The 108,330-nt window shown below is 42.1% G+C and overlaps 1 protein-coding gene across 1 annotated transcript; it reads left to right on the plus strand.

Annotated features, from left to right (window-relative positions):
* Positions 1-5,296: 5,296 nt before the first annotated feature.
* On the plus strand, positions 5,297-86,319 carry larp4b (La ribonucleoprotein 4B). The gene is made up of 17 exons (XM_062958194.1): positions 5,297-5,436; positions 30,865-30,998; positions 51,411-51,558; positions 52,227-52,388; positions 54,535-54,616; positions 62,290-62,426; positions 63,268-63,371; positions 65,102-65,212; positions 66,226-66,279; positions 66,376-66,585; positions 66,931-67,037; positions 69,831-70,082; positions 78,840-78,885; positions 79,302-79,466; positions 80,633-80,757; positions 81,287-81,398; positions 82,418-86,319. The coding sequence occupies exons 2-17, from the start codon at positions 30,918-30,920 to the stop codon at positions 82,697-82,699; spliced, it is 2,178 nt and encodes a 725-aa protein (XP_062814264.1). The 5' UTR covers positions 5,297-5,436; positions 30,865-30,917; the 3' UTR covers positions 82,700-86,319.
* The last annotated feature ends 22,011 nt before the right edge of the window (positions 86,320-108,330 follow it).

Genomic DNA, 108,330 nt, shown 5'->3' on the forward strand with positions numbered 1-108,330 from the left:
CACCATCTCCCCAGCGGGGACTCGGGGCGGCTAACATGGGGCCATGCCCAAAGCAATACAATATAATAAAATATAAAACAGCATATCATAACATAATTAAAAGTAATACAATAGATAATAATAGACATCGCATCAAGAAATCAAGAAACAGTAAAACAAGAGCAGGCCGCATGAACACAAAGATAAAACCCGGAGTGAGAGGGACAGAGGGGTACTCCAATGTGGACAGGGACATATGAGAGTGGGGTAGTTTAGAGGATAGATGTTCGGGGGGGAGTAACACAGAAATATATAACAGAAGTTACTCACCGAAAGCACAGCGGAAGAGCCATGTTTTCAGGTCTTTCCTAAAACTTGTCTGAGGTTAGCCCAGCCTACCGGCTGTTAGGAATTGTGTGAGTTGAAGTCCAAAACACCTGGAGGGCCCAGTTGGCCAATGCCTGCTGTATACTCTCACCTTCTGGCTATGTTATATAGATACTTTTAAAAAATGAGTTGCTGGTAGGCACTGTGAGTTCTAGCCATCTTGAATTCCCATAGGGATAAAAATAATACAAGCTTTGTTGTTGTTTATTCGTTCAGTCGCTTCTGAATCTTTGTGACCTCATGGAACAGCCCACGCTAGAGCTCCCTGTCGGCCGTCACCACCCCCAGCTCCTTCAAGGTCAAGCCAGTCACTTCAAGGATACCATCCATCCATCTTGCTCTTGGTCGGCCCCTCATCCTTTTTCCTTCCATTTTTCCCAGCATCATGATCTTTTCCAAGCTTTCCTGTCTTCTCATGATGTGGCCATCTTGGTCTCCTATATCCTTCCCTCCAGTGAGCAGTAGGGCATTATTTCCTGGAGTATGGACTAGTTGGATCTTCTTGTGGTCCAAGGCACTCTCAGAATTTTCCTCCAACACCACAGTTCAAAAGCATACATCTTCCTTCGCTCAGCCTTCCTTATGGTCCAACTCTCAGATCCATAGTTACTACAGGGAATACCATTGCTTTAACTATGCAGACCTTCGTTGTCAATGTGATGTCTGTACTCTTCACTATTTTCTCAAGATTGGTCATTGCTCTCCTCCCAAGAAGTAAACGTATTCTGCTTTCCTGGCTGCAGTCTGTGTCTGCAGTCAACTTTGTGCCTAGAAATACGAAGATTGTCATTGCTTCCACGTTTTCTCCCTCTATTTGCCAGTTGCCATAATCTTGTTTTTTTTATGTTTAACTGCAGCCCAGCTTTTGCACTTTCTTCTTTCACCTTGGTTATAAGGCTCCTCCTCGCTTTCAGCCATCAAAGTGGTATCATCTTCATATCTAAGGTTGTTAATGTCTCTTCCAGCCATTTTAACTCCAGCCTTGGATTCATCAAGCCCCGCATGTCGCATGATGTGTTCTGCGTACAAGTTGAATAGGTAGGGTGAAAGTATGCAGCCCTGCCGTACTCCTTTCCCAATCTTGAACCAGTCTGTTGTTCAGTGATCTGTTCTGACTGTTGCTACTTGGTCGTTATACAGATTTCTCAGGAGACAGACAATGTGACTTGGTATCCCCATACCACCAAGAACTTGCCACAATTTATTGTGATCCACACAGTCAAAGGCTTTAGAATAGTCAATAAAGCAGAAGTAGATGTTTTTCTGAAACTCCCTGGCTTCCTCCATTATCCAGCGGATATTGGCAATTTGGTCTCTCGTTCCTCTGCCTTTTCTAAACCCAGCTTGTACATCTGGCAACTCTCACTCCATGTATTAATGGAGTCTACCTTGTAGGATTTTGAGCATTAGCTTACTGGCATGGGAAATAAGTGCCACTGTACAAAAGTTTGAGCATTGTTTAGCGTTTCCCTTTTTTGGTATGGGGATACAAATTGATTTTTTCCCAATCTGATGGACATTCTTATGTTTTCCATATTTGCTGGCATATGGCATGCATCAACTTGACTGCATCATCTTTCAAGATTTTAAACAGATCAGCTGGAATCCCATCATCTCCTGCTGCCTTGTTATTAGCAATGCTTCTTAAGGCCCATTCAACCTCACTTCTCAGGATGTCTGGTTCTACTTCACTCACCACAGCATCAAAGTTGTCCTCAATATTATCTTTCCTATACAGATCTTCTGTACAGTCTTTTGACCTCTTCAGCTTCTGTTAGGTCCTTGCCATCTGTTTTTGAGCATGCCTATTTTTGCCAATACGAAAAGCACCCCTGTCGGGGGTGCTTTGAATGAGACTTTCCTGCATCTTGCAGGGGGTTGGTCTGGATGGCCAGTGAGGTCTCTTCCAACTCTACGATTCTAAGGGTTGTTGTATGTTTTCCGGGCTGTATGGCCATGTTCTAGAAGTATTCTCTCCTGGCATTTCACCCACATCCATGGCAGGCATCCTCAGAGGTTGTGAGGTATGGAGAAACTAAGCAAGGAATGTTTATACATATCCGTGGAAAGTCCAGGGTGAGAAAAGAACTCTTTGTCAGTTGGAAGCCAGTGTGAACGTTGTAGTTAATCACCTTAATTAGCATTGAATAGCTTCATCTCCTGGCTTCCTGCCTGGGGACATCCTTTATTCAGAGTCATTAGCTGCCCTTGGTTCCCATGTCTGGTTTTCAGAGTCTTGCTTCTTATTTGCTGCTGCTCAGTTGTTTAGTCGTCTCCGACTCTTCGTGACCTCATGGACCAGTCCACGCCAGAGCTCCCTGTCGGCTGTCACCACCCCCAGTTCCTTCAAGGTCAAGCCAGTCACTTCAAGGATACCGTCCATCCATCTTGCCCTTGGTCGGCCTCTCTTCCTTTTTCCTTTCATTTTCCCCAGCATCGTGATCTTTTCCAAGCTTTCCTATCTCCTCATGATGTGGCCAAAATACTTCAGCTTTGCCTCTAATATCCTTCTTATTTACTGTTCTGATTTTTCAATTTTTTAATACTGGTAGCTAGATTTTGTTCATTTTCATGGTTTCCTCCTTTCTCTTGAAGTTGTCCACATGCTTGTGAATTTCAATGGCTTTTCTGTGTAGTCTGACATGATAGTTGTTGGAGTGAGTGGTCAAGCATTTCTGTGTTCTCAAATAATATCCTGTGTCCAGGTTGGTTCATCAGGTGCTCTGCTCTGGCTGATTTTTCTGGTTGAGTAAGTAAGTACAGTAGAGTCTCACTTATCCAACACTCGCTTACCCAACGTTCTGGATTATCCAACACATTTTTGTAGTCAATGTTTTCAATATATCGTGATATTTTGTTGCTAAATTCGTAAATACAGTAATTACTACATAGCATTACTGCATATTGAACTACTTTTTCTGTCAAATTTGTTGTATAACATGATGTTTTGGTGCTCAATTTGTAAAATCATAACCTAATTTGATGTTTAATAGGCTTTTCCGTAATCTCTCCTTATTATCCCAACATATTAACTTATCCGGAGCCCCGGTGGCGAAGTGCGTTAAAGCACTGAGCTGGAGACCGAAAGGTCCCAGGTTCAAACGCCGGTGCGGCTTGAGCGGCCGCTGTTAGCTCCAGCTCCTGCCAACCTAGCAGTTCGAAAACATGCCAATGTAAGTAGATCAACTTACCTATCCGAACGTATCTCCTCCTATGAGCCCATGAGAACTTTAAGATCGTCTGGGGAGGCCCTGCTCTCGGTCCCACCTGCCTCACAAGTGCGGCTGGTGGGAACGAGAGATAGGGCCTTCTCGGTGGTGGCTCCTCAGCTGTAGAACTCCCTCCCCAGTGACATCCGGCAGGCTCCATCCCTTCTGAGTTTTAGAAAAAAGGTGAAGACCTGGCTTCGCGAACAAGCGTTTAATGAATGAATTATGATGGCTTTAACTCGGTCCGGATTAAGGTTTATGTGCAAGGTTTATGTGGACGAATGGATTAAGTATTTTTATTGTACTGTTTTAAATGTATTTATTGGATTATTTTAAATTGATTGTTTTAATTGTTATGTTTTATTTTTGTACTGTATACCGGCACTGAATTTGCCAGATTGTGAGCCGCCCTGAGTCCCTTCGGGTGAGAAGGGCGGCATAGAAATGATGGAAATAAATAAATAAATAAATAGGTACCGCTCTGGCGGGAAGGTAACGACGTTCCATGCAGTCATGCCGGCCACATGACCTTGGAGGTGTCTACGGACAACGCCGGCTCTTCGACTTAGACATGGAGGCGAGCACCAACCCCCAGAGTCAGACATGACTGGACTTAACGTCAGGGGAAAACCTTTACCCTTTTACCTATTAACTTATCCAACGTTCTGCTGGCCCGTTTATGTTGGATAAGTGTGACTCTGCTGTATTAAGGGGTCGCGGCATTACCGTGTTTCCTCGAAAATAAGACAGTGTCTTATATTAATTTTTGCTCCCAAAAATGCGCTAGGTCTTATTTTCAGGGGATGTCTTATTTTTCCATGAAGAAGAATTCACATTTATTGTTGAACAAAAAAATGAACATATACTGTACAGTAGTTGTCATCACAAACTAGCATAACCAGACAAACTGTGAATCCTATCAAGAATTTCTTGTTACTACCAATGTACAACACTATGGTACGTACATTTACTGATCCTGCATGCTCTGGTGTTCTGTTCAATGGGCATGCTTCCAAACAAAAACTTCGCTAGGTCTTACTTTCGGGGGAGGCCTTATATTTAGCAATTCAGCAAAACCTCTACTAGGTCTTATTTTCTGGCGATGTCTTATTTTTGGTGAAACAGGGTAGGAAGTTTGAGAAGCCCTGCCCGCCTAGATAAAAATATTCCACAGTGGCTCTTTAAGAGGTACCAAAGGCCCGCTTGAAAACCCGCCCTACGGAAAGCGAGAGGAGGACAATCTTCCGCCTCCGCAAATTGGAACGCGCCGCTAGTAACCGGCAAGCCGCGCCTCCTGCGAGTCCCCTTCCCTGGCTCGCGCGTGAGGAGGAGTGACGTCACCCTCCGCGCGCGCCTCCCGACGCCGCCCAATCACGCGCGGGGGGGAGGGGGGAGGGGACCAAGAAAGGGAAGGAGGAAAAGGAGGCGGGGCGGGGCCCTCTAGGGCGCCATCCAATCCCTTCCGCGGACGGGGGCGGGACTTCCGCCCGGAGCCGGAAGCGGGGCTCGTGGGTCTCTTTCCCTCTCACTCCCTCATATGCGAGCGAATTGTTTCTACTCCTCCTCTTCCTCCTTCTCGTCCTCGTCTTCTGCTTCCTCCGCTTCTTCCTCTTCCTCCTCCTTCCCTTCCCTCTCGCCTCCTCCTTCTTCCTCCGTCGCTGCCGCCTCTCCTCACTCTCTCTCGCCCCTTTCCTGGGATTCGGAGGCGGCGGCGGCGGAGGAGGAGAGACAGAGAAGGAGAAGGCGTGTGTGCGAGACAGAGAGGGGCTCAAAGGGCGACGACGGAGCCGAGCACAGACGAGGGACTCCGCCTGGCCTTCCGAGGGAGACTCCGGGGCCTCGCTCGGCTGCGGGCTGACAGGTGAGCCACCTAGGCCTCGCTCGGCCGGCATCCAGGCCTGCTTCTTCGCCTCCGCTTCCGCCGACGCCATTTTCTCACCCGAGGCCTGGCAGGGTGGGGGGTTGGGGTGGGGGCGGGGCCGGCCTCTGCCGCGAATCGGTCCCGCTTTGGGCCTGCACTGCGTCGACCTCGAATTGAGACAGAGCGCGCGAAGGAGGAGGAGGCAGGAAATTCGGCAGATAATCGTAGCACTCAAACTACTACCAAACTCAGGCCCCTTCCTCACAGCTGAATTAAATAAAATCTCACATTTGGGTTCCTATCCATAGCTGTCTTCACTCAGGACCTCATCAGGCTAGAGCAGGCATGGGCAAACTTGGGCCCTCCGGGTGTTTTGGACTTCAACTCCCACAATTCCTAACAGCCGGTAGGCTGTTAGGAATTGTGGGAGTTGAAGTCCAAAACACCCGGAGGGTCCAAGTTTGCCCATGCCTGCTCTAGAGCTTGGATCCACTTTAAATCCACTTTAGGAGGGGGTCTTTAAACAGCTCAGCCAGACAGGTCCTGGGCCTCACCAAACTACAAACCCCAGAATTCTGCAGGAGTCAGAAACCGATTTTAAAGTGGATTAATGCTCTAGTGCCGGCTGAGCATTAATCCACCTACCGGCTGTTAGGAATTGTGGGAGTTGGAGTCCAAAACACCTGGAGGGCCCAAGTTTGCCCATGCCTGCTCTAGTGTGATGAGGCACTTGGTGTCAACTTTACTAGGGGTTTGGCAAATTTGAAAATATTTTTCTTTTTCCCTCTTGTGGTCCCAATGTACAGTCCTGTTTTATGGGCTTTGGCTGTGCTTTCCTGAAACTTGTTTAGTGCCTTCCAAGCTGACCCTGACTTATGGCGACGCTACAGTATGGTTTTTTTGTTCAGATTTATTCACAGGAGTTCCATCATTGCCTTTCCCTACAGCTGCTAGAGCAGTGGTTCTCAACCTTTCTAATGCTGTGACCCTTTAAATACAGTTCCTCATGTACTTCATAACTGTCATTTTACTACTATTATTAATCATAATGTAAATATCTGATATGCTGGAGGTATTTTCATTCACTGGACCAAATTTGACACAAATACCTGATACATCCAAATTTGAATACTGGTGGAGTTGAGGAATGATTTTGTCATTTGGGAGTTATAGGTGCTGGGATTTATAGTTAACCTACAATCAAAGAGGATTCTGAACTCCACCAATGATGGAATTGAACCAAACTTGGCACACAGAATCCCATGACCAACACAAAATACTGGAAGGGTTTGGAGTGCATTGGCCTTGAGTTTGGGAGTTGTAGTTCACCTCCATCTAGAGAGCACTGTGGATTCCAATCATTGGTTGATCTGGACCAAACTTGGCATGAATACTCAATATGCCCAAATGTGAACACTGATGGGGTTTGGGGAAAATTGACATTTGGGAGTTGTAGTTGCTGGGATTTATAGTTCACCTACAATCAAAGAGCATTTTGAACTTCACCAACGGTGGAATTGAACCAATATTTGCGCACAGAACCCCCTTGACCAACAGAAAATACTGGAGGGATTTGGTTCCTAAGATGATCAGAAATATGTGTTTTCTGATGGTCTATGGCGACCCCTCTGTAAACCTCATCACACCCCCCCCCCCCCCGGATCCCGACCCCCAGGTTGAGAAATGCTGTGCTAGAATGTTTGATTTGTCCAAAGTCATCCAGCAAGTTTCCAGGGCTGACTGGATTTGAACTCTCGTGTTCCAGGTTCCTAGGGTCCTTCCACATAGCCATCTAACCCAGAATATCAAGGCAGAAAATCCCACAACATCTGCTTTGAACTGGGTTATCTGAGTCAACACTGCCATATATTCCAGTTCAAAGCAGAAAATTAGTTATTTATTTACCATACTTGTATCCCGCCGTTCTCAACCCTGAAGGGGACTCTAGGCAGCCTTACAAAGCCAACAATTCGGTTGTCAGAAGCGAACCGAGGGTACAGTTGTAATGTATTTGAAAAGACAAACAAAGTTAAAAACTTGGCATACTAAATTCGGTGCCGCACATATACATAAATCATTAAAACTGACCAATTAAAACATAACATTAAAACAAGAATTAAAATCACATATTCCAGGGCCAGTCTGGGTCATCATTAAATTAACTTATAGTCTGTTATTGCATTGCTCCCATTATTGACGAAAAGACTGATCCCAAAGCCATTTTTTTTCCCTGAAGGCCAGGAAGGGGTGGGGGGGCTGATCTACTTTCACCGGGAAGGGAGTTCCATAGATGAGGGGCCACCACTGAGAAGGCCCTGTCTTTTGTTCCCCCAGTCGTGCTTGCAAGGGGGGGGTGGAACTACGAGCAGGGCCTCCCCTGATGATCTTAGCCTCTGAGGTGGATCATAGAGGGAGGTAATTTCAGACAGGTAAGCTGGACCGGAACCGTTTAGGGCTTTATAGGCTAAAGCCAGCACTTATTTGAATGTGGGATTTTATTCAGCTGTGTGGAAGGGGCCCCAGTCTAATTTTATTCATTCATTTATTTATTCATTTATTTATTTATTAGACTTGTATACCGCTACTCCCAATTTGGCTCGGAGCGGTTTACAGAAATAGATCAAAACAATACAATTAGCTTTAAAATAACAATAAGAACAGACATAGCCCCGAGTTTTGACCAAAAGCATCATGTTAATATAGTGATGCTACAATATCCATAGCATCTGTATAGGGTTATACGTACTATACACATATTCATAAGACTGGTCAGCATGCTCTGATTTAAACTGAATGAACAAATTACTCTGCAGCAAAATAATTGGAAATTTTACTTTTTTGGGTTACAGTTACCAGAATCCTGGACTCAGATAGCCCAGTTCAAAGCAGATATTTTGGGTTATCTGCCTTGATATTCTGGATATTCTGGATTATATGGCAGTGTGGGCCATAAATCTAAAACAGATACTAAGCTTGCACCTATGTACATTGATATTAAAGACAATGGCAAAATAGATTTCATAATACATAACCTAAAACTACAATATATAATAGCATAATATGTAACCTTTAAACTACAATATAATAACATAATTATGTTGCCTTAGAAATACAGTATCTCGCCAGAGTAGACTCAGTAAGGCCCCTTCCACACAGCTGTATAAAATCCACATTGAACTGGGTTATATGGCCCCAAAATAGGGTCCTTCAACACAGCCCTGTATCCCAGATTATCAAGGCAGAAAATCTCACATTATCTGCTTTGATCTGGAATATATAGTAGTGTGGACTCAGATAACCCAGTTCAAAGCAGATATTCTGTGATATAGGGCTGTGTGGAAGGGCCCCTAGTTCTTAGCAACATTAATAAGAAAGACAATTCAAAGTAAACATATTTCCACAGTCATATAACCCAGAATATCAAGGCAGAATAACCCACAATATCTGCTTTGAACTGGGTTATCTGAGGGCTCTTCCAGACAAGCCCTGTATCCCAGGACCTGATCCCAGGTTTTCTGCATTAAACTGGATTATATGAGTCCCCACTGCCAGATAATCTGGGCTAAACAGAAAGACAACACAAAATAAACAGATTTCTGTCATATATAACACCCAAACGACCATCTCTTTCAAAACTAAGTAAAACAGACACACTAAGTTAGCACCTACCTACGTTAATACCAGAGACAGGAGAAAAAAAGCAGATTTTCATGATACAGCACTGAAACTACTAAGTCTAAAGCAGATGCACTAAACTAGCACCTACATACATTAAAACACACCTAACTAAACAAACAACTGCTGAAACTAATCTACGAACCTCACATTCTTTGTCTGTTGATTTTGACCCCTTATTATTTTATTTCTTTAGGTAATACTGTGTAACCATACTTTGAAAAACATACCTCACATCCATAAATCTAAAGTTGAAATTTGCCCCCATCGTTGCTGTGAAAAGGAGATAAACAAGTCCCAATCTTCCTTGAAATTGGTCAAAGATCTCTCCTGGATCAGCGTTGTCAGTTTGTCCATCTCAGCATTTGGGTGCTTTTTTTCCCTTCTTTGGTGTCCACCTTCCCCGGACCTCAGGAGAGGAAGAACAATAATTGTTTATCCTTCAATCCTGAGCAAAAGTGATGAATTACACTCAATTCTGTGGTTGTTCCTCTGCAGATGCTTCGTTCTCTTTTCTGAGTACCATCCCTGCTTCCCAATTCTTTGACAACACACCCTTATTTAAAAACAGTTTAAGGGTTGGATGTAAACAATCATTCTGCTGTATTTCTACTCATCCTGACTGAAGTGTGGCAAAATGTTAGCTCTTCTTCACCTTTTCAGTGACTCCTTAACAAAGTTCAAGCTGATGGTTGTTGTTTGAACAACGCTCATGTAGTTTTTGTTGCAGGTTGCTTTAGCTTTGGTTCTATAGTTGTCTGCGTAAATACTCTTTAGTTCTGTATTGTGCCTGTTTGTCTGAAGTCCTGATGTGTCAAATCTCAGTGCTTTCCTTGCTGGGAGACACGGGCCCTTGGAGCCTTTGATTATAAACCTCAGAAATAAAAGATGGGATATCAGTGATTTAATGTTGGACTGGAAATGGAATCATGCATCATGTTGAAACTGATAATGTGTTTTGCCCTCAAGTTTTCTGTGCTATTTGTTTGGACATGGATAACTTTCATTGTTAAAATCTATGCTCTGTTCCTTTCTGATTCAGCACATCATCAACGTTACCTGTGCAACCATTTTACCTTGCTACAGATAAAGACAGTTGATATATAAGATACCTTAAAAAATTGAGCCATTCGATGTTGGCTTGAAAATGTTTCCTGTTGGCCTCTGCCATTCCATTCATGTTTCAGTTACTCAGTAATATCCATTTCAGTTTGCAACATATGAACATCTTGTGAAATCTCGTTTCTTTAGAAACATACTGAATAAGTTATTGTTGCTTATTTTATCTACATACTTCTTTTGAATGTAGGAGGGACTCTACCACTGTTTACTGAACAGGTTTTTTTCTTTTAGATTGTTGGTAGCTGTACCTTCTGTGTGTTTATTAAAATGTACTAATAGAGTAGCTTGTTAAAATCTTTATTAGTTAGTAGCTTACTTGTGCTCACAATACAGCATTAAGAATCACTCATGTCCTGGATTTGATCCAAAGAGAGCAAGTTAGATTACTTACTAATACATTTGTTTCAGGATTCAAAAGTAGTAAAACACCTGTGGTTTTTCCAGTTGTTGTGTTGACTTATTGCTTCTTTTCTGCCTACAAATAGAGCAGTTGATTTCAATGCTGATTGCTTCCTTAGGCCTGAGTTTCATTTGAAAACCAAAACCCACAGCAAACCTGAGAAAAAATTGGAATCTGCATAAGTCCCAATCGGTTTCTTAGCAGTTCCATTTTTACTGTTCACCTAAAGGTCAAATATATTATACCAAAATCTTTGAAAGAATCGTTAAAAGAAGAAACATTCTGACTGTTTTTATAGACCACTCTTTAAATTTGTGATTGATGTTCCATTTTCTCTGAGAATCCTTCCCAAGAAACTTTGAAATTATAGAAAATTTGATAATCAATGAAATATCTTTTTTAAAACCTCTGTAACTCAATATACACCATCAGATAACTGTTTATATATCCTACTAGTGAAAAATTAACTAGTAGTTATTCTATAGAATAAATAGAATCCTTTCATTTGTCTTTTTAGTTATAACTCACCTTTTCCGCAAAGTTAGGACACAAGGCAGATCTTTTCATTTTACCTCTGACTGATAATTGAAGTTATCTTAGGGCCCTTCCACAGAGCCATATATCCCATAATATCAAAGTAGGAAATCCCATAATATCTGTTTTGAACTGGATTATCTGAGTCCACACTCAGATAATGTGGGATTTTCTGCCTTGATATTCTGGGATATAGGCCTGTGTGGAAGGGCCCTGAGTCTAATGCTAGCTAAACATCTCCCTATGATTTGCTTTTATGTTAAAACAATTTTAGTACTTTATATATTTTTATGTGTTTAAAAGTTTAATACAGTGCATAACTAACCAACAATATCTAAGCAAGAGACATGTAGGAATGCTATATTCTAAACTATTTAGTACCATTTCATAAGTACCCCTTACGTTGTTTATTTTATGGTTTATGATATGATTTGTTTTATTATGTTTTGCTGGCATTGAACGTTTGCCAATTTTTTTGTTGTAAACCACCCTAAGTCACCTCGTGGAGATGGGGTGGGATTAAAAAGTAGTAGTAGTTGTTGTTGTTGTTATCATCATCATCATCATCATCATCATTAATGCTTACAGTTGAGTTACTTGCTTTTTCCATTCAGTCCTTGTATTTTAAGTTATAATACAAATTTGACATACTCAAATATGAGACATCCTAAAAGATAATCTGTGGCATAATAAATATTCCTTTTCCTTTTCTCACATGTATCTAGAAATAAATTCCAGGGTACAGAACTGTATGCTTTTAAAGTATTATTATGTAAGCTGCTCCAACACAATCCTTGTTTTGTAGGAGCAGACATGTTTTACTTTGAAGCAGCTATATCAGAGAACGTGCTATCTTCTATAGTAGATTACTATTTATTGTATCTACTAGTGCTACAGCCTGACTAAATTTTGATTGGTCCTGATGAAATCTGTAGTGATATCCTAACATCAGAATCCAATCGTGCTTGTTTTGATAAAAGTCTCATTTCACTGGAGTTTTTAAGTCAGCATGTTTACAGACAAGACAACTAATCTGTTTGGAAATCCACAATTATCTGTTGCCTCATGGTTCACTCTGGGAAAAGAGGAATTACAATAGAACTAGTATTTTGTCCATACTAAAAGTAAAAAAGAATGAATTATAAGTTAGATAGTATTGCCTTTCATTCTCTTTTATTCTAAGTGTACAATCCAATTACTATTAAGTTGTCTTTTCACATTGTAATTATGTAAAGAAAAATGCTGAGAATATGAATAATCCGAATGAGAATCACCATTATACATTAAATGAGTCTTAGACCTGAATCTAAGACATCATTCAAAGCCCACTTCTACTGTGTAATTCCTTTCTGTAGGCCACTTCAGCATCTCGTTTCCCATCTTTAAAAGTAAATAAAATGTGTTTGCCTTTACAAGTCACTGCAAGAAGCATATCAAGAGCAACAAAGCACATAGTACTTAAAGTTAGAAGTATTGGGTAAAAGCTATAAAACAGTGTTGAGTGTAAGTGCTTAAAGTGTTTAGTCACATTTCATTTTTTAAAGAATCCAGTTAATCATGTGATTCTATCTGCCACTGAAAATAAGATATTTAGCCTTTTAGATATTAAAAACAGAGACAAGTATGCTCACTATCAGCCTAAAAGGTTATATGGGAATAGATTGTATGTGGTTGAGACTAAGCTTGTTTTTGGTTTCTTGTTGTTTTAATGGTAAGTAGTAAACAACTAAACTTGAGATGATCTCGGATTTTACCAATGTAATCTTAACTGCTGTTCCCTTAGTAAGACATGTGAGGTTGTACGGATTGAAAGTAGTGATTTTAGTGCTATCAGATGTAATTGATATATCAGTGAAAAAGTGCTAGGAATGTCCAACATAGTCCTGCTGACTTCAAGATAGGACATTCCTCTACATTGAAGGGATACAAAAATAAAAGTCAAATAGAAAATCAAGAGGCTTATATCTCTTCCAAGATGCCTGAGTGCTACAAGGCAGAATAAGGCAGATTCAGCTAGAATGCATCTCAGAAGCTGAGAAAAGAAGTATGAAGGTGACTGAAGAATGTATATGTGACATGAAAGAAGTTAGAAGCGTGGGGAAGGAGGCTGTTTTCAGAAACAGGAAGAGAACTTGGTCAAACCATAGAATTCATTTATGTTATGTAGTGATTGCTGAAACTTGCATGACTTTAGGAAGAAGTTACCATAGATAAATTCATGGAGATAGCACGTCAAAGGCTACTAACTTGATTGGTTGTGCATCACTTCCACTGTCAGTGGTAGTATGTGTTTGTTCTATTAAGTGATAGGGAATGTAAAAAGGCTTGTGTACCTACTTTACATGACAGGAAGGTCGGCAGTTTGAATCTGCTGGATGGGTTGAGCTCCCATTGTTAGCCCCAGCTTCTGCCAACCTAGTAGTTTGAAACATGATGCGAGTAGATCAGTAGGTACTGCTTCAGCTGGAAGGTAATTGCGCTCCCTGTAGTCATGCCGGCCACATGACCTAGGAGGCGTGTACAGACAATGCCAACTCTTTGGCTTAGAAATGGAGATGAGCACCCCCCCCCCAGAGCTCAACTAGACTTAATTTCAAGGGGGAACGTTTACCTTTATGTACTAGGTAAACAGAATGTTGGAACAGATAGGCCTTTAGTTTCACACATGGTTCTTTTTATATGTACTGAAAGTTAAGAACAGTGGACCTGACTTTGCACTGTGTGAAAATCTCTGTACTTCCTTGTATTTTTTCTATGGTTGAAAGGTGGCATTTTTTACAATTATTTCTTGCGTTACTTTTGTCCTGGGAAAAATACTTGCCTGAAAAGTATGCATTGAGATAGAAATTACTTGTGATTCTCAGTTGATTTTAAACTAATAGGCTGAAAAAAGTATTTTGATGTTTGCAATAATTGTTCATTTGCTACTATGGGTGAGCAGTTTATTTGAAACCATGAGGAGGATACTGATTATATCCAATAATATTTTATAGAATTAATTTAAGGTTATTGCAACCGTCGAAGGTTGCTTGTTAATCTTACTGAACATAGCTAGTATTTTTTTTAAAGTGATGTATGGCAGATAATCTATTAATGAATAATTAATAGATTAATTTTTGTAAGCTGCCCTGAGTCCCCTTGGGTGAGAAGGGTGGGGTATAAATGTTTTAAATAAATAATAAACTAAATAATTCCTAGTCCACTGCTGCTTCAACCATTAATGGTTTTTAATGAAATCCTTCCTTCAATTACAGAAATTTATGTCTTCAAAATGTAATTTGGGATAAGTGGGTAATGCCCATTGGATATTTTCTACTTCAGGCAATGACATTATCTGTAGACATTTCCTGTACTGTTACCTTAAAGTGGGCAATAGCAATTCTAACAGTTCAGGGACCATGCTGACTAAGGCAGTATAAGGGTATTGTTTGCCTAGACTCTGAAAAAGAACCTAAATACGGCTGTAAACAAGTGGAATAATGGGATGCCTGTAGCTTGTGTGGGGAGGGAGTGCCATGTACAGAAGGGGGGTGGCCATTCACAGACCTCTTTTTCTGGCACTGGCAAAAATAAATCCAACTGAAATCAAAATTCAAATCCGAAAACAAATAGGCAACATGATAGGACTTGAAAATACCATTGTGGTCCCAAAAGCTCCTTAGGTTCTCACAAACTGTTTGTATTAATGCAGTGGGATCAGCTGACTCTTGTGACATGTTAGAAATATATTTGAAAGCTTATCATGTTGTATGGTGCAATTGATCGCTATGTTTCCCTGAGCACATTGAAATGTGTTGTTCTTTGGATCCTTAGCGAATTTGTTAGTTCTTCTTAAAGAACAGCACTTTAGCTCTTTAAAATTGTTACAGCATCATCCTTTGTAAACTTCTTTCATATACTGTGTGCCTAAAAGTCATTTCTGAGATGTAGTAATCCTAAAGTGAGGGTTTTGGCTTTTTTGTAAGGTTTGTTCAGAGGGGCATGCCTTTTCCTTTCCTTGAGACTAAGAAAATGTAACTTGCCCAGGGTCAGCCAGTGTGTTTCCATGACTGAGCGGGGGGATTCAATTCTTTTCCAAATTTATAATCAAAAACTCAGACCACTACACCAAACTAGTTCTTGCTGATTTGTTGTAGGGTCCATTTATTTGTCTTTTCTGCCAGTAAGTGGTACATAAAACTTTATTTGCAGCATATTATTTTACAGTATATCCAGATTCCCAGTGGCCTAGATTTATGAAAGGGAAATCTAATGAAGAAGCATGCCAACACTTCATGGATAATAATGTGTAATTTGCTCCTGTTCCAAACTCTGTTGACACACCAAGATGGAATCCAGAATAATAAAAAAAATGGGAAAAGTAGGTTGCAGAGAGTGGCATAAGAATCTTTGGCACTTACATGCTTTTATAATTACGTGTTTGTACAGAATGGTCAAGTATATATAGATCACAATACATTGTAGGCAGGCAAATATGCTGAAGTTCTACTTTGGCATGCACGACATAGCAAGCACCATCAATGTATATGACATATGAATAGTAATTAAGAGAAGTAAGCTAACAACCAGAAATACTTCATAGAGGAAGCTGACTCTAAGCATTAGGTTTCCAAGATACATGCATTTTGATAGGCTATAGGTGCAGCCCTAACTGAAACTTAGTGTAAATTTTGACAAAATGTTTATCAAACATTTGACATATGGAAACATTGTTTTCTATTGTTATTTTTAGGGGGAAGGTCTGCATGGAAACATCTACAGTAGTTGTAACAAATATTGTGCAGCTAAATTTTAATGTTTAAATTTCAGTTTGTTTTACTAATTTTCCTTTTGTATGTTCTAGTTAAATTAACACAAACTTCAAAAGCTTAGATTTGTTACTCAAAAATGTAAGCTTCATAGATTTAATGTGTTGTTGAAGATTTTCATGGCTGGGATCACAGGGTTGTTGTATGTTTTCCGGACTGTATGGCCATGTTCCAGAAGTATTCTCTCCTGATGTTTCACCCACATCTATGGCAGGCATCCTCAGAGGTTGTGAGGTATTTCACAACCTCTGAGGATGCCTGCCATAGATGTGGGCAAAACATCAGGAGAGAATACTTCTGGAACATGGCCATACAGTCCGGAAAACATACAACAACTCTTCATAGATTTAGTAGATAAATCTGACCATGGATAGCTACAATTTGAATTCAGAATTGTGATATTTTGGCTTTTTAAGAAACTAAACATTAGATCTTTCCAGACTTTGAAATGTATGTTTTCAGAACTGAAAGCCTGTGAAATTGTTTGACTGGGCCATGCTTTGCTGTAGTACAATATTGTGCAGCCTAATAGATATACTGATCTGGACATATTAAGTGCCATTTTTGGAGAAACTTTGAGAACAGTCTTAGTGCCTTATTTGTGAAGGCTGGTAGTCTTTTCAAGCATTGTTTAGTAAAATTATGCAGTGCATATAAATCTGGTTCAATGTCTAGAACACTTTCCTGATCTGTTGCCTCTCCTTACTTCTTATTACATTACCCTTTGACTCTCCAAAATCCGTTGCCTTTTTTGAGCCACAAGTCTGTTTTTTTCCATTATTTTTCATAATTTCTTGCAAAATGGTTTAGAAAAAACATTCATTGTTTGCGTAAAATCTTACATGAAGATTATTGGTGAAATAAGCCAATATCACATTCATGTGAAACATCTTTGCTCTCCCCTCTTTTGTTTTGATTGAAAAAGGTTGTTCTAGGAATTTCTGGAACCTGTCATTCTAGATTCTTAATAACTAGTTGAGTGTGTAATCGAAAGAAGTCATTGTGTCATAAGATGAGTAGTGTCACTGCTATGCCTCATTGATGTTCTACTAAATTTAGTATCAGTATAAAAGACAGAGTTTTTCTTTAAATGATGTACATAAAGATGAGACCTTCAAGGTTCAGAGGACCTCTTTCGCCTCTCACAATTCCTAGTATTCTGTGGATAAACAACACACCTTGCTAAGGAAGCCTTTTGTTAGCATGGACACAGATTGTGTAGCTCCATAGTGGGGATTAGCAACCACCTTGTGCCCAGGGACTGTGCTTGACTCTTGCTGCCAGTGGGACAGTCATATATCCTCCATGCCCCCATTAAAATGCATATAGGTATACCTCAGTTAACTAAGTAGATGTGTTCCTGGGACACTTCTTTAACGGAAACTTTGGTATCATAGACACAAATAACATGGAAATAAGTGAAATAGGTTCCTACATCCAGAAAAAGAAGAGCAGCCTGAATATGTTTCACCAAACTGTTTAATTGGTACTAAAGGTAAGCACATATATTATGAAACAGCAAGGTCAAAAACCTTGCATGATATTTTAAATCTTTGAAAGGCTGCTTCTTCCAAAATGCATCCAGGGAAGTGTATGCTTTTCTGATTTTTAGTCTTACAATGCCCACACTTACAGATCTTATAGTAGCCATACTTACAGATCTGTGCTTTTTAACATTCAGGAACTGGAGCCCCCGGTGGCCAAGGGGATAAAAGCCTCGTAACTTGAAGGTTGGGTTGCTGACCTGAAAGCTGCCAGGTTCAAATCCCACCCGGGGAGAGTGCGGATGAGCTCCCTCTATCAGCTCCATGCGGGGACATGAGAGAAGCCTCCCACAAGGATGGTAAAACATCAAAACATCCGGGCGTCCTCTGGGCAACGTCCTTGCAGACGGCCAATTCTCTCACTCCAGAAGCAACTCCGGTTGCTCCTGACACACAAAAAAAACCAAAAAACATTCAGGAACAGGTGGGGTGGGAGAGCTACTAAGCTTTCCCTTTTTTCTCTGTTTTTCTTTTCTCACATACCCATAAAAGGTTTAAAAAGGGATTTGCCATTTATCTTGCCCACTGTAAGCAAGCCTATGGATGAAGCTGGGTCAGCTGGAGTGGAATTGTGCTCTTTAAGCATACAGGTGTTACTGCATTGTTTAACAGATTTTTGTTTGTGTCAGGAGCGACTTGAGAAGCTGCAAGTTGCTTCTGGTGTGAGAAAATTGGCCATCTGCAAGGACATTGCCCAGGGGACACCCAGATGTTTTGATGTTTTACCATTCTTGTTTGAGGCTTCTCTTATGTCCCCGTATGGGGAGCTGTTTCACAGATAGTAAAGGTCTGTTTCCCCAACTGTCCTTTAGTAGCCTCCCAATGCTGATGATTCTTTTAAACATTTTAGTTAGATGGAAGACAAGAAAGCTGAGAAAAATTAAAAGACTTTGTTAAGTGAAGTATGCTTATAATATAAAAAGGCAATTTAATTCAAAGTACAGTTTGTGGCTGTCATCTCATCCAGACTATTGACTACATAGAAACTGTGTAACATTTAAATAAATGTTCTTCTGGTCTGAATTCAAGGAGTACTTCCTATCATTTTACAGCTCTATAGTTTGGGACTTTAATATCCGAAGGAGTGACTCTCATCATGTACACCTTTCTCAGGATTGAGGTTTGCTCTTTTGTGGTGTGAGAATCTAGGAAAGCACCTTCTCTGTTGTTCTATACTGATTTCATAATATCCTCCATTTGAAAACCCCATTGGGGACAACATGGGCTTCATTTCAGCACGAAGTTATAATATGGCCTTTTATTACAACCCAGTGGGGTATCTAATGATGTCATCCAACTAACATATTTACATGGTTTTAACTTTATTGTAATGTTTTGTGCAGCTGAATATGTTGCAAGAGTCCTATACAACTGATTTTTCTACATGTTTGCATTTTAGCATTTCTGCATGTAGGTAAAAATATCTCAAATTCTTAGACCCTTTTATTACTATTTTTTGCTCCTTTTTGTTCTTGTAATTCTTGGGGCTTTGGCAATGTTTTGCAATGCATGTTTATTGAAAAGTGAATTCTGCTCTGATTGAAAAAGCTTACTGCATACTTGCTAGTCATAGGTTAGGTTTGAAGCTTTAAGATTGGACAGCAGATATGTTAGAAATTATATTTAAATCCAGCCATGTGTTTATATCAGGCTACTAACACTTTTTGTGGGATAGTTACTCTTGTGAAATTATTTTCTATATTAATTGTTACATTACTATTCTATATGGTGCTGGGTACAGCTAAACCAATATGTAGATGTGAAGTAGATGGTGTGATATAATATTCATAGACAAGACCATGTTTAGAGAAGCATAGTAGTAGGAGAGGACAACTCTGACATGCAATTACTTTAGAAGAGGTATTTTACAGCAAGTGCAGTTTCAGTTGCATATACACACATCTGTGGATAGTTTCAGATGTAGTAATGCTACACAGCCAATATATATTTTTTTCTGTGTCAGGAGCAACTTGAGAAACTACAAGGACGTTGCCAATGGGATGCCCGGATGTTTTGATGTTTTACTATCTTTTGATCGGCTTCTCTCATGTCCCCGCATGGGAAGCTGGAGCTGACATATGGGAGCTCACCCTGCTCCCCGGATTCAAACTCCCAACTTTTCAGTCAGCAGTCCTGCTGGCACAAGGGTTTAACCCATTGCGCCACCAGGAGCTTCTTTTTTATGTTTAGCCATTGGTTCAATTTTTCTGAGTTGTGTTGAATTTGCTGCTCCTGCATATGTAATGTTGATGCATTATTTGTACAAGGTTGTTGTACAAATAATATTTTTATGCTCTCCAAGTGTGTTTTGACTATTTCATCTGAGATTCTGGGAATTGTAGCCTGACCCATCTGAAAGATACCAAGATTGCAGAGTTTGTTCTAGGCTAAAATGTCCAGAATAGGTTAGCCTACATAATGTGCTTATAAGCAAGCAGGGATCAGCAATAAAGGGATGAAGATAGCACAGGGCAGAAAAAGTTGTGCACACTTCCATACTGACGTTTTCCTTCTGTGATGAGATTGCATTGTCAGCTTAGAATGGTAGTGATCTAGGCACCTTGCCAGAACATAGGTGATAAACACTGTTATACTGAAGATAAATTTTGATGTGTCACACAAACATTAACTAGCTACAGCAGTGGGTTTGCTACAAATAGTTGGTAGTCATTATGTAGTAAAATTTAAGGCTGAGGCCAGTTGAAAATTAGACTTTTTAATACTCACCTGTGAATAGATTATCATTATTAACTTTTGTTTTATACATCTGTCATCTTTTTCCTCAGAACAGCTTACAACTTTAAAACAAATATATCTTTTTTTAAAAGCTGATAGTTTTTTAGCTGCATTGACATTGAGAGGTTATTGAAAGTAGACTGGAGACACATGGGCATTTGTGTTAGATTGTAATGATATGTCTATGCAAGAAGAGATCAGAAAGAACATGGGCCTACAGTAGTTGTATATGCCCACCCACATCAGGAAAGGTAAACAGCAGCTGCTTCTAGAATTCCTTACAGTGTATGCAAAACAGAGGATGGACTAGGACATCTGGAATCCTGCTAAACATATTTATGGATAGCAGTGTTGGCCATACAGCAAAATTAAACAAAATCCACAAAAGCACAGTTTATTTGTTGGCCAACCAAAATGCACAAAACACATCATGCAAGCTTTTGAAGCTCAACTGGCTTCAATAGGTAATATCATGCAGAAAAAGGAAAGTGACAGTGTTGCATTCACAAGCATACATTTTGTATCAGATGTGTGTTGTTCAGTTGGTCTGAAGGGATCTTAATGGCTATGTGAGGACAATGATAAAGGGTAGTGACATTTAAACTCCATTAGCAGTAATAAAGTTGCTCCTCATGAGATACAGGGTCTCTCTGACTTGTCTGAAGCCAGAGGCCCCTTTCTTAGGTCAAGAACATTGCATTTATCCAGAAGTCTCTGTACTGCTGCACTTATAATCTGAAAGAAAATCTTTGTTGGAGGTAGAAACCTCAAAGTGCTGTTGTAGTCCTTACTTCCCTCTTGTTTAGGTTCCCCTGAATCCAGGAAAAATATTCAGAGGTAACCATGTTGGCCATACAGCAATAGACTCCCACCGTAAATTGAACTGAAATGTTTGAATAAGATCTACAGTGGGCACTTTTTGGTATAGCTGTTTTATCCAGAGTGAAATTAGAATACTTATTTCTAAGTAGGTGGTATCTTTATTCATGCTTTTTGTATTTTTATTTCTTTTTCACATCAAGTAAAATGGTAGTACAAATTTATTTTAGATACAGGAGATGGTACTAATGAGAACTTCTCAGAAACGGGCTTTAATATTTTTGTATGTGACTTTGATCAAAGTAAAGGATTTTGAATCACTAATACTAGATTTCATGTTCTATCATATTTCCGTGTAGTTTTTGAAGAAACTTATTCCTAATGACTATTTTAAAAATCTAAATGCCCTGGTGAATCACCAATTCTAAATTTTCCAAAAACTGCTAGATTATTTATAAAAGCTTTGGGTATTTGCACTTCAGTAAATAGACATGCAGTTATATATTTGAAGCTATGGCTTGAGAGAGCTGAGTAGAGCGAAGCTAAATATGTATTGATCTGAACAGGGCCTGAAACATTTGTCTTAACATAAAATGTAAAACTCTTCTCCATTGATGATATGTCTAGGAAATGGCATTATATGAGATTGTGATGCTTGCTGTGAGTGTGTATCTTGTTGTCCTGAAGCATTTGGTGTTCTTAAAAACAGATTCCATTGAAGTTGATTCCATCTGAGCTCAACACAGGAAAAATTGACATTCTTTCTTTAAAAATTAAGAAAAGGCTCATCTGAACACAGTACTAGAGAAAAGGTATTAGGGACAGCTTCCTTTTTTGGAACCAGCAAGAAAATTGGTTATAGCATCTATTTCAGGTTGACTTCTCCTTAAATGACCCACCCCACTCCATCCACCCACCAACCCCACTTTTTAACATTTCCTTTAAGATTATTCAGGTTTTCCTTTTAATGAGGATATCTACTTGACCATTGTAAAACAACTCTTGGAAACTAACTTGTTCTTCACAGAAGCAAAAATGTCATTACATGCATTTCCTATATGCTGTACTAATAGATTTCTTCAGCATTTGTAATGGCATATTGTGCATTTGTGTGTTTTCCAGTACCTGTTGGTTTATGGTGACCCCATGAATTTCACAGCATTTTGTTAGGCAAGGATTACTCAAGAAGTGGTTTTTCCAGTTCCTCCCTCTGAAATGCAGCCTAGAACACCAAATAGAAATAAGAATTTACTTTTTTTGTTAAACTTCTCAAAAATGATTCTAAATCTGCAGTTTGTACACATCTAACACAGTTTTATAATCCTTCAATGAGATATTGTTAGCTCAGGTTCAGGTCCTCAAATGGCTCTGTGTAATTATAAAATATAATGCAGTTGCTTTTACAAAGAATTAACTATCCATTTGTGAGGTATGATGGGAGGAGTAATATGTCAGCATCTGGAGAGCTGAAAACTCCCTGGCTGTGTAATTGGAGGAAGGTTCAGTGTCAACTGCTGCTTCATAGATTACTCTAAAATCCATAGGGCTCTCCTTCGGTGACTATGATATAGTCTGTCCTTATTTGTAGTGAGTAGGCAGGCCTTATCTAATAATCAACCTACTATCTTATTTCACACTTGCCAAAGAAAAAAGGAGGGTTCTTCCATAGTCTCTGGGAAGGTTCATTGCTGTACACATCTACTGTAACTACCCATTTCAAATATAGTTTTAAAGATAGTTGAGACACTCCCAAAGTTGTTTAAGATGAAATTCACTAAGATTATAATTTGTGTTTAAATTTGCTCTTGATAATGTCTTTTTGAAGAAATTGAAACAAAATGTGAAATGATTTAATTTCTAACATTCAGAGAACATAGTGGGTGAACACATGTAACTGTAATTATTTAAAACTACGTAAATCATATTAGTTTTACATAGGTTTTGGTGGTCTCACTTTATGATGCAGCAAATGATTGGAGCTAGTGAATTGTTAATATGTGTTTTGTTTTGTTTTGAAAAAGAAGTCTTCTAAACCTGCTTCTTGAACTTTGAGCTAGGGCGATCAGCCAGATGTCCATGTCTGTTGCTATGCTCCTCGAATGCTAAGTTGTCTTTGGCAGAACCACAAAAAAGCTTTTGGATTGTTCAGCTTTGTCATAGCTAGCTTTGTTGTCCAAAGTGCTTTTGCAGTGCTCAAATAAAAATACTCATACTAATGTGTTGTAAACTTGACTCTATTTTTTTTTAATGTCACCTAGGTATATTTGAAGTTTATTTGTAGCATCCTTTCAGCCTACTTTGCATAATCAAAAGGGTTATTTTAATTAAATGCAGCCATTATTGTGCTCCAGAAGATGTTGCAAATCTTTATAATAAAATCTCTTTAACTATCATATCTGTTAGCTGTGTAATGGATATGTGATCTCTGCAGTTAGAACTCTTTAACTATAGAGACTTGCAATAGTTTCATAAGCACAGTTCCCGTAATCATAATACTGACTGCAACTTCAGTAATGTGTTTTGAAAGAGGCTTTAGGCAGACAAATGAGTTTTTCCTACTTTGTCTCAAAGAGAAGAATGATCTGGGCCAAGGATGAACTAGAACTGGGTGCTCAGCCAGATCACCAGAAACAACTAATGTTCCTGCCAAGGCTGAGCATGGAATACTCAGTGCCAGTGACTGGCGTCCATCTATTATGTGACACTGCTCTTTGGAGTTATATGACCATTAGTAGTTTAACATCTGTCTGAACCTCAGTTGAGGTAGAGAAAATAATTGTAATATCAGAGTTCCTACAACATTTTTGAAGCTTTAAGTGGTAATTCTTAAGCTATATATTATCAAACATGAGCATGCCATGAGATTTTTAAAATGTGTTTTGTAATTCAGGACCAGGAAGCTTGTGACCTATGAGATGTTTTGGATTGCAACTCCTATTGGGTCAAAGTAGTTTAGCTAAGAGAAATAATGGAAGTTGCAGTGCAACAAAAGGTAGATAGTCAAACATTCCCCATCCATGCTGTGAACATGGAATACTCAACTACAGGGAAGCAGCCTCTTTAATGTCTCCATTTACTGAAGTAGCCATATGTCTTTCTTATAAGATTGTCCGTGGATAATTGTTCCGTACCTCTCCATTGGGTGAAAATGGATTATTTAGTGATTATTTAGGTCTTATTTTCTGGGGATGTCTTATTTTAGGGGAAACAGGGTACATTTGCTCCTTATTTCATAATCTGTAAAAGTGAAAGTAAATCTTTGAGGGTTGGTAAATGAAGTGTGTTTCCCATTTCAAATTTAGAGAAAATATGACTCGGGAATTAGATGTTTGGAATAGAATGACATTTAGTTTCAAGGTATGGTCTGGAAACTCCCAGCCACTATCTCTCTGGGAGAATGTAGTCCGAATTGTAAATCCTCAGGTCTCCATTTCAGATGTCAGTTTATTAGTAGCTGCATTCCCCCAATTTACTAGGTGGATATAACACCTTCAACAGTTCAGTTCTTTCTAATGAAAAAACTCTGCTCTTAGCAGGGCCGGCCCCACCATAAAGGCCAGTGACGCCGCCGCCTCGGGCGCAGGTCCCGGGGGCGCCGTCAGGCTGGGAGGGAGGCGGGGCACCGCTCTGACGGTGCCCCGCCGCCCGACCAGTGCGCCCTGGCCTTGTGGCTCCCTCTTTCGCCCTCTTCCCTCCCCGGGCGGCGAAGCCTGGTTCCTTCGCCGCCCGGGGAGGGGAGGAGGAGATCGCTCCTTCCCTCCCCGGGCGGCGAAGCCTGGTTCCTTCGCCGCCGGGGAGGGGAGGAGGAGATCGCTCCTTCCCTCCCCGGGCGGCGAAGCCTGGTTCCTTCGCCGCCCGCGGAGGGGAGGAGGAGATCGCTCCTTCCCTCCCCGGGCGGCGAAGCCTGGTTCCTTCGCCGCCCGGGGAGGGGAGGAGGAGATCGCTCCTTCCCTCCCCGGGCGGCGAAGCCTGGTTCCTTCGCCGCCGGGGAGGGGAGGAGGAGATCGCTCCTTCCCTCCCCGGGCGGCGAAGCCTGGTTCCTTCGCCGCCCGCGGAGGGGAGGAGGAGATCGCTCCTTCCCTCCCCGGGCGGCGAAGCCTGGTTCCTTCGCCGCCCGGGGAGGGGAGGAGGAGATCGCTCCTTCCCTCCCCGGGCGGCGAAGCCTGGTTCCTTCGCCGCCCGCGGAGGGGAGGAGGAGATCGCTCCTTCCCTCCCCGGGCGGCGAAGCCTGGTTCCTTCGCCGCCCGCGGAGGGGAGGAGGAGATCGCTCCTTCCCTCCCCGGGCGGCGAAGCCTGGTTCCTTCGCCGCCCGCGGAGGGGAGGAGGAGATCGCTCCTTCCCTCCCCGGGCGGCGAAGCCTGGTTCCTTCGCCGCCCGCGGAGGGGAGGAGGAGATCGCTCCTTCCCTCCCCGGGCGGCGAAGCCTGGTTCCTTCGCCGCCCGGGGAGGGGAGGAGGAGATCGCTCCTTCCCTCCCCGGGCGGCGAAGCCTCCCTCTTTCCAACCCTGGCCGCGCCTCCCACGCTGCGTGGGAGGCGGGGCCAGGGCGAATAGCATGGGAGGCGGGGCCAACCCTGGCCCCGCCTTCCACCCAGCGTGCCCTGGCCCCGCCTCCCACGCAGCGCGGGAGGCGGGGCCAGGGCACGCTGGTTGGGAGGCGGGGCCAGGGCGCAGGAGGCGGGGCCGGCGGGGGGCGCTTTTCAGCGCCCCCGCTTAATATTTAAATTTATCTCCGACCGGCCCTGGCTCTTAGAAATGTTTTGAATGAATATGGTTAAGACACCTGTACTGTGAGCTTTTATTTTCTGTTTTATTTTTTGCCTATACTTTCTGTGGCCACCTCGGACACAGTAATTTTGGATTTTTGTAGCAGCTCTGCTTCAGTCCTAGGGTTATGGAGAATGATCTAGTTAAAATAGTCATGTCTTAAGGAGGGCAGGAACTCAGACACTTGACAAACATCAGGCAAAAAGGGGTTAAAGGTAACTGGATTGGCTGAGGGATAGGACTAGGTAGAGAGGAAAAGATGGGGGGGGGAGCAGAAAGAAAATGTCCAATTCAGAGAGATGAATATGGTCAAAGATACAGAAGAGCACATTTCAAACATGTAGACAAATCTACACTTAATGGTTTAGCTTTGCTTGGTTGGCAGTAAGAACAGAGGGACAGTTTGTGTGAACGGTTCCTGAAATGGAGCTGCTGATCTCTGTGTTCTCCAGATTAAAACATTTCACAGCTGTAATGTGGCAGCTGGAATCAGATGCCTGCTGTGCAAAGGTATAATGACGTATGTTAATCGTATACAAACTGCTAAGTTCAAAAGGGAGAATAAACAGTATTGTAATGCCCTTTCCTGTTAGAGATGCATTTTGTCCCTAGGCAGCTCTGTTCCAAAGAAGAAAAGTTGCTGGCATCTCTGTGGTATCTTATTAACCTAAAAAAGGTTTTAGCTAGCAGGATGTTTACCTCTGCCCAACAAGTATGATTGAAAAGAACAGCATCTGACATGGAAATGGCAACAATATTAAATTGACAGAAGATACTAGAAGCCCCAACATTTCTGTATCAAATTCCCCTTTCCAAAGAAAAGAAAAGTTTCTGGATACAATGCGTCGTCTTCATCATGGAAAGAAGTGACAAGTGGAGTGCCGCAGGGCTCCGTCCTGGGCCCGGTTCTGTTCAACATCTTTATTAACGACTTAGACGAAGGGTTAGAAGGCACGATCACCAAGTTTGCAGACGACACAAAACTGGGAGGGATAGCTAACACTCCAGAAGACAGGAGCAGAATTCAAAACGATCTTGACAGACTAGAGAGATGGGCCGAAACTAACAAAATGAAGTTCAACAGGGACAAATGCAAGATACTTCACTTCGGCAGAAAAAATGGAAATCAAAGATACAGAATGGGGGATGCCTGGCTTGACAGCAGTGTGTGCGAAAAAGACCTTGGAGTCCTTGTGGACAACAAGTTAAACATGAGCCAACAATGTGATGCGGCTGCTAAAAAAGCCAATGGGATTCTGGCCTGCATCAATAGGGGAATAGCGTCTAGATCCAGGGAAGTTATGCTCCCCCTCTATTCTGCCTTGGTCAGACCACACCTGGAATACTGTGTCCAATTTTGGGCACCACAGTTGAAGGGAGATGTTGACAAGCTGGAAAGCGTCCAGAGGAGGGCGACTAAAATGATTAAGGGTCTGGAGAACAAGCCCTATGAGGAGCGGCTTAAAGAGCTGGGCATGTTTAGCCTGCAGAAGAGAAGGCTGAGAGGAGACATGATAGCCATGTACAAATACGTGAAGGGAAGTCATAGGGAGGAGGGAGCAAGCTTGTTTTCTGCTGCCCTGCAGACTAGGACACGGAACAATGGCTTCAAACTACAGGAAAGGAGATTCCACTTGAACATCAGGAAGAACTTCCTCACTGTGAGAGCTGTTCGACAGTGGAACTCTCTCCCCGGGGCCGTGGTGGAGGCTCCTTCTTTGGAGGCTTTTAAGCAGAGGCTGGATGGCCATCTGTCGGGGGTGCTTTGAATGAGATTTCCTGCTTCTTAGCAGGGGGTTGGACTGGATGGCCCATGTGGTCTCTTCCAACTCTACTATTCTATGATTCTATGAAATTTCTGTGAATGAATACAGTTATGCTAGTGAGGCAGTTGTGAAAAGTTTCTTCTGTAATAGTTTAAATAATTCATATTGGCTAGTATACCTTTTTGACCCAAAATGAGCACATTCTTTCTAAAAAAATAGTCACATCCCAGTATGGGAAAGCTTTCTGGCTTTGGTACTTTACCACTACCATGGGAAAAACAGGTTGTGATCCCATAAATGTACCTGGCTTTTGAAGGCAGATTTTTTCCCCCTAAAAGCCTCACCTCCTCCCAAACGTGCACAGGAGTTGCAGAGGAAAAGGGAAATGGCACATACCTGCTTTCAGTTCATGCAGCCATGTCTTTAGGTCCACAGTACAGTCCACCAAATTAACTGTTACAACTGAAGATTACACAGCAGTAATTGATGAATGGTGGAGAGGATTTTCTTTGGAATAATTATACCACAGCAAATATAGGTTTTTCAAATCTTGCTATTTAATAGACATTACTCTAAAGTCTACTGCAGAGATGAGCAACTGCAAAGAATCCAGGGTTAGTTCTTTCCTACCTGGAATCTTCCTGGATACAGAAGAACTACCCTGAATCCCAATAGTGTTTAAAAACAACAAAAAAAGATTGTGGATAGAAAAGTGGCCCAGGGAATTTAGACACAAAACAGCAGGGGTGGGGGGTATGCTTTGCTCACCTCTGGATTAGGCAGATCATGAACAAGGAAATTCAAAGATGCATTCTTCTGTTTATTTGCTTGTTTGTTTGTTTGTTTAACCAGCAAAGGTGATTAGCTAGTGTAAGCCAGTGATTGCAAGCAGAAATTGGTGTAGAGTTTAAATACAAGCATGAATAATTTCTTTTAGTATTAGTATGTTGGGCTTCACACAGAATAAAACAAGGATAGTAACTATAGTAGGCATGTATACACTGACATTGCTAGTGGTAAAATGTACTTTAGACCAAAACAGCCTTTATGAATTTTCATTCTGAAGCATTATAAAGTGGAACCACCCTTTAATCAAAGATAATCAATAATATGATTACCTCTTATATCTATACTATACATAAATGTTAATATAATTTCAACGCCCTAGATACTGTATGGTCACAATAATAGATTTGGATTTTTCCCCATAACAGTAGTGTTTCAAGCCACACCTTTAATACAGTACTACCAAAGGACAAATATAAAATAATAAAAATACATTGGATTTTTTGGAGAGTGGACAGATAGCATTATTAACAGATGAGAATCTGTTAAAGATGTTTCCCATTCTGAACCCTGTAATAATTGTATGTTCCAATATATACAATATACCTGCTGTCACATGTGCGGGATATGTAATACACACAAGCTACACAGTTGCTAAACTTTGAGGCAAACTCTGAAAACTGAGTATACAGTCAACCCCATCATATGCACTGGAGTTAGGGACATTCCTGACAAAGTGAAAAGGCACCAGTTTTTTAAAAAATCTTTTTTTAAAACATCATCTGTGTTCTCCAGCATGGCTTTCACCAGAATTGCACAGAACAATCTAGAAACTCACAGAGAACATTTTGAACAAAACTGAATGATCAAATCCACAAAAATCAAAACCCATAAATATGGAGGGCTGGTTGTACTTTGCAAGCACCGACAGTATATGCAGTAGAAAACACATTGCATAGAGATGGTTGGCATGTGTGGTTCAGTCTTTAGTTGAAAGCTTTCTGTGTCTTCATGCTATTCTATGTGTACTTTTTTATCAGAATAGTTCATAGTCCAGCAGCAATTTCACACCTCGATGTACAATTATTATTACAGTATACTACTACTATGTGGTAGAACTGTTCCTGCCCCCCTCAACCAATTCAGCAAAGACTTAAAGGGAAGATCAGTATAGCTAATACTATGTGTGTTGTGGGTTATAGTGAAACTGGTGGGTTTTCACTTTGGCAGGAATGTCCTTAACCCCAGCACATGTGATGGAGTTGACTGTATGCTCAATTTTCAGAGTTTGCCTCAAAATTTAGTTCATATTCTCAGCTGGAATGGCTATCCAGGTGCCCATCAAAGATAAGTGAGATGCTTCTGTATAGTCAAACCATTTCTGCTCATTTCTCTACTACTATTCATTAGGTTAAGTGCTTGTCATATTTTCATTCTTGAAGGAGCCCTAGGAAATAAAGCAATGAAAACGTAATGCTGTTTGCTTTGGTTCTCCAGAGACAACTGAAGATTTTAATGCTCAGCAAGAATTTTGTTTCCCTGACATGAACACAGCTCTAGTTACTATGCAACTAGTATACACGTATTAAAATGCATCATTCAGAAGTCTCACATAGGTGACAAACCAAGTGGATTATGTTAACATTCAATTTAGTTTGTTCATTGCATTTGTTATACAAGTGTCAAGGAGTTATTTCAGATTGTGTGATGATAATTTTCAGTGACCTTACTTTTAAACTTGGACAGACTCAGCATCATCAAATGACTTTATCAGTCAAATATCACTTTTTACTTTACAGATCAATATTTTTCACACCTTAACAATGTGCTGTTGTCTCTTTTGTTGATACCCTTCTTAGAAGCAAGCAGTAATTATTTTCAAAGATGGAGAAACCTGTTTATAAACATTGCTAGCTTGCTACGCAAACAAGTACAGTCATCTGTCCACTCTTTACTGCAAATGCCAGTTGTTTCCATGGAGTCAGCTGGGCAGACTATCAGTTCAATGTATCATGAAATGGACCCTGCTATTTCTTTAAAACATTGGTTTGACAGATCATCTACTCTTACAGCCTGTTATTTATTGCCAAACTTGATAACCTGTAATCGTGTTCTTTAGAAAGTAACTTTCTGGTAGTAACAACAACAAAATGAAAAAAATAGTATTTGAGACTAGAAGCACTGTAGCAGTTGTGGGTTGGATCTGAAGATGTCTGAGCAGACCTTTAATTGGACAGTAGAACTTTCCTGAAATGGCATAGAATGGGGCACACGTTATATTAAAAGAAGAAAAATATTTGTTAGTGAAACTGAATAATATAAAAATACCCAAGTCATTTTCATGAAAGATTGGATATAAACTCTGAACATTTTCAGTGCAATGTATCAACTACATTGACTGCTAATATATTCTATATACAACTGTTAGCTGAATATTATGCATCATTTAACTTTCTTTTCTCTTGCCTTGCAGCTTAGACGGAGATCGATATAGTTCTCTTTGAGGAGCCAGAAAGCAGGCAGCTCATGACTTCTGATCAGGACACTAAAGTTGTGGCTGAACCGCAGGTGCAGCAAGTACAAGAAGTTAAAGATAGTTCTCATCTAGTAAGTATAATGATAAAGCCTTGCATGAAGCTGAAACTATTTTAGGTGCTGTTTGATACTTGCATGTCTTTCAGCATTTGTCAAACTGTTTTCCAAAAGAATTGCACTGCGTTCTTCACACTGTTCATTATCATGCAGTTCTAGTAAGTACAGGCAGTTTCCAAGTTACAAACATCTGACTTACATATGATTCCTAGTTACAAATGGGGGTGAGACAACAGGTAATCTACTTCTCGGAAGGGAAGTCACTCCTGTGAGAGTTATCATGGGAAAAAGATGCCTCCACTGAAGCTTTATTGCCAATCCTTGTTGCCACAACAGTCCAAAATGTTCAAAATCCAATTGTCACAGGGACGGAAAGTGAGGCAAAATCTTCTGAAAAGGAACACAAGACAACAAAACAAACATTACAGGGGTGTTAACCCCTCCCTGATCTATTCCAAACTAAACAAAATATTTTGGCCAAAGTGACATAAAATTTATCTGTTCCAACTTACATACAAATTCAACTTAAGAACAAACTTAGAGAACCTATCGTGTTCATAACCCAGGAACTGCCTGTATATAAAATAGATAGTATCTTTTAGCTTTTGGTTGTGCTTGCCATACTTACCTACAGTAGAAATATAATAATAATAATAACAACAACAACAACTTTATTCTATCTATCTATCTATCTATATATATATATATATATATATAAAATTCAAATTTTCTTACATGCACATACATTAAAAGTGGAACAATAAGGATAAGTGAGAGTTGGGGAAGGGGGATAAAGGTAGGAAAGAGAAGAAAAAAAAAGAAAGAAAAGGAAAAAAGGCGGGGGGGAATAATAGAAGTAAAATTATATTATGTGTCCAACTTTATTCTTATACCCCGCCACCATCTCCTCAAAGGGACTCTGAGTGGCTTACATATGAGACAAAATGCTCATAGATACAAATACAAAACAATGTGTCAGAGCAAAAACAATTAAAATAAAAACATAGTTAAATATAACAATCCAGATAAAAAGCACAATTTAATAAAACATAAGGGTATAAAACCATTGATTGTGTTGAGAGTAACCTGTCATGTAACGCAGACAAAGTTTTGAATATACTTGAGGATTTCTGTTGCTACATCAAGTTTTCATTTCTATGATGAGTATATTCTTCATGGTGTTTTGGTCTCGCACAAGTGATGTAAGGTTTATATGTCCAGAAATAATTTTTTAGGTGTAGTGTAGATGCAATTTTAAATAAAAGTAATCAAGGTGTTAGGATCTATCTCTGCAAGAAATATGATGAGCAGCATAGTCCATCTTGTCTTTTTACATCAGCTAGAGGCCCCTATCCGCAATAACATGCTATGCTAGTTTTATATCTGGAGCAGAATGAAGGAGGCGGGGCTGGGAAGACATCTTTCCACCATGTCTCCTGTATCAATTTGTCAGGACCCAGGCTGCAGAGCACCAATAACCATACACAGAGGCCAGAATCTATCTAATATCTTTATTGAAGGAATATATAAAGTTAATAAAAACAAGTGTAGAAAATAGTCCAGAAGTAGACCTTTCAGGAAAGGGCAAAATTAGTCCAAAGAAGCAATGTCCAATATGAAATATTAAGGTCCAAAGTTGTAATCCAATAACCGAAACACTCACTTTGCCAAGCAAAGTGAGGGGAGATGACAAGGTCCTTTAGTCCATGAAACTAGAGCGAGGCTAGGAAGCAACTTGATTCTTGGAAAAACAAGGCTTGATCCAAGGCAACAAGAAAACGAGGAACAAGAACAAGATCCGTGGTAATTACTTGGCAAGGTCCGGGAAACAAGGCAAGGCTGAGTCCTGGAAAGCAAGGCAAGATCCGTGGAGCAAACAAGGCTGAAAACGAAGGCTTGGAATCAGGAACAAAGGCTTGGAAGCGGGAGTAGCTGTCCACACACGCTACTCCGGTAGCTGACGAATTGACTCCGCAAGATCCCTTTGTGGGTAAAACACCTAAATAGGGTCCCGTTTTCCCGCCAAAGAGCAGTTCTCTGGAGAACCAGAAACGAAAGCTATTCTCTGAGTCCAGATGCATGACTCCTTAAAGTTTCCCATGGAAAGCAGGCTTAATCAGCTGAATGCTTAGCAGCTATCCTAGCACTCCTGCGAGATGCCTGTTCGACTCCCCTCTGTTGTTTACAAAAATCATGGCGAGAAAATGGGGGAGATTTTGGCTCAGGGCTTGTTTGACAGACTTCTGGAATACAAACCTCCTGCAGGTGCAAAGGCTCAATTTCTGGCTGAGATAGTTCCTTTTCTGGCTGAAATGGTGGAAAACCCAAGTTTTCCTCTTCATCTGTCACAACAGCACTAGGAACAGGACTACATGGCCCATGAACCATCACACTATCCCCCCCTCAAGCCCCCTCTCAAACTGGGACTCTCTCCCCGAGGCGCGAGGCCGCGGCTTGGCGGGATAGGTCTGATGGAAGCGGCGGGTTAATTCGGGGGCATGGACTGTGGAAGCGTCTTCCCAAGAACGTTCCTCGGGGCCAAAACCCACCCAGTCAATGAGATATTGAAGGCGGCGGCGGTGAAAACGAGAATCCAAAATGTCTTGAACCTCGAACTCCTCCTCCCCATTCACCAAAACAGGAGTGGGAGCCGGCCGGTCTGCATCAGGGCGCACACCATCCGCCGGAAGGAGCAGGGAGCGATGAAACACTGGATGAATGCGCATAGAGCGCGGGAGTTGGAGTTTGAAAGTCACGGGGTTAAGTTGCGCCACCACTGGATAGGGACCAATGAAACGGGCATCTAATTTCCGGCAAGGGCGATGGGAGGGCAAAAAGCGAGTGGACAGAAGAACCCGGTCTCCTACCTTGATTTCGGGCCCTGGCTGGCGATGTTTGTCAGCGTGGCGTTTATAGTCCTCTTTGGCTTGGTCCAGTTGTTGGAGCAAAAGTTGTTGCACCGCTGTGAGTTCCTGCAGCCAGTCCTCTGCTGCGGGAACTTCTGAGGTTTCAATGACAGGAGGAAAGAAACGTGGATGGAAGCCGTAGTTTGCAAAGAACGGGGTTTCTTTAGTAGAAGCCTGGACCCCATTGTTGTAGGCAAACTCTGACAGCGATAACAGGGAAGCCCAATTGTCCTGCTGGTAGTTCACATAACAGCGAAGATATTGTTCCAAAGTGGCATTGGTGCGCTCAGTTTGCCCATCTGTTTGGGGATGATGAGCCGAAGATAAACGAGAGTCTATGCCCAATAGTTTTTGTAGTGCTTGCCAGAAACGAGAGGTGAATTGGGACCCACGGTCTGTGACCAAACTCTTGGGCAATCCATGCAATCTGAAAACATGTTGTAGGAATAGATCTGCAGTCTCTTTGGCCGTGGGAAGGCCATCACAAGGAATGAAATGGGCTAACTTGGTGAAAAGGTCCACCACCACTAGGATCGTGGTGAATCCACAGGAAGGTGGTAGATCAGTGATAAAATCCGCAGAGATTATTTCCCAAGGGTGGGATGGGGTAGGGAGGGGGTGCAGAAGCCCTGAGGGCTTTTCCCTTCTTGTCTTGGAGCGCTGGCATACTGGGCAGGTGTTGACATATTTTTCCACATCTTTGCGGATCTTGGGCCACCAGAAATCTCTTAGGATCAAATGCATGGTTTTGAATAGTCCGAAATGCCCTGCTGGCTTGCAGTCATGACACAGACGAAGTGCTTTTTCCCTGCCCGGTCCTGGGGGGATGTAAACATGATTTCTATAGCAAAGTAGCCCATCCTTAAGCGAAAAGGGAAAATGTAGTCCTTGGCGAAGTTGGTCCTGTACCCAGGCATCTGCTTGCTGACTAGCCCTGATTTCCTGAGCACAAAGGGGCCCTGGAGTAGAGGGAGTTGATTCAATGGGAGTGGATTTGGTGTTTCCCACTGTGAGCGTGGCAAAGTTCTCGGGCTGTAGCAGCTGGGAATCAAAGGTCTCCTTGCGCCCTGCAGCGTATTCCGGTTTCCGTGACAGAGCATCTGCTTGCTTGGTCTGGGCTGGGGTTACATAATGAATTTGGAAGTTAAAACGTTCAAAGAATAAAGCCCAGCGTTGTTGCCTCTGATTTAGCTTGCAGGCAGTTCTTAGATGCTCTAGATTCCGATGATCAGTATGGACTTCAATGGGAAATTTGGCCCCTTCTAACCAATGTCTCCAAGTTTCAAAGGCTGCCTTTATGGCCAAAAGTTCCTTTTCCCAAATGGTGTAATTCCTCTCTGGTGCGGTCAATTGACGGGAATAAAAGGCACAAGGATGGAGATGATCTCCCACTGGTTGTAGGAGTACAGCCCCAATTGCCACATCGGAGGCGTCCGCCTGCACGACAAAAGGGGTTTCAGGATCTGGATGCTGAAGGATTGGCTGGGACGTGAATAATTTCTTTAGTTGCTGGAACCCTTTCTCTGCTTGATCTGTCCAGCGGAAAGGCTGTTTCCCACGGATGCAGCTGGTGATTGGGTCAGACCAGCGGGCAAAGTCTGGAATGAACTTGCGGTAGTAGTTCGCGAACCCCAAGAATCGTTGCACCTCTTTCTTGTTGGTTGGCGCCCGCCATTCCAATACTGCTGAAACCTTTGCCGGGTCCATGGAGAGCCCTAGTGGCGAGACGCGGCACCCCAGGAAATCTACCTCTTGTAGATCAAAAGCGCATTTTTCCAGCTTGGCATAAAGTCCATGATCCCGCAATCGTTGTAACACCATTCTGACGTGGTTCTCATGTTCTGATTGTGATCTAGAAAACACCAAAAAATCGTCCAGGTAGATGATCAAGAACCGATCTAGATAATCCTGAAAGATGTCATTGACAAAATGCTGGAACGTTGCGGGAGCTCCACATAAACCATAATTCATAACTCGGGACTCGAATAATCCGAATTTAGTCTGGAAGGCGGTCTTCCACTCGTCCCCTTCTCTGATGCGAACTAGATTATAAGCCCCCCGAAGATCCAGCTTGGTGTAGACCTTGGCTCCTCGAAGTCGGTCTAGTAGGTCCGAGATTAAGGGCAGGGGATAGCTGTTCCGCTTAGTGATATTGTTCAATGCTCTATAGTCCACCACCAAGCGTAAGTCCCCTGACTTCTTTTTCACAAACATCACTGGGGAAGCGGCTGGGGATTGAGAGGGTCTGATGAATCCCTTGCGAAGGTTTGACTCTATGAACTCCCTGAGAGCTTCTTGCTCCGGTTCAGTCAGGGAGTAGAGATGTCCTCGCGGGATCGGGGCCCCCTCCACCAAGTCAATGGCACAGTCATAAGGTCTATGTGGGGGTAATCTCTCGGCTTCTTTTTCATTGAATACATCCCAATATTCTGAGTACTTCTTGGGCAAGGTGATAATGGGTTCAGTGTCTGTGGCATGGCAGACCTTGGCTACAAGGCAATGGTTTTGGCAATATTTTGAAGCAAACTGCAGTTCTCTGTTGGACCAGGAGATGCTTGGGTCGTGGAGTGTCAGCCATGGAATTCCCAAAATCACAGGGAAATGGGGAACCTCGGTAACAAAGAAGGAAATCTCTTCCATATGTTCCCTTATCCACATTCTGGTGGGTTCCGACCACTGGCTTACTGGACCCGTCTTGAGGTGGCGGCCATCGATGGCTTGCACCACACGGGCGTTCTTGAAGTCGTGATATTGTAATCCCAGAGAGTCGGCATACTCTCTATCAATGAAGTTGTTTGTGGCTCCTGAGTCTATCATGGCATGGACCATGACGGGCCCTTTTTTTGCTGACCACAAGGTGACCACTAGAAGAAATAGGACCCCGGTTGGCGGCTCTTGAGTGGGTTTTTTGACCGGGTTGGCGAGCCTCTCTACGCCCGGTCGCTGGCTTCCCCCGCCGGCTGTGCGCCAGCCGCCTCAGACGTCTTCGTCTCCGTGGAGGACGCCGCCGCCAGTCGTGCGGCGGGCTTCCCCTTGGCTGGACACTCTCTGGCGAAGTGGCCCCCGTTTCCGCAGTACCAACAGAGATTTAGGCGTTGGCGGCGGGCCTTCTCGGCGGCATCTAATCTGGGACGCACATTGCCCAACTGCATCGGCACCTCCTCGCTCCCTCTGGGGTATGGGGCTGGTGGCGGGGGTCTCCATACTGGACGCGGCTGGACGCCGGTGGGAGCGGGAGGTTTCGCCCCAGCTCTACCGCTCTGGCCTCGGACCCATTGTTTTCTGTTGGCAAGCATGACTTCAGCTCGTAAACATTGATCAATGAGTGCTTCGAGAGAGTGGGGGGGATCCACCTTGGAAATTTCCTCCAACATCTCGATGTTGAGACCCTCCCGAAATTGACCTCTGAGGGCTATGTCGTTCCATCCGGTGCTGTGGGCCAGCACTCGAAACTCGGCTATGTACTGGGACAATGGTCTGTCCCCCTGAGAGAGGCGCCGGAGTTTATGGCCGGCTGCCTCCAAATTGTCTTCGATCCCCCAAGTCGCCTTAATGTGATCCAAGAAGTGTTGCGCTGATCTTAGATGTGGGGAAACTTGGTCGAACAGTGCCGTCGCCCAGTTGGCCGCTGGCCCGTCTAAAAGGCTGTAGATCCACGCCACTTTGATGTCTTCTTGGGGAAACTCGGCATTGCGGGCCTCTAGATAAGCCTGGCATTGGCGACGGAAAACATGAACCTTAGAAGCTTCTCCAGAAAACTTGGTTGGCAACGCCAGGGCCGGGAGACGGATTCCGCGTTCCTTCAAACCCTTTATTTCTCCCTCTTGCGCATTGAGCTTATCACGGATGCGGTCCACTTCCTCCTTGTCGATGGTGTAGCTGAGTGGCTGGCCTCCCGATCCGGCTCCGGTAGACATTCTGGCCTAGGTTAATTGGTGCTTAGGGTGGCGGAGTCAAACTGTCAGGACCCAGGCTGCAGAGCACCAATAACCATACACAGAGGCCAGAATCTATCTAATATCTTTATTGAAGGAATATATAAAGTTAATAAAAACAAGTGTAGAAAATAGTCCAGAAGTAGACCTTTCAGGAAAGGGCAAAATTAGTCCAAAGAAGCAATGTCCAATATGAAATATTAAGGTCCAAAGTTGTAATCCAATAACCGAAACACTCACTTTGCCAAGCAAAGTGAGGGGAGATGACAAGGTCCTTTAGTCCATGAAACTAGAGCGAGGCTAGGAAGCAACTTGATTCTTGGAAAAACAAGGCTTGATCCAAGGCAACAAGAAAACGAGGAACAAGAACAAGATCCGTGGTAATTACTTGGCAAGGTCCGGGAAACAAGGCAAGGCTGAGTCCTGGAAAGCAAGGCAAGATCCGTGGAGCAAACAAGGCTGAAAACGAAGGCTTGGAATCAGGAACAAAGGCTTGGAAGCGGGAGTAGCTGTCCACACACGCTACTCCGGTAGCTGACGAATTGACTCCGCAAGATCCCTTTGTGGGTAAAACACCTAAATAGGGTCCCGTTTTCCCGCCAAAGAGCAGTTCTCTGGAGAACCAGAAACGAAAGCTATTCTCTGAGTCCAGATGCATGACTCCTTAAAGTTTCCCATGGAAAGCAGGCTTAATCAGCTGAATGCTTAGCAGCTATCCTAGCACTCCTGCGAGACGCCTGTTCGACTCCCCTCTGTTGTTTACAAAAATCATGGCGAGAAAACGGGGGAGATTTTGGCTCAGGGCTTGTTTGACAGACTTCTGGAATACAAACCTCCTGCAGGTGCAAAGGCTCCATTTCTGGCTGAGATAGTTCCTTTTCTGGCTGAAATGGTGGAAAACCCAAGTTTTCCTCTTCATCTGTCACAACAGCACTAGGAACAGGACTACATGGCCCATGAACCATCACAATTTAATGATATAATGATATATAATAATATTATACTATACTAATATTATAATACATTGTATATACATGTAATATTAATAATAATTATAATTCATTATTATAATTGTATATTTATATTACATGCAATATTACTAATAATATTGCGATATAGTTGTATAATATATATTGTATGTATATATACTTGTAAACCGCCCTGAGTCCCCTTCGGGGTGAGAAGGGCGGTATATAAATGCCGCAAATAAATAAATAAATAAATAGTCTCACAAAGGTAGATTGTTTTTGCTTTCTTTTCAGTTCAGTCTACCTTAGACATTGAGAAACATGGTTGATGTATGTGTTGTTCTAAAACAGTTTTCTCCAAGATGGAATCCTCCAATGTTTTGGACCAAATTGCTTACAATTTACCCATCCACATGTTGAAAATACTCTTCCCCTCCCCCAAAAACAAACTTTGATTTTGCTGTTTTGTATGAGATACACCATTTTACTTGGCCATTATACATAATGAGACATAAGCATCAATGGATTTTGGTATACACTTGGGTCCTGGAAGCAAACCCCAGCAGATACGAAAGGCCTACTGTATATCACTCACCCCTTACTGTGCTAGCTGAAACTGATGGGTATTGTAGCCCAGAATGTATGGAGGGCATCAGATTCAGAAAGGCTGGTATGGGCTCAGTGAAGATATTCTGCAACTCTAGAGATTACACAACTAAAGTCATGATGTAGTATTGGCAAGCATAGAATCAGCAGAGTGAATTCATATAACCTCATGCTATTTGTTTATTTTAGGAGTCAGCATATTTCTCTTGGCCTTAAGCATTTGAACCTAGATCTTAGGATAGGGATACATTCATGGGATTTTAATTTTACCTTAACGTAGCTTTTTCTTACTTACTGTGTTGATAAAGATTTTCAAACCTTCAATGCAGGCTTTTGAATTTAAACCATTATGAGCTTCAAAGAAGTAGCAGCAGCATTTAGTTCTTCCTACAGATACTGAGTGAAACTCAGAAAACACAAAAAACAAGTGGCAAGACATTGCATGTTATTATCTCCTTACTTGGAACATGGGAACAACACCTTGGGTAACCCAGAGAAGACATCCAACTTATTAGCTTAGGGGTAGTGTTGCCCAGTGTATAATTTAGTCTAGAAAGTTGGCACTGAGAACTATATATTCATCTTGGTCAGATTGCAGCCAAACTTGCTTAGCAGTCTTGTCCAAGTTACATCACATGTAATCGTTCTTTCATTGATTTTGTAGTCTTTCTCTTGCTGAATTGCCCTAGGTGTTGTGGACAGAAAGGTATTTCTTTGCTAATGATTACAACATAGGATACTGTAAATTACAAGTTGAACATTGGCAAATAAGATATTATTTTTCTCTTCTGCCATCAAAGACAAGGTGATGAAATTTTTGTATGGGTGTTTTTTAAAATGTTGCTGTTAGGAATTTAATCTCAGTGGAAATCTCATATTGTGTATTCATCAGATTATTTCATCATTATTTTAAAATGCTTATTTATACCCTCTTTTTCTGTCTACAAGGAGGCTTAAAGCGGTTGTCAGATGAGCGTGCAGTATGTAACAGGTTAGGTGTGCAGGTGCCCTCTATTTAAGAATTTAGTCAGCATTTAGTGTAGTTTTCTCACAAGGCCTGTTGACGAGCATAACAAATGGTTCAGAACTGAAAGAAATGAGGATGCTCCCAATCCATAATATGTAGCTATAAGCTACATTGTTTGGAGTGTGTATGATAATAACGCTAAGGCATTTCTCAGTAACTGTACTTTGAGTTTTGAGTGGCAATAGCATATGAGCCCCCTGCACTGTTTAAACAGTACTATTTTTGGCATCTGGGTGTTGGCTTGCCTCCCCAGCAGCCTTAGTGAAGTGGATATAGGCAGAAAAGAGCTTACAGTTCCAGGAATTGCAAAAGAGAACTGGAAAAAATGGGTTGCTGTTTCAGCGACGAGCTGAATAACAACAAAAATGAGAAAATGAGCCTGCTGCAAAAACCTACAAAAGAGGAAGCCTCTGAAAATGGGATAAGTACAACTTTAACTTCAATTTTGGATACCTTGGAAAGGCAGGAACTGCATGTAATGCAAGGGACAGTTTGTGGAGAAGCTGCTTGTCATGACAACTGCATGGAATCAGTTAAATGTCATTCAAACTATGGTGTGGAGATGGCTGAAGGTGGCCATATTAGTAGTAGACCTTCTAGCCATCAGCTTGATGTGAAAAAGGTCTTGAGTTTGGAAGACTGTGAACCAATACTTGATGTGGCTGGTGAAAAACTCATGGCAACTATCAATGGTCATGCTCGATATATGAATAATGGAGGCAGCTATCATATTAATAGCAATAGTGAAACTGGATCTCCCGTAGTTAAAAATGCATTCTGTGCATTCGAACGTCCATCCGCTTCATGTGTTCCAATGGATTATAGCCAAGGTAGTTTCTTCCCCAATACTTTAAACTCATACGTTATAAAAAACAACACAGTTATGGACGAGTGCTTACTACTGCAAGGTGAATTGGAACCAGTTAAAAGCAATTGCAATTCAGTAATTTCAAGCAGAACTGATACAGAAACAGTAGCTTCAGCTTTTGCATATCTTGATATAGACAGGCACCACAGAAGCACCAGAAATGAATTCTACAGTATCTGTGTAGTTGATGACGATGTGAGAATTGATGCAGAAGAAGGGCAAGAAATGTTCAGTAAGGCTTGGCCTCTAGACAGTATAAAAGAATTCCGAATTCAGAAGCCAGTGCAGGTGCCAAGTGACATCAGCACCCTGAAAGATGCATCTTACAATATAAAAGGAAATGATTTCATGCCAAAAAGTGAAATAGAAATAAAAACTTCTGTTGGTTTACAGAATGGGGTCCACAGGTTAAACTCTGACAGTCTACAAGCAGATGGTCTAAGGGCACAAGCACATGCTGAGGAACAGCCTCAAAATAGCACTCAGGAAATGGATATGCTAGATAGTGGAATCTTTGTGAATGAATCAGTTAGAGAAAACAGTGATTCTCCAACACCTGTGCATATAGAGAAGAACATTCAGTATTCTCTGCTGTTGGAAAATATGACCTGTGCATGTCGTTCCACTCTTGATAATGGCACTAACTATGAAACTGATTCTCTACCGTTTGGATTCAGTGAAAATCTAAATATTGCAGCTGGAGAAAACTTGGAACAATTATTAGGAAATCCAGAGGTCACATCAGAAGATTACAAAATTCCCAGTGTCTTAAACTTTGCAAATCCAAGCAATTCAGAAAGCCAAGAAAATAATCTAAACTTGAAAAGCAGACAAGCATTCACAGCACATGCAAATACATTTTGGGCCATATCTGCCGGTTGTGATGAAGGAACACCCAACTATTCTGAAGAAGATGCTCATAGCCTAGAGCAGCTCTTGAAACATGAAGATGTTTCACATTTTGAAGCTTTCTGCAGCCATGAAAATATATCAGACAGGAATATTAAAATGCTTTCAGCTACAAATAGTTTTCTTTTTGAAAGAGCATCTCGTGTTCCAGAATTTAGTAGTAATGAAGATGGCAGCTGTATAAACCAAATGGATACTCAGAAAAATGGCATTCCATTGAAATCAAGTAGTTTGGATGAGGGATTATGGGAAAATGAGAATACATTAACTTTTTCTGGGGCTCGTAATGTGAATGGACATAAGAGAATCCAAAAGGAGAATTGCTTAGAAATTCAAGTTCAGTGTGAAGACTCAAAAATTGATGCTACAACTCATGAATATTCCAGTCCATTTAATGATGATAACAGCTGTTCTGACTCTTCAGAACATTCTGAACTGGGAAAAGTGGATTTTGATGATGAACATTGCAAGCTACAGGACAAATGTTCATTCCAAAGACTGGAAGAAGAACTGCGTATAGGGGCCAGTCTTCACAATCCAGGACTCCACGAAAGCAGCTGTTTCCCTGAACAAAGCACGATGAAAGCCATATCTCCTTTTAGACCCATAATAGCTGGAATTTCAGCTCAATATGAAGATGCATTAGAGGAAAACACAAAGCATTCTCATCCTGGAAGCAGTCTGTGTAATTTGGAAGCTGACATGGAATGTGCTTTTCAAACGAATTCTGAAAACAACCTGACCTCCAACTTGGAAGGTTGTAAAGATGCAGACAGAGTTTGCATCGACCCCAAGCAGGTAGATAAGTATGCTGCTACTCCTTCATATGAAATACCCCTTGTGTCTGTTAATGACCAAGAATCAGAGCCTGGCAATGAAAAACATGTATTAGATCTAATGGAAGACATTTTAAAGGAGTCTAGTAGTATACACAAAATGGATATAAGTGACTGTCAAGATGATATGGATAATTTATGTTTGGTGCATCCACTGTGTCAGTATGCTCCATTAAGTAGGTTGTTGTCAGCCACCAACCTTACTGATGATCCGGAATATCTGATGGGATATTTATGGATGAATTCATCTCTTAACAAAATTGATAGTGCATACGCTGCAAGTGAACCACTCCAAAACCAGGCTCAAGAGCTGCTTTCTCCTTCTTTGGATCCAGGAAAATACCCTTACCAATTGCTAATACAACAAAACTGTGATATTTGGGGATGGCAAGGTAGAGATGGAGACTGTGTAAGTATTTTTCAATCATAATTTGCTTCATGACACATCTTTCTGTGGTTTGAGCTTTAATTTTAAAGATTTTGATTTAAAGAATTGTCTGAAATTAAGAAACTTGAATCCCAAAATATACGTAGAAGCAGAATGTCACCTGTGGAAGCTGAATTGTTCTAAGTTTGCCATAACAACAACAACAACAACAACTTTATTCTTATATCCCACACCATCTCCCCAAAGGGACTTTGGGCGGCTTACATAGGGAACAAGCCCAGTGGAACAAAATTAAAATACATCACCATAAAATACATTTGCATTAAAAGGCATTATCCACATAAAAATGTCAAAAAAACATGAACTCAACGTTGATAATCAGTAGCCAAGCATAGTAGGCGTGGTCAAAGCTAAAAGGGTGGGCCAGGGCTTCTGCAATATACTACAGGGACGGGGCTGGTAATAAAGTACAAAGGTTACATATTAAGTAGGGCTAGAAAGGCCAAGTCAAATTGTTAAACCAATTAGTCAAAGGCACATTGGAATAACCGTTTTCAGGTCTTTCTGGAAGGTGGCCAGGGTGGGTGCTAATCTAATCTCTCTGGGGAGGGAGTTCCAAAGCGGGGGGGGGGGGGGCACCACCGAGAAGGCCCTCTCCCTTGTCCCCACCAGCCACACTTGTGATGGAGGTGGGAGCAGGAGAAGGGCCTCCCTAGCAGAACTTAAAATTTATTTATTTATTTATTTATTTACAACATTTATACCCCGCCCTTCTCACCCGAGGGGACTCAGGGCGGCTTACAAAAATTGGCAAAATTTAATGCCCAAATTACAATCATAAAAACAAAACAATATAAACAGATCTGTTAATAACATTGTTAAAACACATGATAAAAACCTTAAAAATGTATATATAATTAATTCCATTCATCCGAGATCCTCATGCTTCATCCTTAAATCAGGCCATGTCAACTTTGTCATTTACTCATCAAAAGCTTGGGCACATAACCATGTTTTCACGGCCCTTCTGAATCCCAGCAGGGTAGGAGCCTGTCGGATATCTCCAGGGAGGGTGTTCCACAGTCGGGGAGCCACCACCGAGAAGGCCCTGTCCCTCGTTCCCACCAGCCGCGCCTGTGAGGCAGGTGGGACCGAGAGCAGGGCCTCTCCAGATGATCTTAGTGATCTTACTGGTTCATAGGAGGAGATACGTTCGGACAAGTAGATTGGGCCAGAACCATTTAGGGCTTTATAGGTCAAAACCAGTACTTTGAATTGGGCTCGGTAGCATATCGGCAGCCAGTGGAGCTGGCTTAGCAGGGGGGTGGTACGCTCCCTGTATGCCTCCCCAGTTATTAATCTGGCTGCCGCCCGTTGTACTAGTTGGAGCTTCCGGGCCGTCTTCAGAGGCAACCCCGCAAGATGATGTCCAGATGATGTCAAGGCAAGATTAGGGATTCTGTTAGTGTACCGACCACCCCGCTGCACTACAGTCTCCCTGCCTGAGCTAGCTGAGGTGGTCTCGGGCCTGGCGTTGGAGTCCCGGCGGCTCATAGTGCTGGGGGACTTCAATGTCCATGCCGAGACCAACCTCTCAGGTGCAGCTCAGGACTTCATGGCCGCCATGGCAACCATGGGGCTGTCCCAATTAGTAACAGGCCCCACCCACAGTGCGGGACACACACTGGACTTGGTCTTCTGTCAGGGATGGGAGGAAGGTGGCGGTGTGGAGGAGCTCACCATCGCTCCGTTGCCATGGACCGACCATCACCTGATCAGGTTTAGACTTACTGCGCCCCCCAACCTCTGCAGGGGTGGTGGACCTAAAATGGTCCGCCCCAGGAGACTTATGGATCCAGAAGGATTCCTGACGGCTCTTGGGGAATTTCCCGCCTCCTCGGCAGGTGATCCTGTTGATGCTCTGGTCTCTCTCTGGAATGGAGAGATGACTAGGGCAATAGACACGATCGCTCCGGAGCGTCCCCTCTCGAGTAACCGAGCTAAACCAGCTCCTTGGTTTACTGAGGAGCTGGCAGCGATGAAGCGAAAGAAGAGGGAACTAGAGTGCGTGTGGCGATCAGAGTATAACGAGTCAGACCGAACACGGCTCGGCTCCTATCTTAGGGGATATGCCGCGGCAATCAAAGCTGCAAGGAGAGTCCACCTTGCGGCCAACATTGCGTCCGCACAGAACCGTCCGGCGGCGCTGTTCCGTGTTATCAGAGGGTTGTTAACTCCCACCAATCAAGGTGGGAGCCCTGATAACTCGGCAGCCTGCTGTGAAGCATTTGCTCGGTTCTTTGCAGACAAAGTCGCTCTGATCCGTTCCGACTTTGACACCATATTAACGGCAGTCTCTGAGGATGTAAGGAGTGCACCTGCTTGTCCAGTTTTGTTGGATTCATTTCAATTGGTTGAGCTCGAGGATGTGGACAAGATCCTTGGAGAGGCGAGACCGACCACATGCATCCTAGACCCCTGCCCATCCTGGCTGGTGAGAGAAGCCAGAGGGGGTTTGGCCGAGTGGGTGAAGGTGGTGGTGAATGCCTCCCTTCGGGAGGGCAAGTTTCCAGCGAGCCTAAAAATGGCTGTGATCAAGCCGCTGTTGAAAAAGCCATCATTGGATCCCACTCAATTCGGAAACTTTCGGCCTATTTCCAATCTCCCCTATTTGGGCAAGGTCTTGGAACATGTGGTTGCCTCGCAGCTCCAGGGATTCTTGGTGGACACTGATTTTCTGGATCCGGCACAGTCTGGCTTCAGGCCGGGGCATGGTACCGAGACAGCCTTGGTCGCCTTAGTCGATGATCTTCGCCGGGAACTGGACAGGGGGAGTGTGTCCCTGCTGGTTCTGCTGGACCTCTCAGCGGCCTTCGATACCGTCGATCACGGTATCCTTCTGGGACGCCTCGCAGGAATGGGACTTGGAGGTACTGTCCTGCAGTGGCTCCGGTCCTTCCTGGAGGGTCGGTCCCAGATGGTGTCATTGGGGGACGCCTGCTCGGCCCCACAACCGTTGACTTGTGGGGTCCCGCAGGGTTCTGTACTGTCTCCCATGTTGTTTAACATCTACATGAAGCCGCTGGGAGAGATCATCAGGAGTTTCGGGGTCCGGTGTCATCTGTACGCAGATGATGTCCAGCTCTGTCACTCCTTCCCACCTGTCACTAAGGAGGCTGTTCAGGTCCTGAACCGGTGCTTGGCCGCTGTGTCGGACTGGATGAGGGCCAACAAATTGAAATTGAATCCAGACAAGACAGAGGTCCTCCTGGTCAGTCGGAAGGCCGAACAGGGTATAGGGTTACAGCCTGTGCTGGATGGGGTCACACTCCCCCTGAAGGCGCAGGTGCGCAGTCTGGGGGTGATCCTGGACTCATCGTTGAGCCTGGAGCCCCAGGTCTCAGCGGTGGCTAGGGGAGCCTTCGCACAATTAAAACTTGTGCGCCAGCTGCGACCGTACCTTGGGAAGCCAGACTTGGCCACGGTGGTCCACGCCCTTGTTACATCCCGTTTAGACTACTGCAACGCACTCTACGTGGGGCTGCCTTTGAAGACTGTTCGGAAGCTTCAATTAGTCCAACGGGAAGCTGCCAGGTTAATAACTGGAGCGGCGTTCAGGGAGCGTACTACTCCTCTGTTACGTCAGCTCCACTGGCTGCCGATTAGCTACCGAGCACAATTCAAGGTGCTGGCTTTAGCCTATAAAGCTCTAAACGGTTCCGGCCCAGCTTATCTATCCAAACGTGTCTCCCGCTATGACCCACCTCGAAGCTTAAGATCGTCGGATGAGGCCCTGCTCGCGGTCCCGTCAGCCTCACAGGTGCGGCTGGCGGGGACGAGAGACAGGGCCTTTTCAGTAGTGGCTCCCCGCCTATGGAACGCCCTCCCCATTGAAGTCAGGCAGGCTCCCTCCCTCCTATCCTTCCGTAGGAAGGTAAAAACTTGGTTGTGGGGCCAGGCTTTCGAATAAGAATCAGCAGCATTAATTACTATTATGTATACTGGAACTCAATTGACAGACCCAGTCTTTTAAACTTGTACACGCCTACCTATATTTTATAAATGCATTTTATGAATGTTATATGTAAGTTAATTTTTTAACTGATTTATAGTGTATTGTACTGTTTTTATATGTCTGTTTTATTGTAAGCCGCCCTGAGTCCCCTGTTGGGTGAGAAGGGCGGGATATAAATATTGTAATAAATAAATAATAAATAAACCCCACTTAGAGAGCGTTGCAGTAGTCCAAACGGGATGTAACCAGAGCGTGGACCACCGTGGCCAAGTCAGACCTCCCAAGGAACGGGCGCAGCTGGCGCACAGGTCTGAGTTGTACGAAGGCTCCCCTGGCTACCACCGAGACCTGGGGCTCCAGGCTCAGCGATGAGTCCAGGAGAACCCCCAGACTGCGAACCTGTGTCTTCAGGGGGAGTGCGACCCCGTCCAACACAGGCTGTAACCCTATTCCCTGTTCGGCCCTACGACTGACCAGGAGGACCTATGTCTTGTCTGGATTCAATTTCAATTTGTTAGCCCTCATCCAGTCCGACACAGCGGCCAGACACCGGTTCAGGACCTGAACAGCCTCCTTAGTGACAGGTGGAAAGGAGTGACAGAACTGGACATCATCTGCGTACACAGGTTCATTGCAGAATATGCAAAGATAGGCTGGACCCAAACTGTTTAAGGCTGTCCTGTTGTATTCCTTCATAGATATTTCCTGAATCTCAAGTCTGGCTTTTGGGAATAGTGCTTGGGAGTAGAGAGAAGGCAAACCAGAAAAACATATTTTGCACAAGTGGAATTTTGCAATTTCCCTCCTGTATCCAGCTCCATTACTTTGAGTTGTTAAAACTAAGGAGTAATACCTAGATACCATCTTGTGACAGGCATCTTTTATTCCTGCCATCTTCGTATGTGAATTTACTTATAACATACTAGCTGTGCCCGGCCACGCGTTGCTGTGGCATTTTCTGGTGGTGTTGGTGAGAAATTGTTGAGGTAGTGGTGATATTGAATGTCTATTGTATGGTTGTCTTTATGTTTAGTATGCACACTGAAGTGGATTATATGGCAGTGTGGAGTCAAGAAAATTCCGTTCAAAGCAGATAATATAAGATTCTAAATGGGTTATATAGCTGTGTGGAACGGCCTTGAGTCTACACTGCCATATAATCCAGTTAAAATCTGATAATCTGTGGAAGAGGCCTAAGTGAGGCCTGACTGTGCCTGTCCCCTGGGCTGAGTAGGTTGCTAGGAGACCAAGTGGGCGGAGCTTAGCCTTCAAACTGGCAGCAATTGGACAAAAACTATTATTCCTCTCCCTGTAATTAGGACTTTATTTTTCTTTTCTTTTTGTTGTATCAACCTAGAGTCGTGAATGATGGGTTGTGTTGTCAAATTTCGAGGTTGGGGGATCTGTAGTTTTGTTGTTTTGTCCGCTGCCCTGATGCCATCACTCTTTTATATATATAGATTGTGCTTGAACTGTAGTATATTTTAGGCAATCCCTATTGGAAAGTAAATCATGTTACCGTCTCTTACATAGCGGCTCAAGTATGAGGATTTTCAAGGGAATTTTACTTCTTTTATGTAGCTTGTAGGCTTTCATGATTAGTAACTGTTTGCAGAAGCCGGTGAAGATCTAAGCAAGAGATGTCTGGATAAAACTGTGTCGAAGGTCCTTTCCAACAGCGCTTTAAATTTGAGAAGAGCTTCTAACGTCTTGGACCTGTGACTTATTGGTACTGACAGCATGTTCTTTGTCACAGAGCAGAGCAGTGTTGATACACAAACATATACATCACACTACATCTACCAAGAATGTACAGGCCCAAACCATGAACTATATGGTTGCTTACCTCTCATTTGTGGAAGAGGTGACATGAATTCTGTGTAAGCAATTTCCTGATGGTACATAAAATATTCTTTACAATAGTATCAATAGTACTTCAACCTTAAGAATGTCTTAACTAAGTTCTTATAAATTTGCTTTTGACTGGACACACTTAGAAGTCTGCATAGCTAGATGATGTCATGTATTTTTCAACTAATGTCTGTAAATAGTTGTTTTGCTGACATTGTGGTATCTGTCTTGTTCTTGGGCAGCTGTAAAAGAACCCTATAGACTTGCTGTTTCATTTCCATGTTGAATGTCTATCACATTTATCATTGATGGCTAGGTAGTACTAACAGCTTCTCTCAATCCTTTTTTCTGATCTTCTTAGCTTCAAAATATTTGTTTTTTGTCATACGCGTGATGATCTTTGTTAAGAAAGGGAGGCATACGTCTAAGTGATACACGTAAATGTATTATAGAAATATTCCCAAATATGTTTTTAAGATTCCCAGGCAATTCAGGAATGAATTCTTTAAGAAAATAAATAGGTTTTTTTTATCTCAGCTATATAGTTACTAGATGGTTAAACATGGTTTGTAATGGCTGTATAGCATACTCACTTAAGATATATCATGTTGACCAAATGTAGAAAAATTTAATATGTAAATGTATTACTAATATTCAACTATAAGCTGTTTCAGCACAGAACAAGGGACTCTTTCTACCAGTAGTTAGTGTTTGTGTGTAGAGTGTGTGCGTGCATACATATATATCGGTCTCTCCTTTCTTCTGTTCATATTCACCTCTTTTCAAAGCAATAGCAACACAAATCCAGTGCAACCTGAACAATTTCAATGTTTGCCTTCAACTTCTGTTTTGCCATTTTATAAGGTGCTACATTTCTGCTTCCTTCAGTATTTTCACATCCAGAATTTGGTACAGTTCCAGAAGATAAAATGTTTGCATGCCAGAATTTAAGCATTAGTTTAGTTTGGGATTCAAAATAGACTAATATTAATAAGATGACCTCCATTTTGGCAAGGCCCTACGTTTTATAGCAAACATTTTAATGAAGTAATACATTTTATTAATTTACCTTTGTGTCCAGGAATGTGAGCTACAAGTGGCTTTGCTTCTGCATAAACCTATGTTCTATAACCTGTTGTTGTTTGCTAGACACATGTCCCAAATACATTATTTTAAAATTCATGTCCAGTTTGCAATTTAATTCACACTGTAAGATTGCTCTAGTATGAACCTAGGGGTTGCTTGTTCAGTCTACCATTAGCACTGGGCCTCTTGAGTGATAGGCAACTTTAGTCACTTTTTATTTCTCTTCATGTGCAATTTGAAAGTAGGTTTTAACATAATTTTATGGGGCTGTTCAAAGGATTATAGTTATTGTTGACTTCTGGTCTGTATTATGATTTCCTTTTTTGCACTCATATTTTTACTGCTGACTGTTATTATCTCAAATATATGTTTCATTGTAATTATCGTTCCACAGTTTAGAGTTATCACACCCATTTAGAAGAGAAAAGGAGGATGGGTTCATTCATAAATATGAAACCATAAATTCGGTGCCATAAATGGGGCAGAACTTTCACACACCACCTTTCCCCCATGTGTCCTCTAAAAACCAGCTAATGGGGGTTGGGATCCCTTAGGAATACTTTCAATGAGGGGTTCAGTAGAAAGCCTTTACAGGTGTGTAAGGAAATGGCATATTGTGAGTATTGGGAGCACATAGCAGTGGTATTGAGGGTAGATATTGAAGGGACTTCAATGAAAATAATTTCTTCAAGTAAACAGAAGAGCAAGTTGCAATCTGAGTAAGTGTAGGTGAATTTAATCAAAACATTTCAGAATATACACATAGCTATGTTAATGGTTATCCATTTTTCTCAACAATTAAGTTAGGGTAATACTTGTTGAGAGTACACATAAAGGACTGTTTCAGATAATCAGTAGTGTATAGTACATGTCTGGCACCACTTCAGTGGAGCATTTACTAATTACAGGGATGTCTTCAGTCATGGGAAAACAAGTTGATAAAAAGAGATGGAACAAATGCCTTGTTGCTTTATTTATAAAAGATGGTTCTGTTCCAAACTCTAATCCATAAAATGTACTTCTGTTTTCTAGGAGTCAGCCAAGGTTTCTGAGTTAAATCCTAATGCAAAAGTATGGGGGAATCATATGTTACATGTGGAAGCAAGTGGTGCTGCTGATGGCAGTGTGAGCAAAAACTGGGAAGAAATACCGGATCATCCACCAGATTCCTGCAAAGAAGGTATGAGAACAGCATTTTAGAAAGACATTTTGGTTGGATAAAACTTAGTCATTCTTAACACTGGATTCGATGCAGATTAAGCTAGTAACAAATCCTATTTATTTCAGCAGGCCTTCTCATAATTATAATTGTATGATTAGTTTTATTCAGAGTTTAATTCAGGCGTAGCTGCCTGTAACTTGATAAATCTACTCAAGGTTTCCTTTCTGTTTCTCTGCAATATTATTTTAAAACCAGTGGTCTAATAATTTACCCATAATTCTCTTTCCAGCTGAAGAAAGCAACCTATACACCAGAACAGGGACTGTACAGACAACTTTTTTCCTCGATAGCAAAACCAAATTAAGTCTGTTTCAGCCTTAAAGCCTTTGACTATCATTGTGTAATGGACCTGTTTTAGAAAAGAGAAAGACTTCCTTGCCTGCCTTCCCATCTGGCATCAGTTTATGGTTATAGCAAATTCCTGAAAGACACTTTGGGTTTTCTTAGCAATATAACAACCACTATTAAGGACTAATCTGTATATTAGTCAATGAGGTACTTGATCACCTACATTAAGAAAAAGAAACCTAGCTATCCTTCTGGCATTTATTCAGAAAAAGATTTGTCATGTATAGTTCAGAATAAATGAAGAATTTGGTTTGTGACTCTTCAAGTTTTCTCGGTAGGGCTGGAAGCCAATGGGGATGGTGACAAAAAACACCAGAATGAATCGTTAACAGAACTACAAGAACCATCACTAACAGCTCCATTATCAGACCAAACAGATATGAACCCTTTGGCTTTAGAGCATTCAGAGTATGATTCTATGCATGAAAACACTCAAACAGGTAAGAAAAATGGTCTTCAGATAAAATCATTGTCTGTAATATTTTGTCTTTACTTTAAAAATCATGAGAATCCTCACAGACCTACATTTTTTGCAATATTTTTGTTGTCACTTAAAATCACCTGGAAGGATATTAATGCAGTCAGAGATTACTTCTCTCTTCGGCTATGAGCACACTGGGAGGCAAAGTGTCGCAACATCTCAGCAAGAAGCTTTCAACTTTAGTAGCAACAGAAAAAGTAACTTGCCTTGAGATCCAGGCTGTTACTTCCCCAAGTGAGGCTTCCCACCAATTCCTTTGAATTTCTCAAGAAGTCTATAATGCTATGTTGCTGATTTTAGTTGTACAATAAAAGTGCTGCTATCTGTAATTTATTTCAATAACTTAATCAAATGTGCATTGCTAGTTTTAAGACTAGTTGAATTTTTATCATCTGTTCATGTTATCCACTTCTTCTAAATCAATCAATGTATTGTATATAAATTTGCATTTGTATCTGACAGAGAAAGACAAAGTGATGCAGGAAATAGGCGCTAGAAATGTGCTCACTGTACCACCGCAACTTCAAATCCATGATGGCTATTGTCTATGACCAGAGGCTTTCATTTCTGCCCTAATGACTAGAATTTTTTTTCCATTTTTTAAAAAGTGAGATGCTGAACACAATTCTGGAGCAAGTGTCAGATACTTGACTTGTATAGTGTGATTACAAGAACAACATAATGTCTCTATATACAATATGTGGAAGATGGGTATTATCTGCTCTGATGCTGGTATAACATACTGAATTTTAAAACTACAATTTTGAAGCTCTCAGAATTGAAGTAATGGTCCACACTATGAACCTAAGCATCATCTCTAAGCTTGCAACTGAGGACAACCTGAGAAGCATTTCATAGCTTTAAAATTCAGTAGACTTCTTAACAGTAAAGTTTCTGTAACTGATCCACTTAAGTCAGTAATTCTCAACCTGTGGGTCCCCGGATGTTTTGGCCTTCAACTCCCAGAAAGCCTAACTGCTAGTATACTGGCTGGGATTTCTGGGAGTTGTAGGCCAAAACACCTGGGGACTCACAGGTTGAGAATTACTGACATAAGTTTTCTAGGTTCTCAAACTTTTAGTATGCTGAAGATTAAATGGTCAATAACTCAATGTAATAGTTTGAAGATTTTGTCAGCTTCAGTGTTAAGGGAAATGTTTGGAAAGATATATGTTACTTGGGCTTCTGTTTCAACTTGCAATCAGTGGTAAACCCTCTAACTGTGAATAATGAGTAAACTGGTACTCCTTTATGTTGTCTTCATGATTCAGCAGAGGTAAATAGCTATTCTGTCCATGCGTAATGTGTATTAGCTATAATGCATGTGTTCTATAAAACAGAAACTCTTTTCAAATCTTGGAGATCTTTTTAAAAGTCTACTTCAATGGGCTCTTGAGTATGCAATCTTATACACATTAATGTGAGAGTGTCATTAAATTCAGTTAGATTATCTTCTGAACAGAAGATTTTATTATAAGTTTTCTAAATACTACAGTTTTTGCACTGTTAGTTTTGATTCTAAATTCCACATATGGGGCACTTTCTAGCACAGTTTATACAATCCATCAGAATCAGTTTAAAGCTCTCCAGTTCTCTTGTTTTAATAAGACCCAAAGAAACAGCTTAACATTGACTGAAAATCTTTACTGTTACTAGTTGACAGATATGTTACTGTCTTGTGTACCTGTTTCAGTTCCTTTCATTACTACAACATATTTAAAACATAAAAATGAGAATTGATACAATGAATATGCAAGGGGTGTGCCCAGTAAAGTGGAACAATAGAATTCTTGAGGGCTCTTGACTGCTTCCAGATACATGTAACCAAACCCTATTCAAACATTTACATAGCTTAGTCTGTGTGTTTTCTTAAAGTTGCTCCTACTAGAAACAAATCAAGACTCGATATAGAGATTGAGTATCCCTTATCTGAAATACTTGGTACCAGAAGAGTTTTGAATTTTGAAGTTTTTGGATGTTTGAAAACAGTCGGCACTCCATATCCACAGTTTTTGCATACACTGATTCTGCTGTCCCCATCTTCAATATATAAAAAGAAGATCCTTAAAGCATGCCTTGATTTAGGTTGACTTCATATTTTCCAGGTGGTAAAGAGCAGCTGCAGCCAGAAGGTCAAGAAGATCTACGAGAAGTGCTTAAGAAAACACTGGAATTTTGTTTATCTAGGTAAGAGAAAGGTAGTTTTTACTCAATAGTGCATGCAGCTGTTTTATTTGCCTTTGGATGGGAAATTACTTCTTTTCTTCGTGTACTCTGTGAATGCACACTAATGGAGAAGCTGCGCCTGCGCAGGTTCCGACGGAAACTCTTCCAAGCTGAAGTTCAAATTTTGGCGGTAACCACGCCCCCCTTCCCAAGGGGCATATAAGGCAGCCCCAGGCGCCCGCTCTCCAGTTCCTTTTTTTCCGCCGCAAGGTTCACTTCGGACTCTTCGCATGTCTACTACTCGTTTCAAGCGTTGCACGCAGTGTGCTGCTAAAATTCCTGACTCGGACGGCCACGCCAAGTGCCTCTTCTGTCTTGGCGAGGCTCATGTGGTCAGTACCTGCCGTTTTTGCCTAGCTCTCACGGCTCAGGCCAGAAAGAACAGAGCCGCTAGGCTTAGAGCGGCGCTCTACGAAAAATCTCTCGCGCCAGAACCGACTCCGTCGACGTCGAGTACGTCGGCGTCCTCAGCTTTGAGAGCTATGTCGGCGCCACCAACTAAGCCTCCGGCAGCCAAGGCTTCCTCGGTCTCGTCCAGAGCGTCCAAGACCTCCAGGGCCGCTAAACCGGTCAAACCACCGTGTACTGTGACGACGGCGACCGTGTCGACCCGCTCCGGAAAGGTGGGACCTTCCTCGACGTCGAGCTCTCTGGCTTCGGTGACCTCGATCCGCTCTCGTATCGGTTCCCCTCCGTCCTCCTCTGCTATCAAAATAGCCTTTAAAAGGGCTCACGAGGAGTCTCGTCGAGCGCAATCCAACTCAGCTGTGGTTCCTCCCACACCTGGCAAGTCCTTGAGGGTTGCATCCAAGCAACCGCCGGCGAAGAAACGGCTAACTCAGCGCTCCTCCTCCTCGGCCTCCTCAAAGAAAGACCCGCCATCTTCCTCGACAACTTCCTCGAGAAGGTCTTCTCCTATTGTACCAGCCCAGAGGCCTAGAGATGTTTCTCAGTCTCCATTGCACCCCCTGTCTGATGGGGAGCTGCAGGACTCACCCCACCACTCTACCCAAACGGTGGTCAGGGTGCCGGTGCCGGAGCCCCTTGCGCCGCCTCGCTCGTCGCGCCAACAGCTCTTCCCTCCCACCTCGACACCGGAGCGTGGCAGACAAACGGCTCGCCTGGCTCGGGCAGCCCAGGCCTCAGCCTCTAAGGACCTTCGGCCTCCGGCCCTCTCTTCCCGCGAGGCCTTGCCTCCTCCCGAGACTGTGCTGTCTTCTCCCCCTCAGTCCCCCCAAGGGGCTGAGGAGGAAGATGTTGATGTCGACCGCCCAGACTCTGTCCTCTCGGCCTCGGTGGTCTCTCTCGGTCTCGACCTCTCTCCCCCCCACGACGCGTATGAGGCGGACCCGCCTTCTCCTACTGACAATGTTCGTGCTTTCGCTGAGCAAATGGTCAGGATGGCCGACGCCCTGGGTTTGGAGATCAAGCAAACCTCCAAAGCAGTGTCTGACCCAGTCTTCAAAAGGGTGCAGGCCCAAGCTCCGCCGGCCACGCTACTCCCCTTTCTGCCTTATCTGTTGGACGTTATCCAGGCCTCCTGGAAAAACCCTTCCTCCATTCCTCCGACCTCGAAGAGGATCGAGACTTGGTACCGTACCGACGATGATACCCTGGAGTGGCTCAAACACCATCCCGACCCTAACTCCCTGGTCGTTAAGGCCTCTCAATCCTCAGGTCGTCAGTCGAATACTCCGGCCGACAGAGAGGGGAAGCGCTTCGACGCCGTGGGTCGAAAACTTTATTCAGGAGCCCTTTTGCTTTGCCGCATGGCGAATTATGGAGCCTGCATGGGTGCCTACCAACAAATTATCTGGGAGAAGGCGCAGCCCTTCTTCGCTAAGATGTCGGACGAAGACCGCTCCGTCCTCACTACCCTCCAACAGGAGGCAGACTCGCTCGCTCACCACCAAATACAAATGGCGAAGCATACAGGTGATACTGCGGGTAAAATGATTGCCCACGCGATTTCCATTCGCCGCCACGCCTGGCTGAGGTCTTCGGGTCTCTCCTCATCTTCCAGACAGGTCATTGAGGACCTTCCCTTTGACGCGCTCGGACTGTTTCACGCCGGTACCGATGACAAACTCAAGTCTAATCATGACTTTAAAATTCTTGCGTCTAAATGTGGCGACCAACCTCAACCTCAGCGCACTCGCTGGTTCCCGCACCGTTCCCGCCGTTTCCCGCCGCAATCTTTCAGACACCATTCTTTCAGGCGGCCTTCGGGCTCGAACAATCAAGCCCATCACCAACCTCGCCGGGGACCCCATCCGCAAAAGCAACGCGGTCGATCCACCCCTGCTCCTCCGCAGCCTAATCGGCGTACCTGACGCCAACCCCTGCCAAAGCTCCTCGCCCGCTACCGTTGTAGAGCCCACGCTGCCTCGTCCCTTCGGTATCTTTGCAGACCGACTAGCCCCTTTCTACAATCAATGGGACTCTATTACTTCAGATGCATGGGTTCTCCGCATTGTCCAAGACGGCTACGCCTTAGAGTTCATGGACCTCCCTCCTACAGGTCACGTTCTCCACTCAAACCCTTCCCCAGAGATACTGGCCGAAGTCGAAGCGCTACTGGCCAAAGGCGCTATCCGTCCCTCCCCTCCCGAACTGGACCCTTTAAGTTTCTTCTCCAGATACTTTACAGTCCCGAAAAGAGGAGGCGGGCTACGCCCGATTCTGGACTTAAGGGCACTCAATATATTCATTCGCCCCTCCAAATTCAGGATGGTCTCTATTGCCTCTATCCTCCCGATGCTGCAGCGGGGAGACTACTTTGCCTCCATAGACTTACGAGACGCCTACTTCCACGTGGCAATACGAGAGGCGCACAGACGGTTCCTATGCTTCAAAGTTCTCGACCAAACCTACCAGTTTACCGTTTTGCCCTTCGGTCTCGTCACGGCCCCGAGGGTCTTCACCAAGGTTGTCGCCGCCGTAGCGGCCCACCTCAGGCTACATGGCATCACGGTCTTTCCTTATCTGGACGACTGGCTTCTCGTCGGGCCCGACCCGGTTCTTCTCCAAAATCACGTCTCTTTCACGCTGCGTCTTCTAAAATCTCTCGGCCTCCAACTCAATTCCGAGAAGTCAAATCTCTCCCCGTCAACCCGAATCCGGTTCATCGGGGCCCTCTTCGACTCCGTCGCAGAGACTGTGTCACTTCCGTTCGACAGATTCCTGGCTCTCCGCCACCATATCGCCCTTTGTCGATCTACCCGGAGGGTCAGAGCCCGTGTCATTCAGGTCCTTCTAGGCCACATGGCCTCCACGGTTCTCACGACCCCGTTTGCCAGGCTGCGCCTTCGGACCCTGCAAAGGTGGTTTATAGACACTTTCAAACCGTTCCACCACCACAACTCCAGATACCTGTCGGTACCGTCGTCCGTCCGCCAGTCTCTCTCATGGTGGATGTCTCACCAAAACGTGTGCAAGGGCCTTCCTTTCCATCCAGCCCCGCCATCGCTAACCATAACCACAGACTCCTCCACCTACGCTTGGGGAGCCCACATGAACGGTCTAACGGTTCAAAATCTTTGGTCCCCGTCAGAGAGGGCCAACCACATAAACTTCCTCGAACTTCTCGCCATTCTCAAAGCCCTAAAAGCATTCTCCCCCCTCATCCGCCACAAGTCCATCCTCATTCAATCGGACAATCTAGTAGCAGTATTCTACATCAACAAACAGGGTGGTACGGGTTCGAGGAAACTGATGCTCCTCTCCTCTCGTCTCTGGATCTGGTGCATAGCCCACGGCGTACAGATCTCTGCAATCCACCTACCGGGCGCCCAAAACGGCTTAGCGGATGCCCTCAGCAGGATGACTTCTTCCTCTCACGAATGGAAGCTCAATCCCGAGGTCCTCGACGGTCTGTTCCGCCTCTGGGGGCGCCCTACTCTGGATCTCTTCGCGTCTCCCCACAACGCTCAGCTACCCCGCTACGGAGCGAGGCTCCCCCCGAACTCTTTCCCCGGCTGCCTAGGGGATGCCTTTCTTCTGGACTGGTCGGCGGAGATGCTTTATCTTTTTCCACCGATTCCCCTCATACCGAAAGTTCTCGAAAAACTTCTCTCGATCTCGGTCACGGCGATTCTCATAGCTCCGGCCTGGCCCCGCCAACCGTGGTATCCAGCCCTTCTTCGCCTCTCCAGAGGATCGTTTCACCCTCTGCCTCTCTCGCCGCACCTTCTCTCACGGGAGGACGGCAAAATTCTTCACCCGGACCTTTCTTCCCTTCATCTCACTGCATGGAGGATTCTTACCTAGCCTCTCTTCCGCAGAATCTGCAAGACGTCCTGCGGGCAGCCCATAAGCCGTCTACTACCAAGGCTTATTCCTACAAACTCTCTCGCTTTCATGCCTTCCTTCGATCCCGTAACGTCGACACCTTCCCGACCTCGGTATCGGTGGTCCTCGACTTCCTCATGACTCTCGTCGAGAAGAAACTTTCTCTTGCCTCTATAAAAGCTTATCTCGCAGCTCTTTCCTGGTCTTTTCAGCGCCACGGCCAGCCATCTCTTTTTTCTCACCACCTCATCAAAACCTTTCTCCGGGGCTACAATAACATCTGCCCGCCGTCGCTACCACCTACGCCGGGCTGGAGCCTCGAACTTGTACTTTCTCAACTGTCTTCTGCTCCCTTCGAACCGCTTGCCTCGACCGATCTACGCCTGCTCTCCTGGAAGCTGGCCTTTCTGGTGGCGATCACGTCGGCACGACGGCCATCCGAGCTCGCTGCCCTCAGAGTCGACGAGCCTTATCTTCGTTTCCACCATGACCGCGCTGTTCTTCGCCCGGACATTACCTTTCTTCCTAAGGTGGTGTCAGCCTTCCACCTCAACCAGGACATTGTCTTACCAGCTTTCTTCTCTAACCCCTCCTCTCCTCTCGAGCAAAAACTGCACCTTCTCGACGTTCGGAGAGCACTTCTTTTCTACAGGGACCGTACTAAGGACATTCGTAAGTCACAAAGACTCTTTGTCGCCTATGCCCAGGACAAGTTGGGTAATCCCATCTCTTCCCAAAGACTGTCCCACTGGATCGCTCAGGCCATTGAGTTGGCCTATGAACTAGCCAAGCGACCTCCCCCTCCTTCCATCCGCCCGAGGTCGACTAGGGGCCTCTCGGCGTCGACCGCCTTCCTTAGGGGTATTCCGCTTGATTCCATATGTAAAGCGGCTATCTGGTCAAACCCTCTCACGTTTGTCTCTCACTACAGGCTGGACAGTAAGGCCCTTAAAGACTCGGCCTTTGCAAGATCAGTACTCTCATCTTGCCTCTCCTGACTCTCAGACGTTTTTTCTCTTCATATTCACCCACAGGTGACTCTCTATACCTCTCCTTCAAGTTGGACGGGGTTTTTTCCCCATACCTGCCTCTGGGGATATGTTCTTTTCCCATGATTGTATTGAGCAGTTGCTCTGTTGCTTTGTACCGCCTCGTTGGCCCTGGCGGATATGCCAAAGACCAAGATGTGTTTGTCCCTCTTCCCCTGGGAGAGCGTTTATATGCACTACGCAATTGTGTATTTTTCTCTATCATGTTTATTGAAAAATTCCTTCCATGTTATGTTCTTCTTCTATGATGCTCATGTTGCATTGCACTGGTCCTTTCGGACAATTTATTGCACTGGTCCCTTGGGACGGTTATTTTTTCTATGTCCTAATAAACATGTGTTTGGACATTCACTGATTGTCGAGTTTGCCTTGTCCCACCATCCGGGACCTTAGCGTGTTAGTCTCCATTAGTGTGCATTCACAGAGTACACGAAGAAAAAGGACAGGTTGCTCACCTGTAACCATGTTTCTTCGAGTGTACTCTGTGAATTCACACAAACCCGCCCTTCCTTCCCCTCTGGCAAACCTCTCCCTTTCTCGTTGCCTTGGCGGCGTAGGAACTGGAGAGCGGGCGCCTGGGGCTGCCTTATATGCCCCTTGGGAAGGGGGGCGTGGTTACCGCCAAAATTTGAACTTCAGCTTGGAAGAGTTTCCGTCGGAACCTGCGCAGGCGCAGCTTCTCCATTAGTGTGAATTCACAGAGTACACTCGAAGAAACATGGTTACAGGTGAGCAACCTGTCCATAGCCACTATGATGCTAAACAGTCTTGAAAATTCATCACTGAACAGGGGCAAGCCAACAGATTTAATATTTTGAAAATCTGAAGTTTAGATAGGAATGAGGAACACTATGAGGAATGAGAAGTTTGTTTCTTAATTGAATTTTTAATTTGATTTTGTTTCCACCATATCTTATCAAAAGAAATGGGCTCGTCCCCTCCTAGATAGTTTAGTGTGTTAAGCTTCTCTGTATAGATTAGTTTTTGGAAGAAAGTAGCCATTGAGAACAGGCGTAAGAGAATTGTGACATATCTACAAGAGAAGGGGGAAAATAGTACAAACAGCTCTGGAAATTTAATTTGATCTGTAAATGTACAGTAATAAATAATCTTAAATGATACTATGTAAGTTGACCTCATATATAAGTTTAGGGAAGGTTTTCGGACCAAAATTACAGATTTTGATATGATCTATGTATAAGTTGAGGATCATTCCGCAAAGAGAAAGAAACACCAGCACTGCTTCAGGAAGCCACTGCCACCATTTTTCCTCCTAGACATTAAAAACGTCAGACATAGTTCTTTGGCAGAGAGAATAGAGGAGGCCAGTGTTTTTTAGGTTCTCCTTGCATGGACTAAGCTCTCACCCTTTGCCACTCTATAGAGAATGGGACGGTTCTTTGTGGTATAAAAAGTAAGTTATAATACTTACAATTGACCTGTGTATTAGCCAACCCAGGTGTTATGGGTGAATTTTTATTCAGATTTCTAGACTTATTCATGAGTATATTTAGAACAATTGCTATGTCATTCTTTAATTGATGTCATCTGAGTCAACAAGAGGCAATATAAAGCTTTTATAGCTAGTCACTTAGAAAGCTAAACACTCCATCAGCTGCATATATGTGTCCTAAGTATGTGTGTTGCCTCATCTGTGCTCCTTCTTTCTGCCTGGGGATATAAAGCAGTTCTGAACATACCTGACAGTGGACTGCATTCCTCTTGGTTAATCGTACTGTAAAGTCCTGTCTTTCTTGCATAGCTCCAGAAGTACGAAACCCAAGAATGTGTCAGTTAAGGAAATATTAAGTAACATGAATGTATCTTAATTGCATATGTATCTATTTTAGAATTATGGCCTAAATTACCCTTGGGATCTTTTTGTGCTCTATCGTTCTTCGTAACAACTTTGGTAGACTGACTGATGTAATGGAAATCACATAAGTGGTTTATCTTTCAGCGGTTGATTGAAAGGGTTGGTATTAGCAATCAGATATAGGCTATTGGTAGCTGTATGCAGGCTATTTTTATGATCTATCAACTCTACATGGGCTATATCATTATGACTGCCATTTTGGCAGGCCACAAGTGACTTTTCCTCTCTTGGCCAACATTATATATGGACAGTTTGAGTTCAGGAACTACCATCACTGATATCTTCTAATGGCTCTTGGGATCCCACAGAGTCCCAGAGGCTATGGATTAGGTCCATGAAGGCAACTGAAATACTAATATGCACATGATTCACATAATGAAAATACTTCACCATTAATCTTCCTTTTTTCCTTTTCACAGAGAAAATCTTGCCAGTGACATGTACCTTATCTCTCAGATGGACAGTGATCAGTATGTGCCAATAATGACAGTAGCTAACCTCGATCACGTAAAGAAATTGAGTACTGATTTGGATTTAATTGTTGAAGTACTGAGATGTAAGTAACTGCCAATGCATGTATCCCTGATTTACACATGAGTTGGTAAATGTTATTGTATGTATAAAGAACCAGAGGAACACATTATTTATTGTAAGTGTGTGGACTTCTCCTGAGCCCCTAGTAAGGTAGTCACATGTAGCTCTGTAACTACTTTAATTTGAACACATTAATACTCATTTTTATATTTTCCTTCACAATATGGGCAGACAGGGAGTAGCCCAAACTCCTATAGTACACAACACTACAAAACTGATTTTACTTTACTACTCTTTCTTTGGGATTGGCTTCAGATGATCTCCTGTTTATGGTTGGTTTCAAATGACCCAAAAACATCTGCCAGTTTCATGATTACATTCATTAGATCTGAAGATTTTGCATCATAGGCAGAGCCTTCTTATGTGATGAGAAAAGTCATGTAGGATATGATAAATGTGATGTTTAACTATGACTACTATGAATGTAGCTATTTTTATTGTGATAAAAAAAATGTTTGACCATGCGTTACTTCCTTTCTCACATGGAAAAACATGTCATGCCAAGGCTGACCCATACCATGAAACTTCCAGGAGTGTTGGGGTTTTTTTCATGAAGGGAAGTGATAAGCAACTGTTTGAAAAATAGGTGGCAAGTCTGGAAGACTTGCTTGGTGCCAACTGTATTTGTCTTTCAGCCCTGAAATGGACTAAGCAATTCACAGTATTTGAAATCTGTGCTTTTATAGCAAGTGCGAGTTAACCGTTTTTAGATTAAGGGCACCCTGCTAACTGCATTTTGAGGATAACAGATAGAATACAAAATCTTACTTTGTCTAAGCCAACTATGTTGTATATTCTCTCAGCATTGCCTTTAGTCCAAGTGGATGAGAAAGGTGAAAAAGTCAGGCCAAACCAAAATCGCTGCATTGTGATTTTGCGAGAAGTTCCTGAATCTACTCCTATTGAGGTAAGTACCTTGTACTTCTGTGCTGCCTCTGGAGCCCTATAGTTATATCTTTGTTTGCTTACATAAATAAATAGAAACATGGGTTACATCTAAATATTATGTAAGTGTAATACTGCTTGTTCAGCATGTCTCTTATTCTTTTGTACCTTTGAGAAAGATGTCCAGAAAGTGGGGAATGTTTTTGAACAGAAGAGGGAGTTCAAGATAGCTGTAGTTGTGGAAGGAATTTCAAAAAGCTGGGAAAGTCATTTGTAGAAATGAACGCTTGGGAACATGCTAACACAAAAATGGGCTAGTCCCAAATAGAGTACACCCACTGAATTGCTTGTTGAAAGGTAAATCAATCATGCTCTAGTTCAGCATTTCTGAACCTGGGGGTTGGGACCCGGGGGGGGGGGGGGGGGATCACCTAAGACCATCGGAAAATGCATTCATATTTGGGCATATTGAGTATTTGTGCTAAGTTTGGTCCAGATCCATCATAGTTTGAGCTTTCAGATGTAGGTGAACTACAACTCCAAAATTCAAGTCAATGCCCACCAAACACTTCCAGTATTTTCTGTTGGTCATGGGAGTTTTGTGTGCCAAGTTTGGTTCAATTCCATCTTTGGTGGAGTTCAGAATGCTCTTTGATTGTATGTAAACTATAAATCCCAGCAACTTCAACTCCCAAATGACAAAATCAATTCCCCCCACCCCAAAACCCCCCACCAGTATTCAAATTTGGGCGTATCAGGTGTTTGTGCCAAATTTGGTCCAGTGAATGGAAATACATTCTGCATTTCAGATATTTACATTACGATTCATAACAGTAGCAAAATGACAGTTATGAAGTAGCAATGAAAATAATTTTATGGTTGGGGGTCACCACAACATGAGGAACTGTATCAAGAAGTCACAGCATTAAGAAAGTTGAGAACCACTGCTTTAGTTAAAGCTGACAATAGGATTCTGGCTACTAAATACAATTTGTTAGGAAATAGCCCATAGTTTTCCAGAGTATCATCTAATCTAATGATTCTTAGGCAATCTGTGGGATATCAGCAGGGAATTTACTCCCCAGTGTGACGAGAAAGGGCACTATATTTGTTCCCATTGGCTGTAACTATTTCTTTCTTGCCTGTAAACTGGTCAGTGGTTTGCAACTTAAGTCCATGAACCACTAATTGAATAGCAATGTTCCAACCTAGCAGACAGATGCTTTTGTGAAAGAAGGAAAGGGTAAGGTAGTATTGCTTGTGTGGCTTTGTATTCATTCAAACTTTTTACTAACTTCTTGCTTTTAGAAGTTGCATTAAGGCAATGACATCCAATTTCAAAATTGGTCCCTGTACACATTTGTTAGTGCCATACAACCTCCGCATCTGTGATTACATTTATTAATGCCCAAGAAAACATGCCCTCTTTACGCATTTTCATGATCCTCCAGCACAATTCCATAATATTCTTGGACCAGAAGTCCTTAATTTCAATGGAGTTTACTCTTTCCACATGAAATCCAGGACAATATTGCCCAATTATATGTAGTTTTGTAGTTACAAAGGATATGTTATCTAGAAAGCTAGGGATGTTTTGTTGTCATAGCTATTTCTAGAAATAATGTGTATCTTCTAGATACTTTTACGTCTGGTACAGTACTGGCAAAACTGTTGTTCAGCTCTATATTGAAGCAGTCTTCAATTATATTTGGCAATTTATGCTTACACATCTACCTAACTCTGTTTCCTTAGGAGGTTGAAGCACTCTTCAAGGGAGAAAACTTGCCTAAGTTCATCAACTGTGAATTTGCCTATAATGACAACTGGTTTATTACATTTGAGTCTGAAGCAGATGCACAACAGGTATGTATTTATCAATTACTTCTCTTCAAGGGCTTCTTTCGTGACAGTCTTTGCTGAAACAGTGTGAATAAACCTCCACTGAAATGTGGCTGCATACTACATGACTCATACAGAAGATAACAAAATACTTGGTCCCAAGAAGATGTCACATGGTTGTGCAGATTTGCACAGTGTTCATAGTTAGTAGCAAAATGTTTTTTGCAGCCTGAATCCAATTGCTAGACCTCACTAGATTAGACCTATTGAATCAACTTGGGCTTCTGTTTCATTGTAGATGAAATACAGTTGGATTCTGTGTCTTAGAATGTTTGTGCCAACTTTGAATATTCTAGAAGCAAAGGCCTTTCTTTGTCAAAAGTAATTTAGCCACAGTTGTCCATCCACTTGCAATTTTTCCAGTTAGACTACTGCAATGCACATTGTATGAGGCTGTCCTTGAAGACAATTTGGAAGTTTCACATCATGCAAAATGCAGCAGATAGACTGCTGAGAGAAACACATTATCACTGTTATTCCACCTTTTCAAAGTGGACTTACAATAGGGTCTGATTGATTTCATCCAAAGTTGAATGTTCAAATGGTTCCAATTGCTTTTAACTGATTAAAAATTTTTTAAAATACAGGCATTCCTCAAGTTACAAAATTTGATTATCACAGGGATAGAAAGTGAGGTGAAACTTTCAGAACAGGGGCACAGACAGCAAAACGAACACCACAGGGGTGTTAACCCTTCACTATGCAATCCAAAGCTAAATAATATATCTTTTTGGCTGGCGTTCCACTTTAAAATGTACCTGTTCTGACTTAAATACAAATTCAACTTAAGAACAAACCTTAGTAATGACTTGTGGGCTGTCTGTATTGAGAATTAAATTAAACACATTTTTTTTGGATACCTGGTTGTAATGCGCTATATGCCTGAAATATATTTGGGTGTATACCCTAAATACAGAAGAGTTGTTGATGTTTGTGCTATTATTATTATTTCCTACTGATTTTCCTTACTTTTAAAGGCATATAGGTACCTTAGAGAAGAAGTGAAAACATTTCAAGGAAAACCAATTAAGGTAAATATGCTACTTTTGACGTTAAGCACAACTTGTAAATACTTTTGGGGAAATCCTTTAGATACAGTCTAAGGAAATTATTATTCTGTCTTTTAGGCAAGAATAAAAGCAAAGGCTATAGCTATAAATACATTTTTGCCAAAGAATGGATACAGACCTCTGGACATGAACATCTATACACAGCAGCGTTATACAACATCATTTTATTTACCTCCAGTATATAGCCCACAACAGCAATTTCCACTGTACAGTTTAATTGCCCCACAGACATGGTCAACAACCCACAGCTATCTTGATCCATCACTGGTAAGGACTTGGCATGGCATATTAGTTTTGTATTAACAGTGCATCTTAAATTAAATATATACCTCTATATTACTGGTGCATTTTCTTCAAAAAAGTACTTGGGACAACTTTGAGATTATCAAAACAGTTCAAAACAGCCATATTTCTAAAAAGGTTTTAGAGGAAGTATCAATAAGCATGCAAATTGTTCAGAGTAATTATAGTCTCCAAGTATAATGTTGCAAGCATAAGTGTGATATTCTTCTCAGGGAAATGACAGAAACATCAAATTAACAAATCAGGGTTTGAGGCTTCTGAGAGTCTCAAGGTTACCGCTATTTATTCATCAGTATTTTTGTTCAATAGGTAATGCCATTTCCAAATACTGGATTTATCAATGGTTTTACATCACCTACTTTCAAGCCTACTGCTTCTCCACTGACTTCACTCAGGCAGTATACCCCCAGACACAGGCAAGTTGTAGAGATGCTTTCTTATTTTATGAGTTGCTATGTTAAATGTTCAAGATTATTGTTGAAATAGCTTTGAGCAAGGTATGCATTAGAAGTTTATTTCACTTGAATACTTCAGTCTACCATCAGTCTAATTATCCTGTATAAAAATCTTTATTACATCTTGGAATACCGGATTGATTAAGATTAAGAAGTCTTTGACTTCCCCAAACAGAATGTATCTGCTGCTTGGAGGAATAATCATTTTATGGAGGTTATGGCAATACAGTTGGCCCTCCGCTTTTGGATGTTTGAGTATTGTAGATTTGAACATTGTGGATTTGGTAAAAAGGTTCCCTTTATGGTAGGGGTTCTCAAACATTTTCAGCCACGGAGCCCTTTTTGAAGCAAACGTTTCTTGTAGAGCCCCAATAAATGTTTATTTAATTATATATAATGTATATATATTATTAAATGTGTATATATTATATTATATTTAAAGGAAAAACTATTTTTAAAAATTCGTGATGTCGGCTGGAGGAGCCTGGGCAGGAGTTACTGCCACTGGGATCACATGGCCACACTTGCTTACTCCGCCAGCAAAGGGAAGGAAAGGAGGGAAGGAAGGGAGGGAAGGAAGGGAGGGAAGGAAGGGGGTACAGATTTGCAGGGTGAGGCTTTGGGGCTGCTTCCTTTCATACAAGAAGTAGCAGTGCCTCTCAGTCAAAGGCCTAGATGACAACTGAAAGATGGGATGAGAAGGGGGAAGGAAAGGGGCCACTGACTGAACCCGCCTCCCGCCCTTCTTCCTGTGCCCCCTCCTCCGGTCTTCTCCCAGGCGTGGAGAAGGCAGGGGTGGAAGGGTCATACAGCGGCTGCATGTGCTCTTGCCTTGGCTTGCCCACTCTGATGTCTGTTGGAACGTTGCAGAGTCCACAAGACTCCACATGTGCCGAACAAGGAAAGGGAGAGATATGATCAAGGAAAGAAAGCAAGAACTGTGTGCTTGGGCTGTGTTAGAATCCAGCCCCAGGCCTGGTGCACATGCATATCTTCTAGCCACTTTCCCCCCCCCCCCCTTTCTTTCTCACAGGATAGAGCTTCCTGCCACCACTGCGCATGTGTGGAAGGGAAGTGGCGGGTAATGGGGGAGTGACCAGCCAACTGGTGCTCCCGTCCCTGCCTCCACATGCCCTGGGTGGAGGAGGAGGAGGAGGAGGGAAAGGGAAGTGCGAGCCTCTCAGTTTGAAAACCACTGCTTTAGGGAATCTCCAGGTCCTCTAGTGTAACTCTATGGTCAATTTTCACTGGATGTTGACCAGAGTCACTCTGGAGAGAGCACACCTCTAGGAAGCTAGGTTTACCATTGGATGTTGACCACAGGTCAATGTCCATTGGACGCTCTTAGAGATTATGTAGGACACTGGGGTCCTCTGGTGGGCGGCTCCTCCAACCAGCCAAAGACTGACAGCTAAACAAGGTATCGGAATTTAAAACACAATTGAAGACCTATCTCTTCTAGCAGGCCTTCCCAGTGAACTTTCAATCATGAGTTCTGACTTACATTCAATTGCCACTATATGTTAATTTTGTAGCTGTGTTTGGTATAAGTTTTCATGTATGTGTGTGTGTATATCTATGTAATTTAGTAATTCGTTGTATTTTTATGTTCATTTCTTTTTTAATTTGTTGTACCCCACCTCGAGCCATCAGGAGAGGCGGGTAATAAATAAAATATATTGTATTAATATTAATATTATAATTATAATATTGTTATTAATAATAAAACAGATTCCTAGAGAGCAGTTATCTAAAGTTAAAAAAATGGATTTTTTTAAATTCACAATGTTTCCACATTACTGGTGATCTTGTACCCATAACCTCAGTGTATCTAGGGGGCCAATAGTAATATGATTAAGAGAGCCATAGGTTGCCAGAAGTTCATGTATTTCTTCCTCTGGAGAACCCATCTCCCATCTCACCAGTCAAACAGAGCATCAACCATAACTAAATTTGATGTCAGCAACTCGGCCATATTCTCATGATCCACAGGCTTAAAATAGGCATAGCTCCAAGCCTAAATATGAAACTTTACTTAAAGATACTTCATTTCACTGTAGGTTCAACAATTTCTTTAGATGGATAGATCAATTTATTGAATTAGTCTACTGACCATTTCAAGCAAAGAAAATGGTCTACGTTATCTTTTAATCTTGTTTCACGGTTGTAAACCCATAGCATTCTCAAAGAAAGGCAAAACAAATGATCAGGGAGCCAAACAGCTCCTTTTTGCAGAATGTTTATATTTGAATCATTAAGCTGTGGGAGGGAGATAAGGAGGGCTGCAATAGGAGTGTATAAACGACACATGCATTCAAAGAAAACAATACAGATTTCAAGATAAATGAAAGTATTTCACAAGTTGTTCAGTTAAACTATAGAATTTGGTGTCACAAGATGTGTCAATGCCTACAAACTTAGATCATTTTGAAAGGGAAGGAGTATTCAGATTCATGATGGGGAAGGGTGCCAGTGGCTTCTGGTCATTTTATAATGCCTATGTGATGTTGAGACAACATATGTCAGCAGTCACTGGGAGATAGCCTGCTTGTGGGTTTGTCATATGCATCTAAATAGCCACTATGGGAAATAGGATGCTGGGTTATCATCCTTTTTTTTAAAACCTTAAGATATAACCTTACTGTTGACACAATCTGGAGTTGACTCTAGAGAAACCTACATTCTTGAGAAAACTCTAGAGGAAGTTCTAAAGATATTATATGACAGTGAAAATATGATTTGTTCTTTCCCCAGAAATCCCAGCAAATCACATATACGACATACAATACCCAGCGCAGACAGAGGGACTGGACTTTTAGAGAGCCCTACAATATTCAATTTTTCTGCTGATCGTTTAATCAATGGCGTCAGAAGCCCACAAGCAAGACAGCCAGGGCCAAATAGAACACGGATGCAAAATACAACTACTTATACCAAGCGGGAAGTAGGCAGTGGACGCGTAGAACCCACCACTTCAGACTCATCCCCAAGCTTAGGCAGAGGAAGGTGAGTATTGCATTAGGTGATTATCAGTGTTGGTGAAATGTTGACCAAAGGTCAGTCAAGTGATGTGTTTCTATAGTGTGGGAAGGGAGGGTTAGGTAAACAGTAGAATATGAGTTCACAGATGTCATAGAGGTAATGGAATTAATTGGATAAAGGAGGAGAGAAAATCAGTTTTAAGCATTTTGTTTAAAGTAGGGGAGGAAACAAAACACTGGACAATATCCCTGTGTTTTAGAACCACAACACAATACGAACAAGCCCAGGAAAGAACTGTAAGAAGTTAGGTATTAGCATGATGGTAAGAATAAGCAGATAAAAATAAAAGCGAGACTTTCTTCAGCTACTGCAATGTTACTTCAGTGTGCTTTTAAAAATAAATTGCATCAAAACTGTTCATGGATTAGGCAAGAGTTCACAACCTTTTTCAGCTGCGGAGCCCTTTTTGAAGCAAAAATTTCTCGTGGAGCCCCAATAAATGTTATATTATATTACATATAATGTATATGTAAATATATCAGGCATGAACCAGGCCAGTGACTGATGGGTGGAGAGAGTGTGAAGTATTTCACACAGTGCAAAAAAAAAGAAGAAAAGAAAAGAAAGGAAGGAACAATACACAATATTCAAAATGAAGAAACACAGTCAAAGTACCCCCAACAGATGCCTGTCCAGCCTTTGTGGTGGTGGTGGTGGTGGTGGTGGTGATGATGATGATGTAAGAAACCACAAAGGTCATCAAGTCCAACCCATGTCTGTACTGCAGGGAAAACACAATCAAAGTAACCTCTGAGCATTGGGAAGGAAATAGATTTTGCTAGCAAAGAAAGCTGGAGGAGGGTCCTGAGTGGCGAGGGAGGCAGGAGGAAAGGTTCTGGGCAGCAGGAGGGGTCTTGGCATTGAGAGAGGCAGGGGGAAAAGCCGGGAGACGCTGCTGCTGCTGCTGTTTCCGGCAGCACCAAACTTCAATTTCTCTGTCTCTCTCTGGAGGAGACTGAAAGCAGCATGGCACCGCCGAGGCCCATGGGCTCGGTGGAGCATAGTTTGGGAACCCATGGATTACCCTATTATGTTTCTTCAGTTAGAGTAAGATACAAGGTGGTTAAACTTTATTGTAAAGAACAGAAAAATTGGACTTTTGAGTCTGGGCTTCTTCTGTGGACAAGAATTTAAAACCTGGGCGTTAGAGTAGGAAAAGCAGAAGTAGAGGCTTCAAAAACCTTATTAACATTCTGCCAACCATTATTTTTGAATTCTAAGCAAAAATTTCTCTACCACAGTGTTGGGACTAGAAATGTTTTTTCTTCGTGTACTCTGTGAATGCACACTAATGGAGAAGCTGCGCCTGCGCAGGTTCCGACGGAAACTCTTCCAAGCTGAAGTTCAAATTTTGGCGGTAACCACGCCCCCCTTCCCAAGGGGCATATAAGGCAGCCCCAGGCGCCCGCTCTCCAGTTCCTTTTTTTCCGCCGCAAGGTTCACTTCGGACTCTTCGCATGTCTACTACTCGTTTCAAGCGTTGCACGCAGTGTGCTGCTAAAATTCCTGACTCGGACGGCCACGCCAAGTGCCTCTTCTGTCTTGGCGAGGCTCATGTGGTCAGTACCTGCCGTTTTTGCCTAGCTCTCACGGCTCAGGCCAGAAAGAACAGAGCCGCTAGGCTTAGAGCGGCGCTCTACGAAAAATCTCTCGCGCCAGAACCGACTCCGTCGACGTCGAGTACGTCGGCGTCCTCAGCTTTGAGAGCTATGTCGGCGCCACCAACTAAGCCTCCGGCAGCCAAGGCTTCCTCGGTCTCGTCCAGAGCGTCCAAGACCTCCAGGGCCGCTAAACCGGTCAAACCACCGTGTACTGTGACGACGGCGACCGTGTCGACCCGCTCCGGAAAGGTGGGACCTTCCTCGACGTCGAGCTCTCTGGCTTCGGTGACCTCGATCCGCTCTCGTATCGGTTCCCCTCCGTCCTCCTCTGCTATCAAAATAGCCTTTAAAAGGGCTCACGAGGAGTCTCGTCGAGCGCAATCCAACTCAGCTGTGGTTCCTCCCACACCTGGCAAGTCCTTGAGGGTTGCATCCAAGCAACCGCCGGCGAAGAAACGGCTAACTCAGCGCTCCTCCTCCTCGGCCTCCTCAAAGAAAGACCCGCCATCTTCCTCGACAACTTCCTCGAGAAGGTCTTCTCCTATTGTACCAGCCCAGAGGCCTAGAGATGTTTCTCAGTCTCCATTGCACCCCCTGTCTGATGGGGAGCTGCAGGACTCACCCCACCACTCTACCCAAACGGTGGTCAGGGTGCCGGTGCCGGAGCCCCTTGCGCCGCCTCGCTCGTCGCGCCAACAGCTCTTCCCTCCCACCTCGACACCGGAGCGTGGCAGACAAACGGCTCGCCTGGCTCGGGCAGCCCAGGCCTCAGCCTCTAAGGACCTTCGGCCTCCGGCCCTCTCTTCCCGCGAGGCCTTGCCTCCTCCCGAGACTGTGCTGTCTTCTCCCCCTCAGTCCCCCCAAGGGGCTGAGGAGGAAGATGTTGATGTCGACCGCCCAGACTCTGTCCTCTCGGCCTCGGTGGTCTCTCTCGGTCTCGACCTCTCTCCCCCCCACGACGCGTATGAGGCGGACCCGCCTTCTCCTACTGACAATGTTCGTGCTTTCGCTGAGCAAATGGTCAGGATGGCCGACGCCCTGGGTTTGGAGATCAAGCAAACCTCCAAAGCAGTGTCTGACCCAGTCTTCAAAAGGGTGCAGGCCCAAGCTCCGCCGGCCACGCTACTCCCCTTTCTGCCTTATCTGTTGGACGTTATCCAGGCCTCCTGGAAAAACCCTTCCTCCATTCCTCCGACCTCGAAGAGGATCGAGACTTGGTACCGTACCGACGATGATACCCTGGAGTGGCTCAAACACCATCCCGACCCTAACTCCCTGGTCGTTAAGGCCTCTCAATCCTCAGGTCGTCAGTCGAATACTCCGGCCGACAGAGAGGGGAAGCGCTTCGACGCCGTGGGTCGAAAACTTTATTCAGGAGCCCTTTTGCTTTGCCGCATGGCGAATTATGGAGCCTGCATGGGTGCCTACCAACAAATTATCTGGGAGAAGGCGCAGCCCTTCTTCGCTAAGATGTCGGACGAAGACCGCTCCGTCCTCACTACCCTCCAACAGGAGGCAGACTCGCTCGCTCACCACCAAATACAAATGGCGAAGCATACAGGTGATACTGCGGGTAAAATGATTGCCCACGCGATTTCCATTCGCCGCCACGCCTGGCTGAGGTCTTCGGGTCTCTCCTCATCTTCCAGACAGGTCATTGAGGACCTTCCCTTTGACGCGCTCGGACTGTTTCACGCCGGTACCGATGACAAACTCAAGTCTAATCATGACTTTAAAATTCTTGCGTCTAAATGTGGCGACCAACCTCAACCTCAGCGCACTCGCTGGTTCCCGCACCGTTCCCGCCGTTTCCCGCCGCAATCTTTCAGACACCATTCTTTCAGGCGGCCTTCGGGCTCGAACAATCAAGCCCATCACCAACCTCGCCGGGGACCCCATCCGCAAAAGCAACGCGGTCGATCCACCCCTGCTCCTCCGCAGCCTAATCGGCGTACCTGACGCCAACCCCTGCCAAAGCTCCTCGCCCGCTACCGTTGTAGAGCCCACGCTGCCTCGTCCCTTCGGTATCTTTGCAGACCGACTAGCCCCTTTCTACAATCAATGGGACTCTATTACTTCAGATGCATGGGTTCTCCGCATTGTCCAAGACGGCTACGCCTTAGAGTTCATGGACCTCCCTCCTACAGGTCACGTTCTCCACTCAAACCCTTCCCCAGAGATACTGGCCGAAGTCGAAGCGCTACTGGCCAAAGGCGCTATCCGTCCCTCCCCTCCCGAACTGGACCCTTTAAGTTTCTTCTCCAGATACTTTACAGTCCCGAAAAGAGGAGGCGGGCTACGCCCGATTCTGGACTTAAGGGCACTCAATATATTCATTCGCCCCTCCAAATTCAGGATGGTCTCTATTGCCTCTATCCTCCCGATGCTGCAGCGGGGAGACTACTTTGCCTCCATAGACTTACGAGACGCCTACTTCCACGTGGCAATACGAGAGGCGCACAGACGGTTCCTATGCTTCAAAGTTCTCGACCAAACCTACCAGTTTACCGTTTTGCCCTTCGGTCTCGTCACGGCCCCGAGGGTCTTCACCAAGGTTGTCGCCGCCGTAGCGGCCCACCTCAGGCTACATGGCATCACGGTCTTTCCTTATCTGGACGACTGGCTTCTCGTCGGGCCCGACCCGGTTCTTCTCCAAAATCACGTCTCTTTCACGCTGCGTCTTCTAAAATCTCTCGGCCTCCAACTCAATTCCGAGAAGTCAAATCTCTCCCCGTCAACCCGAATCCGGTTCATCGGGGCCCTCTTCGACTCCGTCGCAGAGACTGTGTCACTTCCGTTCGACAGATTCCTGGCTCTCCGCCACCATATCGCCCTTTGTCGATCTACCCGGAGGGTCAGAGCCCGTGTCATTCAGGTCCTTCTAGGCCACATGGCCTCCACGGTTCTCACGACCCCGTTTGCCAGGCTGCGCCTTCGGACCCTGCAAAGGTGGTTTATAGACACTTTCAAACCGTTCCACCACCACAACTCCAGATACCTGTCGGTACCGTCGTCCGTCCGCCAGTCTCTCTCATGGTGGATGTCTCACCAAAACGTGTGCAAGGGCCTTCCTTTCCATCCAGCCCCGCCATCGCTAACCATAACCACAGACTCCTCCACCTACGCTTGGGGAGCCCACATGAACGGTCTAACGGTTCAAAATCTTTGGTCCCCGTCAGAGAGGGCCAACCACATAAACTTCCTCGAACTTCTCGCCATTCTCAAAGCCCTAAAAGCATTCTCCCCCCTCATCCGCCACAAGTCCATCCTCATTCAATCGGACAATCTAGTAGCAGTATTCTACATCAACAAACAGGGTGGTACGGGTTCGAGGAAACTGATGCTCCTCTCCTCTCGTCTCTGGATCTGGTGCATAGCCCACGGCGTACAGATCTCTGCAATCCACCTACCGGGCGCCCAAAACGGCTTAGCGGATGCCCTCAGCAGGATGACTTCTTCCTCTCACGAATGGAAGCTCAATCCCGAGGTCCTCGACGGTCTGTTCCGCCTCTGGGGGCGCCCTACTCTGGATCTCTTCGCGTCTCCCCACAACGCTCAGCTACCCCGCTACGGAGCGAGGCTCCCCCCGAACTCTTTCCCCGGCTGCCTAGGGGATGCCTTTCTTCTGGACTGGTCGGCGGAGATGCTTTATCTTTTTCCACCGATTCCCCTCATACCGAAAGTTCTCGAAAAACTTCTCTCGATCTCGGTCACGGCGATTCTCATAGCTCCGGCCTGGCCCCGCCAACCGTGGTATCCAGCCCTTCTTCGCCTCTCCAGAGGATCGTTTCACCCTCTGCCTCTCTCGCCGCACCTTCTCTCACGGGAGGACGGCAAAATTCTTCACCCGGACCTTTCTTCCCTTCATCTCACTGCATGGAGGATTCTTACCTAGCCTCTCTTCCGCAGAATCTGCAAGACGTCCTGCGGGCAGCCCATAAGCCGTCTACTACCAAGGCTTATTCCTACAAACTCTCTCGCTTTCATGCCTTCCTTCGATCCCGTAACGTCGACACCTTCCCGACCTCGGTATCGGTGGTCCTCGACTTCCTCATGACTCTCGTCGAGAAGAAACTTTCTCTTGCCTCTATAAAAGCTTATCTCGCAGCTCTTTCCTGGTCTTTTCAGCGCCACGGCCAGCCATCTCTTTTTTCTCACCACCTCATCAAAACCTTTCTCCGGGGCTACAATAACATCTGCCCGCCGTCGCTACCACCTACGCCGGGCTGGAGCCTCGAACTTGTACTTTCTCAACTGTCTTCTGCTCCCTTCGAACCGCTTGCCTCGACCGATCTACGCCTGCTCTCCTGGAAGCTGGCCTTTCTGGTGGCGATCACGTCGGCACGACGGCCATCCGAGCTCGCTGCCCTCAGAGTCGACGAGCCTTATCTTCGTTTCCACCATGACCGCGCTGTTCTTCGCCCGGACATTACCTTTCTTCCTAAGGTGGTGTCAGCCTTCCACCTCAACCAGGACATTGTCTTACCAGCTTTCTTCTCTAACCCCTCCTCTCCTCTCGAGCAAAAACTGCACCTTCTCGACGTTCGGAGAGCACTTCTTTTCTACAGGGACCGTACTAAGGACATTCGTAAGTCACAAAGACTCTTTGTCGCCTATGCCCAGGACAAGTTGGGTAATCCCATCTCTTCCCAAAGACTGTCCCACTGGATCGCTCAGGCCATTGAGTTGGCCTATGAACTAGCCAAGCGACCTCCCCCTCCTTCCATCCGCCCGAGGTCGACTAGGGGCCTCTCGGCGTCGACCGCCTTCCTTAGGGGTATTCCGCTTGATTCCATATGTAAAGCGGCTATCTGGTCAAACCCTCTCACGTTTGTCTCTCACTACAGGCTGGACAGTAAGGCCCTTAAAGACTCGGCCTTTGCAAGATCAGTACTCTCATCTTGCCTCTCCTGACTCTCAGACGTTTTTTCTCTTCATATTCACCCACAGGTGACTCTCTATACCTCTCCTTCAAGTTGGACGGGGTTTTTTCCCCATACCTGCCTCTGGGGATATGTTCTTTTCCCATGATTGTATTGAGCAGTTGCTCTGTTGCTTTGTACCGCCTCGTTGGCCCTGGCGGATATGCCAAAGACCAAGATGTGTTTGTCCCTCTTCCCCTGGGAGAGCGTTTATATGCACTACGCAATTGTGTATTTTTCTCTATCATGTTTATTGAAAAATTCCTTCCATGTTATGTTCTTCTTCTATGATGCTCATGTTGCATTGCACTGGTCCTTTCGGACAATTTATTGCACTGGTCCCTTGGGACGGTTATTTTTTCTATGTCCTAATAAACATGTGTTTGGACATTCACTGATTGTCGAGTTTGCCTTGTCCCACCATCCGGGACCTTAGCGTGTTAGTCTCCATTAGTGTGCATTCACAGAGTACACGAAGAAAAAGGACAGGTTGCTCACCTGTAACCATGTTTCTTCGAGTGTACTCTGTGAATTCACACAAACCCGCCCTTCCTTCCCCTCTGGCAAACCTCTCCCTTTCTCGTTGCCTTGGCGGCGTAGGAACTGGAGAGCGGGCGCCTGGGGCTGCCTTATATGCCCCTTGGGAAGGGGGGCGTGGTTACCGCCAAAATTTGAACTTCAGCTTGGAAGAGTTTCCGTCGGAACCTGCGCAGGCGCAGCTTCTCCATTAGTGTGAATTCACAGAGTACACTCGAAGAAACATGGTTACAGGTGAGCAACCTGTCCATATGAGTGGTGTTTTAGGAAGCCACATTTCTTGCCAAAGATTTGTGTGATGTCTGGATAGGCACTCCTTGGTGTGTATGTGTATAATACATAATAGCCTTCAGTGCAGTGGAGATGCTCATTCAGCCATTCACTTTGTTAGCATTGATGTGCAGCTATCTATGAGTTTTAATCTGGTTTGATTCCAGTGCTGGCACCCCAGACACTTTTAAGAAACTTTATACAGGTTTTTGCAACCCATGGATTTTTTTCTTCTCTGAGAATCAATTCTGAATTTTTTCATTCTAGTGCAGTGGTTCTCAACGTGTGAGTCCCCAGGTGTTTTGGCCTACAACTCCCAGAAATCCCAGCCAATCTACCAACTGTTAGGATTTCTGGGAGTTAAAAGGCCAAAACATCTGAGGACCCACAGGTTGATAACAACTGTTCTAATGGTAATAGCAAGTTAATGATTTCCATAAACCTGTTTTTACATACTGTTGTAAAATTACTGTCTCAGCTATATACTCTTGTACATTGACATTACTGTGCAACTCCCCATAGTCCTTTTTTGCCACTACAGTATGTAACCTGCAGAATATTTAAATTGTCTGGTTTTTGAAGAAGGGTTTTTTGCAAATGCAAAGACTTGATAGCATCCAGTTGCCTGTTTATTCTACAAACAAATCTACACCAAATCATAAAAAGTGATGCTAAAGAGGCTGCACATGTTTTGCAGTGTGCGTTAGCTTGGTAATATTTTCTGCTAGCCAAAACCAGTTGTCACAATCTTTAAGTTATTTATCAAAGCAGTCGGTGCTTGTCATGATTGGAAAATAAGCATAGATCTTCACTAATATCTAAAAATAGTTGACGCGCATGTTTTTAATGAGCATCAGGATTGACTGTACTCTCAGAAAGACAAAACAATGCAGTTGAAGTACTTCATGAAATAACACTTTGAAGTCCTAGCTGATGCATAATCTTCAGGTACACGTTATGAAACCTCATTTAATTGAGATTTTATAAGGTTTCTGGAACTCAAGAATTCCAGCACTTGGGAGGGTCACGAACAAGTAAAGCAGCATGAATGGAATGCTACATTACTCAGCATCTCCTTATGGAACGACAGGATTAATGGAATATCTGACTTGGGAAAGGTTGCATTTGCTCAAGGAGTCATCATATATTTTACAGAATGTTCTTATATCATTTTACGTTATATTTCCAACAATGCAGTGAGGTAGCATAGGTCAAAACATAGTTACTGGCTCAAGATCTCCCAGTGAACTTGGTTGCTGAATTGGTTGCTTAATTGACCGTGCCTTTCTTCGACCTGGATTTGGCCTACTAAACATTCCAGTACATTCCACTGGATTTTTCATAACTCATAATTAAGAGTAAGCTTTTAATGACAACTCTTTTTCCTCCAGAAAAAACTCATACGGCTATCGAAAGAAGCGAGAAGACAAATTTACAGTGAGTGTTAATTCTTAATTGTTTTAGGATGACAGAAGTTTGATAAGTTATAGTAACACAACATTATATGGAATTATTGACATAGTGTGATGAAATGAATGTAGTTGATTCAAGGTCCTCTTTGGTTATGAAATTATTGAAATGTAATAATGTTTATAAAATATGACACATTCAAGAATGTATTTACTTGTATAATGAAAGAATGGATGTTGAGACTTTGCAGGTTCACCTATTAGAAACCTTTGAGGTTGGGCATTTGATCATCTGTAACTATCTGACATCATGTCTGAGTGATCCCTGTCCCTTCATGTGAACAGGCCTTTCTGTACAGAATGATTGCTTTCCTATGTGCACAATTGGACCATAGCCAGAGAATCAGTTTGAGCCATGTTCCTGTGCTAACCTTTTTCTTCCAGAGAGGACAGACGCAGTCTCCACCGCCTCCAAAGCCCCCCTCTCCAAGTTTTGAGTTGGGGTTGTCCAGTTTCCCTCCATTGCCTGGTGCTGCTGGTAACCTAAAGACTGAAGACTTGTTTGAAAACCGATTATCCAGTGTGGTAGTCACAACAACAAAAGAAAAAGTAAGTATGGAAAAAACAGGGGTTGCCTTTTCACTTTGTAGTTCATACTTCTAGAATTTCACCCGCAATGCTTGTGACAAAATAATTAGTTTTCAGTTGTAAATTTGTCTGATGTGATTGCCTTTTTAGTTTTCATTTCACTAAACTTATGTAGCTGACTTACTCATGGATATAGTAGACAAATCTATGTCTGCTTGTATAAGAGATGTTCAGGTCAGTCATCAAATGTCCTTGCACTGTGATAGAATTTGAACTAAAATGCGAGAAAAGAAATTTCATTCAGAGTGCCTACTGGCCTAATCTCTCATAATGCATTTGTATCAGCTTCCAACTACCAAGCTTCCAATCAGACCAGCAGTGATCCTTGTTTCATGCTGTCAACACTGATATATGACTTGCCTCAGTACTTGGTCAGAGAACATCCTCATTCAGATTTTTAAATTTTTTAATTACAAGTACAACTGAGCAAATATCAGATCTTTTTCTATTTAGTATAAGTAGACCTTGTCACTATGCTTTTTATTGCTCACTCCTTAGAGTCTAGCATTCTTCATATTGGTGTTTCTCAAACTCTGCTCCTCCAGATGTTTTGGACTTCAGCTCCCACAATTCCTAACAGCAGGTAAGCTGGCTAGGATTTCTGGAAGTCCAAAACACCTGGAGGAACAGAGTTTGAGAAACACTGGTCCATATGATAATTGCATTGTACAGCACAAAAGCAACCAAGGAAAATAAGCTTTCAAAAATAAAAAACTCACCTTGTGGGAAGTGTCTTTTGTCCATACTTTTAATCAAAACACAATAATTCCTGAGCTTGGTATAGCATAGCAGTCTCTTGTGGTAACTGAATGGAATGCTTCCTTATCTAAGTGTTTATTTTGACACTATCACATTGCTGTAATTGGAATAGGAAGCAAGTTTCTCTGAGATCAGCACTTACTTGCTTGTTTGAATCAGCTGGCTCTGTATATCTTCCTAAAATGTATTCAGGCGTTTTCTGTTATGATCTAGAATTAGTTTAATAAATTTGTGAGTAGATTGGGGAATGTAGTCATTTTTTGCCTAGATGTCATTGCATGACAATGCTGGACTTGTTTATTTTATTTACATATTCTGTAACAGAGCTGAAGCATATTAGAAAATGACCCAGACTTTGCTTTCTTTAGACTCTCAACGTCAGTGCAAATACAAACACTATCCCACCAGGAATTCCTCGAGAGCCTTTGTTGCCAGTTTCTTCTACTCTGCCAGGGACGTTTGAAAGGTCTCCTTCCCCGTCCCAGCCTCCTGAGTAAGAATGATATATAGCTCTAAATATATTGATCTGAATCAATTGTTTGCATCTTTGATCCACAAAGGGTTAGACGTGGAAGTGTGTGACTGATTGTTGAACAGTTTGGTAAATAACACCCCGTGTGTGATCACCACCAGCAGATTAAAATTATTTTTTAAAAAAATTATGCACACATGAAGACTAACTTTCGCCCATCTGTTGTATTGAAAAAATGCATGCAGTCAGGGTAAGGCAGTGAACAACCTAGCTATTCCCTAAAATACAGATAGGCTCACTTTCTCAGCTGGAGTTGTTATCACTAAATGCGGGATCCGAACCTCAAAGCTCCAAGTGAGATATCACAGAATTTTATTTAAGGTACAGTGAAAAAGTGAGGGGGGGGCTTATGACCATAAAACAAACATATGCCCTGAGCAAGAAAAAAGACAGCTTTATCACTTCTGCCACCTTCTGCATGTTGATTTTAGCCAGATGCAAAGTTGAGTGTTTTGCAATACATTGACACATTTCTTTTTGCCAATTGTAGTACCCCCAAAATTGTGGACAAACAGCAGAGAGAGACACAAAATATTGAAAGACTTTCTTCTGTGCTCACTACCGCTTGTAAATCAGTACAAGTCAATGGGGCTGCTGTGGCAGTAAGTACAATTTGGCCTTTATAAGTTATTGTTCGTTTAATTTGTCTTTATTTTTAAATGTTTTGAGTGCTCCTCATCCCCCACTCCACAAAATTAGAAATGCTTGCATTACTGAGCACTTGGAGAAGTAAGTGGGTGTGGGTGAGGGAAAATCTGTACACTTTCTGGTATCTTCGTAGAGGAGCATCATTTGTCTATTTTTGTAATTCAAACTTTAGATGCATTCAGATCATCCATTCTCTCAATGTTATCGAGAATATCACGAAATGTTAGCTATTTTCAAAAGGCAGAATTAAACAAAATGTATTGCCAAAAATATGCCACTCTACCTACATTCTTGATTCCTACCAGCTTTATCATTCCCGTGAACAAATTTGTCAAAGCCTTTATCAGCTCCTATGGATGCTTATCACATGGTGAAATTCTTAAGGTTCCCTATATATACATATCAATAATCAAGCTTACAGTGGAGCTCTAATGCATTAATTGGTTTGATATTGAAGTTCCATTTCTTAATGGAAAGCATATACTTCCCTGAGTTCTTTGGCAGCCACTTTCCTTGATTAGAAATTGACAATCCAAGTCAGGAGCATACAGCACTGAGGCTATGTAAGCCTCCTTAGACTTGGGTCCCTCCAGATTCCCTGACTATCCTTCTTATGCCCTCTCTCAAATATGTGTATGTCTTTCCCTGAAAGCTCCAGGAAGATTTTAAATATGTTGCTTAATTTTTTTTTCAAACCAAGAAGTGGATTTCTGACCTCTTCAGTGATAGCTTTTTGCTTCGAATTTTGGCAGTCCTCCTCCCACAGAAAATTGGTTCCTTAAACCCAGTGCCTTTCCCCATCCTTGATTGAAGGACTGTCTCATTCATAAGGGTTTCTCTCAGTTTGTTGTGGGGCCACAATCAATTCTGCTGGTTCAGGAAAGTTTATTTTGGTCAACTATTTGTTTATCTCACAGATGCACATGCAGAGGCCACTGCTTGGTGCTATAGCTTTCTCCTTTTGATCACACAGGAATTACGGAAACCTAGTTACGCAGAGATCTGCCAGAGGACGTCTAAGGACCCACCTTCCCTTCAGCCCCCAAAAGAACAGAAGCCAAACACTGTTGGTTGTGGGAAGGAGGAAAGGAAACCCACAGAAACAATAGAGCGAAGCAAAGAAGCCCCTCCTCTGAAGTCTACTCCAGGGCAGCCCAAAGACCAGAGAAGACAGTCAGGACGCCGGTCGCCGCCTCCAGCGGTTGTGAAACGCCCGACGAAAGAACAGAGCACTCCTCCCAAATCACCTCAGTGAAACAAGCGCTTAGGAAGGAGTTCTGAAAAGTTCTTGATAATGAAGTAAACCTATGTTGCCACTCAGAAATACAAAGAACGAGTTGCTGGTTAGGCGCTTGCAGTGGGTATTAATCATACAAAATGCCTGCAAGGCTTTTTGTTTTTGTTTTTCTTCCTTTGTAAAATAGATTGCTCCTCCAATTTCCTCGCTCCCCCACCAAATTGCCCTTGAGCAAACATTCTACTTTGTCAGGGTTTAATTAATCTAAACCTTACACTTTGGTTGGTGCTGAACTGGAGGTGATGCCTAAATCCTTTTTTTGTTCCTAGATGGAAGATGCATTTGTCTGAAAAATCAATTTTTTTATTAAGCCTCCATGTTGCTGTGTGAATACAAGCTCTGTCTAATGAGTTGTTTCCTAATCTACTAAGCAGAATTGTGCTGCTGTAGTTTTTAAATAACCAGTCTACATCTATAAATAAAATAAATCAGAAGACTAACACTAGCAGCTAATATTTAGAGTGCAAAAGAAAAAAACAGGTGTTTTATAAGACAAAATTGACTTGTTTCTTTTTAAAATTCTGGCTGCTGTAGCACATCAGCAAATAAACTGAACTTTTTAAGTTTGAAAAAAAATACTTGATTGTACTATTTTAAAAATTGACATTTTTTTCTTGGCCAAATGTGAACCTCCATAAAATTTACCTGTGAGCCTTCTCTAAAATATTTCTTTTGATGGACTGCAAGCAAGTAACCAGCTTCTCAATCCAGAATAATATTGAATTTCAGGAAAAGAAAAAAAAAGGAAAAAAGCACATTGTGAATAAAAAAATTAAATGCATACGCCCTTGTAAATGGCAGATGCCAGCTAATGGCTGTTTATCATAAGACGGCACAGTAGCATTTGCGTGATGAGGATCTCAGTTTTTCCCTTTAGCCAGAGGAAATTACTTTTGAGCCACCGCTGTCTTTTCTGATTTTCCCCTGTGCTCTATGTAGGTTTTTAAAACAATGCTGAAAGTGCTCTTTGAAAGAGTTCATATCTTAATCAGCCTAAGTGCTGAGACCTTTCTGTACCTATGAACATTGGCATATGGATTTAATTTTTTTAAAGTCCATGAGATAATGGAGTTCTTTTTTGTGTGTGCGTGTGTGCATGTATGTTGAAGGAAGAGATCCCTGTTTCTGTCTGGGGTGAGGTTTTTCACACTTGCTTACTTTAGAAGTGAACATGCTTTCTGAAGGACAAGGATGCACTAAATTAACCAGTTTCTAATAAAGTTGAATATAAATTATTTTTGTTTTAAAATGCCTAAAGTTTTTTCTTTTGAGTGTTGAAGCAGCAGATGGTTCAGATGAAATTGTATTCCTGCTGAATACAGATTATTCCACACACAAAAAGGTTTATTTAAACAACTGATTTTTTTAAAAGAATTATTTCCATCCAATATTTAAAGACTTGAATTTTATTTAAACTTGAAAAATGACTTTGCCTTAACTTTTGTATAAGACAGCTTAGAGTTACTGAAGTCTGACCCTTTCCAGGGTTAGTGTGGGTGGCATATACAGAATTACTCAGTTACAGTATGTATGTATTGTCACTGGTCTTACTGGGTAAACATACTGTAGAGTACAGGTAGTAGCGGCAGTTTTTGTAATATACCTTAAAAGATCTTAAGCAGTTGATCTTTTTTTTCAAAATGTTGAAAAAAATCTGTAAATTGAAATAGTCAATACTGTATTAAATATGTGCACTTGGAAGTGTGTGCTTTTGCTTGTACAGGTGTAAATAATCAGAACATATAAAAAGGTACCATTAAAAAACTGATAAAAATTATTGATATATTATAAATGTTGCTGTTGAGATGGATGTAGATAAACTAAATGTTGTGGTTTGAATATTACTTTAATTTGTTTTTTCCTTGTTTCTTTTACTTTATACTGGTGTGCTGAGCTGATTCTGCATCTTCACTGCAAAAGGGAATTGGAGAAAGTCTGTCTTAAAAGCCCTGGCATTAAAGAAAAACTTTCTAGAAGTGTGCACTTCAACCAATGTGACGCTTGGTTGTGCACTATAATTTTTCCACTTTGTGTTAACAAGCTGCAGTGATTTTTTTTTTCAACTGAATTGGAAAAGAAATAACATTGTAAGAAACACATAGCCCCAAACCACTCTTAGTTCCAAAAATTAGTCAGTACATATCGAGGCTTTTAGGGTTCCACATATCTCAAGAGACCCAGGGCAATTGATTTCCTGACATAGGTTGCTGCTATTTTAATTTCCCGCTAATAAAGTAATATACAAAACAACAAATAAAAAACCAGCCTGCTTTTTGGCACTGCAAAACTTAAAAAAAGAAGCAAGCTGGGATCTATTTGTGACTTTATGGAAAAGGCATACTTGGAAAAGATGTGGGAGGAGATGGGGAATCCAAACACCAGGGAAAACCTCCAATCTAGTACTGTTTTGGGGTTTTAGTCTTTATCCTCTACCCAGTGAGCAGTGAAAAATGACAGACTGGGACGTGGTTGAGGATAGCTATGACAGTTCTTTGTTTGCCTGCTGAGAGTATAAAGGAAAAAGGTGCAGGCAAAGTTGTATGTCAAATCAATGGCCAACGTATATAGTCAACATAATATATGCAGACCAGCAGGTGAGTCACGCTGTACTAATGTATGTTGCTGCTGCTTCTGTTAGGTTAATACACTGTAATCCATACCCCAGTAACAGCCCACATAAAGAATTTTATGAATTTACTGTGATAACATTTTTTAAAAGAAAAAGTGTATGCCAAATAAATGTCTCCCATCACTTTAATACCTACCTTTCAGATAATCTGGGGATGCTGGCACAAAAGTGGATACCCTACGGATTGTTTACATACAGCTATTCAAATCTGGTATTTTGTTGTTGTTTTTTTAATATTAAAAAACCTCTCCCGAAATCTGAGTTGCAGGTTTAAATGGTAGGAACCAATTACAGCTTGTTTTCTTTTCTTTTTTAAGTTGTAGGATTACTTTGCTTTTGATAGGGAAGTTTGTTCAAGGAATGTATTTAAGACAAAATGTTTTTGCTTCTGAACACCTAACGCGTACAATAACTTTACATCAGGGTGCCTCACCTGTGCCCTCCCCTGTTTTGCATACTGTCATAGAGCAGCCAAGAAACTGTCAAGCTCCATTTTGTTCTTTCTGTTCTTAATTTTGCTGCCTCTTGTCGGAAGGCATAACCAGTTGGCAAAGAGATGCAGTGGATCATGAGCAACAGCCACTGACCCAAGGGGTCCATGGTCATATAACTGTGTTGCTTTCAGCTAGCTGCATTTCTCACACATTGTGTAACTTACTACACTGATAGCAGCAGACAATCGAAGACACCTGCGAGCTAACAGCTGCCAAGACACAAAAGAGGAGGTGTTATATGGAGGCCTTTTTTTTCCTAAGTGTGTTTGTTTTTGTTTTTTGTTTTTGTTCTTCCATTTAAGACTGGAATCAAGCTTACATGTAAACTATTGGTAATTTAAGTTTCCTTTTGTGTCATAAAATGTACAACTGTCTAAATATGTAGGTTATGAAAAATAAAGATTTAGGCACTGTTGAAATTCTCTTTTTTTAAATTAAAACTTCTTACAACAGTACTTTTCACTTCTTTTGTCTTTGCGCCCACTTGTGTATAGTCTTATTGCTTCAAAAACAGGCTCCAGAAGCTCTTTTGCTGTGGCTCATATAATTTAAGAGCAATAAATGCTACACTAAAACTGAACAACTTCCCTTTATTGGTAGTAACTCTCTGTTTGAATTTAAGTTTGCCCTTCAGCAACTAAACGTTTCAACAAAATTCTTGTGAGTTAGCCCTGGGCACATTGTCAAAATACAATTTTGTTTTGTTTTTTATAAAATAAAATTTTCTGTGAGAGAGTATGCTATGTGACCTGATCAATCCATTTCCATACTGATCTCTTGATGCTTCTCCTGAGAAGGGGTTGTATTTGATAGCTATTAGATAAAGTTATATTGTCATTTTTGCCTCCTATTATCTTAATACATAAACTCCTCAAAGATCAGGGAGGTGTTATCTGAATTGCATACCGACACATTTATCTAAAAGTAATCTGATGTCCTCAATGTGTCCAAATAGAGCCTTAATACCAAAATAAGCTCTTCATATACTTTTTTTCTTGTACCTTTTGAGCCTAAGGCAGGTAAGGCCAACCACTAGTCATGATACTCCTTTCCTTACTTTGGGCAGAAAAGTGTAGCTTTGACACTTCGATAGGGCAATAGTATTTACTGCTTTTTGCTATAAAGGGAATAAATACTCTTGTTTGTCATTTCTTATTGTACAAATAAACCCAGAAAGTTGTATAAGTGATCAGGGTGAGACTGTATTTATGTATACACCCTGTTGTAGGCTGTGCAGTTTGTAAGGCGGCCCTAGTTGGGTCCCTATTATATTTACATCACAGGATCCTATAGCAAGTACTTGAGCTTCATTAACAAGCTCGATGGCACAATGGTTAAACTCTTTTGCCGGCAGGACTGCTGACCGACAAGTCAGAAGTTCGAATCTGGGGAGAGGGTGTTCTCCCTCTGTCAGCTCCAGCTCCCCGTGCGAGGACATGAGAGAAGCCTCCCACAAGAATGGTTAAAAATCAAACATCTGGGCATCCTCTGGGCAACGTCCTTGCAGACAGCCAATTCTCTCACACTTGAAGCGACTTGCAGTTTCTCAAGTTGCTCCTGACACAAAAAAAATTAAGCTATGTAGTAGTTAACATCAGTAACATGGGGAGAGGGTACAGATTTTAAAAGTTAAATATCCCTTATCCCTTAATTTATGTATTAAAATTTGAAATATATAGAGGTAGAGGGAATAGTCCAATGAAAATAGATCTTTAATTGAACTCTGATGGATTTCCAACCAGAAAAGGAGGTCCTTACTGTCACGGGCTACTGGCCATCTCTTCTATTTGTTTTTGAAATTACTAAAAAACAAAGTATTCAGCATCAGCAGTTAAGCAAAGTATAGGCAACTTATTCGATTACCATTATTGTTTTATGTAAATGTATATATTATTCAGATATTAAATCATAAGTACAAGCTCTGTATTTCAAATATGAGGCATACATACTGTTCCACTTCACATGCAACTTATCAACTGGCTTCTGGGCTAGAAGTTCAATTTCTTCACCTGCAATGGGACAAAATTGAAATCTGGCTATTATAGAGAGATGAAAAGACACTGGCAATCGGAAAGTGGTCTGGTAACTTGGTCTTGAGTGCTTTTACCTGTATTTTCCCCTCTGTTACCTATTCATTTTCTGCCTTTACGGCAAGAATGTTTGGGCTCTATATTATGTCTGCCAGAAGGTTAAGCGACAGCATTTAATTTTGTTTTCATCCTCTTCTCAATCTTTGATTTCTTGTAGTTATAATAATAAAAAATGACAGGCATTCGTGCAAGCAAACAATTCCTTGTGCTACATACAGCCGATGACAAAAAAGCTTTAAACTGTAGCTTGCAGAGGGAAAGTCAAAAAGCAGACCATATCTACATGAAGAATTGTCATGGATGAACTGTACTTATTTTTTCAGTGCTGTAACAGCATGACACATTCTTCATTGTGTCATTTTGATGTCATCTAAAGCCATACAGGCATCCTTTCTTTTAAAACAAGCTGTTAGCTCATTCTTGTGCTCTTTGCTTTGGCTGGACTGTTAAAAAAAGACTGGGCAGACATCTAAGATGTCATAGTTCAAGGAATCTCTGTTTTGAAGAACTATTGTCAGAGACTGCTCATCCTGCTACAAATGCAGGCAATGAGCAGTGAGCCCTGGAATTGCAGAATTTGGGGAGTGCTTACCCAAGGTGAAATTAATAGTGAAGCAGAAATGACACACATGTATTTTGGTAAAATGGCACTGCAGAGCTATTGGATGCAAGTCCAGGTCTGATTCCTCAAGTATCTTTTGGGTCCATCACCATAAAAATTCTGTACATAAGGAATAATAGCCAGTGGAAGATCACTGGACAAGTTCTGAGAAAGCGTTTCCTAAATTTATAATGGATAGATTTTGAGTATTCCTTTCTTTTTCATGTGTCAAAGTTTGTTACTTCCTTGTATGAAAGTAACAATAAAAGTAGTGCTAGTGATTTGAAAACACAAACTCCTTATTTAGTACAGTTGCCCATTTCTGACCAAGCATGAGCTCAAGATGGCTCTTTTTAAACTCTTATTTTATTTGAATGTGGGTAGCGCTTCTGCTATCTAATACCTTTGAACAATTGATGGGTGCCCAAGAAATAAACATTTCACCTTCCCATGTTGGTTTTGCACATTTTAGTAAGGTAATAATTGGGACTGTGGTGGCTCAGTGGGTTAAACTGCTGAGCTGCAGAACTTGTTGACTGAAAGGTCAGTGGTTCGAATCCGCAGGGTGGGGTGAGCTCGCATTGTCAGCCCCAGCTTCTGCCAACCTAGCAGTTCAAAATATGCAAATGTGAGTAGATCAATAGGTACCACTCTGGGAAGAACATACAGTCATACTGGCCACATGACCTAGGAGATGTTTATGGACAGCACCAGCTTAGAAATGGAGATGAGCACCACCCCCTAGAGTCAGATTCGACTAGACTTAATGTCAAGGGGAAGCCTTTACCTTTACTTTTAATAATGGACAGATCCTATATGCATTTTTTAAAATGATGGGCCCTTCTAGAAGACATGGGATAGACCAGATTGATGGAACAAACTACAGTTGGGCTTAAGTGGTGCACATGGCAACTTCCCATGACACAGTCGGAGTTCAGTAGCAGAAACCCCAGTTCATGCTGTTAAAATGTTGTGTCAGTCTTCATCCCTCGTCCTCTTTGGCAAGCAGACGGTCACCAAGACAACCAAGCAGGCTTCATGGGATCTTGAGGTCAGGGTTCAGGCATCGGCAGAGGAGTGTAAAAGCAGCTTGTTAACTTTGCCACTTCTTGTTGATAAACACAATTTTAGAGGTAGAAATCTTCCGCTGGCACTTCTTTAGGTACCTAGACAAATTGCTGGTTGTGTGTTCCACCACATCCACATTTTTAAAATGTTGTATTTAATTCAGGGTTTTTAAAAATACCTTTCCTCAGCTATGAAGAGCAGTCTGAAACCATGGTAGCTTCAAGGGAAAATGAATTTTAAGAGCCTGCTGTCAGTCTCAACACCGAGCCTTGCTTTGCCCCCTCCCCATCTGTTTTCAACAGGATTTGTCCTCTGTGTGCCCATAAGAATCGCTGCTGCCTAGCTAGGAATTCTATGGAAATCATCAAAGCACTTCAATAGATCCTCTGCTTTGTAAATAAAGGCATAATTTTCACTGGGGAAACATTATCAGGAGAGCAAGTGTTCTAGTTAGTGGTGTGCTTTTTTAATGCAAATGATCAGTCATTTTTGTCCTGAAAACGTGTCTAGTTTTTCATTATTTTAAAACTAGCTTGTGCCAAAAATTGTTTGCAGTATCAGATTTGGTGCTGTAAACTAGCCTTAAATGGCTCAAGAACCAGTACTGATCCACAGAACATTGCTTTGAGTAGCACTACTATTCCAGTGAGCAAGGGAAAACGTGGGACCAGGGCCCGGCAGTACTTTTGTGTGTGTTGAATTCAGTTTGGAGGCCTAGAAATATTCAGTTTTCCTACTTTTGGAGGAGTCCTGCACCCCTAACTCCAGCAAAAGTGGAAGACTGACTGTATTGCAACACACACTGTCATCAAAAAAGATGGGAGGTACTTTGGTACAATGGACAGCACTAGTTTTGTCACTCATGCTGAACACATTCTCTTCCCAACCACCTTCCAAGTGTTGGAGAGACAGAAGGATGGATAGATTGGAGTCAGAGACAAGTCATAAACTGAACAAGGTGGGCTCTCTGAACACCTTCCTTAGAATTTATGGCCATAAATGGCTGAGGATATGAATTTTTTAATATTCAAATAGATTTTTTTAAATGACACAAAAAATCTCAAGAAACTTACATTTGAGGAATCTTATCTTCGAAGGTTAGAATTCAAAATTATCATGGATACAAAATTAGCTTGCGGTTTTGCATAGAAAACAATATTTTCCATGCAGGAAATTGCACTGGCCATACAGAAAATAACTTTTTTAGGCACCAATAATATTTTCTGTACAGAAAATGCTGTAGTTTATGTGCATTATTTCCTGCACAAAAAAATACTGATTTAATGCAAAACAACTACAGTAGAGTCTCACTTGTCCAACATAAACGGGCCGGAAGAACTTTGGATAAGTGAAAATGTTGGATAAGGAGGGATTAAGGAAAAGCCTATTAAACATCAAATTACATTATGATTTTACAAATTAAGCACCCAAACCATCATGTTTTACAACAAATTGACAGAAAAAGCAGTTCAATACATGGTAATGTTGTGTAGTAATTACTGTATTTATGAATTTGGCATCAAAACATCGCGCTATATTGAAAAAATTGACTAAAAAAACATTGGCTACTAACAAATTGACTACAAATAAAGATAGAATGGCATAAAATGAACTTATAGTGGCAACATTGTTGGAAATTAAATCCATAAAAAGTTCAATCCTTGCTGCCTAGAGAAACAGCTGTGGATCAGGACGGGAGGCAAACTGCATTGGATAATCCAGAACGTTGGATAAGTGAATGTTGGATAAGTGAGACTCTATTGTACCTGCAGGTTTTGCACAGAATAAGTCCCAAACTGAATGGGCCTTGAAAACCTTGCCGTTTTTGATGTCTTTCTCACAGCAGGAAGAAATTGCTAAAATTACTTGTTTTTCCTTCAAAGAGGCAATTAGTGATTCATTGCATCCTTCGATCAAAATGCCACATGTTATAGTATTCCATGAATAATCAAACCTGTGGATGCTTGAAGTCCAAATGTAAAGGGCCAATTGTAGCTCGCTTTCTTCAAAATGGCATCATAAGGCTCCTTGTTTCCTCTGAGTCCTGTTTCTCCTCCACACAGCAGAAGTCTCCTGCATGGGCCATTTCTCTCATCTTGCCTATTGCAGCTGAACATGTGGCATACATAACCTAAAGTTCAAGTTTGCTTGGAAATGAGGCAATTTGTGCTTCCTAAATGGGACTGTTTTTTAATTATCCAGCTATAATCAAATAGAATGTGACATATGTATGGTGTTTACCTCCTTTTGAGCCAAGAAAAACATGGAGGATGGGATGCACTGCATCTTAGTCCCATGAAAAAGATGAGAAATAATTGAATTAGTTGAAATGTCAATGCTCGAACCACCGACAGAAAATTCCTTAAGAATGCATGGCCTGGAAATGGTCCACTGACATTCCCCAAAATTTTGTGGTAATGGTTGATGTTAATGACAGAAAGAGGCCAGGATTCCTGTACCTTTCCTGGAACACTTTCAGCAAATATTCTTGTTCATCACCTTCAAAATAAATCCTCATAAGTCTTAAGATCTGGTTGGGTGTGATATGAAGTGCTGCTTGTATCTTAATTTGTTATCCTGAAGGCAACTCCCTTTTCCCAAGAAAACCCCATTTCTGTATAGGGTTGCCTTTGGGTTGTCATCAGTCAGAAACAACTTGGGGCATGCAACAAGATATTGTTTCAGGAATGTTGTCCCAATTTGCCTTTCTGTAGAAAGGTGTAGATTTAAATCGGTGCTTCTGAATAACGCTCAGATATCTTACTCAATGGTAGTCCCAACCTACCATTAGTTGCCATGTCTTTCAAACCTTAATAAACACCAGGTGTCAATGGGACCTAGACATATTTCCAAACTGTAACCTGACACTCTAGGACAGGACAAGCAATTGTGTAGCTGTTTAGTATTGCTAACAACAACTCCCAACAATCGTCACCATTAATTATGATGACTAGGACTGCTGGAAATCCGGCGTCTGAAGGATGCAACATCTCACTAGCTGTAGTAGGAGTGTAATCCCTATCTAGTCTAGGATGAACATCAACCATTAAGGCAGATGAACCACCATTGAATGTAACCAAAGTCTTTTTTTAGTGCTATAGGTTCTCATCAGTTACGGGTGCTCACTGTACCCTCTATGCCAAGTTATAAGGGGGAGAAAGAAAATTTCATACAATCTGCATCTATCTAGAATTATTCCTGACAATTCCTTTAACCACTTTGCCCAAGAAGGGGATATTGGCAAGCAGCCTATAGTTAGAAAAGAGGAAATGATGGGGAATGAAGATTTAATGCATCTAAGCTGTTTGATTATTTTAACTGGAGATGCTAGGAATTCATCTGTGGACACCATGTGCTCACAACTCAGCCCACTGAGCCGAGGCTCCACGCAGGCCTTATAACAAGGATGGGAATTATGTGATCCGTTTGATTGTTGTTGCATCTGAAGATCCAACATTCCTCACCATTGGCTATGTTGTCTAGAATCTGCAGTCTAAAAACATCCAGGAGGCCTCATGATTCCCACCTCCAACCCCCCACTTTATCTATGCAAGCAGCCGTTCTGTTTCTCCAAGGAATTTCCCATCCCTGACAAGGCTTCTAGAAGGCTCAATTATATTCTGAAACAACAAAGAGGCTCTTGGCACTTTAAAGAATAGCGACTGACAAAGTAGGCTGCAGTCTATGAAAGATTATGCTAAATAAAACTTGCTAGCATTTAAGAAGCCATAGGACTCTTGGAGACTTTTGCTGCAACAGACTCACATAGCTGCTCCCCTTGAAATATTATATTCTAATTCTCTATCTCGGGAGTGAGGTGTTCCATAAAGATATAGAAGTGGTATTTCTACCTCTTTAGGCATATAAATATCAAACAACAAAACTACAATGTCAACAATAGCATGGATTAACTTCTTCATAAGATTTATTCTGTTTTTGATTATCCGTTAAAATCTTCTCTCAATTTTCTCACTATTTGCAACATCTTTTGTGTTTTAAAGACTTATTAAATAGTACTTCTCAAACCTCCAATGTTCCAAAAATCCAACAAGAACAAGAGAATAACATATGCTCCATTGGAGAGAATTTTCCGTCTAAAATCAAGGATTTTTTTAAATCAATAAGTAAAATAACATTTAAACGTATTCATACAATCCAAGTATTTAGAAATCATTCTTTTTGTTTGCCAGCTGAGAAAAATGCTGAAGTGTCTATCAGCAAAATATTAATGATCTTTGCTTTTACTGAGGTGTATTTTTAAGAACCACAGGGAGTGCTTACAGTATGAATAAACAACTTAATTGGATTGAGTAAGTGATTTTAAAAATATATATCTTATATGCATACTTTTTGAAGAGGAGAATACTTACTATGATAAAACAGCTACTTGATATGATGTAAACCAAACTTCCACCAGAAATGGGACCCACTGAACGGGTATGGCTACCACATTCATCACCCACAAGTGGCACATACAAGCTAAGAGTTAAGGTACTATACCCCAACATTTTTTGAAGGGAATCGGATTGGGGGAAACTAATATACATCCTTTAGGTCAATGTTTCCCAAACTTTGATCCTCTGGTTGTTTAGGACTTTAAGTACTGGACCCCAGTTTGGCCAATAGGAATTCTAGGAGCTGAAGTCCAACACATCTGAATGGACAAATTTGGGAAGCATTGTTTTAAGTACAACATTAGGATTACATCTTCACCATACACAGATTAATTAATTGGCATTGTCCTGGAACATTCCTTTATATGAATGTAAGGCCTTTTTGGAGTGGATCATAGCAACAGTGTGGGCAGAGCACAGAAAGCCATCTCCTCCATCAAAAATCGTGGATTTGCACCTAAGGATCAGGTAGAGAAACTTTCTTGACACATTTCATGTCTTATATTGTCTCCTCACAGCCATCTTATTGCTCTCTCTGTGCCACCATCTGCACTGTTGTAGTCATTCCAACCAACAGGATTTTAGGTATTGAATACAGCAAGAACCAACAAAAGTTCAAGAAAAATGCAAAGTGACCTTCATGGTGGAGGAAAAGTACAGCATACACTCACAGATGCCCTTATTAGCTCAGCAAGAGGTCTAGGATTATTGATTGATAAGTTTTAACACAATCTAATTCACAATCAGAGTAATATACATTCAAAAAAAAGGAAGAAAACATAGGCAGAGGTAAAGGTTTTCCCCTGACATTAAGTCTAGTCATGTCCAACTCTGAGGGTTGGTGCTAATCTCCATTTTTAAGCTGAAGAGCCAGCGTTGTCTGTAGAAACCTCCTAGGTCATGTGGCTGGCATGACTGCATGGAGCACCATTACCTTCCTGCCAGAGCGATACCCATTGATCTACTCACATTTGCATGTTTTTGAACTGCTAGATTGGCAGAAGCTGGGTCTGACAGTGGGAGCTCACCCTGCTCCCCAGATTCGAACCGCCAACCTTTTGGTCAGCAAGTTCAGCAGCTCAGCGGTTTAACCCGCTTCACCATCAGGGGCTCCTATAAGAAAACATAAATGAACTAAAATTGAAACAGAAAACTAAAACTACTTGAAACACAATAGTGTAGTGAGGCACCAACACTCTTTGGCAGAGAAGGCAAAAACCTTGTCAAACTACAACTCCCATGATTCCATAGCATGTATGTGTGTGTGTGTGTGGGTGGGTGTGGGTGTATATATACAGTAGAGTCTCACTTATCCAACATAAACGGGCCGGCAGAATGTTGGATAAGCGAATATGTTGGATAATAAGGAGGGATTAAGGAAAAGCCTATTAAACATCAAATTAGGTTATGATTTTACAAATTAAGCACCAAAACATCATGTTATACAACAAATTTGAAAGAAAAAGTAGTTCAATACGCAGTAATGCTATGTAGTAATTATTGTATTTACGAATTTAGCACCAAAATATCACGATGTATTGAAAACATTGACTACAAAACTGCGTTGGATAATCCAGAACGTTGGATAAGTGAGTTTTGGATAAGTGAGACTCTACTTTATATACCCTGTTTCCCCTAAAATAAGACATCCCCAGAAAATAAGACCTAGTACTGGTTTTGCTGAATTGCTAAATATAAGGCCTCCCCCGAAAGTAAGACCTAGCAAAGTTTTTGTTTGGAAGCATGCCCAACAAATAGAACACCAGAGCATGCAGGATTGGCAAATATATGTGCCATAGAATTGTTGTACATGGAAATAATGGCAGTAACAAGAAATTCTTGATAGGATTCACAGTTTGTCTGATTATGCTGGTTTGTGATGGCAACTACTGTAATATAATAATAATAATAATAATAATAATAATAATAATAATAATAATAATAATAATTTTATTCTTGTACCCTGCCTCTATCTCCCCGCAGGGACTCAGGGCGGCTTACAAATGCAAAACAAGTATACATACATAAAACATCAAATACCAAAAACACACGAATGAAAATTAAAACATACGATTAAAATCAAACCATTAATAAGACAAAGTTAAAACGCAGCAATAAAACATAAGGATTATTATAAGTACAGTATATAATAAATGTTCGTTTTTTTGTTCAACAATAAATGTGAATTCTTCTTCATGGAAAAATAAGACATCCCCTGAAAATTAGACCTAGAGCATCTTTGGGAGCAAAAAGTAATATAAGACACTGTCTTATTTTCGGGGAAACACAGTATAATCTCTGTGCAGTAAAACAGAATCCAGCATAATCTAATGGTATCACTACTATGTAGCATCACACAAATGGAAAACTCCAAGCATCAGAGCTTGGAAAATTACTTTTCTAGATTTCAGTTCCCAGAACGCTGCAAATAACCTGGCCAATGGTTTTGTGGTTCAAGGATTCTGGAAACTTTATGCCGTAAATAACTTTTTCATGTTTTCATTTCTCTTCATTTTCCCCAAGAACGTTAGTACGGCAATATCTTGTACTACTCTAAAGCAACCATGGCTGTGATCTTCTCCTTCATGCTGTCTTTCTTAATTGCTTGAGCTCCTTTTGCTTCCACATATTATTTCCCTGTTGCCAGGCAATCATAACACTGCAAGGCACAATGCTATGAGCTGCCCCTGTGTGTTCTCATTTCACCGTCTGAAACTTCCCCCTCAAGTTGCCTTCAAAATGCTCTGCCTCCTCCCTTATTCACTCTTTATTTTTTTAAAAAAAGTCTGTCAAAGCAATATATATTACCTTGTTTGTTTGTGTGTCTGTTTATGGAACAAAAGCAGTATAGTGAAACTTTATACGAGTTTAATATGAATAACCTTTTCCTTGCACTCCCTGAAAAAAGGCCACTTATGTAATGGGCAAAACAAATGCGAGGAGTAGTTTACTCATCATGCCAGCAATGTAGTGCTGCATTAACATGACATAAGTTCACCAATACAGAAGTACATAGACTATTCTTACTGACAACTGGCCAAAGCCTCCCCCAGGTATGTAAATCCAGATGTCATATCTAAATTATACATCTAGATCCAGTGTTAATTCTAACTAGAGTAAACTCATTAAATCAAATGACCTTACACATTAACATTGACTGTTAGATCCCAGCCAGCCATGGCACCAGGGCCTGCAGTGATTCAGGACATGAACTTTGACACAAATGATTTTGAGGACTGTACTAACATTTCCCCCTCTACGGAGAGGCCTCTGCAGCTGCAGGTGCCCGGAGAGATTGACTCACTAATTGGGGAGGATTCTTCTACTCCTTCTTCGCTGATAGAGCCAGATGTTGTTGAGATGTCGGAGAATGCGAGTTTTAATCGTAGAGATTTTGTGACCAGAGAGCGAAGTTGAAAACAGGGGGTCCGCCGGAGCCAGAAATTAGCGAACAGATGGGATAATAGTTAGTGTTCCCATGAGAAAGTTCTGAGAGTTTGTACTCCCTAATTGTGGACAGTCTGAAATCTGTTAAAAGTGTTTCACCCAGTAGTTTTCTTGCGGTGTCAACTTTGCTTTTCCTTGAGAGAGGATTCCAGCCTCTAGGTCCTGTTTGTTTCCATGCCAAGTTCCAGTTCCAGTTGGGCCGTTGCATGCTGTGACTCTTGAGTAGACTTGGACTTCAATCCAGTTGTTTCCTTGTTCCTGATTCAAGATTTGTCTCAGCCCTGTTACCTTGCTACCTTAGATTACTATGAAGTATTTCTAGTGGACCTGAACTTTGCTTATTGCAACTCTTGTTATACTGACTCAATCTTTGGACAATCTATCTTCCTTAGAGAGAGTTTTCGAGTTCTCATTGTGGATTATAATATTGGACCTTTTCTTTTACTCATTTGGAACTACCGTTGACTTTCTAAAAAGAACTATTCCTTACTCGGACTCTATACCTAATTTCCTTTGGATATATAATTACTTTAATAAAGATATTGTGTGTTATATTGGCTCTTGTCTGGTTTCCGAGTGCTCACGCTGCCTTGGGGTGCAACATTGACCTTTAAAGATCCCATTGTTTCAGTGCTCTACTCTAATTATGACTAAATATTGGATTTAAACCAAAATCTAACCATTAGGCTTGTGCATTTCAGCTAAACCTCAATCTATTTCTGCTGTCTGGATACTTGTAGACCCCCATATTTGTTTTTGTATGCCTCCCAAAAACGAGCACGCTTCCATTTTCAGTCTACAGCCAAAAATGCAGCTAGATATGGCCTATTGGTAGCAATGGGGGGGGGCTCCCCGGGCTCCCCTTCCCATCATTTTAGGCAATGGCATTGTTTGCCCTTGTGTCTTTTATTAAGGCCTGGATTAAAAAGCATCAGAGTTAAAATACCACTCTTTCTGTGATCCTTTCCCTTTGGTCTGTAGAGGAGACCTGGGTTTAATGCTTAGTTAAAGCTGTTTCTACTCTAGAGGAGACAGGCGCTGTAGGTGCACACCGCTTTTTCCCTGCAGCACACAGTTTTCCATTATTTTAAGGAGGCTTCTCCACTTGCTAGAGAAGGAAGAGCTATGTCCTGGAGCTATCCTACCATGGGCTTTTTTTTAAAAAAGCCCTCTCTTTTCTCTTGATGCACTGCAGGCCCTGCCTGGAGGGCTGGCTGCCTTTTCCCCCTCACACCTTTCTACTTCAGGTTTAATGCTTCCTTAAAGCTGTTTCTACTTTCTACTCTAGAGGAAAGATAACTAAGTGGTAGTAGTTTTCTGAGAATGAGGCTTTTCTTTTCTTTTTGTTTTCTGGGATTACTATTATTAATAATAATAATTACCGGTATATTTTTAGAAGTATTTTCTGAAGGAGGGGAGGGGAGGAGAAAAAGAAGCTAAAAGGGTGATTTCGCAAGCCCCCAAATACGTGCATGCACCCCACTCATCCTGCATGTTCCCAACTCCCAATTGGTCCCACTAAATAAAAAGAATGCAGAAAATAAAGGAAAATCAAAAATATTTAAAAGAGATGCCGAGTTAGAAGCCAAGCCGAAAAATAAACTGAAGCCAGGAAGCAACTGTGATGTCGAATAGGGGAGAAGGAACCGTGATCGGCTGCCACGTGCCAAGTAGTACAGTAGAGTCTCACTTATCCAACATTCACTTATCCAACATTCTGGATTATCCAACGCAGTCTGCCTTTTAGTAGTCAGTGTTTTTGTAGTCAATCTTTTCAATACATTGTGATGTTTTGGTGTTAAATTTGTAACTACAGTAATTACTACATAACATTGCTGTGTATTGAACTGCTTTTCAGTCATATTTGTTGTAAAACATGATGTTTGGGTGCTTAATTTGTAAAATCATAATATAATTTGATATTTAATAGGCTTTTCCTTAATCCCTCCTTATTATCGAACATATTCACTTATCCAATGTTCTGCCAACCCGTTTATGTTGAATAAGTGAGACTCTACTGTATCTGCACCTTTACCATTACGGCCATTTGGCCAAGCAAAAAAACCCAGATTGGCCAAAGTAAAATGGCTAAAAGCACTTTATTCCACTCTGGTTCTATTATCCACAATTGCACAGCCTGCCCCTCCCATGCAACTTGACTAGTTCCACTTTTGCTCTGTAATTGATATGGTTGTGCGTTCATTTTAAGATATTTTAACTAATTGTTTTGCTATGTTTTAATCTTGTAATTTGTATTGTGTTTTAATTGTATATCAAACTGATGTTTTTAGGGCTTGTCCTCATGTAAGCTGCCCCGAGTTCCTTCGGGGAGATGACGATGATGATGATGATGATGATGATGATTATTATTATTATTATTATTATTATAAAACGGGTCCATGCACAAGTCTACTAACCATGAGATATGTATTTTGTGTTACCACATATATCACACTATGCTCATACTTTGCCCAAAGTTTGCCCATGGTAAACCTTGGTGAACAGAATGGGAATCATGCTCTCAACACAATCCTATGCCAAGATTTTCTATTTATAATCGTAATACAATGAGCTTTGCTATCAGATTTCTGCCAACAAAACTCTCTTAATGTGTGGGTTGCCTTAGGGTAAACCCTGGTCGGTCTTGATGAAGAAGGATGAATAACTCAGAAAATTCAGGTACAAAATTTCTGTGGGAATTATTACATGGTATCATAGAGGGCTAAGTAATTTCAGTCATAACACGGCTAGATCCATTGGAATCAAATTGATATATATAAGTGATAGCTAATTATTTTTGCTAGTTTCAATTGGCCTGCTGTAGTTGGAAACAACATGGCACTTAGCCTCAAGTCTAAAGGAACTAGAACTGTAAATACATACATACATACACATACGCCATCTCATTCATGAAACATTCATTTTCCATACTTGGAAGATCCATCTGTACCTTCCTTTATGCAATCATTTCACTGTTTACTTTTGATTTATTTTGAAGCAGAAATGTCGATAACCTTGATTAGGTCAATTAAATTTATCACGTAGACAGCAGGTCATCACTCTGAGAAGCCAAGGGGCTGTAACATGCCAAAATATATTAAAAACACATGAAACATCATTTTCTAAACCTTGATTTCCCAGAGTGCACTCAAACAATGTTAAACAAGGAAAATAATTTAAGAAGACTAAAAGCATACTAAACAATTTAACAAGTTTAAACAGGGTGAATTTATAAATACTTAACACAGGATATATTTGTGTCACTTGTATTCAAGGGGCAGTGCCACACGCATGGGGAACTCCAAGAGGTTCCTACCGAGTTCAGTTCCAAGAATCCCCCACACAACATAACCAGTGACCAAGTTCTGATTTCCATTCATTTTCTCCAAGGATTTTGGCATCTTAAAATGCAGCAGAGCCTATGTGGAGCATTGGACTATGACTGTGGGAACCATGCTTTGAAATCCTACTCTCAGACTCAGAAGAAGGCAATGGCAAACCCCTCTGAACAAATCCTGCCAAGAAGACAGATTTGCCTTAGAGCAGGGGTGTCAAACTCATTTTTATCAAAGGCCACGTCAGCTTTTTGGTTGCCTTCAAAGAGTAGGTGCACAGGTAATTAGTGGGTACTGAAGGTCAACAATTTTTTTTAACATAGTGGTTGATGCTCAAGTTTGGTCCCCAGATGTTACTGAACGACAACTCCCGTCACATTTGATCATCCTCCATGCAGACTGTGGATAATGGGAATTGTAACCCAACAGCACTTGTGGCTCTGAGTTTGGAGAAAGGTTAAAAAACATTTTAAAGTCAGACATCACTCTCACAAGCCTTGTATCTAAATTCAAACCCCACTATCCTAATGAAACAGAATAAATTGCAGTCTTCCAGGCGTTACTGTATCATAACTCCCATCAGCGCTAATGATGTCGAATGATGAGAAATCCAGGAACTGTAGTCCAGCATCTGGAGGGCCACATAAAATGACATAGTGAGCCAGATTCAGACCATGGACCTTGAGTTTGATACACGTGCTCTTAGGTACATTTTATCATCTCCCTCATAGAATCATAGAATCGTAGAGTTGGAAAAGACCTCACAGGCCATCCAGTCCAACCCCCTGCAAGAAGCAGGAAAATCTCATTCAAAGCACCCCCGACAGATGGCCATCCAGCCTCTACTTAAAAGCCTCCAAAGAAGGAGCCTCCACCACAGCCCGGGGGAGAGAGTTCCACTGCCTAACAGCCCTCACAGTCAGGAAGTTCTTCCTGATGTTCAGGTGGAATCTTCGTTCCTGAAGTTTGAAGCCATTGTTCCGCATCCTAGTCTGCAGGGCAGCAGAAAACAATCTTGCTCCCTCCTCCCTATGACTTCCCCTCACATATTTGTACATGGCTATTATGTCTCCTTTCAGCCTTCTCTTCTGCAGGCTAAACATACCCAGTTCTTTAAACCGCTCCTCATAGGGTTTGTTCTCCAGACCCTTAATCATTTTAGTCGCCCTCCTCTGGACACATTCCAGCTTGTCAACATCTCCCTTCAACTGCGGTGTCCAGAATTGGACACAGTGTGATTCCAGGTGTGGTCTGACCAAAACAGAATAGAGGGGTAGCATGACTTCCCTGGATCTAGATGCTATACCCCTATTTATGCAAGCCAAAATCCCATTGGCTTTTTTTTTTTTGCTGCCGCATCACATTGTAAGCTCATGTTTAACTTGTTGTCCACGAGGACTCCAAGGTCTTTTTCACAGTGGACAATGAAGTCAAAATATGCTCAGTGCTAGACACCAAAGACTCAAAATGCAGGAAAAAAATGAACTTCCATCTCAATACCAGATCTTTAGAATGTGTCATCAATGAAGAATTTAAGTGGTGCCAAGTTAAGTTGTGTGAACCCTTCCAATGTTCAAACACTTCCTAATACTAAGCAAAACATTAAAAAGTTATCTATGTAGTCTTTACAAGTTGGGTGGTTTTTTGAAGTTGAAGATTCAGGGGAAAAAATCCAGGTTTTAGATGTGACTCTTTCTCATTGAATCATAGAAGGGAATGTAAGAAGCATCTAGCCAATCCCCTGCTATGCAACTAAAGCACTTCTGAAATACGGGCAACCAACTTCAGTTTAAAAGTGGCTGAACAATTGTTGGAAATAATTATGGAAAATTGGGGCTGATCTTGGTGAAGAATGATAGGTTTATTTTTTTCTTGACCTTCATGCCTTTCGCAATTTTGCCCCTTCTGTATCCTTTAAATCAGGCATGGGCAAACTTCAGCCCTCCAGGGGTTTTGGACTTCAACTCCCACCATTCCTAACAGCCTACCGGCTGTTAGGAATGGTGGGAGTTGAAGTCCAAAACCCATGGAGGGCTGAAGTTTGCCCATGCCTGATTTAAATGCTTGGCACTATCATTTGCGGGAGATACTGAGGTCTTTCCCTCTAGATGCCATCTCGGAAGTGCCCTAAACTCCAGCTCTGGGGCTCATCTGCAGGAAAGCGTGCTCCGCCAATCATCGGTCCACAGGGAACAGCCAATTACCAACATAAAAGAGCAGCCGCTCCCTCAACCTACCTCATGATTATGGCATCTGAGAATTTATCTTCTCTGAAGTGAAGGGGCTGTTAATAAAGAACACATTTGTTATTGCTCATATAAGACCGATCACAATGAGTGCTAGGCGATAAGGTGCAGGGACCCATCAGAGCGTCATTAATTGGTTTTATAGATAAAAAATTGCCCAATTTGTTGGTATGATAGAGCCAGACAGAAATAGGGTATTTCAGACGAGAAGCAGTTTGCACAAGCAAAAGAAACTGCTTGCACAAGAGTCAGGACCAAGCAGCAGGTTAATCTGATGTTAGGAAAGAAAATTCTCAAAGCAGGAGGAGGAAAGGCAAGGGGCTACTAACCTGATATAAATTCACTACAAGCATCAGAGGTTATGCTGACTGAATGTTATGCATTCAGAAGAATGGCTCTTTATATGGCCTAGTGGATTTGGACATGTTTTTCAGAGTCAATTCATTGTGTGCTTAATTGGGTGATGGGGTTTCTATGGAACCATCAATAGTGTCTGAGCAGAAATGGAGAGAAAAATGTTTCAGGAAACCCCAAATTCTACAGCTGTATCCCACATTTGTGGTTTTTGACTTTTGAGGATTTAGTTACACATAGATTTGATGAAAACATTCTCTCTAGGAACCTATAGGTCCTCCAGTGAGATTATGTAGTCAGCTTCCAGTGAAAGTTGACCATGTTGGAAGACCTGGGAATTCCTAGAAGTGTTTTCTCAATTTTAAAAAAGGAATTTCTTTATTCATTTCTCATTTCAGTTGGGTATAGTGCCCCGATTCCCAGTGAATGTAGTTGTAAAGGTAAAGGTAAAGGTTTTCCCCTGACATTAAGTCTAGTAGTGTCTGACTCTGGGGGTTGGTGCTCATCTCCATTTCTAAGCCAAAGAGCCAGTGTTGTCCATAGACACCTCCAAGGTCATGTGGCCGGCATGACTGCATGGAGTGCCGTTACCTTCCCGTCGGAGCGATACCTATTGGACTCACATTTGCATGTTTTCGAATTGCTAGGTTGGCAGAAGCTGGAGCTAACAGCAGGAGCTCACCCTGCTCCCCGAATTCGAACCTCCAACTTTTCGTTCAGCAAGTCCAGCAGCTCAGCGGTTTAACCCATTACACCACCGGGGACTCTGAGTATGGTTATAGTGATGCAATATTGGGGTGGGGGATAGGGATGTGATCTTTTAAATTAAAAATATTTTAAAAACTGGTAATATTATGAATTTTTTCATGTTTTACCAATGTTAAGCTTGGACTCCCAGAGACTAGAATTCAAATCTCCACTTAGTCATGGAAACTCGTTATGTGACCTTGGGCAAGTCACATTCCTGCAGCCTTTGAAAAACTCAGACAAACCCCCCTCTGAATAAATTCTGCCAAGAAAATCCTATTTAGGGTTAGACAACTTGAAGGAAGCCGGGAGGAGGAGGAGGAGTTTTAAGTATCATGTTAGTGACTTATTATTGATTTGTGTCACTCTTTGATTAATGAGAAACAAATAACTTTTAATTTTTTTTCCATGTCAGAAGCGACTTGAGAAGAGTCTCTTCTGGTGTGAGAGAATTGGCTGTCTGCAAGGATGTTGCCCAGGGGACACCCGGATGTTTTTTTGATGTTTTACCATCCTTGTGGGAGGTTTCTCTCATGTCCCCGCATGGGGAGCTGGAGCTGACAGAGGGAGCTCACCCACTCTCCCCGAATTCGAACCGCCAACCTGTTGGTCAGCAGTCCTGGCGGCACAAGGGTTTAATCTACTGCACAACTGGGGCTCCTTTTCAAATATATAAACATGTAACAAAGAGGAGATGTAGCTTGTTTAGGCACCAGCACTATTTGGAATAGAAAGGTAAAGATTTTGTAAAGCTACCATAAAAGTCTCATTATTCCCTAGCATGATAGTGATTAAAGTGGTGTCAGACAGCATTAATTCTATAGTATATATGCACCTTACCTCTCACCAGACCATAGTTATTAACATATCATCAACAGGTCTAAGGGCTTCCGGCTGTATGTGCAGAGGGAGACGATTAGAAATTGTAATTAATATAATTATTATACTCGTGATCTGTTTATGTGTCTGAAGCTGAAAGTTTCTAGACAAAAAAAGAAATAATGTAATAACCCATCAAGGGCAGAATATATAAATGCACCTGCATGCTTTGGAGCAGATATTTAATGCTAAAGTAAAGCTTCCATCTCATGTCCTCTGCCTCGTTTTATAGACTTGAAGGGAAAGAGTGAGTCAATTAATCCTAATAACAAGAAGTAAATTACATTTCAGATCCAATCAAGGTCGACAGAGAAGAAATTAACACTAGTTTTCCTCACAAAATGGAGCCCGAGCACGCTTGTGGACAATTTATTCCAAGCCGATGTGTCTCGGCCTCTAAAATCTGTGTGGCTTCAGCTCTGGTTAGTTTAATGCCATTGAAGTAGACAAGGTTTCTTAAACAAATGTTTGCTTGCTCACTTCTAGAGCAAAAATCAGAAAGAGATTAATCTTTAGCACCCATCCCAGCGATAGCTTTATAGGTTACTTATACATAGATTATGCATGTTTGCGCAGTAAACGTGTATAATGCAATGGCCTTCTCAACTAATTAGTCTTGATAAAGGGAAATAACTTTTTTTCCTTGCTGGCTCTAGTTAAATTTCATCCGAGGCTCAACTAAGCGTGCACTAGAGAATTAATGCATGTTGACACTACTTTACCTGCCATGACTTAATCCTGTGGAATTCTGGAAGTTGTAGTTTTACTCCAATAGATCATTATAGGTGACAGATAGTTTGGAACCCTAGGCAGAAAGTCGGTCTACACTGTAGTAGAATTAATGTCGTTTGACCCTACTTTAACTACCATGGCTCGATGCTATGACATCTTCGGAGCTGTAGTTTGTTGAGGCATCTCTTATAATTCCATAACATTTAGTCATGGCAGTTAAAGTGGTGTCAAACTGCATTAAGTCTATAGTGTACCCGTTTGCAGAGACATCCTAGGAACATCTCATCACTCTGAGGTTCTTTCCCCTTCTTGTTCCATATCTCATTGACAAAGAGATATAATTCTTCACTTGGATTTTGCATGCATTCCCAGACTATTCCTACTTTGGTTAGGAAATTAATCAGTAGCACACCTCCCAGACTGAAACACCATCATTTCTTTTCTTAACCACCACTCCCTATGGTTCAAAGCAGGGTACATGAGGAGGATGGTGGCAAACTCTTCATTCATCTTCTTTTATTTACAGTGTCTCTAACCAGATTTCCATTGGACTGATTCTTTTATTTATTGGAATATTAAAATTTGCTCTATACAAAATCCCAGGCATACAATTAAATCAACCTGACCAATTTGTTCTAGAGTAGTGACATGCGTGTCAGGGTGCATATACGCTGTAGAATTAATACACTTTTGACATCACTTTAACTGCCATGACTCAATGTTATGGAGTTGTAGTTTTGTGATGCATCAGTACATCTTGGCAGAGAGAGTAAAACCACAACTCCCAGGATTCCATAGCAATTAAACTGAGGTCAAGCTACATTAATTCTACACTGTATTTCATCTACGGATGCCTTGCTCTCGATTCCGCCTGCTTCACAAGCGCAACTGACGGGGATGAGAGACAGGGTGTTCTCAGTGGTGGCCCCTCGACTGTGGAATTTCCTTCCTAGCAACATTAAATCAGTCTTTCTAGCCTTCACAATGAAAGTGAAAACCTGGCTCTGGGATCAGGCTTTCAGAGAATAGTGTAATTTTTAAATGTTTAACAGGTATTACCATATATACTTGAGTATAAGCCGACCCGAATATAAGCCGAGGCACCTAATTTTACCACAAAAAAACTGGGAAAACATTGACTCCAGTATAAGCCGAGGGTGGTAAATTTCAGCAATAAAAATAGATACCAATAAAATTACATTAATTGAGGCATCAGTAGGTTAAATGTTTTTGAATATTTACATAAAGCTCAAATTTAAGATAAGACTGTCCAACTCTAAGCAAATCATTATTCTCATCTTCTTCAATGTAAATGTGCTTATGTATCCTTTTAATAATAATAGAGTAAAATAATACATGTAATAATAATAATAAATACAGGAAAATAATACATGTAATAATAAATACAGGAAAATAATAAATGCAATAATAATAATAAGATCAGAGTGAAAAAATAAATGTATTATTATTATTATTATTATTATTATTATTAATAATAATAATAATAATAATAATAAAAATAGAGTAAAATAAATGTAATAGTAGTAACAATAATAGAGAAAAATAATGAATGTACCATATATTCTCAAATATAAGCTAACCCAAATATAAGCCAACTAGGACCCTCACCCGAGTATAAGCCGAGGGGGGCTTTTTCAGTCTTATAAAGAGTATATACAGTACTTTTAATTTAATTTATTTTTACGCTTAATGTTTTGTATGTGTTTTAAGGCATTCAATAATTGCAATATGTAAGCCGCCTTGAGTCCCCTTTGGGGTAGAGAAAGGCGGGGTATAAACAGGGTAAATAAATAGCACTCTCGGAGATATTATTGGTCAAAATCTTTTAAAGGAATGGGCACACCTCTATATCCTGTGCTGTGGAAGACTGAAGGTCTGCATCTAACCAGATTGCTCTCAATTTCATTGTTTCTGTCACTTGAGCTTCCAAGGCTGCTGGCACGGTTGTTACCCAGTGGTCAGATCAGCATCAGTACTCTCTGTAAGGATATCTTAAGCTCTGGACTATCAGGAAATTTATCGCAGGACAATAGGTTTGGAGCTTTATAGCCAATATATTTCTCATGAATAAGTTTAGCAGGCTGAGGTAGATGGTCCTCTGAGATACAGCTTATCTAAACATATAAGCACTGTAATACATTTCATATAAGCACTGTAATACACTGCAATATCCATAAAGAATCTAAGCTACTGAAAAATATGGTCCCGATATGAACCCTAGTAGTACATTAACTTTAACTCCATATAGCTGCATTTGTATTCCTAACTTGTAATATCACGATCTGTCAGAGTATCAGTGCATCTATGTACTGAAAAACAAATATTTCCTGTAACTACAAGACTAGTGTTCTGCTCCGGTCTTATACACATGAGTATATAAGCTGGGCTGGCATGTTTGCGTGATGCATGACAGCTATATTCAGCTTTTATCATGTCAGAAGTGACTTGAGAACATACTGCAAGTCGTTTCTGGTGTGAGAGAATTGGCCGTCTACAGAGACATTGCCCAGGGGACGCCAGGATGTGTTACCATACTGCTGAGAGACTTCTCT

This window comes from Anolis carolinensis, chromosome 6, assembly GCF_035594765.1.
Source record: "Anolis carolinensis isolate JA03-04 chromosome 6, rAnoCar3.1.pri, whole genome shotgun sequence".
In the NCBI taxonomy this organism is placed as follows: domain Eukaryota; kingdom Metazoa; phylum Chordata; class Lepidosauria; order Squamata; family Dactyloidae; genus Anolis; species Anolis carolinensis.

What these genes read in the sequence shown, in the direction of transcription:
- larp4b (XM_062958194.1), top strand. Translation starts at nt 30,918, where the DNA reads ATGACTTCTGATCAGGACACTAAAGTTGTGGCTGAACCGCAGGTGCAG. An exon ending in GCATGAAAACACTCAAACAG is followed by an intron (nt 52,389 to 54,534) that starts GTAAGAAAAATG and finishes CATATTTTCCAG; the next exon opens with GTGGTAAAGAGCAGCTGCAG. An exon ending in AATTGTTGAAGTACTGAGAT is followed by an intron (nt 62,427 to 63,267) that starts GTAAGTAACTGC and finishes ATATTCTCTCAG; the next exon opens with CATTGCCTTTAGTCCAAGTG.